The 144,179-nt window shown below is 38.7% G+C and overlaps 1 protein-coding gene across 2 annotated transcripts; it reads right to left on the bottom strand.

The window, feature by feature from the left end:
* Nucleotides 1–41,032: 41,032 nt before the first annotated feature.
* FAR1 (fatty acyl-CoA reductase 1) lies at nt 41,033–105,783 on the bottom strand. Of its 2 annotated transcripts, none has more exons than XM_010388388.2 (12): nt 105,647–105,783; nt 79,063–79,258; nt 73,403–73,578; nt 65,797–65,976; nt 62,942–63,119; nt 62,008–62,052; nt 61,774–61,892; nt 60,742–60,809; nt 59,119–59,290; nt 51,930–52,059; nt 46,080–46,207; nt 41,033–44,771 (listed from the first exon to the last, which is right to left on the bottom strand). In XM_010388388.2, the coding sequence occupies exons 2-12, from the start codon at nt 79,249–79,251 to the stop codon at nt 44,609–44,611; spliced, it is 1,548 nt and encodes a 515-aa protein (XP_010386690.1). In that variant the 5' UTR covers nt 79,252–79,258; nt 105,647–105,783; the 3' UTR covers nt 41,033–44,608. The 2 variants fall into 2 exon arrangements, with proteins under 2 accessions (XP_010386690.1, XP_030773635.1); XM_030917775.1 differs by lacking the exon at nt 105,647–105,783 and adding an exon at nt 80,486–80,637.
* Between the last annotated feature and the right edge of the window lie 38,396 nt (nt 105,784–144,179).

Raw genomic sequence — 144,179 nt, 5'->3', positions numbered from 1 at the left:
AGACAGTTCACATGCAACTTTGCAACCAGAACATTAACAAAAGTAGTAACAATCTTAATTAAAATACCAGCACGGTTTAAAGAGTATGCTCACTCAGTGCCTAATAAATAAATTCTACAGGAAATAAAGGATTTTTGCCTTAAAAAAGAAGAAAGCCCAGGCATAGTGGCTCATGTCTGTAATCCCAGCACTTTGGGAGGGTGAGGCGGGCAGATCTCTTGAGGTCAGGAGTTCAAGACCAGCTTGGCCAACATGCCAAAACCCCATCTCTACTGAAAATACAGAAACTAGCCAGGCGTGGTTGTGCATGCCTGTAATCTCAGCCACTCTGGAGGCTGAGGCAGGAGAATCACTTGAAACCAGGAGGCGGAGGTTGCAGTGAGCTGAGATCATGCCACTGCACTCCAGCCTGGGTGACAGAGCAAGACTGTCTCAAAAAAGAAAAAGAAAGAAAGATTGGGTAATTTGATGAAAGGCAATGTAAGAGAACTTGTAGTCTTCTGAGTCATGAAAATAAGAAAAAAAAACTGCACAGGATCAGGGAGAACTGAGCCATGGGCACTCCTAAGCCAGAGATAATGACTCGCCTAAGGTCAAAGAGAGATTTGAAGCAAATGAAAACTGTGGACCATACTGCTTCCCTCATCAGCCTGCTGCATTCAGCTATTTGTGCCCTCCGCCTTTGTCTTCTGACATTCGCCTGTGCAAAACGCTGACTGACTAGGAACATCACAGATGAACCAGTGTAATATCCCATTTTACTGACATCGTTTCACCATACATTAACCACATTTGAGCTAATTTATGTTAAAATCACACACACGTAAGTGTTATAGCAAAACAGAATGAGCATGGGATGCTTCTCTAGCATACATCTTAATACTAACCCCTGCTAAAAGGATGAATTCTGTCAGCCCTGCTTCCCTTTCGGCCTGTCTCCCTATGCCTCAATGTCGGGTTCACACATGTCCCCATGTGCCAGCCAAATGGGGTCAATCATGGCTCTGGGCTCCAAGGCTCCTATGATGTGCTATACTAGTTAGCACGACAGTATGTATTTGACAAGGTTATTTTGGTTACAAGTGAGAGACTGCCAACTAAAACTGTCCTAAGAAAGGGAGAAAAGCTTGGTTAACCTAATAAAAATTTCAGATGTGATGTGGCTTCAGGCTTAGCTGGAATCAGGGATGAAAATTTGGTCCTTGTGCCTCTCTCTCTCTCTCCTACCTCCCCCTCCCCTCTTATCTGCTTCCCTTGCTGGTGGGAGGTGTCACTCTTTTTCCCAAGCCCTCACCCACAGATGGCACCTGGATTCTCCAGATTCATAATCCTCAGAACTAGCAACCCTAGAGGAAAATGAACTTTTCTTTCCCAATTTTTGCCAAAAAGACAAAAAAACAGGAACTATCTCATTGACATTATTTGTTGTACATGCTCCCCAACCTTGACCTGGTCTGCTGTGGTCCAACCATGGTCTCTGATTGGCCAAGCCAGGGTGTAGGCTGACCCTTGGATTCAGGGATTGATTCAGCCCCACCCAAACCACATGTACAAAGAGAGGGAGATGTCTCTCTCCAAAAGGAAGACAGGTGCAGTGCCTGGAAAGGGGAACAGATCAACTCAGTCACCCATCACTCATTGTGGTCCAAGCCAGGCACCTGACAAGGAAATCTGGTTTCTGATGAATATGCTATCTGAAGGAGACTATTTATCTTGGATTTAAAAGAATAGTATCTCAACACACCATGAATTTATAAGTAGATTTACTATGGAAGTATATAAATAATTATGGACTATCTAGCAGAGGTTTAAAGTCTTCAAGCTGCCCTGGCCTTCTTGTGTGTTTTGTTTAGTTCAATAGTACCATTTTTTGTTTTTTGTTTTTATTGTTAAAATTAGTTGTCAACATTTAGAATTTGCACATTTTAGGGCTTTCCTTAAACTGGAGTCACACTGGGCTTGTTTTTCCACATGGCAGCAGTAGTTTGTGTGAAGTCACAGCTGCCTCTTTATTGAACCAGCCTCTCCTGTCTGCAATAGTCCGCACTATGCCCTATGCTCCTCCAGCCTCCTTCACTCTTAGCTACCTGGCGGTGGAAGCATTTAAGTTTGCAATCTGCCCTGTGAGTTTAACTCTGGCCACACACCTCTTCAGTCAGCAGCTGGCAAGTGTTCTGTGGTGAGGGAGGGCTGAGCCAGGTTCCTTCTGTCTTGCTGTGCTGTCCTAGTCTTATGGTGTTTCTGGCTTGCCTGAAGCTGAGTCAATGGACAGGTACTCTATTATCAAGACATGGCTGCCTTAGCTCTACATATTTAAAGTTAATTAACAGGTAATTTATTGAGATATTTATCTAGCTTACTCCCCCAGCTGTAGGCGAATAAAAAGGTAAAATTTCCCTCCCCCATTACTGGAAGAACAGTAAAACATTTGTGTCTTAGAGACCTAAGTGACCTTTGCCTTATGGGAGAATTAACAGGCTTTTGTTTTCAAAGGCCTAGTCACATAGAACCTATAGAGCTGGATTGTTCCCGAGTGGAAAGTATTCCAAGAGCTGACAAAGAGGGAAAACACTCAGAAAAGAATTACATTCTTTGAGACTTGAACAATAGAGGAGAGATGCTGGATTCATCAATGTCCATGACCTTTGCCTAACACAAAGTCCTCCAGTGGGACAGGACTCATTATCTGTTAGGATTCTTTGTATTGCATGTTACCGAAAACACAGCCAAACAGGCTTAAGGAAGAAGAAAGACAAAAGGAGTTGGGTAATTTTTTGGTTTACTTTACTGGAAAGTCCAAGAGTAACTAACCTTCAGGTATGGGTTGATCCAGTGATCCAAAAAGATACCATGAAAACAAATTCTATCCATCTTTCAACATCGTGTTTCCCTCTGTTGGTTTCATTGTCAGGAGCCATGTAATGGCCCCCAGCAGCTGTCGCAGACTCCACCCCCGAAAACCTAATTGGCTTTCAGTAGAGTATATGTCAATTACTAAGCCAACCACTAAAGTCATAAGATACAGTATTCTAATTGGCCAGTCACATGTGTCTTCCCTGAAATGGGGGGAATTGGAATACTACAACTGAGGACCAAGAGAGGACATGGATGCTGAGCACCTACTAGAGACTCCAAATGAAGCCACATTTGCAAAAATTATAATGGTGAGAAAATTACAGCAGTTAAAAAAGATCTGATATAACCCCCAATCCACCCACAGCACAACTTGCCCTTCTCTTAATCATTCCTGGGCTTAGGCTAGGCTAACTTTGGGAGACATTTAGTTTATAGTTTAAATGATAATAGGCCCCAAAACCCAACTGCTCTTGTAAAGCTAATGAAAGGCCATCAGGCTAGGGAAAGGAGAGGAACCCAAATACTGCTGAAGTGCAGACTGGTCACAAGATATGTCCTGTGGATAACATCACTATTGTAGATTGGCCTTTTCAGAGATATTTTCATGTTTTTTCATGTCTGACATCCATGGCTCCACCTGGACTTGCTAACCCCACTCCCAGAGATCAAGCAATTCTCATGCCTTAGCCTCCCCAATAGCTGAGACTACAGGCGCCCACCACCACACCAGGCTAGTTTTTATATTTTAGTAGAGATAGTTTCTCCATGTTGGCCAGGCTGGTCTCGAACTCCTGGCCTCAAGTGTTCTGTTCGCCTTGGCCTTCTAAAGTGTTGGGATTACAGGCATGAACCACTGCACCCAGCCTTCTAAGGTAATTTGAAATAGTCAAACTATTTTGGCTGAAAATTAAAGCAATGATACTTTTACATCACACCCACTCCCCAAAAAGATTCTGATGAAACCTCAATAGATGGGGACACAGCTCAGCCCCATAGACAATTATTGCTTAGCCAGGATTAAAAAAATAAAAATAAAAAAACAGGGACTTCATATAGTAGCACATAAAGGTTTGTAGAATTCACTACCCTTTTTATTCCTTTCTGCCCTTTATTAAATTTTGCTGAGGAATGTTAAATTTGAAAAGCAAAGTGGTGACAAAGATTCTTTGCTTGGCCAAACTTTAGTCAGGCTTCTGAACCTTCTCCTAGGCCTATCTGTGTACTTCGTTGTAAAATCTCGTTTTAGCAAAGTGCCCTGCTAAGTCAGTTTAGCAAGAACATCCCCGAATCATATCTAACACCTTGGATATCTGATCGGATTCCTCATCTGCCACTATCTCCCAGGTGACGTCTGATGACACTGGCCAGTCTTTAGCAAGAATCTTGTTAGATCTGTTTAGCCAATTACTCCTTAGCCCCGATGTTTCCTCTCTTAGTAATTTTCCATCCACTGACCCCCAACCTGCTCTTTGGCTGTAAATTCCCACTCCATGCTGTAATTGGAGTTGAGCCCAATCTCTCTTCCCCACACAGCAATTCCTGTACCTGTCTCCTGAATAAAATCTTCCCTACCATGCTTTAACAAGAATCATTGCATTTTTTCTTTCAGAGTGGACATTAACCAAACTGAAGCCTCAATCCTTTACAACTCAACATATACACACATACATATAAACACATACACGTATGTTACATGTATGTTTATATACACACACCTATGGGTGTGTATATATATTTACAATTTATTCATGCAAGAGATATGTATCAAGTGTCTACCATGTATCTGACATTGTTGAATCACACAAACAGCACAAATCAGACCCCAGTCCTGTCCTCAGGAGCACAGTGTCTAGCTGGGGAGACAGACATTAGTCTCACAAATGTGATACAGCTGTTTCACTCCTTTTCCAGCTCAAGGGAAATTATCAATTTGTTCTACTCAGGCCGCTGTTGAATGGGAAATAGTTTCCCTTCTTGCCCCCTGCACCTGTCAAGGTATCAAGCCCCCTGCCGCCATGTCACGTTCTGAGGGGTAACTGAGCATGCGGGGCAACAGAAAGGGGGCATGTCCACAGGGGCTGATGAGTTTTCCGTCTGTCCCTGCCTTGTCTTCTCCCCAGGGCAGGACTTGGCCTCTTTTTAACTAATCTCTTGAAGAGAAAGAAAAAAAAAACACTCACTCTGCAAGTTTGCCCTGGAATATTCAGTCTTGTGCTTAGACTAGCAACATTTTCTTGCTTGCTTGCTTGCTTCCAGTTGAATATCTGCAGACTTTTCTTCTACTTCCACAGTGGGGGATGTCTGTGTAGCTGCTCCGACCGGGAGGGAAGATGCCTTCCTGATCCAGTATAAAGGAAGTTACAGAGCACAGGGTGGGTGGGGTGGGGAAAACACACTCAAGAACATTTGGAAATGTGATCAACAAACACACGGGAGGCTGGCATGGTGTTTGAGACCTAATAGAGGGGGTGTAGTTTACAGGGAACTAAGTGGAAGGGGCCCATCATGAAGGCAAGGAGACCAGTAAGGAGATAATTAACAGTAGATCAGGGAGAACAGTGGTTAAGACTTGGATGGGGGCAGTGGCAACGTGGTGGCTGTATGAATCTGAGCTGCATTTTGTAAGTAACACTGATAGGACTTGCTGAGGGGTGAGGGAAAAGCAGGATTGAGAATAATTCCTAGATTTCCAGCATGAGTAAGCTGGGTGCATGGTGGTGCCATTTACTGAGATAAGGAATACACGGAAAGGACTGGATTTGGGAAGGGAGGCTTCTAAAGAGTCTTGACTTGAATTAGCAAATTGCTCTATTTGATTTTTATCTTAATAAGGTCAGGAGTGGCTCTGCAGTAGCAGCATGTGCTGTTAGGGGAAAAGGCAAAGGCAGGCAGGGGTTTAAATCCTCTACCACCCACTACTTGTTTGACGACGAGCAATGTTAGTGACCTCTTGGTATAACAACTGCCTAATTTGCAGGGCTAAATGGAATACTGAACGTGCACAGGATTCTTCGCTGGGTCTGTGACTGCTCCTTAGCAAGTAAAATTAGCTAACACTGCCCAAGGATCCACTGGCTGGAGTTAAGACTCCTGAGAGTTAGTGAGAGTGTGGATGGGGTAGAGAGGCCCTTGGTGGGGCAAACGGGATGATGAGAACCACGGTGGGGAGAAGAAAAGGCTGATAGATCCCTGGCCTAGTTTGAGGGACTGATTTTGGGCCATCCCCAATCAGGGCCAGGGGTGGAGAGTGGGGGTAGGGTGTGCCAGAGGTGAAGGGGAATAGAGTTAGCTTAGCTGGGGAGTGGGTCAGAAGATGGGGAAGGTCAGGACATGGAGTCAGAGGCTGAGGATACTCTGTTCATGAAGGCATCTGTGCTGCTGCTTCAAGAGCCAGGTGACCCAATGTGACTGAAGGTTGAAGAGAGGGTATTCACACCACGGAAGTCTTAGGGGGCCACCAACAGAGGACAGACAGCTGCACCTGACAGAGCAGTACAGTAAAGCAAGGGCACCATCAGCAGGGATGGGATGGCTTCCAGCAGCAGCCTGCAGGCAGGAGTGGAGAAGCCTGAATGGACTCATACCTGAGTGTGAGGCAGGCAGAAATTCCTGGGGGTCACTATGAGAGCACCTGAAACTCCTCTGTGAGCAGATGGGACTCATAACTCTCATGATGTGAGATTCAATGTTAAGTTAATAATATTTTATACTCTCAGGCTGAGGAAGCCAGGGGACTTGAGGTAACACAGGTAAGGCTAGCAAAGGCCAACAAATAGTAAGTGTGACTTACGCGTCTTTCCGCTTCCCACTTAACCCCCTTTATAATAAAAGGTCCTTCTGGTCCAGAGTCCACTGTTTTGTATTTCAGTGAGAACCCTCTTTACTTCACCTTATTGGCATCATCTTGCACATAGCTCAGCTCCTCCATATTATACTAACCATAAAGTGAACATATATTCTCTGTTGCCTGGCAACATAAGAAAAAGCTGATATATGAGGTTAAGAGAATAAGCAGAGATAATGATATTTACTCATTCATTCAACAAATATTTAGCCTAATATGTGCTAGGCATTGTGTTGATTCCAAAAAAAAAGTATATTTATTTCAAAATAAACGTGATAGTACAACTGGTACATCTACAAAATACATTTTTGTTTTTGTATTATGCTTTTTACCTCTTGTATGAGATTTTACTATAAGAAAAACTGGTATTTACTATGACATAAAACACACACACAACAAAACCTTAGGAACTGCTGGCTAAACAGCATAACATATAGCACGCTTTCCTGCTTTCATATGTCATTCACTTTGAAAAATCATAGTTGGACAAGCTGCCCCTCAAGTGGTAATCCCATGATCTGCATGTAGACATAAGTTAAGAGGAAGCAGTACCAAAAATTCCTTGCCCCCCAAAGAGCTTATATCCTGGTTGGAAAGATGAGAGATATTCCTGAAATAACTACATTCCCCCCAAAGAGACAGGCACTCAGTAGACTACCTTCATAGCCCCCTGTTAGGGAATGAAGCCATATGACACATTTGGTGTCACTTTCAGGCCAAGCATTTAATTGTCTATTCAAGACTTTCCAGAGCTCTCTTTTCCTCTGGCACAGCAATCAGCAACATTTGAATTGTGTCAGTGCTATCATTTTGGGTCCCCGGGTGTTTGCTGTGAGCAGAGCTCCCTCCTAATGCGTGATAGATACATAGCAGGAATGAGAAAGAAACCTGTTTTTGTTTTAAGCCATTCAGTGTCGGAGATTGTTTGCTATCACAGGGTAACCTGGGTTATTCTGAGAAACACTAACAGGGCGAAATGGACAAACCTCTAGGGCGCTTTAGAGAATAGAGGATCTTGAAGAACTGAGACCAGCAAACACAGGTATTTTTTTTAAGGGTATTCCAGAAACTACAGGCTGCCAAGCTTGACTTTTGTTCTCTACAAGAGTCCAGATGGAATAGGTAAAAAGAAAGGTTTGTGGGCCTGTAGAAAAGAAAGCAACAATCATAAGTAATCAGTGCAGTTCACCAAGGACAATCACAGCCAACAAATTTTCATTTGCTTTCCAGACAGGTTTTACGACAGGGTCTTGGCAGGTAACAGATTGTGTACTCAAATTAGGATGACATTAACAGAAAGTTGTATAAAGGGACTACATACAAAGATGAACACGAAGTACAAAAATCACAGGGAGTAGTACAGAATCCTGGGCTAGTAACAGTGGGGATGTTGCTTCCTCTGAGCATGAAGGTGTGGGGGCAGCCTGAACCCTGGAACTAGCAGCGTGCAAACAGAGGGACTAAATGCAGAGACACTTGCCCAGCCAGAAGTGACCCTGCATTAAGGGAATTTGGAGATACCCCAAATTCCCAACTCATCCTTCTCTTTCCTTCCAATGTCCTTTGTCTCCATTAACCAAACCCAACTGAAAATCCAACTAGAGGGCCAAAAAGTCATTGATGTAATCCATGCAGTCAGCTCCTGGGGCACAGAGCAGGGTGGACAGGGTGGAGAGCAGGTCTGCAGGGGCCAATAGAAGATTTCCAGTTGAAGACTATTATGGAAATCAAATATTCTAAATGTATCTGGACACAAGTGAGGTATTTGACAAGGAATGCCAGGAATTCCTTGAGGAAAAAGTGAAGAAATGTATGCTAGATACGCATATCTGGTTGAACAAAGCACATGTCATTGATGTGATATAAAGCTGTTTATAGAAAGTACCCACTTATAGAAATCAAAAATAAGATTTGTTACTGTTTTTATCATTGTACTATAACTAAAAGTGCTAAATAAGAAAGCAATATTGGTCACAGCCTCATCTGTGCTCCAACGGCACATTGCATTCATTCCCTGCAGTGGTAGACAGTGGAGTTTTTTTACTTCAACCTGCACCTCCATCTCACTTCTGGCAATAGCACCTTCATATTTTCCAGGGAACAGTCCTTCTGTTTCAGATGTGGTCAATTGCCATACCGCATCTTCTCCTAATCCCCAACTCCAAAGAATGGACCCCAGAATGAGTCAGGCCAACATTCCTGCAGCCACTAGCCAGAAAGGTATTATCTTGCCCTTGGGTTACAGTACTGAAAAGATGCAAGTCTGGAACAATGGACGCCATCTTCCCCAGCTCAGCAGGAGAAGCCATTTATGGTAAGAGAGTTCATGATCCTCACACAAAGAGAAGTAAGGAAAAAAATATCTATTGAAGAAAAATAATTCTAATAATATTGTCTGAGTTCCTGGATAAAACTGTTACTGATGTTAATCCCCTCTAAATTTCTCAGTTATATGAGCTACTCTATTAACTTTTTCACTTTTGTTAGCTTGAGTTAGATTTCTTTTGTTCACAGCAGAGATGTCTGATTAATCTACCTGTATTATACATCTTCCAATATTAACCTCATAGTGCCATCAAAATTTATTAAAATACATTTTAACCCAAATAATAAAGGTTAGAATAGTAAAGACAGCAGCTACTATTGCTGAGTGCTCAGTAAATGTTCATGAGATAAATGACTGTCACCAAAGTAAATGAAAGCTGTGTCAAACAACAGGGTAAGGCCCAGCTGAGGTCACATAGTCTCAGATCCTTTTCTAGGAATTTCAGTGTTTTCCTGCCCCAGCCATCATATAACATCTGCACTACTGGAGAAGCCACAGAAGGAAAGGAGGGCCATGGTCAGCGTTGTCCCTTCCTTGCTCCACTGCTTTCCCCTTGCTCAAGCTGTGATGTTAGGCCTTCTCTTGGGTCACATACGGGGAGAAACAGAAGATTTGAAGAAAAGAGCAAGGCCTTCCATACATAGTATTGTAATCCAGCTTTAGATCCCTGTAGGTAGCAGATGCCAAAGTAGTAACTCTTTCTTTCATGGAATACTTTCATGGGTTTCTCAGAGACCCCCTATCTGGGGCTTCCTTACTATACCATCCACAGCTGTGGGTGATGCAATTGCTCCCATGCTCAAGCCCCTGATCCTTTGATACGTTCCAGGAAGCTTCTCTGGAGTGACATGAGGTCCCTGGGTTGGATCCCTCAAGCTGATTAATGTCCCATGGAGGGCATGGCCCTTGCCCAGCTGTCAGCACAATCCACCTCATTCACTCTGTAGTCCTCTTTCCTTGTTCTGACATCAGAGTCAACTCCAGCCAGGCTCACCTCTTGGCTTCTCCAGGCATGAGTCAGGCATCAGCTTCTGTACTGTATATACTCATGAAGCCTCCCTTACTTGTCTGAAATTGGAGAAAGGGCACCACCCTCCTCTCCTCTATGGGCAGGGGAAGGAAATTACACAGCACTCCAACAACTCTTCTCAAAGAAATCCTCATTCCCCAACTCTCTTTCTTCAGCCCCTACTTCCTCTTACAAATGGTCAGAATGTTGGGATAAGGCTCATAATCATGTTGGAGACTTCCAGTTGGCAAGGCCTGCCTAGATGGCCAAATTCCTTTCTTTAGAACTATACCATCCCATATGGCGGCCACTAGCTACATAAATACGGCTACTGAGCATGTGACGTATGGCTGATTCAAACTGGGATTGTACTAAGTGTAAAAGACACAGCAGCTTTCAAAGACTTTGTATAAATAAAATAATGTAAAATATCTTATTAATTTTTTTATATTCATTAGTTGTTGAAATAATATTTTCACATATTAGAATAAAAAATATCTCAAAATTGATTTCATGTCTTTTTTTAAAGAAAAGGTGTGGCTACTAGAAAATTTTAAACTGCATACATGGCTTACCTTATATTTCTATAGGCGCTGCCTTAAAATGTATGGGCACTTGCCTTTAAGGCCTGGACCAAAACTTAGAAGTCTGTTATATGACATTTGTAAATCCCTTAGCCCACTGCCTGGCACACATTAAGCATGCAATCATTAGGATAAGGGAGAGGCTGGAGGTGGAAGAAGAGGAGGAGAGGTGGTTGTTATTTTTGTGGTAGTAGATGATGTTGTTACTGGTATTATTCACCTCTGCTTACCCATCTGTAAAATAAGAATAATAATTGCTGTTTCACTGACTTCACAAGATTGAGGGTGGTTTGAGGGAAATAAAAGCTCTTTGAAGTGTGAATAGCTGCGTAGACAGCGGTTTTCCTAGTACTAATAATCATGGCGGCCACTGTAACATCCTGGCTCCTGGCAGGAGCAATGCGGTAACTGGGCCTTAGCTCAGCTGCTCTGGCCGTCTGGCCCAGGGCGCAGCAGCTTTTTCATTTGCATAAAAACCTGCACAATGGGTCTGCCGCCAGGTGGCAGTGAAAGCCACGCTGCAGTCCTGCCAGGTCCCCTGAAGTGCAGTCCCACCCTGTTCAGGAAGACAAGTTAGTTCCCTGAGGACTCCCGGGTGAAGCACCTTTTGCTGCTAGGCACTGTGAGGAATACAAAAAAATTTTGTAAGGCATGGTCCAGCTCTTCAGGAGCTGCAGTGTGTTAAACAAAAATGATCCAGGCTGTTGTTTTGGACTGAGCTCCTGCGCTAGGCCCAACAGACCAGACCAAACCAAAATGGAGTCACTCGTAGTAAATGCCACATAATCAAACTGAAACTTTAAGGGAAGCAACAGATCCCAAAACAGACTCCCCCGCCCCCCACCCCGAAAACAGGAGATTCCAGTCTACCCAAATAAGCAAAATAAGAAAGTCCCCTCTGCTTTAATCCTTACAAAAAGGTAGCCTGAAGTAACCTGACGAAAACTAATCAGACTTGTTTCCCCCTCTGATACTGTTTCTTCATCCCCACCTCTTCTGCCATTGCCTAGTGGGAACTCTTATTCTATCTTGTTGAATAGAGGCTGCCCTCAGTCAATCATGAATGAAAGCCAATTAGATCTATACATTTGTTGTAATGTTGTCTTTTGACAAGTGTAACAAAGGAAATTGACCCCCAAACAACCCATCCAATAGAGGAGATCCCAGCTAGATCAGAGGGAGGACGGCCACTGTGGGAGCCCTTGGGAGGCTGTGGGAACAGGAGGAGCTCCCTGAGATGTGACATTTGAGCTGGAGTTTTATGAAGGACACCTTCACTTGGTTGAGAAGAGTAGAGGAGGTTACAGGGAGAGGAATAAGCAAGTGCAAAATACACATGGCTCATTTGGAAACATTTATGGGCATTTGGACATGATGAGGGGGTGGGTGTTCCAGGCATTTATTGGGTGGAGGCCAGTGAAACCAAATGTCCAGAAATGAGCAGGACAGTCCTGTACAATGAAGGGGTGTCTTGCCTGACATGGCAGTAGCAGCTCTACTGAGAAACTGATAATCGGGATGGGGAAGGGGACACTTCAGTGTGAGATGTAAGTGGAAAGATGAACTGGCAGCAGTTTGAGGAGGATCTCACAGCCTCACTGTGGACCTTGGTCCCTCTTGCAGGTGAAATTCCTCCACAACGGCAGAGAAATGGCTCCCATTTCTAAAACCCAGCAGGTGTCCCTGCAGAGCTCTGGAGGGAGACTTAGGTGGTGGTGGATGCATTCATATGATACCCAGCTCTGCTTCCCAGGGCTTGCCCCTCTCCCCAGGGTTCTTCCTTGGATTCTTAGTCATTCTGTCCCTGGCCCCAGAATGCTGCCTTCCTGTCTTTGAAACTCCAGACTAAGTGTGGATGCAAACAGGCCCATAACATTTGCCAAATTGAATTCACTTCCAAGACCTAGTCCCCCAGTTCAGTGAAAGCAAACTCTGTTCTGTGTGGCTCGTGTGTGTTTAGATTGCGTAAAGGTGCCACCAATGGATTGTCTGAATCTTTGTTCCGAGTCTGTATAAAGGTCTTCATCCCAGGAGGGGACCAAAGAACTTGCTCTGCCAGGCTTGCCTGGTTATAAGAGCTAGCATTTATTAAGCAGCTAGTTTGAGTCAGGTACTGTCCTGGGTACTTTACTTACATAATCATATTTCCATCCATCCAAAATCTGCAAGGTGCAGATACTGCTGCAGGTAGCAACAACAGCAACAAAAGTGTGAGAATAGATCTAGTCCTCAAAGCTTGTAGTGCAGTTGTGGAAAGACTGAAAATAACAAACTCAATGTCCCCACCCAGTCCTCATCAGCCTACGAATATAAACAGTAGTCCATGAATCAAATAACTCCTTCAGAACCATTTAATTCCCAACAATGTGTCTCTCAAATACTTACTTTTTAAAACATTTTTTATTTCCATAGGTTATTGGGGAGCAGGTGGTGTTTGGTTACATGAGTAAGTTCTTTAGTGGTGATTTGTGAGATTTTGGTGCACCCATCACCCAAGCAGTATACACTGCGTCCTATTTGTAGTCTTTTATCCCTCACCCCCTTCCTGTCCTTTCCCCCTGAGTCCCCAAAGTCTATTGTGTCATTTTTATGCCTTTGCATCCTCATAGCTTAGCTCCCACTTATGAGTGAGAACATACAATGTTTGATTTTCCATTCCTGATTTACTTCACTTAGAATAATAGTCTCCAGTCTCACCCAGGTCACTGCAAATGCCATTAATTAATTCCTTTTTGTGACTGAGTAGTATTCCATGGTATATATATACCACAGTTTCTTTATCTGCTGGGTGATTGATGGGCTGGTTCCACATTTTTTCAATTGTGAATTGTGTTGCTATAAACATGCATGTGCAAGTATCTTTTTCGTAAAATGACTTCTTTTCCTCTGGGTAGATAACCAGGTAGTGGGTTTGTTGGACAAATGATAGTTCTACTTCTAGTTATTTAAGGAATCTCCACAGTGTTTTCCACAGCAGCTGTACTAGTTTACATTCCCACCAGCAGTGTAGTAGAAGTGTTCCCTGTTCACTGCATCCATGCCAACATCTACCATTTTTTTATTTTTATTTTTTTATTATGGTCATTCTTGCAGGAGTAAAGTGGGGTATCGCATTGTGGGTTTGATTTGCATTTCCCTGATCATCAGTGATGTTGAGCATTTTTCATGTTTGGTGGCCATTTGTATATCTTCTTTCGAGAATTGTCTATTCATGTCCTTAGCCCACTTTTTGATGGAATTGTTTTATTCTTACTGATTTGAGTTCATTGTAGATTCTGGATATTAGTCCTTTGTCAGATGTATAGATTGTGAAGATTTTCTCCCACTCTTTGGGTCATCTGTTTACTCTGCTGACTGTTCCTTTTGCTGTGAAAAAGCTCTTTAGTTTTATTAAGTCCCAGCAATTTAACTTTGTTTTTATTACATTTGCTTTTGGGGTTCTTGGTCATGAAATCCTTGCCTAAGCCAATGTCTAGAAGAGTTTTTCCAATGATATTTTCTAGAATTTTCACAGTTTCAGGTCTTAGATTTAAGTCCTTAATCCATCTTGCATTGATTTTTGTATAAAGTGAGAGATGAGGATCCTGTTTCATTCTCCTACATGTGGCTAACCAATTATCCCAGCACCATTTGTTGAAAAGGGTGTCCTTCCCCCACTTTATGTTTTTGTTTGCTTTGTCTAAGATCAGTTGGCTATAAGTATGTGGATTTATTTCTGGGTTCTCTATTCTGTTCCATTGGTCTATGTGCTTGTTTTTATGCCAGTACCATGTTGTTTTGGTGACTATGGCCTTATAGTTTGAAATCAGTAATGTGATGCCTCCAGATTTGTGCTTTTTGCTTAGTCTTGCTTTGGCTATGTGGGCTCTTCTTTGGTTCCACATGAATTTTAGGATTGTTTTTTCTAATTCTGTGAAGAATGATGGTGGTATTTTGATGGGAATTATGTTGAATTTGTAGATTGCTTTTGGCATTATGGTCATTTTCACAATATTGATTCTACCCATTCATGAGCACGGGATGTGTTTCCATTTGTTTGTGTCGTCTATGATTTCTTTCAGCAATGTTTTGTAGTTTTCCTTGTAGAGGTCTTTCACCTCATTGGTTAGGTGTATTCCTAAGTATTTTATTTTATTTATTTTTTTTCAGCGATTGTAAGGGAGTTGAGTTCTTGATTTGTTTCTCAGCTTGGTCACTGTTGGTCTGTAGAAGAGATACTGGTTTGCGTAGATTAGTTTGTACACCATGTGTATTATTAAGTTGTATTTTTCCAGATAATATATTATCTGGAAACTTTACTGAATTATTTTATCAGTTCTAGGAGCTTCCTGGAGGAGTCTTTAGGGTTTTCTAGGTAAATGACCATATCATCAGCAAACAGCAGCAGTTTGACTTCCTCCTTACCGATATGGATGCCCTTTATTTCTCTTATCTGGTTGCTCTGGCTAGAATTTCTAGTACTATGTTGAAGAGGAGTGGTGAGAGTGGACATCCTTGTCTTGGTCCAAGTCTCAGGGGGAAGGCTTTCAACTTTTCCCCTTTCAGTATTATGTTGGCTGTGGGTTTGTCATAGATGGCTTTTATTATATTGAGATATGTCCCTTGTATGCCAGTTCTGCTGATAGTTTTAATCACAAAGTGATGCTGTGTTTTGTCTAATGCTTTTTCTGTCTCTACTGAGATGTCACGTGATTTTTGTTTTTAATTCTGTTTATGTGGTATATCACATTTATTGCCTTGTGTATGTTAAACCATCCCTGCATCCCTGGTATGAAACCCATTTGATCATGGTGAATTATCTTTTTGGTATGTTGTTGGATTCAGTTAGCTGGTATTTTATTAAGGATTTTAGTCTATGTTCATCAAGGATATTGGTCTGTAGTTTCTTTTGTGGTTACGTCCTTTCCTGGTTTTGGTATTAGGGTGACACTGGCTTCATAGAATGATTTAGGGAGGGTTCATTCTTTCTCTATCTTGTGAAATAGTGTCAATAGGATTGGCACCAATTCTTCTTTGAATGTCTGGTAGAATTCTGCTGTGAATCTGTATGGTCCTGGGCTTTTTTTGGTTGGTAATTTTTAAATTACCATTTCAATATCACTGCTTATTATTGGTCAGTTCAGAGTATCTAATTCTTCCTGATTTAAGCTATGATGGGTTAGAGTCCTGGAAATATCTTTCCAAGAATTTATCCATGTCTTCTAGGTTTTCTGGTTTATGAGCATAAAGGTGTTTGTGGTAGTCTTGAATGATCTTTTGTATTTCTGTGGTGTCAGTTGTAATGTCTCCTTTTTCATTTTTTATTGAGTTTATTTGGATTTTCTCTCTTCTTTTCTTGGTTAATCTTGCTAACGGTTTATCAATTTTACTTATCTTTTCAAAGAACCAGCTTTTTGTTTTATTTATCTTTTGTATGTGTTTTGTTTCAGTTTCATTTAGTTCTGCTCTGATCTTGGTTATTTCCCTTCTTCTGCTGGGTTTGGGTTTGGTTCATTCTTGTTTCTCTAGTTCTCTGAGGTGTGACCTTAGATTGTCTGTTTATGGTCTTACAGACTTTTTGATGTCGGTGTTTAGGGCTATGAACTTTTCTTTTAGCACTGCCTTTGTTGTGTCTTAGAGATTTTGATAGGTTGTGTCACTATTGTTCATTTCAAAGAATTTTTAAATTTTCATCTTGATTTCGTTTTTGACCCAATGCTCATTCAGGAGCAGGTTATTTAATTTCCATTTATTTGCATGCTTTTGGAGGTTGCTTCTGGAGTTGACTTCCGGTTTTATTCCACTGTGGTCTGAGAGATGCTTGATATAATTTCTATTTTCTTATATTTATTGAGTCTCATTTTGTGGCCTATCATGTGGTCTATCTTGGAGAATTTCCATATGCTGTTAAGTAGAATGTATATTCTACAGTTGTTGGATGGAATATTCTGTATATATCTGTTAAGTTCATTTGTTCCAGCATATAGTTTAAATCCATTTTTCCTTTGTTGATGTTCTGTCTTGATGACCTATCTAGTGCTGTCAGTGGAGTATTGAAGCCCCCTACTATTATTGTGTTGCTGTCTATCTCATTTATTAGGTCTATTAGTAATTGTTTCATAAATTTGGGAGCTCCAGTGTTAGGTGCATATATGTTTAGGATTGTGATATTTTCCTGTTGGACAAGGCCTTTTATCATTATATAATGCCCCTCTTTACCTTTTAACTGCTGCTGCTTTAAAGTTTGTTTTGTCTGATATAAGAATAGCTACTTTTGCTTGCTTTTGGTGTTTATTTGCATGAAATGTCTTTTTATACCCTTTACCTTGGGTTTGTTTAAGTCCTTATACATTTGGTGGGTCTCTTGGAGGCAGTAGATAGTTGGTTGGTGAATTTGTATATATTCTGCAATTCTGTATCTTTTAAGTGGAGCATTTAGGCCATTTACATTAGATGTTAGTATTGAGATGTGAGGTACCACTCCATTCATCATGCTATTTGTTGCCTATATACATTGTGGTTTTTTTTGTTTTTTGTTTCTGTTTTTTAAAATTGTATTTTTGTTTTATAGGTCCTGTGAGATTTATGCTTTAAAGAGGTTCTGTTTTGATGTGTTTTCAGGATTTCTTTCAAGATTTAGAGCTCCTTTTAGGAGTTGTAGTAGTGGCTTGGTAGCAGCAAATTCTCTCAGTGTTTGTCTGAAAAAGACTGCCTCTTTCTTTCATAGATGAAGCTTAGTTTCACTGGATATAAAATTCTTGGCTGATAGTTGTTTTGTTCGAGGAGGCTTAAGATAGGGCCCTAATTCCATCTAGTCTGTAGGGTTTGTGCTGAGAAATCTTGCTGTTAATCTGATAGGTTTTCCTTTATAGGTTACCTGTTGCTTTTGTCTCATAGCTCTTAAGATTCTTTCCTTCAGGCCAGGCACGGTGGCTCACTCCTGTAATCTCAGCACTTTGGGAGGCTGAGGTGGGTGGATCAAGAGGTCAGGAGTTTGAGACTAGCCTGGCCAACATGGTGAAACCCCGTCTCTACTAAAATTATAAAAATTAGCACTTTTGGGGGCGGAGCAAGATGGCCGAATAGGAACAACTCCAGTCTCCAACTCCCAGCGCGAGCGACACAGAAGACCGGTGATTTCTGCATTTTCAACTGAGGTACTGGGGTCATCTCACTAGGGAGTGCCGGACAATCGGTGCTGGTCAGCTGCTGCAGCCTGACCAGCGAGAGCTGAAGCAGGGCGAGGCATCGCCTCACCTGGAAGCGCAAGGGGGAAGGGGATCCGTTTTCCTAGCCAGGGGAACTGAGACACACAACACCTAGAAAATCGGGTAACTCCCACCCCAATACTGCGCTGTAAGCATACAGGCATTCCAGGAGAATATATCCCACACCTGGCCGGGAGGGTCCCACGCCCACGAAGCCTCCCTCACTGCTAACACAGCAGTCTGCCGCGATCTATCCGCAAGGCAGCAGCGAGGCTGGGGGAGGGGCGCCCGCCATTGCTGAGGCTTAAGTAGGTAAACAAAGCCACTGGGAAGCTCGAACTGGGTGGAGCTCACAGCAGCTCAAGGAAGCCTGCCTGTCTCTGTAGTCTCCACCTCTGGGGACAGCGCACAGCTGAAGACCAACAGGGGAAGTAGCGGGAGCCGGTGCAGACGCGAACGACTCTGTCTGACAGCTTTGGGGAGAGCCGCGGATCTCCCAACGCGGAGGTTGAGATCTGAGAACGGACAGACTGCCTGCTCAGGTGTGTCCCTGACCCCTGAGTAGCCTAGCTGGGAGAAATCCCCCACTAGGGGCAGTCTGACACCCCACACCTCACAGGGTGGAGTACACCCCTGAGAGGACACTTCCAAAGGAAGAATCAGACAGGTACACTCGCTGTTCAGCAATATTCTATCTTCGGCAACCTCTGCTGCTGATACCCAGGCAAACAGGGTCTGGAGTGGACCTCAAGCAATCTCCAACAGACCAACAGAGAGTCCTTCTGACTGTCAGAAGGAAAACTATCAAACAGGAAGGACACCTATACCAAAACCCCATCAGTTCGTCACCACCATCAAAGACCAGAGACAGATAAAACCACAAAGATGGGGAAGAAGCAGGGCAGAAAAGCTGGAAATTCAAAAAATAAGAGCGCATCTCCCCCTGCAAAGGAGCGCAGCCCATCACCAGCAACGGATCAAAGCTGGTCAGAGAATGACTTGGACGAGAGGAGAGAAGAAGGCTTCAGTCCATCAAACTTATCAGAGCTAAAGGAGGAATTACGTACCCAGCGCAAAGAAACTAAAAATCTTGAAAAAAGAGTGGAAGAATTGACAGCTAGACTCATTAATGCAGAGAAGATCATAAACGAAATGACAGAGATGAAAACCATGACACGAGAAATACGTGACAAATGCACAAGCTTCAGTAACCGACTCGATCAACTGGAAGAAAGAGTATCAGCGATTGAAGATCAAATGAATGAAATGAAGCGAGAAGAGAAACCAAAAGAAAAAAGAAGAAAAAGAAATGAGCAAAGCCTGCAAGAAGTATGGGATTACGTAAAAAGACCAAATCTACGTCTGATTGGGGTGCCTGAAAGTGAGGGGGAAAATGGAACCAAGTTGGAAAACACTCTTCAGGATATCATCCAGGAGAACTTCCCCAACCTAGTAGGGCAGGCCAACATTCAAATTCAGGAAATACAGAGAACGCCACAAAGATACTCCTCCAGAAGAGCAACTCCAAGACACATAATTGCCAGATTCACCAAAGTTGAAATGAAGGAAAAAATCTTAAGGGCAGCCAGAGAGAAAGGTCGGGTCACCCACAAAGGGAAGCCCATCAGACTAACAGCAGATCTCTCGGCAGAAACTCTACAAGCCAGAAGAGAGTGGGGGCCAATATTCAACGTTCTTAAAGAAAAGAATTTTAAACCCAGAATTTCATATCCAGCCAAACTAAGTTTCATAAGTGAAGGAGAAATAAAATCCTTTACAGATAAGCAAATGCTTAGAGATTTTGTCACCACCAGGCCTGCCTTACAAGAGACCCTGAAGGAAGCCCTAAACATGGAAAGGAACAACCGGTACCAGCCATCGTAAAAACTTGGCAAAATGTAAAGACCATCGAGGCTAGGAAGAAACTGCATCAACTAACGAGCAAAATAACCAGTTAATATCATAATGGCAGGATCAAGTTCACACATAACAATATTAACCTTAAATGTTAATGGACTAAATGCTCCAATTAAAAGACACAGACTGGCAAACTGGATAAAGAGTCAAGACCCATCAGTCTGCTGTATTCAGGAGACCCATCTCACATGCAGAGACATACATAGGCTCAAAATAAAGGGATGGAGGAAGATCTACCAAGCAAATGGAGAACAAAAAAAAGCAGGGGTTGCAATCCTAGTCTCTGATAAAACAGACTTTAAACCATCAAAGATCAAAAGAGACAAAGAAGGCCATTACATAATGGTAAAGGGATCAATTCAACAGGAAGAGCTAACTCTCCTAAATATATATGCACCCAATACAGGAGCACCCAGATTCATAAAGCAAGTCCTTAGAGACTTACAAAGAGACTTAGACTCCCATACAATAATAATGGGGGACTTCAACACTCCGCTGTCAACATTAGACAGATCAACGAGACAGAAAGTTAACAAGGATATCCAGGAATTGAACTCATCTCTGCACCAAGCGGACCTAATAGACATCTATAGAACTCTCCACCCCAAATCAACAGAATATACATTCTTCTCAGCACCACATCGCACTTATTCCAAAATTGACCACATAATTGGAAGTAAAGTACTCCTCAGCAAATGTAAAAGAACAGAAATTATAACAAACTGTCTCTCAGACCACAGTGCAATCAAACTAGAACTCAGGACTAAGAAACTCAATCAAAACCGCTCAACTACATGGAAACTGAACAACCTGCTCCTGAATGACTACTGGGTACATAATGAAATGAAAGCGGAAATAAAGATGTTCTTTGAAACCAATGAGAACAAAGATACAACATACCAGAATCTCTGGGACACATTTAAAGCAGTGTGTAGAGGGAAATTTATAGCACTAAATGCCCACAAGAGAAAGCAGGAAAGATCTAAAATTGACACTCTAACATCACAATTAAAAGAACTAGAGAGGCAAGAGCAATCACATTCAAAAGCTAGCAGAAGGCAAGAAATAACTAAGATCAGAGCAGAACTGAAGGAGATAGAGACACAAAAAACCCTCCAAAAAATCAATGAATCCAGGAGTTGGTTTTTTGAAAAGATCAACAAAATTGACAGACCGCTAGCAAGGCTAATAAAGAAAAAAAGAGGCCGGGCGCGGTGGCTCAAGCCTGTAATCCCAGCACTTTGGGAGGCCGAGACGGGCGGATCACGAGGTCAGGAGATCGAGACCATCCTGGCTAACACGGTGAAACCCCGTCTCTACTAAAAAAATACAAAAAACTAGCCGGGCGAGGTGGCGGGCGCCTGTAGTCCCAGCTACTCGGGAGGCTGAGGCAGGAGAATGGCGTAAACCCGGGAGGCGGAGTTTGCAGTGAGCTGAGATCTGGCCACTGCACTCCAGCCTGGGTGACAGAGCGAGACTCCTTCTCAAAAAAAAAAAAAAAAAAAAAAAAAAAAAAAAAAAAAAAAAAAAAAAAAAAAAAGAAAAAAAGAGAGAGGAATCAAATAGATGCAATAAAAAATGATAAAGGGGATATCACCACTGACCCCACAGAAATACAAACTACCATCAGAGAATACTATAAACGCCTCTACGCAAATCAACTAGAAAATCTAGAAGAAATGGATAATTTCCTGGACACTTACACTCTCCCAAGGCTAAACCAGGAAGAAGTTGAATCCCTGAATAGACCAATAGCAGGCTCTGAAATTGAGGCAACAATTAATAGCCTACCCACCAAAAAAAGTCCAGGACCAGATGGATTCACAGCTGAATTCTACCAGAGGTACAAGGAGGAGCTGGTACCATTCCTTCTGAAACTATTCCAATCAATAGAAAAAGAGGGAATCCTCCCTAACTCATTTTATGAGGCCAACATCATCCTGATACCAAAGCCTGGCAGAGACACAACAAAAAAAGAGAATTTTAGACCAATATCCCTGATGAACATTGATGCAAAAATCCTCAATAAAATACTGGCAAACCGGATTCAGCAGCACATCAAAAAGCTTATCCACCATGATCAAGTGGGCTTCATCCCTGGGATGCAAGGCTGGTTCAACATTCGCAAATCAATAAACGTAATCCAGCATATAAACAGAACCAAAGACAAGAACCACATGATTGTCTCAATAGATGCAGAAAAGGCTTTTGACAAAATTCAACAGCCCTTCATGCTAAAAACGCTCAATAAATTCGGTATTGATGGAACGTACCTCAAAATAATAAGAGCTATTTATGACAAACCCACAGCTAATATCATACTGAATGGGCAAAAACTGGAAAAATTCCCTTTGAAAACTGGCACAAGACAGGGATGCCCTCTCTCACCACTCCTATTCAACATAGTGTTGGAAGTTCTGGCTAGGGCAATCAGGCAAGAGAAAGAAATCAAGGGTATCCAGTTAGGAAAAGAAGAAGTCAAATTGTCCCTGTTTGCAGATGACATGATTGTATATTTAGAAAACCCCATCGTCTCAGCCCAAAATCTCCTTAAGCTGATAAGCAACTTCAGCAAAGTCTCAGGATACAAAATTAATGTGCAAAAATCACAAGCATTCTTATACACCAGCAACAGACAAGCAGAGAGCCAAATCAGGAATGAACTTCCATTCACAATTGCTTCAAAGAGAATAAAATACCTAGGAATCCAGCTTACAAGGGATGTAAAGGACCTCTTCAAGGAGAACTACAAACCACTGCTCAGTGAAATCAAAGAGGACACAAACAAATGGAAGAACATACCATGCTCATGGATAGGAAGAATCAATATCGTGAAAATGGCCATACTCCCCAAGGTTATTTATAGATTCAATGCCATCCCCATCAAGCTACCAATGACTTTCTTCACAGAATTGGAAAAAACTGCTTTAAAGTTCATATGGAACCAAAAAAGAGCCCGCATTGCCAAGACAATCCTAAGTCAAAAGGACAAAGCTGGAGGCGTCACGCTACCTGACTTCAAACTATACTACAAGGCTACAGTAACCAAAACAGCATGGTACTGGTACCAAAACAGAGATATAGACCAATGGAACAGAACAGAGTCCTCAGAAATAATACCGCACATCTACAGCCATCTGATCTTTGACAAACCTGAGAGAAACAAGAAATGGGGAAAGGATTCCCTATTTAATAAATGGTGCTGGGAAAATTGGCTAGCCATAAGTAGAAAGCTGAAACTGGATCCTTTCCTTACCCCTTATACGAAGATTAATTCAAGATGGATTAGAGACTTAAATGTTAGACCTAATACCATAAAAACCCTAGAAGAAAATCTAGGTAGTACCATTCAGGACATAGGCATGGGCAAGGACTTCATGTCTAAAACACCAAAAGCAATGGCAGCAAAAGCCATAATTGACAAATGGGATCTAATTAAACTAAAGAGCTTTTGCACAGCAAAAGAAACTACCATCAGAGTGAAGAGGCAACCTACAGAATGGGAGAAAATTTTTGCAACCTACTCATCTGACAAAGGGCTAATATCCAGAATCTACAAAGAACTCAAACAAATATACGAGAAAAAAACAAACAACCCCATCAAAAAGTGGGGAAAGGATATGAACAGACATTTCTCAAAAGAAGATATTCATACAGCCAACAGACACATGAAAAAATGCTCATCATCACTGGCCATCAGAGAAATGCAAATCAAAACCACAATGAGATACCATCTCACACCAGTTAGAATGGCAATCATTAAGAAGTCAGGAAACAACAGGTGTTGGAGAGGATGTGGAGAAATAGGAACACTTTTACACTGTTGGTGGGATTGTAAACTAGTTCAACCATTATGGAAAACAGTATGGCAATTCCTCAAGGATCTAGAACTAGATGTACCATATGACCCAGCCATCCCACTACTGGGTATATACCCAAAGGATTATAAATTAGTCTACTACAAAGACACATGTACACGTATGTTTATTGCGGCACTATTCACAATAGCAAAGACTTGGAATCAACCCAAATGTCCATCTGTGACAGACTGGATTAAGAAAATGTGGCACATATACACCATGGAATACTATGCAGCCATAAAAAAGGATGAGTTTGCGTCCTTTGTAGGGACATGGATGCAGCTGGAAACCATCATTCTTAGCAAACTATCACAAGAAGAGAAAACCAAACACCGCATGTTCTCACTCATAGGTGGGAACTGAACAATGAGATCACTTGGACTCGGGAAGGGGAACATCACACACTGGGGTCTATCATGGGGAGGGGGGAGGGGGGAGGAGGGAGGGATTGCATTGGGGAGTTATACATGATATAAATGATGAATTGATGGGTGCTGACGAGTTGATGGGTGCAGCACACCAACATGGCATAAGTATACATATGTAACAAACCTGCACGTTATGCACATGTACCCTAGAACTTAAAGTATAATAAAAAAAAAAAAAAAAAAAAAAAAAAAAAAAAGAAGGACAAAAAATCCAAGTAGCATGTATTTTTAAAAAGTAAAATTTTTTTTTAAAATAAATATAATGTTAAGTACAAAATTTGCTAAAAAGTTTAATACAGAATGTTACTAATGGCATTATAAAGTGGTATTTTTATTGGAGCATTTATATATTGGCACATATTTTTTGGAAAATAATTGGCATTATGTTGACGAAAATTAGAACATAAGCTGGCAAGTTATTTAAAATGTTCATACGTCTGACCCAGTAATACAACTACAGTAAATGTAGCTTATAAATGTAAATCTAAAATGAACACCAAGATTTATGTTCGAGGCTATTATTCTTACAGCAGTGCTCTAAACAGCAAAAAAAAGTACAGTATACAGTACTGTATACTGTTGTACAGTATACAGAATATACAGTAACCTATATTCTGATTATATGTATATATTTATATTATGGCAAGTCTATAGAACTTAATATTATGCAGATATTGAAAATCAGATTTTCAAGGAGTACTACATGACATAAAAATGTATGTAAGGTTCAGGAAGAAAATGAAGGATGTTGAATTATATATGTAGCAATTCTCAATTTATAAATGTAAATTATATGAATAAAATACAGAGATAGGAAGATAGATATATCAAAATTGGAAGGAAACATACAAAAATAGGGGTGATATTTGGATAGTAGAATTACAGGTGATTTTGATGTTATTTTTACACTTTTCTGTGTTTTCCAAATTTTCTTCAATCACAAGTGTTATTTTTTTTTCTTATCCAAGAAACAATTTTTCATCTACTTCTGCAATTTTTACTAACTTAATTAAATTCTGTCAAGTAACATAAAAAAAAAAAAAAAAAAAAAAAAAAAAATTAGCTGGGCATGGTGGTGTGTGCCTGTAGTCCCAGCTACTCAGGAGGCTGAGGCAGGAGAATCACTTGAATCCGGAAGGTGAAGATTGCAGTGAGCTGAGATCATGCCACTGCACTCCAGCTTAGGTGACAGAGTGAGACTTTGTCTGAAAAAAAAAAAGAAAAGATTATTTCCTTCATCTTAACTTCAGATCACCTGATGACAATATGCCTAGGTGATGCTGTTTTTGCTACGAATTTTCCAGGTGTTCTTTGTGCTTCTTGTGTTTGGATGTCTAGGTCTCTAGCAAGGCCAGGGAAGTTTTCCTCAATTATTCCCCCAAATGTTTTCCAAACTTTTAGATTTCTCTTCTTCCTCAGGAATTATGATTATTCTTAAGTTTGGTTGTTTAACATAATCCCAGACTTCTTATAGGCTTTGCTCATATTTTTGTATTCCTTTTCCTTTGTCTTTGTTGGATTGGGTTAATTTGAAGACCTTGTCTTCCAGCTCTGAATTTCTTTCTTCTACTTTTTCAATTATATTGTTGTGACTTTCCAGAGGGTTTTGCATTTCTTAAGTGTGTCCATCATTTCCTGAAGTTTTGACTGTTAATTATTTATGTTATCTATTTCCTTGAATGTTTCTACCTTCACTCTTATATGATTGTTTGGATTTCCTTACATTGAGCTTCACCTTTCTCTGGTGCATCCCTGATGAACTTAATAACTAACCTTCCGAATTCTTTTTCAGGTAAATCTGGGATTTCTTCTTGGTTTGGGTCCATTGCTGGTGAGCTAGTGTGATTTTGGGGGTGTGTTAAATAACCTGATTTTGTCATATTACCAGGGTTGGTTTTCTGGTTCCTTCTCATTTGGGTAGGCCAGATGGGAAGATCTAGGGCTGAAGGCTGTTGTTCAGATTCTTTTGTCCCATAGGGTGTTCCCTTGATGTAGTATTCTCCCCCCTTTTCTTATGGATGTGGCTTCCTGGGAGCTGAGCTGTAGTGATTGTTATCTCTCTTCTGGATCTAACCACCCAGCAAGTCTACCAGGCTCCTGGAAGTTACTGGGAGTTGTCTGCACAGAGTCCTGTGACATGAACCATCTGTGGGTCTCTCAGCTCTGGATACCAGCACAGTATTTGAGGTGTCTCCCAGGTCCTGCAGGAGCAACCTGCTTCCTTTAGGGGGTCTGTGGGTCCTCTCAGATTTCCTGATTTATTCCTGCAGTCATTCTGGAGCAAAATTTCATGATGCAAGCCTCCTCACACTGCTCTGTCCGTCCAAGTCAGAGCTGCAATCTAGTCCTGCCTCCAGTCTGCCATGTCTCAGATACTTCTTGAAGTTCCCAAGGAATATTTGGCATAGAATCATGAACCAATCCATCAGTTTAAACCAACATTTGGCCTCACCCTCCAGCTTGTACTGGTCCTCCCTTGTCAACGTCCTCTATTGTCACATCTGCATAAGGGAGCCTCCACACACCCAGAAATGGCTGTTCCCTTTCTGCTTGAGCCCAGAGTCTCACAACATCTGTAACTCACCTCTCCATCAGGACTCACAAACATTTCAAGGGGCTTGGCAGAAAATATACACCCCCCAAAAATTGTCCTTTTATCTCCCTCTTCTCTCAGTCTTCCATCCCACACTTACTGTTTAAGCAATTACAGTACTATATATTATCCATGGGGACTAACAGTACATACCTTCATGCATATCAGCTCATGTAAATAGAGTACAAGAAGGTGCCTGGTCCACCAGTTCTGACTCCCAGTTTGGGCTCAACTAGAACACTCTTGTGCATATGTAACTACAATGTAGCAGTGACAAAAGCTATCTAGTTGCAAGACAGGAAAAGGGCATGTAAACTAGACAAGTATATCTTGGATGAGAGGAAAAGTTGAAGGGATGACATTCCTGACAGGGGGAACAGCATAAGCAAAGTTGCAGATACATCAGCTTGGTGTTGCTGGTGTGTAAAATGCAGGGCAGGGAAGGAGAGGGGAAGTTGGAGGAGTCAACAGAAGCCAAATGAAAGATGGTTTTATAGATGACATTGAGGAGATTGTACTTTCAGGCAGTGGGGAGGCCATTGAAGGTGTTTAGCAGAGGAGAGGATGATTAGCTGTGTGCTTTAGAAAGATCGTTCTGGTCACCTAGAATAAATTTGAACAGTTTCAAAGAGGAGGAATGGAACTACCAGGGAGGCTGTTGGAAAGATTGGGGTAAGAGGTTATAAGGAACAGGGCTGAGCAGTGGTTAAGGAGAGCAGAAGGAAGAAAAGGAAGAGGAGGAAGAGGAGAAGCAGGAGGAGGAGAAGGAGGAGGACTGGGGCAGGTTCATAAGTAGAGAGGAGAAGGACAGCTCTCAGGTTTGTGGCTAAATAACCACATGTATTGAAGTCACTGACTAAGTTAACACAGAAGGGAGAATTAGAAGGTGGGAAGTTCTTTTCTGACGATGTCTATGATACCTTTCGGGAGTTGATAGGTAGACCTGTGGAAGTATGCATCTGAAGCTCAGGAGAGGTGTCTGAGCTGAGGATATAGATTTGGGATCATCAGAGGGGAGCTTTCTTTCGTGGATGGGTTATTGCCGGAGAGCATCTAAAGGACAGAAGAGTGCTGAGGGCAGAGCTTTGCAGGACATTGATAAGTAAAGAGCGGCCAAAAAGAAAAAAAACAAAAAAGTCGACCAAGTAGATTGGGAAAACCAGGATATCATTGTGATAGGTACAGGAATGGAGAAACTCAAGGAAAATGAATTGGTCAACAGTACCAAATGGTGCTGCATCAGATGTGCCTAGCCAGATTGCAATGTGCTGAAGTGTGGGTGGCAAGGGAGGGAGTTGAGAAAGTATAGACAATTCTTTGAAGTTTAGAAGTGGAAGGAGAGAAAAACGAGGCATTCAGGTAAGGAGGAATGCCTGTCTTTCCATGGAGTATGTCTGAGCAGGCTGCCAGGGTAAAGGGAAGGAAGTGGACAGCAAAAGGCTAGAAGGAATAATTCATAGATAGATGTCCTGGAAAGGCCAAGGGGAAAAGGGCACATGAGCAAAGGTCGGGGCCTGGCTTTGAAGGAGAAGGGATGTGGCTGAGACCCAGGAGGGTGGCAGTACTCAGAGTCTGTAAGTTAGAGGGGTTTCATGACCGATGTCCTCTGTTATTTGAGAGAAAGAATCTGGACTGATTATGAACTTGTGGAGAAGGCACAAAATGGCCACTGCAGGGAGTGGGCAAGGCGGCCCACCAGGGTTGCTCAGACAGGCTGTGCTTTGGTTTTGGTTTTCTTTCCCTACTGCCTGTGTGCAAGAGAATTCGCCCCAGCAGAAAACAACCTAAAAGTTTATGTTGATCTCCTTTTTCCTTTCACTTTTCTCCAAAAGAAAAGTGTCTTGTGAAAGCTTAAGCTTTCTGAGTCTGTGGCCCTCCCACCTGTCATAGACACTCACTGCTGGTGCTCCTGACCTCACTCCTCTCATACATCGTCCCTACATCATCATCACCCCTCATTTCTCGATTTACTGTAGCTTCCCCAGTTCCTGAAAGCTCAGCTGCATCCTGTGCCCAGACACTTCAGGCTTTGGGACCAGCAAGATTCCCATGGAGCCCGAGGCCTAGCTCTTCTGTGCCCCACCCATGCCTCCTGAGACCAGGCCTGGACTCTTACTTTGGCAGTTATTGCTTGCCCAGCCTTGCCCGGGGCCTCATGACTAGTACTTTCTCCCATGGGGTGACTTCTCAATGCCTGACACTGGTTTCTGGGCCCAGAGGCAATGTGAATATCTGACTAGCTGAAGCCCTCTTGCTGAGGGTGCAGTCACCTGAGGGTTGCTGTGCTCTGAGTGATGTCACCCTATGAGTTCCTTGAAGACAGAGAAGGTGTTGGAGCCACAGTTACCTCATCAGCCCCAAACCAAGAGCCTGACACATGGTCCATTTGTGGACATGTGGAAAGATAGACAGATGGGTAGATCTGCAGATGCATGCACTGACCACTGCTGGAGCCTACCATGTGACCCCTTCCCTGACTGCCTCTCAGTGAGGGTCCGTGATAAGTCTAGTCCTTACTGCCTCCTGGTGTTTCAAAAGATGAGTTCAGTTGGCTCCAGAATTTCTAAATAGGAGGCTCTTAGGAGTAGTAAGCAGGTTGGAAAGGTCAGTGAGATCTGTCTTAAATGTGCATTTCCATTGCAAGCACCATTTTTTTGTGTGGTAGAAATAGAGACGTACCACCACACTCCTCTTTGAAGAAGGACTTGCTGCACAACTGCAGGGGATGTAGCCAGCAGTCTTCAATGTCAGCTCCCTACAGGTCTACCTCACCTACAGAGTTGCCAAGCCCAAAGTCATCAGTCTTTATCTGGTGCCTGAGAGAGGTGGGGTATCAAGGCTTAGCCATTGCAGCTTGATGCACCACACTTTAACAGGCAATACTGACTCCTGCACTCCCCACTGTGGGACTGAGACTTTATCAGGCCTGAAACAGAGTTTGATTTCTTTCTTTGCCCAATCCAGCTTTCACCCCCTTCTTTTCACAGCTATTGATCCCTCATACAGATCTTGAGCCCAAATTTCAACCCAACCCAGAGTCCATTCTGAAGAACCCAAACTCCACATTATTTAACTTACAGATAAATATAAATAGCAACATTTTCTAAAATGCTTATATGCAAGCTTTTTATGACAGAAAAAATATCCCTATCAAAGAATAACAAGGGAAGGCTTGGGGATGTTAGTGGAGATTACGAAGAGGCTAAAACTCCCTCCAGTCTCCCCTTTTCACTAATACTGACCTCTGGTGGGGCTCTCTGGTTTGAAAGTCCTAAGGGTGCAGGTGAACTTAGCAAAGGGTATGTCAGCAACAGGGAGCTTGTTGCCCTTGCCTAGTGAGTCAAAGAAAGCTTCAGGTTTCTTTCTAGACATTAGGCACTTCCTTACTCAGACAGCCAGAAACACTACCAAGATTGGATTGCGGGTCAAAAGATGAGGAAGGAAAAGTGTTCTCTACGTAGTAACACAACTGTCAGCTTGGACAAGGCTGCTTAGAATCCAGGGGAAGTGTGAGTCAGGCTAGACAGGATGATGTTGGCAGGGGACAAATAGCAAAGCAACGTCTCACATGGCAGGGTGGTTTCCTGGTTCCTTTGGACCATTCTCTGTCTGGCAGGGAGCCAACAGGAAGTTCTCTGGGCCCAGCCAGTGAGGCCAGGCTGTGAACTGAGTGACTCCCCAGATCCCTTAAAATGAAATCTAAATGGACCTGATTATGTATGTAAGGAGAAAAGTGGAGACTAATGGAGAGCAATGGTCTACCTGCATGGAGGAAACAGATATCAGAGGCTGGAGCTGCTGAAATGGTTGGAAATTGAGGGTCAGGGTGCCAGATGGAGGGAGTTACACAGGGAAGGAGGTCCTGAAATCTGCATATGGGCCCCCTTGAGTCTTTGGCCAAGTGCTAAGCAGGAGATGCACAGAGCAATAGACCACAGGCCTGTCAAGAAACAGCTAATGGGGTCCCTATCAACTAAATAATAATTCCTGATACAGACATGATGCCCACATTGAAACTTGAAAGACAGGTGAAAGTAGACAGAACTTTGCAGGTAGAAGGACATAATGATGAAGGCAAGAAAGAAACTGGAATTTTGGTGGAACAAAAAGTGCTTGGGGTGTGAGAAGTAGGAAAAATGTGAGACACGAGAAGCTACTGTCCAGACCGTAATGAGCTTAGAAATTGTTATGAAGTATGGACTTGATCCTGGGGCCAGTATACAAAAGGGATGATCAGATTTGTGATTTAGAAAGATTATTCTGGCTGCTGAAAAGAGCATTCTTTGGAAAGCAACCAAGCTAGAGACACAAAGACCAGTTACAAAGATATAATCCATGTAAGAGAAGTGTTGGTCTTCTGGATCACAGTAATAGTGGTGAAGATGTAAGAAAGTTAAGGGACTAGGGTGGAAAACATGGGGTGACTTATGCAATATTTAGTATAAGGAGAGAGAAGATATGAGAGTGATTCCCGGCTGGGCACGGTGGCTCACACCTGTAATCCCAGCACTTTAGGAGGCCAAGGCAGGCAGATTATTTGAGGTCAGTAGTTCGAGACCAGCCTGACCAACATGGTGAAACCCCATCTCTACTAAAAATACAAAAATTAGCTAGGCGTGGTGGCGGGTGCCTGTAGTCCCAGCTACTTGGGAAACTGAGTCAGGAGACTCACTTGAACCCGGGAGGCAGAGGTGCAATAAGCCGAGATCGCACCACTGCACTCTAGCCTGGGAGACAGAGCGAGATTCCATCTCAAAAAAAAAAAAAAAAAAAAAAAGATACTTCCACGTTGGGGAACCTTGAGCAATCTCTTCCTCTTCCAGAGTGGAGTGGATCTCAGGGAATGGATGAAGGGCACTCTACTGAAGTGCTATGACTTTCAGACTGGGTAGAAAGGAAGTTTGTGAAGGTAAAGAATTTGGTTTCTGGACATTGGTGGACTGACCAAATCTGTGGTCTCAGCACTCTGCCATATAGTGACATGTGAAACAGCACACACGATTCATGATTCCCATGTAATTATGTGTCCCCATGGTACATCAGGCACTGACAGGGAAAGTACTCACCAATTTGAAAAATAGAAAAAGGCAGTGACAATTTTTGTCAAGACTGGTCAACAGGCTTTATTCCGTCATATTTGGTGTCACAGCACTACCAAAATGCAAATGAGGAGCTGTAACCGAGTCCAGCAGGAAGCAGCATCCTCAGAAAAGTAACAGATTTTAAGGAAAGGACTATTTACAAACGTGTAAGCAGGGTCATGGCACCCAACAAGAGATGGTGAAACACAGTGAGGAGAATGTTAGGGCAAAGGGAGGTGGCAGTTATTGAAACTCTGAGAAATATATAGCCTTAAGAGCAGGGCCACCCTATGGAAGCACTGGCATTTGGTAGAGGACGGCAACCACTGCCAAGCCAGAGCCCATAGGGAGTGACTGAGGAATAACCCCTCGGTCCTCTCTCCGGTCCTCTACTCCTGCCAATACCCCTCATTGGCTGAACACCACCGGAAGCCGGAGGGCAAGGGAACCCAAATGTGTCACCCACAAAGGTCAGCTTGCTGTGGCAAAGAGCAGTGTGGAAAAGAGAGAAGAGGGCTCTGCAGGAGTGAAGGGGTAACACTGAGCATAGGAACCCTCCTCTTAGGGGAAGGAAGTTAGGGTGGGGATTGAATCAGAATTAGAAACTTACCTCAGTTGAAATAACTAGGAAGTTCTAGCCAAGGAAAAAAGATAAAAGATAACCAGATTTATTTTGTGAATGTATTCATTTAAACTGTAATGGAAAAAAAGAATAAGCCTAGAAGAAAACCCTGGCAACTGACCGTGGAAACATCGTACACACTCCTTTGAAAATGAGAATGGCTGAGAAAGCTGATGGAATGCCTGGAGCAACAAGACCCAAATCATGACCATGCCAGGCGTAGTGGCTCATGCTGTAATCCCAGCACTTTGGGAGACCAAGGAAGGTGGATCACTTCAGGTCAGGAGTTCAAGACCAGCCTGAGCAACATGGCGAAACCCCATCTCTACTAAAAATACAAAAGTTAGCTGGGTGTGGTGGCAGACACCTATAGTCCCAGCTACTCAAGAAACTGAGGCATGAGAATTGTTTGAACCCAGGAGGCCGAGATTGCAGTGAGCCAAGATCATGCCATTGCACTCCAGCCTGGGCAACAAATCAAGACTCTGTCTCAAAGAAAAAGAAGACCCAAAACTAGAGCTAAGAACCTGTGATTTAGCAATTTCTAAACACATGTGTTTTGCAATTTCTAGTTGTAAGTGAAACTATTCTGGCATAGACGTTTGGTTCTGAGGAAGGAACCTAGTTCAATTGCAAGATTTTGAATGCATATGTGGCTAAGTGGATGATTTCCTTCCTGTTTCAGTTAACTGGGAGCTTGTTTCTGGACAGTTTAAAGTTTTTATGAATTATAAGCCACTGCTCGCCCTGTGCCTATAATTTTTCAGCATGGAGGACTACAAGGCTAGTGGAATGTGACATGTTCTTGGGAGCCAAGTTTCACAATTAGAAAAATCAAATTATTTTGTGTTTCAGGTTTATCTCTTTTAAATACACGCAAAAGGAGGGAAACTCCCAAAATGTTCTTGGGAAACAAATAGGGCCCAAGTTACATGGTATAAACTTCTCAACCCCAGAAGGGAAGACAAACCCTTGTTTGCTTGAAAATTGGCTGCCTGCAGACCACTGGAGGTGGTAGAGAGGGTGAGTTGTCTCGAGGTCTGGCTAACAACGACAACAGCAAGAAACCATGGGATGATAATTTGGAAGCTGCAAACTGAGGAATTCTTCTGCCTTTGGGAGAAGTAAGTAGGAATTGTGTCGTTGGGTGGGAAAGATTGGAAGGATCTTCTCTATCTCCATGGCCAAGAACTGCTGGCTGCAGAAAAGCCACAGTGGGGGAGGTGCTCAAGGAAAGAGATATTAACACCACAAAGAGAAAAGGGAACTAATGTTTTATATTTTTACTCAAAATTTTCAGAATCTGTAATCCTTAAAAATAGTTTAAAAAAAGAAAATGTGACAGAAATAAAATGTTAGCTGGGCGCGGTGGCTCAAGCCTGTAATCCCAGCACTTTGGGAGGCCGAGACGGGCAGATCACGAGGTCAGGAGATCGAGACCATCCTGGCTAACATGGTGAAACCCCGTCTCTACTAAAAAATACAAAAAAACTAGCCGGGCAAGGTGGCGGGCGCCTGTAGTCCCAGCTACTCGGGAGCCTGAGGCAGGAGAATGGTCTGAACCCGGGAGGCGGAGCTTGCAGTGAGCTGAGATCTGGCCACTGCACTCCAGCCTGGGCGACACAGCAAGACTCCATCTCAAAAAAAAAAAAAAAAAAAAAGAAATAAAATGTTAGAAATCGGTAAACCATAGCGTAAAAGTGGAGAATATAAATTAGGTTGCATTAATATAATTCCTTTTATAGTTTCGGACTTTTTTTGGTGATTCTGAGGGAAGAGTTACTGGATACTTACTATGTACTACACACTTTATGTTCACTGTATCATTTAAATCCTTACAACCACCTTCCCAAGGTAGGTATTTTACAGATGTGGAAACTGAAGCTGAGAGGCTAAATGACATTCATGACCACACAGCTGGTAAGTGGCAGTGAATTTATACCTAGTCAGTCTCTCTCTTTCCACAATACAGTTCTGCTTCTCTATCCTTATGGAAGAGTTTTGTCATCAAAGTTTTTTGTTTTTTTAGACAGGGTTTCTCTCTGTCGTCCAGGCCAGAGTGCAGTGTTGCGATCAGGCCTCGATTTCCTGTGTTCAGTCCCCAACCCTACCCACTCCCGCCTCTAGTAACTGGGACAACAGGCACATACCACTATGCCAGGCTAATTCTTTATTTTTTGGTAGAGACAGGGTCTCACTATATTGCCCAGGCTGGTATTATATTATTTTTTTTAATTTTAGAAGTGACTAGGTACTTCTGCTCTGGAGTTAACATGGAGTAGTATGTTAGAAATGCAGATATGGTACATTTATTTACAAAAACAGCAGAATGTTTATACTACAATGGCAGTGGAATTTGCTGAAAAATGCTAAAGAACTGAAATTGTAAACATTGTTGTCATCTACTTTTGTCTTATTTGGAAAAAATGCTGGAATTTTTTTCCTAAGAGTGCCAAAACATTTCTTGAAAAGGTTTGGGTGACTCTTAAATACCCTAAGTATGTCAAATCACCTACAAGGATTATTATAAATGTCTCCATCCCAGTTGTCTGGGATACATGGCTCCTAGGTAGGGCCTAGACACCTCTATGTATATGGAGCTCTTCAGATGATCCTGCTGCATATCACTGGCTTAGGGCAGGGACAATCAAATCTGGATCATCAGAGTCACTGGGAGAGAATTTTAAAATTCAGATCCCTGGGCTTTTCTCTAATCAGAAACTCTAGGGATCAGGCCAGTCATGGTGGCTCACACCTGTATTCCCAGCACTTTGGGAGGCCAAGGTGGGTGGATCACTTGAGGTTCAGGTGTTCGAGACCAACATGGTCAACGTGGTGAAACCCTGTCTCTAGAAAAAATATAATTAGCTAGGTGCAGTGGCGCTGGCCTGTAGTCTCAGCTACTTGGGAGGCAGAGGCAGGAGAATTACTTGAACCCAGGAGGCAGAGGTTGCAGTGAGTTGAGATCGCGCCACTGCCCTCCAGCCTGAGCGATGGAGTGAGACTCTGTTTTAAAAAAAAAAAACAAAACTCCAGGGGTCAGTCCACGGAACCTTTATGTTCAAAAAGTTAGCCAGTAATTTTGACCTGGCCAGATATGAGATCCGGGTTTGGGGGTTAGCTAGAATGAACTCTGAGCTTGTGTTTTCTGTGGATAGAAAAGTGATTGGCATCATCCAAGGAGATGGCATTTTCAGTTTGGGGCTTTATAAACTTATGATCTGATTCTTCAAGAACCCTAGCAATAATGTGAAGAGAGTGGGCTCAGGGAAATCATCTGAATTAAAGAAGAATTAAATAAGCATAATGTTTGACAAACCTTTTCTGCTTTTTAAAAACTATTATGTTTCATAAAAGGTCTCCCCCCACAAACCAATATTCTTTCTCTGACAGCATCTTTTATTGGCTGAGTTATGTGACATAAAAAGATTAGTATATAAACATTATATATACATTATATATATATAAAACACATATAATATATATAAAACACATACAAAATATATATATACACCACTGACCCCTCAAAGGTCAATGGTAAAATTGGAGTCAGTTTAGTAAGTTAGCAATATTCAATGCTCTTTAAGAATCCCTTTCAACACTAATCTTTAACTGCTTGGTTATTTCCAAAAGTGTCATTCTTCTTGTATGTGGACCCTACAGGAGCCCAGTCCCCTGGAAGGAGAATGCCAACTGATCCTGGAAGGCTCATTACAGCTGGCAAGGGAGCTTTCAAATGGGAGATGGGGAAGGCAGAAGCAGACAGGAGCTGTCAAGCAACTATGTGACAAAAAGAAGAATAGCAAATGAGACCAGGGTAGGCAAACAAGCGTAAGTGGCTTTCAAAGAGATGAAGCTAGGTTTATACAATATACTCAGGCTTTGTAAAAGAGCCTGTGAACTGGAGTTTTAGAATGCCTCAAAGCCAACATTTTCCCCTTGCATTTTTCTCCACTAAGTGAAAAAAATGTTTCCTTTCTGCTCTAAGGGGCTCTTCCATTTTCCTCCTACAGGATAGTTTTTGTGTGTGTTTTTGATACTAATATGTCTACCTAGTGCCAAGGAGGATTTCTGGGTACTCCAGGACCCAAGTACTGACATTTATTTAAGAACTATCCATTTCCTCTGTGATGACTCAGAATCCAGTGGTCTAGTAAAACTAACAGAGTATGGATATATACAATGTGCTTGTAGGTAAAGTATATCTGACAATACACGAGAGGCAGAAGGGTGTTTATAATGTGGTATGAGAACAATATTGAACACTGAGGGAACTAAGGCTTGAAGTCTGGTGGATCTCAAGAGCAAGGTAGGCAGTTCTTACAGTGCACTGAGAACTGTCTCTTGTACCAGATGGGGGAAAAATAAAAATTGTAATGCAGGTCTATAAGATGGATTCTGGCATATTGCAGAAGGCAGATGATATAGGCAGGGCAATGTTCCATCTACTGTGCTCTGTCAGGTGTCACATGTACAGCCCACCCTCCTAATCACTTCAGCATTACTGAGCTCAGCAGTCATCAAACCTACCCATAAACCAGAAATCAAGGTGCCCCTCAATCTAGACAATTAGGTGTATTTGGAAAAATGTCTTAAAAGAAAAACCCTGGAGGTATAAAGGCATCCTTTAGTACTTTGGTTATGATCTGTTAACAATTTAGAAAAGAGCGCTTAGCATGATTTTACATTAGTGGACCACAAACAGCTAATCAATGCTTATTGATTAAAAGACATTAAAGTCTGTCAACTGTGGAGTTTCTAACATGGGATATTTGCATTACATGTTGCGTTAACATCTCTAGGTGACCAATAACAAAAAAGTTAGTGGTGGTAACTGTTATACCCTTCTTAGCAAAGTCTTCTTGATTGCAAAATCTTATATATAAGCAGGAAGCTTAAGAATCCTGTGACTGATGGAAGGAAGGACAAACTTCATTCTACAGTTGAAATATTCATTAACTTCTATGTGCCAGGTACCTTGAAAAAAGGCCCTGCCTTGTAAGAATGCTCATACATCAAATAGAGAAAACAATGTAAATAGGCATCTTTAATGTAATGGTGTAGGTTAGGCCCTGTTTTCGTAGAGGTTAAGGCCAAAGAATCTTGATTATTTCAGATTTCTTCTAATAAGACATTTGAAAATGAGCAATACTTTCAACTGTTGGTGCCATGCTATGGTAGTTAGACGTTCCCATGGCACAGGCTCTAGAACTCAGCTTTAAGGACCTTCTCAGTCTACTATGAGTTGAGCAGTCTCTGTGGGAGCTGATTCTCTATAAATTCAGTTACTTGATTTATAAATGAGAATGCCAACATAGCATTATAATGGGAATAACAAAGGAAAACCAAGTTAGCTGAAGGAGTGATTACTTATTACATGGACAAGATGTATACTCAGGAGTTGGCAAGGTCATCAGAGAAAGATCAAGTTAGAAACTGGTAAGGGTGGAAGTATTTACCAAGTCCATCAAACACACAGCAAAAAAAAAAAACCTGGACAATTTGACGGGCCATAGCAGCCTAATAAATTGTTGTTCCCTACTCACAAGAAAAATTGTCTCAAGCTAAAAATTCAGAATGAATGAACCCTCACCCTTTATTGGAGATAAGACATTTTTTACACTTTTATTTTTCCAGATCCAATCATCTTCATCCTTACATTACTTTAAAATAAAAACTTTGCTTTGGTTAAAAACTCATTCAGGGTCACTGCAGAAAACTAATATAAAAGAACAAGGGGTCCATAACCACCACATAGCACTAACTTCTTTAATATTTCGGCCTTACTCTTACCAGTTGACCTTTTTCTATGTACACACCTTTTGTATCATGTTTTACACATTTTTTTTTTTTTTTTTTTTTTTTTTTGAGATGGAGTCTTGGTTTGTCACCCAGGCTGAAGTCCAGTTGTGCCATCTTAGCTCACTGCGACCTCTGCCTGCCAGATTCAAGCAAGTCTGCCTCAGCCTCCTAAGTAGCTGGGATTACAGGTGTACACCACACCTGGCTTTTTGTATTTTTAGTAGAGATGGGGTTTCAACATGTTGGCCAAGCTGGTCTCAAACTCCTGATCTCATGATCCGCCCACCTTGGCCTCCCAAAGTGCTGGGATTACAGGCTTGAGCCACCGTACCTGGCATTAATCATCGATTTTTAAATGGTGCTTACTTGACCCTGTCCCAAAATCCCAGAAAAGTACTCTACTTAGATCGTGTTGGTATGGCATGAAGACTGACTTAGACCAGTGTTTCTCCAATCTTCGTGTGCATCAGAAATACCTGGAGGACTTGTTAAAATAAATTGCTGAGCCCTACCCCAGAGTTTCTGACTCAATAGGTCTGCGGTGGGGTCTGAAATTTGCACTTCCAATGAATTCCCATGTGATGCCCATGCTGACTCCTCTGGTCTCGGATTGCACTTTGAGAATCATAGAAAACTGAAAAAGAGACTGGTTGTTTAAACACTGGTATGGTCTGTATTCTCAAAAAACAAGTGACACCATACCAGTACTTTTTTCTCTTAAATTTTCATTTAGAAAATATATTTAAAAGTCTGTTCACTTAAAGTACAAAATCTACTCATATTTAATAGAAATTGGGTATGTCAGAGGCACCTGAACAGAGCAACTCCGTCTTGTAGAGGGGCTAGGTAAAATTAAGGCTGAGACCTGCTGGGCTGCATTCCCAAATTAGGTACTCTAATGAGTACACAGGATGAGATAGGCGGTCGGAACAAGATACAGGCCATAAAGACCTTGCTGATAAAACTGGTTGCGGTAAAGAAGTAGGCTAAAACCCACCAAAACCAAGATGGCAATGTGAGTGATCTCTGGTCATCCTCATTGCTATGCTCCCACCAGCGCCATGGCAGTTTACAAATGCCATGGCAACATCAGGAAGTTACCAAACGGTCTGAAAAAGGGAGGCATGGATAATCCATTCCTTGTTTAGCATATAATCAAGAAATAACCATAAAAATGGGCAACCACCAGCCCTCGGGGCTGCTCTACCTATGGAGTAGCCATTCTTCATTCCTTTACTTACTTAATAAACTTGCTTTCACTTTATGGATTTATTGAGAATTCTTTCTTGCACGAGATCCAAGAACCCTCTCTTGGGGTCTGGATTGGGACCTCTTTTCCAGTAACAGATGTGCTTTAGCTAGCAAAACCTTCTTAGTGTTTTTGTAACAGCCATTCAACAGCCTATAGTGCATTCTGAGCGTATGAAGACCTTCAGATGGCCCAACAATCTCTACAGCCTCATCTTTCTTTAGCCATCCTCTCCTTTAGCACCAAAACATTTCCTCTCGGTTCCTTACACCTCCCAGCCTTTGCAAATGCTCTTCCTGAAACCTGGATGCTTCCCTACCCCAGCATTCCACCAATCGGACATAAAACCACAATTCAAAAGTTCTGTTTGCATGAGCTTTCTTGAAATAAACAAGAAATTGCTCCTCTGTGCTTTTAGTATTTTGTTCTTATCTGTCTTTACATATTAAAATTATCTGCTTATTTATCTATATCAAATCATAAAATCCTAAGGGAAGGCAGTGAGCCATGTTCAGGTCTGGGCCACTGAGAGCTTAATTTATGTGATACAGATAACTGCAATATAAGACAGTGCCTAAATCATACCAGGCACTCAAAATTTGTTGAATGAATGTTGGGTTTTTGAAATGAAGTCAACAGACATTTAGTACAAGTCAGGGAACCTCTGAATAGTCCAGAAATATCTGTATTCCTATGGTGAAAGGCAGTACAGTATAATGGACTGGACCGTGGGCTTTGGAACTAGTCTTGAGTTCAAGTCTCGGCTCTGCTACTAGTGGTGTAACCTGGGGTACTTTATTAACATCATATACCTTAGTTATCACACTTACAAACACAGAGGGCGTAAGTGGATTATTACATGTAAAATGCTTAGAGTAGTGCTTGGCACATTGTAAGAACTTAACAAATGTCATTAGCGTTGTTTTTATAACATACAACGTGCAATGCTGGTTTCGCTCTCAAGAAACCAACAACCAACTTGGGAGAAGTTAGGGGAAATGACAAGAACCTGTTAAAGATGTGACATAAAGCAGAAAGTTAGGTAATAAATGTCAAACAACTAAATACTGTTAAACAATCTGGATGACTAATAAAACTACACCCATCTGTTTAGGCTCAGGTGTTTGTTAGAAAATAAAAGAACAAAAGGCAGCTATAACACTAGACTGAGCCATATGAAATTTCTTATAGGTCAAAGACATATCAGCATTTTTATATGGCTCAATCTAACACTTTCCAGTTACACCTTGCTCAAGACAAGTGAAGGTAACGCTCTCTAGATTTATATGAGAGAGAAAGAATTAGGTTTACTGTAGAACAGCAGAAAATAAAGGAATTCTGCCTCCAAAGCATCTTTGGAAGACACCTAATTCATCATGGAACTTTAAAAATGAAAATTAAATGTCTAGAAGAGAAAAAGTATTTTGAAGACAATAACTAGGAATGTTAACTTTGTTTTAAATAAATGAATTCAGAAAAATCTTGATTGTCTCTCTTGCCCCTTGTATAAAATTATAGGTATTATAGCTATCATCTGTGATCTCTGGCCAAAAAACAATTATATCCTTATTTCTCTGAGTTCAGGCCCACGGTAAAGACATTAAACTTACCATTTCATGTTTTAATACATGAACTTTAGAGACATCAACTTGCAAAGGAGCACATCAAACTTACTGTTACTCAAATTTTTCTTTAATAAAGACAAAGGAATTATTTAACAATTTTTGCACAACTATACTTAACTGACAAAGATGATTTGTTTAGGATCTTAAGGATAGCAAAGATATAAGCTAAGAGGGTACCACCAGGAAAAAAGACAAATACATTCTATCACTAGAAAACGCTTCAAGACAAAAATATTAATTCAATAAGAAAATATTTCATTTTTTTATCACAGAGACTATTAAATTAACTCATTTCTGTAATCCAGTTACGTGGCATACATTCCTTTTTCTAGTTTCTCATGCAAAAGGTTGGAAAATTTTTCTCAAAACAGAGCAAGTCACCACTAATGGTTTCAAGTCAGGGCTGGGAGTCAGCCTAGAAGAGCATGCTCAGAAGGCCATTTACACTTACCTGACCCCAGCCTGATGCTCTCCCCGATCCAAAAGGGTTCAATTAATTTCTATTACTAATGAATTATCTCTTATACTTAATAGACATATACATTACTACAAATGTACCTATAAATTAACAGGATGTCATTCAGCATGGAGGAGAGCAGCTGGAACCTAAGGACACCCTGGAGGTCTCTTGGTTACTCTTTTTAGAAAATCGAAAAAAACCTGCCTCATTCCAGGTAATACATAAAAATAACACTTTAACACAAAGTGTTCATCCTGCCTGTACGCTTCCCCTAAAATGCCGTGTGAGCAACTCAGAATTAAATAAAATTAGGACATAAGAATTAACAAGTACACCTAAAACAGACAAGAAGTGTAAGTAAGGACTGCTTCCTGTAATCTTAACCATATTGTTTCATGGATAATTTTCAGAACATAAAAATACAATAAATACTATAATGGAAATATAGGGATTCATTTATTACTTTTTGGTTTACAAACAAAGGCACACAATAATGCTTCTATTTCCTTCTTATAAAAGATTATCAATTTACATTAAAAAAAACCCCACAAAACAAAAAATCCCAAGTTAATTCCTACAGACAACATAAAAAAGGGGGAAAAGGAAATTCTTTTCCCTGCTTTCAAGCTTTATTACACAGGTTCAAAATGATTATTTTATGCCATCCTTAAGTCAAAGAACGTAGTGCCCATGCTTCTCTGCACTGAATCTTAGGACATGTTAATGTTGCCAAGTCAAATTTAAATACAGTCTCAATGACATCACAATTTACAAATGCGTATTCCAGGATTAAAACTGAATAGGGGGAAAAACCCCAAATGTTTTAGAATACAGTTTAATCAAATGAGTTAAATGAAATAAGAAACATTTAATTTAGTAGGCTATCCTATTAAATAACAAGTTTGTGTAGGAAACATAATCAAACAGAACTAAAAATCACATCTAGTAAATGACACAAATGACTTCTCAAATCTTTAAGTCTGACTTAAGTTCAAAGTCTAGTTGGTGGGGATTAACAATCTATATACTCTTTATACTAATCTTAGAACTTTAAATTCTAGAATGACAAACCAATTTATTCATTAGTTTTCTTTTGACAACAGAATTCTAAACACATAAAATTAATGCAGTGGCCTCAGCACCCTCCCAGTTAACATTTCTTTAAGCTAGATTACAAGAACAATAAAACAGTTCAGAAGACATACACTCCCTATGCACTTCACAGGCCTGCCCAAGTTGTCCCCAACTCTTTTGCAAGACACAAAGACAATTCATCTGACTCTAAGTCTATTCGGCAAAAGTATAAAAATCATCCAAACGTCAGCATGTTTTCAACACATTATGGAAATACATTTGGAGAGATGGAGTACTCAATGTATATTATGTGGACCACTTTAAATAAAAGGCATCATTATTTATTCCATTTTCAGACATTGTCATGGTCTCTTATACCTTTATATAAGGTATGGTCCTAGACCAGAGACTTTAGTATCATTCCAAAGAATATAGAGATATTTATATACATATTTCTTTTAAAATAATATTTAAAAGTTTTACTACACAAAATCTGGCTTCAACATGGAAGCATTTTTCCTTTTCAAGATTATACACCTGCATGAAAGTAGGTGATTTCCTTTACATTTAGTTTTTCATAATAGCAAAATAAACTTCTTATACATTGCATTTAAATTGACAAAGAAAGTTAAGATGTAAAGCTCCACGTAACTTTTTGTATTGTGAACTGTTGTCTTTAAACATACTCCAGATACACTGCTGATTATTTAATATAGTACAACTTGATCAACTTAATTAGAAGTGTTATGCTGAACAATTTGTTAAATCAAATGTATGTTAAAACAGTTAAGTAGAGTTAACTATTATGATTAAAAGGGAATTTTAATGTATCATTAAAATATACATCAATTTTCTTGCTATTACTTGTTTCTATAATGCATTTCTTTCTAAAGCTAAAACCACATGCATAAAAAATAAATGATACCTTCAAACTCATTCAACAGTTTGCTGCCTTATGTGGTATATAAATAAAGTCCTTTATTTAACTTCATACACATTATCTGAAGCATTATTTTATTTTTCGTGAAGGAATTCAACTTTCAAGGTCAAAATTAGTATGTGTTTACACACGAGGACATTTTCTTAACATTATTACTACCTGCAAATACATTCTTCCATAATAATGCACTTTCAGTTTTCATTGGAAAGATAGCACAAGCCTTTTAAAAGTCCTACGAATAAAATTTATAAAGGGAGGAGAACACAAGTATGGTGAATCCCTCCCAACTCCCACTTCCAACAAAGTCTCAAGAAATCCTCCTGCTTCAAAACATAAACGCAATCTCACAGGATTTTTATTTGATCATAATGCAGACAAGAAAACTGTATTCCTATTCTTTTTGATACTAACAGTTTTACTGAATTTGTTTTCACCTTCTGTCAAAAAACACATAGCATATGTTGTTGATATGGATTCTCAAACCCATTTAGATGCAATAGGGTCATTAGAATAATATAGCCTTCTGATTTTAAAAGCAACTGATTGCTAATTGAAAAACGATATGCATCAGACATTTAATCAGAAAAAGAAAAATGAAGACATGTCTTTCATGTTTGATATCATTTAACTTACAGAATGATGTGAAAATAGGTTGGTTATAATTTTAACAAAACTAAAACCCACTTCAACTAATGAAAAAAATCAAACAATGAAGAATCAAGTATCTACCAACTTAGCTAGTATTACTGTCCAAATAAATGTCTTCCATTGCACTGAACATTAGAATTAGAAATTCACTATATGTTAAGGCATATTTTAATTAATATGTTCCAGAATTGCACAGTTATACTGGTCAGTGTTCCTATTTCCCCACTCTTGCCCTCAGCCCATTCCTTTCTTCTAGGGCTCAAAATATTAAGTCATGGTTTTGGTGGCTATTGTAGATTTGAGCTGGCATAACACAGTGTGTTCACTAAGTTTTATGAGTATAAACATTAAAATGTTACATAAAATGTACCATAATTTACTTCACACTCTGATCTAAGATGGTTTAATGTCTTGACAAAAGGTGAGATGACTTAAGTACATTTTACATTTTGTGCATTTAGATCACCACATGTATAGATGTTCTAATGCTGAATTCTTGGTCTTCAATATCTCATAGTGCTGGATGCTCGGAAGTATGACAGAAACTTGTAACACAGACTAACCACAAAGTACCAGATGTTTCTTGCCATTTGTGATCTTGCAATAAAAATGCGCCAGATGAGGATCACAAGGATAGTATTAAAACCGTAACGTATATTCCGCAACCTGGAAAGCAAATCAAGAGGTATGTTAGACAGTATTTTCTAGAATAAAGTATTGTTAGATGGCAGCTAATTAATACTGAATTTTTAAATCAAAGCTCAAATCCATATTAATTTGAAACTTATGCTAGACATTAAGTATACTGTAAATAAAACAGATATGTTCCTTGAATTTCTAGAGCTTCCCATCTAATCTAAAAAGGTTCATTCATTACATACATCACAGTACAGAGCAAAGTTTTTTTTTTGACATCTTTGGTTGCTTACAAGTTGTCAGACAAGTAACTTACTCCTTCAGTTACAGCTGACAGTCATAAGATCACAGGCCAACCGGACAAGCCCTCATCCAAGTATAAAACATGGCATTAACTCGATAAAGGAGGATCTTCCCTTTTCTCAAAGAGTAACAACATATTACTCAGCTCATGTTTCAACAAATTTTGATGTTTCTGATGGTGTTTCAAAGAAATACAAACCTTTAGATATGTAATAATGCTACATAAATTATACTCACTTCAGCAGGCAGTGCAAGACAGGACTGCAATGTCAGAAAAACGATGTAGAGAAAAGAGCTTCGAATAAGGAGTCAAAGATCAATATTCTAGTTTGCTTTGCCACTCAATACAATATGGCCTAGGCAAACACAACTTTCCTAAGCCTCAATTTCTTCATCTATTGAACTGGCTGCCCTGCAAAGTCTCACAGAGTTACGAGGCATGAGAGGGATAAAAATGTGAAAGTCTTAAAAAGTGTCATAAAAATCATATTAAAAAGCACTACAAATATAAGAGATTACCATTAAAAATTATCTGCATCTTTGAATGATAGATTACCAGTGATTTTTCCTCTTCTATTTTCTGAGTATTAAAAAAAAAACAGTATGTGTTACTTGTATAAAGAGATAAAGATATAGCGCTATTTTATGTAAGAAAAAATATTCTATGTTGAATAATGTATTCTCTTCCTCCAAAGATTATTAAAATAAAAAAACAAACCTTTAAAATAGATTATCTACATTATCTTTCTTCTAATATCTTTACTTTTTAAGTAGCAATATAAAGAAAGATAATAGTAATTTCTGAAACTCAATTCCACCTGAACTTCATACTAAGAAAGATATAAACTGAAGACAGTAAGTTTCAACAATCTTAGGCTAAAGTAATACTACCATAGTTCCAGTCCCAAGGTAAGTACTTTTCCTTAATATAACAGATTAGCAATATCTTTTATTCAATATACCAGTTTACCAAAAAAATTGTGGAATATTTCATAAGGAAGACAAGAAGCAATCAAATCCATGCATCAAACTCACTTGTTCAGATGTTTTCTGGCTGCAGGGAGGCCAGACATTTCTTCATTCAATACGTACTTCTTAGTTCCCAAGCAGTAGTTCTCTATATATTCTGCCCAATGTAACTGCCGTACATCAATATTGAAGGTCTACGTTAACAAAAAAATTACTGATTATTTTGACTAATTTTTCTCACAACCAGTCAGAAATTCATACTTTTTCTGAAGGCCAGTTCCAACTGACATAATTACAAAATTCTTAAATACAGAATTAACTTCCGAAATCTTACTGCTAGTCACAGAAAAATTCTTATTCCTAGTTCATACCATTCATTAAACATGGAAACATTTGAGAAGATAATCTGGAAACTAATGTCAGCATTTAAAGAGAAGTAGGTTAAATGTAAGAAGAAAAAAGCCTGTACCATTTTGCTAAACAAAGAAAAAAAAGACAAAATTCTATTGTCCAAATAGATCTATGTATTCCTCACTACTTTATGCATGTACTGATACATTTCCAGTTCTTTTCTATCTGCAGTCTCTTCTCTCTTCCTGTACATCATGCCTACTGAACAGACCAATTTTCCTGGAGAATATTTCTGACATCAACAGACGTTATGAAAACAACATCTGACATCAAGATATGTTATGAAAGCTGGCGAAGGAGTTTGGATAACAGTAATTCGACTATTTGTGAAAATGATAGGTAAATCCAGAAAAGAAAGCCTTCAGAAATGTTACGGCAAAGTAAGAGGGCTATGCACTGCTCAGTGCTCCTTAGCATACAATCAGATAATTTTTTGGAGTTACAAAGATGTTATTTAGTATATACCATCACTTATCTAAAAATAGCCAATTCTAGGAAGGGAAAAGCTACCATAAAAAATTAGTAAAATATAAAAATGCAGTAACTCTGCATTAAAATGAAGACTTAACTTAGGAGACATTTTGAGAAGGTATACGTGTATGTTATTGGGAATCCCATAAGAACAGTTCTTTAAAAAAATGGAAGAGAAGCAGTATCTGAGAAGACAATGCCTGGAAATTTTCCAAAAATGGTAAGAAACCAAGTCACGAATTCAAAACACAAATACAACTCCCACTCCCCCATCCCTGCCCCAACACACATCTAGGCATATGAGAATCAGAAAAAGGTCCTATAGATTACTTCCAAAAGAATAACTATTAGACTGTAAGTTGACTTCTCAATAGAAGCAATGAAAGCCAAAAGACTGAGAGATGTTTTCCAAGTACTCAATGAAAATAAGTGCTAAGGTAAAACTCTATGTCAGTGTAAACATCCTTGAAAAATAAAGGTGAAATAAAGATATTTCTAGAGAATAAAACCTGAGACAATCTGACATCAGCAGAAAACCCATGCTAGAGAAAGTAAACTCAAGGATATTCTTTAGGCAGAAGGAGAATGATTCTAGATTTAAGTCTGGGGATGGAGGAAGAAATAAAGAGCAAAAAAAAGGACAATTAATGCTGGTAAATCTGTATGAATATTTACTGCATAAACTGCAATATACCGGCTTGTGTGGCTTAATATATATATATATATAGAATTAAAACATGCATTATGGCCAAAACCGAAATTACTTTTGCACCAACCTAATAACAACAATAACAGATACATGCTGATCCTTCACTATCAGATAAGGGGTAAAAGTATCAATTTATATTAGACCTTGCTAAATTAAAGGATACTATAATCTCTAGAGTAACCTACTAAACCAAAAAGGAACATAATTCTATGCAACACACATAGACGGGAAAAAATAAAATTATTCAAAATATAATCTAAAGGGCAGCAAAAAAAAAAAAGAAAGAAAAAAAAGAAAAGAAAAGAAAAGAAAAGAAAAAAGAACTTAAAACCAGCGTGACAAATACAAAGCACAAGTCAGGCTAAATCTAAAATGATAGAAATTACATAGGAGTTAAGTTGTCCAATTAAAGGCCAAAAATTGTGAGACTGAAAACAAAAACTAAGAACTATATGCTGCTTACAACTAACTATATGCTGCTTACAAAAGACATATCCAAACGATAAGACACAAAATGACTGAAAATAAAAGAATGGAGAAACATACACCATATAGTTCTACCAGCAATGTATAAGGATGCTGATTTGTCCAGGGACTCACCAGAGTACATTGTCCAAGTTTTAATTTTTGCAAATTTGATAAATAGTAAATAATATTCCAGTCTAACTTTAGTCTGCATTTACACTGAGTAAAGCTGAGTATCTTTTCAAACTTGTGAATCATTTTCTGTAAACTATTCATCTCTCTAATCTATTTTCTGACAGGATTAATTACTTTTTTTTTTTTTTTTTTACAATTTTTATATAAGCATTGTATGTACTAGGGAATATATACTAAAATCATTTTGTTATACCACTACGTATCAACTAAGTGACTAAAAATCAAAATTAAAAGGCCAAGTGTTATGGAGGATGTGGATTAACAGGAACTCTCATACACTGTCCTTTGGACTGTAAACTGATACAACCACTTTGGAAAACTGCCATTACCTGCTAAACTGAACATATGAATGCCCTATGCTATCCTATTTCTAGGTATATACCCTACACAAATGTGTACATATAAACGTAAAGAATGCTCATATGATAATTATTCCTAATAGCCAGAAACTGGAAATAACTCAAATGTCCATCAACAGAAGAATGAAAAAATATTGTATAATATCATTTATGTAAAGTCAAAAATAGGTAAAACTAGTATTTAGTGCTAGAATTCAAGAGCTGTTCCCTTTGGGAAGAAGACAAAGGAGATAGTGATTAGGTGCATTAGTCCATTCTCACATCCCTACAAAGAACTACCTGAGAATGGGTAATCTGTAAAGATAAAAAGGTTTAACTGGCTCATGGTTCTGCAGGTTGTATAGACTTCTGTTTCTGTACCCACCTGTGCCTCTTGGGCACTTTTAATATGGCTAGTCCAAATTGAGACATGCTATGGAGTATAAAATGCACTCTGGGTTTTGAAGGCTCAGTATGAAAAAATAGAAAGTAAAATATCCTTTAAATAACTTTTAGATTTTTGATATGTTCAAACAATATTTTTGATTATATATTGGGTTAAATAAAACATTATTAAAATTTAAAAAAAGTGGGAAGAGAAAGGAAGTTAGTACTGTATGAAAAAAGAAACTCTTGAGAAACTGTAATGAACCAAATCTACAGTCTTTTTTCTTTCTTGGAGACAGGGTCTCACTCTGTCACCCCAGCTGTAGTGCAGTGGCACAATCTCGGCTCACTGCAACCTCTGCCTCCTAGGCTCAAGTCATCCTCCCGCCTCAGCCTCCCAAGTAGCTGGGACTACAGGCATGCGCCACCACGCCTGGCTAATTTTTGTATTTTTTGTAGAGAGGGTCTCACTTTGTTGCCCAGGCTGGTCTTGAACTCCTGAGCTCAAGTTATCCGCTGGCCTCCCAAAGTGCTGGGATTACAGGTGTGAGCCACCATGCCTGGCCCCTACTGTCTATATAAGACCTACATTAATCTGAGTTGTGCTAAAAACCTAATCAGATACTTTAAAGGAGCCCTGGCTTATAAATGCCAGTTAGCTAATTAACTAGGCTACTGGTAGAAGCAAAGGCAAATCCTTATCAGAAAACTGTAATTTCAATCCTGGTCTCAAAAAAATTCTCACAGAAATCCTCAAAGAATATAAATTTATAGTCAAACAAATTTTTTTTTAAAAAAGTAGGTGCCATGGATGACCCCCAGCTCAATCAATAGATGGCAGAATCAGATGCTGCAAATCATCTGGAAGTCTAAATTATCAGAAGCAAAATGCAAAACAATTATATTTAATATGTTTCAAGAAAAAATTCTAGAGACTGTTTAAGAAACATTTATAAGATCTGAAAAATAAATTATACTTTCTAAAACTGCAAATAAGACAACTAAAACTCTACATTCAATTGGATAGTTTAGACACAGCTGGCAGACTGCCACAGAATCTTAAATTATCTAGAGTTTAGCCCAGAAACACAGAGATACAAAATAGGAAATTAAGGTTAAAAGATTTGGAGGATAGAATAATCTAACATACACTAGGAATTTTGGAAGAAGATATAAGAATAGTGAAGAGGCAATATTTGAAGAAACACTGGCTAAGTATTTCTCTGAATTGCTGAAAGACACCAAACGTCAGATTCAGAAAGCCCAATCCAATCAAGGTAAATTTTTCAAAATTACACCCACTTTCATAGTGATACTGCCAAGTGGCAGACATAAAGAGAAAACGGAAGAGGAGACAAGAATAAAAGATCACCTATAAAGGAAGAGTCAACTACTGACTTTTCAATAGCAACAACGTAAGACAGAATATAAATAAACAGGTTTTTTTTTTTTTTTTTTTTTTGAGAGACTTTCACTCTATTGTTCAAGCTAGAGTGCAATGACGTGATCACATCTCACTGCACCCTTGACCTCCTAGGCTCAACTGATTCTCCCACCTCAGACTCCTGTGTAGCTGGGACTACAGGCACATGTCACCACGCCTGTCTCATTTTTTTATTTTTGTGGAGAAGGGTCTCGCTATGTTGCCCAGGCTGGTCTCGAACTCCTGGCCTCAAGCCATCCTTCCACCTCAGCCTCCAAAGTATTGCGATTACAGGCATGAGCTACTATGCCCAGTAAAAAAGTTCTTTAACGTGCTGAAATCATGTTCCAAAACCAACGGTGAAACAACACACATATCAGACAATCAAAAACTGATAATTCACTATAAAACAGACTCCCTACTAAAACATATTTTTAGTATGCGGAATATATTTCAGGCAGAAAAAAGATCATAAGGAGAAAATCTGAGAGCACAGACATTGGTATACATATATACATATTACACACACACACATATATATATACATATAGAGGGAGAAATCTAAATAAAAACTAAATGAACAAAATAGTATCTCATCATGGGGTTTAAACAGAGAACTGGGCTGGGTGTGGTAGCTCACGCCTATAATCCCAGCACTTGGGGAGGCTGAGGAGGGCAGATCACCCGAGGTCAGGAGTTCAAGACCAGCCTGGCTAACATGGTGAAACCCCATCTCTACTAAAAATACAAAAATTAGCTGGGTGTGGTGGCGTGTGCCTGTAATCCCAGCTACTAGGGAGGCTGAGGCAGGAGAATCACTTGAACCCGGGAGGCAGAGGTTGCAGTGAGCCGAGATTGTGCCATTGCACTCCAGCCTAAGCACAGAGTGAAACTCCATCTCAAAAAGAAAAAAAAAATTTAGAGAACTGAAGTAATGTATTAATACAACCATTTTAAGTGAGTGGGAGTGGTAATCACAACTAAAACATTTTAAGGTTCTAAATAATATTAAGAAGGAAGCTATAAATATTGCTTAATTTAGTCTGTGTTAGATATACATGTTAAAACATCTAGAGTAAGCTCAAAAAGAACATACACAAAGAATTTAAGTTCCAAACTAACAAAGGGCAAAATATGGAATAACAAAAAGTACAAGAGTTTATAAAAAACAATTTCTTTGAGAAGCGTTTTCTCAAATCTCAAAGAAAACAAAGTGTTTGAAAGAAAAACACATAAAGATAAAATCCTCTCTGAAAGCAACATTAAGGGAAAAAAGAATCAACATTTCAATCATGCTTTGAAAATATCTTTGCCACTCTAAAATATTTACATTAGAAATGTTAAGATACAGCAATTTTATTTCACCACTAACAATTACGACTAAAGCTTTATGAGAGACTATAAATAATGGCTTTCTTGTTGTATAGTAGCTGTGGAAAATATTTCTCAGGTTGCTAATGGTTCTGTAATTAGTATGCTACTTATTTTCTAATATAAAACAGAAAATACTTGCTTGCCTTTTTATCTTCAGGGTTTAGTTGATTCATTAACATATTGACATTGTCAGTATTCCAAACCCAAGAATTACTTGTGAAATATTCAAGAAACACCATAGCTTTGTGAAGACGAGTTATTGTTTTCATCATCCTGTATTGTAAGAAAAATTGACAGATTTATATTTTGTATAGATTAGGAAAAATCCTATCACCACCCAGGGTGCAAGTTTCCCCCAATATAGACATTAATATTAAAACTATAACATTTAATCATTAAGTGTACCAAATCAGCAGGGAATAAGAATATACCTGCATCTTGAACGAACAACTTATAAATCCAAAAGGAAACTAAATGCTTTTTGAAAGCAGCAGCAAATGCATTTAATACTACCTAAACAGAGTTCTGCTGATACATAAAATTAATTCTCAAAGGATATACAATACTCTTAAATTTTCTACACAAAATACTAAGCAAATGAATGAATTCAATTAATATTTCGTTGCTTTCTATTCCTTAAACTACATTTTAATTCACAGCTGCATTTCCTAAGATTTCCTGTGAATTCATAACATACTGTGTTATATTTATAATTCCAACTCTTCAGCACTGCTGAAGCAAAGAATACAGAAATGTTCGTTTGCCACATAGTCAACTCTATTCATTTAAAAAAACAAAACAACTTTTCTTTAACAATGATTGGCACCACTCTTGATCATCTGGATGTGCTGTGAAATCAATGACTCATGCTGAAAACTATCTGAAACAGATATCCACTCACCTCCGCATACCCCACCAATACTCATCCTTATAGAAATAAAGGAGTGTGACACCCTTTTAAAAGTGTGTCTTTAAAGAAAGAGTGTGACTGTTTTTGAAAGTACAAGGAACTTTAATCTTCAAATCTGTCATTTCATATATCATGGCTCAGTGTAAGTCACTGATATCATAACACTAACTTAAGCAGTAACAGCTATACAATAATATTTATGATAAGTAGGGAAAGGGAAGAAAGAACTTTTTGAAACAAAACAAACACCAAAAAACTCCCAACTTCTGTGAATAGAAAAATAATTTGTGGAGAAGTACTTTTTAAAGATTTCATTTATATTATAATAACAATTAGCATTATATGTATCAAACAGTTTAGACAGTCTCAAAATTAGGGGCTTTAGAAATAGGAGGGGCATGGAGGAAAATTACATTAGAAATGAGGAGAAAAAAACAAGAAAGTATCATTAGCTAAGCAATTCTGATAACACATTCAATACATTTAGAAATAAGCTATGAATCCAGAATACTGGAAGAAAATGAAGCATTATAAACTAGGTAAAGAAAAACTATATTTCATTCAATAAAGTAATTTCAAAATAAAATCTCAAACACAAAATGAATTATCAAGCATCAAAGGCAGTTTTTGAACAGGGATAGTTCTGTAGATAAAAAGCATCTGAGGGGGAAAAACACATGTTGCTCTTAGAAAAGGTTAGGTGATTATTTTTTTCTAAAAAACAAAAAGATACAACAAATTTGTCACTAAATCAATACATACTCTCGTGCCAGTTTAGCATACTTAAATCTCTCTCTCACACACAGCTAACATGGTTTTCCTATATATATATCTTAATAAAAGTTTTTTCTTTTTAACTTTTTTCACTGATAATTCTCTCACCTAATCTTGTCTTCAGATTCATTCAAGTGACACAATCAACCCTAACATCAATCAGTAATTCAGCCATTCAAAAAATAATTGCAATAAAAATTGGGGAGGGGGAAGATATTTGGAAGGCCATATATTTGTGTGTGAAATTTATAGAATATTTATTATGCAACAAAAATACTGGATTGAAAACTATTGAGGAATAAGAAGAAATGTAAAACTTTGCACCATCACTCCTTGGTTAAACATACCATAGAACAGATGTTTATGACTACATTGCCAGGTATGTTCTGAATATGTATTTATTCTTTATTACGGCAACTTAAAAATAATAATCACAATCCTTTAGACTAAGGCAAGATCTTAATGATTCTCTAGTCCAGGGTTTCTCAACCTTGGCACTATAAATATTGTGGGTCTGATTATTCTTTCTTGTGGAGGGCTATCTTGCATGCTCTAAGATGCTTTGTCACCATCCCTGGCCTCTAGGTGCTGACAGCAGCCCTCCCCCAGTTGTGATAACTAAAAATACCTGCAAACATTGTCAAATGTCTCCAGTTGAGAAGTATACAGATTAAAAATAGATATCTGGTTTAGAGAAGTTAAGCTAGATAAAGTTATGCTAGTTAACCAAAACATAAGATCATGGAGCCATTTTTTAAAAAATGTCAGGTCAGATGCCTACCTAGCTCACATTCAGAATTACGTAAACGAGTAAACTGGATGAAATGAATGACATGACTGACATCAGTTTAATGTAGAATTAGGCATTATAGTAAGGCTCCCATATAAGGTGTAAAGTCTATTACTGTGCTCAATAAATTTCTGAACAAATGAAATAATATAAATTATAAGACTTTGTATTTAACATTTATAAAATTGTCTAAGTAAAAAAACCTTTACATTCCTTGTTGCCTTCAGACTATAAGCTCCCAGAAGTCAAGGATCTGTCCTGCTTTGATACTTAGAAAGCCTCACACAGCACAAACCTCAGGTAAGAAGATTGTTTACTTAATGTTTCCTATTTAGGAAAGATTAATTTCCAAAGGTGCCTATGATACGATCTCCCATCCTACATGCCCACTTACAATACAATGTCACCTTGATTGTCTTCTCAATGAGAGTTGAAAATAACTTAGAACCAACAGAATGAGGTGGAGGTGACATGATGTGACTTCCGAGGCTAGGTCAGAAAAGGTATAGAGCTTTCTGTCTTGCTCACTGAATACTCACCCTTGAAGCCTTCAGTCACCTTGTACGCTGTCCAACTCTCCCTGAGGCTGCCATGCTGCGAGGAAGCTCAAACTAGTCCATATGGAGAGGCCACATGGAGAGGGTCTGACACTATTGGAGAGAGAGAGATGCCCAGCCACCCCAGCTACTGTCCCCTTCCCCTCTTTACCACTCCCTCCACAGCAAAGCTACTCCAGTCCCTGTCTGATTACAATCATTTGAAAGATCCTGAGCCATTACCATCAAGCTACCCCTACTAGAATTCCTGACCCACAGAAATTGTGACACACAAATAAAATGATTGCTTTAAGACACTAAGTTTGAGGTGACTTGTTATGTACAACAGATTAACAAATCTCAACACAGATCTCAATACTAAGAGGGTCTGCTATAGTAAAAACCTAAAACATGTGGTATTGGCTTCAGGGTCAAGTGGTAAACAAAATGTGTAAGGCCTGTTAGATGATCAGTAGTGAAATGTGAAAGGACCAGGGAAACATTATTAATGGAAGCCTTAAAGGGTTTTAAGAAAGCTGTTGGTGAGGGCTTGAAGTAAGGACAACAAACTGTCACTTCCGGTTATATGGAATATAGAAAGTGTACCTAATAAACTCAATGATCTAGCCAAAATTTGCTGAAAGAGGGCAAAAGAGGACAAAGATGATCTTTAAAAAATGAATTATTTGAGTGGAAATTTGGAGGAAATGTAAAATGTCAGCCAGGAATTCTTTAAGAAATGGTTTCTGAGCATAGCAGGGTAGGGGAAGATGAATCCTTTGCTAAGACTTTGGAAAGACCTAGGTAGTGCCTTTTAGAACTTTCAGACAAACAAAAGGCACTCTCCAAATCTTAAAGAAATGTGTAACAGAAACTCTTACTGTTCAAAATCAGGATCTAAGAGGCAAGGATCTAAGATCTAAAAGTGTTCTCCCACTTTTAGAGGACCCAAGATAGAGAAGGGCTTGTGTCAAAGAGATTTATGGGTATGGCTTTAGTCTAATGGATTGGATTCCTTGAAAACAGATACACCGGAAACCCACACAATTTTTAAGCAATCATGTCAGATTACATGTAAAGGGATAGACAAAAAAAAAACAAAAAAAAAATGAAGAAACTGCTATATCAACGGTCAGCAAACCAGGGCCTATATACCAAATCCAGTCCACCAACTGTTTTTGTAAATAAAGTTTTACTGGGACACAGTCATGTTCATTCATTTACCTATTGTCTACAGCTGCTTTCATTTTTAACAGCAAAGATGAGTAGCTTCAACAAAAACCAAATGTCCTGCTAAACTTAAAATATTTACTATATGGCCCTAATTTACAAGGAAAGCTTGCCAGTTCCTGCCCTGATCCCCTAACCTTTCATGGGCAGGAAGCAGGATAAGAAGGCTACTTGGCTGCACACAGAGCCCACAGGCCAGTTTTTATGCATAAAGAAGGATGACTCAGAGGGCAGAGGCAAGAACCTCAGAGAACTCCCAGAGAATAAGACTGAGCTCCTAATCAAGAAATCATCAACATATATCTGACTGGAATTCAGAAATGTTATAGACCAGTGTTTGCTGGGTGTCTCCCAATTTCTCTCTTTTTGAATAAAACTGTCTAAAGCCATTTCCTATGCTTACCATCATTTATAATGGGTGTATGTAACTCGTTGCTTTAGTTCACAGATCAGTTCTTGAGGAACTATACTTGAGGAACTATACTGACAAAACCACTCCTAAAGAGCCTCATCTTGTCAATCTCAATTGACCAGATTTAGATGACAGAACCCTGGCTTCCAGCTGATGTCACAGGGATCTAGGGCGGTGGGGGGGGGGGGGGGGGGGGGGGGGGGGGGGGGACGCGCGAAGGGGAATGCAGGATGAGGGGGGAAGAAGCAACTGTCCTTTCCATGTAGAAGAAATATGAACTGTTTTGGCCAGAAGGTTGACTATAGCAGATTGTACTTTCCAAAAATGATGGCAACGATATCCTTCATCTTGACTACTTTCTAAATCCCCTTACTTGGACACAGGGCAGGGAATATCACACACCTTGGCCTGTTGTGGGGTGGGGGAAGGGGGGAGGGATAACATTAGGAGAAATACCTAATGTAAATGACAAGTTAATGGGTGCAGCACACCAAAATGGCACAAGTATACATATGTAACAAACCGGCACGTTATGCACATGTACCCTAGAACTTAAAGTATTAAAAAAATGTGCTGTGTCAGGCACCAAAATAAAATTATGAACATATGAAAAAAAATTTAAGATTTGTGACTCACTCGTGACTAGAAGAATGAGGCAAAAGTGATGCTGCATGACTTCTATGGGTAGCTCAAAAGGCAACACAGCCTCCACCTTACTTGCTAAAAGACTTCCCCTTGAAGCCATCAGCTGCCATGTAAGAAGTCTAATTCCCCTAAGGCTATCATTGATCCTTGCAAAGAACTACATGGAGAGATCCTTATGACATGACGAAGAGTAACATCGGTCCCCTTGCTATTCCATTGCCTTTCTGCCCACCTGCCTCTTTCATCTGATCACAAACACACGAAACACTCTAAGCCAAAACTGCCCAGCGGATTCTTTCTCAAATTCCTGATCCTGACAGAAATAATTGAAAGAAGTAATAAAATGACTGTTGCTGTTTTTAGCCTCTTTGAGATGATTTCTTGTGCAGCAACATCTCCTCTGAATTATTTAGTAAACTAGCTGTTCACTTATTTTTTTTAAAAGTTTACTAAGCCCCCTTTCTTTGTGTAAGGCAGTGTGATATATTTAACCTGTTTTATTTTTTGACCCAGTTTTTACTTTTCTGCCCTAAATTATAACAACCTTAATACAAACAAAGCATGCACTGCCATCATTCATGAATTTACACCTGCTTTTCAGCCATGAAAGAATGTTTCCAATGGCAAGTATTGCATTTTGCAGATCATTCTAGAAAAGTCTGAAAATATTTCTTTATCTCTTCTAAAGTTGTTCAACACCTCTCACATATTTCAATTAGCTAACATACAGGGTTAGAAACATCATGGAAAAGCGAATCCACAGACAATACCTACAAGGAACTCAGATCCTGATACACTGTAATTGGCAGATACCTCACTTTTATTTTTTGAGTAGTTGATGGAAGTGCTGGGATCAGCATCTTCTTTATACAAAAATACTCAAATCCTGAACTCTCCAAAGACTCCACTGTAATGCCATCGTAGTTAAAAAAATAAGTATTTTTATAGTATATCCCACTGTAATTGTGTGGTAAAGACAGTAGGAGATCTTTAAGTTTGTGGGATTTCAACAAAAACAAAAAAGAAAGAAAGTAAAGCTATAGCAACTATAAGAAAACAGAAAGTTTTCCATTTTTTATTAACTTTTTTTTTTCATAACTATGCCATTCCAAACCTGGAAAATTAGTCAAAAACTGAAATAACCATATTATAAGCTGAATGGGTAGCTGAGATATTTCAAGTAATTTTCTAGAAGCATCCTATATTTTTCACATAAAACTGCACCATCCGTTCAAAGCAAAACTTTTGCCCTTAATCCCCTATAATAACTCATCCCTAGGTTTTTAAGAGGGAGAGAAGGGCTCAATTTCAGCTTATAATAACAATGACAACTGTGATGTAGGACATTTCCTATATTATGGAATTTTGGAGGATCAATGACCCAATACGATGTGATCCATAGTTAGTGTCCCCAAAGATCTCCAAATTCTAAGAAATGTCCTAGCATTCTGATTGTGATTAATCAGGTGAGTAAATCTAAAAGTAAAGCTCATGCTAGTGATTTTCCATCTCTCCAGCAAGCTTCCACCACCTTACCAATACATAGTGTATTTACTGCAATTCTTCTTACCGCAGTTTCTGACCTGTCAACATGAGTGCAATCGAGCAATAATGCAGATACTCTATGGCTGACACCCTTCCGATAATGGTGCGATAGGCTGTTGGAATTAAACTTAAAACTGGGGCACCTGAATACTTGGTTTAAAGGATTCATCTTGAAGGAATGACTTACATAATATCCTGTAGGAAAAATAAGCGTCAAAGCATTTTAAATATTGTTATTTAGAAAGAAAACTAAAGACCTAGAATTCAATACATGACGGTAACTTATCCAAACTTTAAACAAATGAGAGTGTCTTACAACACTACCTTTGCTTTTCTGACAAAGTCTTAAATTCAAGAGTCTTCTCATTCACAAAAGGCTATTAAGCCTTATCATAAGCATAAACAAATACAGAGTTAATATGCATTTTAGTGGAAGCATGGGTTGTTTAACAGTCAGAGGAACAGATAAGACAGAGCTAGTCATCATTACCTTGGGCTTCTTCCAGTCATCCTGAGGTAGATATCATACAGGAATGCTGGGGCCTTATGGCTTACAGCAATCCAGTAATGATATAAAAGATGATTGGAGGTTAGATTTACATTGGGCCGTCTGAAGGCCTGTTCGAGAGGATTCCTCTTGAAAGTGGAAATTACATGGTACTCTGAAGAAGAAAAGTTGTGTAACAGCTTTGATAATAACCATGTAATGAAGTTTTGAAAAAAAAAATCACGTTTTTACAATGCAAAATATTTTACCAAAGATGCCAGAGTTCGTTCATTTAAAAAACAAACTTTTCTACTCTCTAGTAGCTAAGAGAATATGGTTATTAGACTGCTAAACTCAAGTGGTTTTATAACTGCCGCTATTCATGAATTTTAATTAGATGAATGAATTTTTTCTAAAATTCACTCTTAAAATCCTTTTAATGTTTTACCTATGTCAGTTTACAGTGTCACTTTCTATATTTCACCTCTCTCGATAGCTTCTTTCTTTCCGTTCCTCTTTCCAGACTCTTATTACTGTACTTACTTAAAAAAGAAAAGGAAAATAATCATCCTTTGCTTAAGATGCTTAAATTAACATACATGAACAGGCTTAAAACAACCCAAAATTAACTTCTGTTGTAATTTACATAGGCTATGTAATGTCAACACAATCAAACGTAGTATCATCTATATTAATACTTTACTGGAAATGTATACTGAGATAGTCACTACAATATAATGCTCAATTTCAGCTTTTACTAAACTTTATGACACAATAAAAGATTACAAAAAAACCTAACTCATTAAAAATGTTTATTCTTAAAAGAATACTGAAAATAATTAAAGTTAAAATCACCTTAGATTTTATCTTTTTCTTATATGCTCTAATGGTCAATTTTACACTAAAATAAAAATGCCATAGAAAAATTCTAGGACAAATGTCATACAAAATTTACACTGAAATCAAAATTGTTCTGCAGGGGTAATTATTCAATTAGAGGTTAAATAAGACCTATCACTAAATCAATGCCAAAAAAAATTTTACTTTAAATTTGAACTCATCAACCAACAATTTAAAAATGATTCAATTTCAATGGGTTTTAACTATTTCTATTTAAGTTATACTATTCCTATAGAACTAGGAACACGTATATCTGCTGTGAATCTGTGAATTTAAATAGATTAATAAAGGTTAATAGAAAATATTCTGGCAAACTGTATCCTACTTCCTAACTCCTCTATTTATTACTCTGACTACCACTTGATATACCACCTCTTGTAAGAAGTGATACTGTCTATGGATAGGCAACATCAAGACCAAGGGTGCCCACAAGAGAGAAAAAAAGCACTGTTCCCATGCCATAGGTATCTATGAGGGCTACTGCAGAAGGCTTAGACAAGGGTAGGGTAGGTGGGTAAGAATAGACAGCAGGATACTTTTAAATTTGTGAAACATTATTAAGGACCACAAGGTAGTATTGGTAGATATTACTTCTAAGATGACAATTAAGAACAAATTGGTAACTCAGTGGCCTTAATGTCTCATAAGTATTCTAACATTAAAACTTCAGGGAACTTGGTTCTTTAAGATTTATTCTAACATTCAAAAACACAGGTAAAATCATACCAACTTCACCCCAGTGGAAGGGATTAGTGCTGCCCGTTGTACAATTATACACCATGATGTTTCTTGGTCTGCAAAGACAAAGATGAAACCAATTAATCATAATAAGAGGCCAAACATATGCAATCTAAGTGCTACATAGTATTCAAGAAGACATGAGGATGATGGGCATCTTTTCTATACTAATTATTATTTAATTATCCTTAAAAGATTAGTTTTTACATTAATGACTATTTACAATTACCCTTTCTTCTTCCCCTACCGAAAAGAATTACTTATTTTAAAAAAATACAGACATTTTTTCTTTCACATTTTTCCTCCTTATATTATCAGGAATATCTGTTTTTAAACATGAGGAAAACATCAAACGACCTCAGCTCTTCTTGTCTTTTTCAGAGGATCTAGTTGAAAAAAAATTATGGACTAAGTTTCCTTTTGCCAGAAACAACATATTCATATAATCCTTTCTTTCTTTTTTTAGGACAGAAAATACTGATTATCAAAAATAAGGGTAGTTTACTACCTAGAAAAAAGAAGTTATTGGGAAGTTTAAAGTTTAAGTATTACCTGTGAATGCTACTATTACCTTTTAAAGGAAAGATGCTCATGGGTTGATTAAAGCTGCTCTGGTTTAATCAATCATGTTTAATATATGTAATACCATGTTTAATACCATGTTTAATATATGTAAACTATGTTCTGTGAATTTCAGCTTTTTATATATACCAAGTTTTAGTTTGGATTAAAAAATCATCCTTAGGGAGTTTTTTTTTTTAATTTTTTTCATTTTTAACCTCTAGTGAACTTGTCTATCCTGTAAGTAATACATGAGCATTAACATTAATTTTTCATTACTACTGATGGGAGCACTTGCTATTGTCTGTGATAATACCAACTTTTGGAGTTGGCAGTGCTATTGCCTAAATATTAGTATGGCAATATCTGGATGGAGGGATTAATTAACATTACTCAATAGGTATGTCTTCCCTTTTCAGTTACTATATATTTAATAAGTGACATTGTCACCTCATATACCTATTAACTCCGGAATACCAGGCTGCCGCAAGACTCATGTTGACAACTACATCTACAGGAACAAGATCTGCAAGGGCATTGTTGGAGGCACGTATTGTTCGAAGAATTCCTTTCCCTGCCTTTGTTGAAATTAAAAACAACACCTTAAGATATATAAGCCACAGTGTATATTTAAAGATATACAAAAAGCAGAAAAATGTATAGAATATTAAATAAATCAAAAGGTTTACTTACCGCAATAAAGAGACCACTTGGTCCATTAAAGTTATCAATCCATCCCTAATACCAAAAATTTTAAAAGGGGGAGAAGCTTAGAAACATTATGAAGCTAGAGACTTATTATTTGAACTCTACGACCCCAAATATATACTTGGTAGCTGTCTTCTAAAAACTAAAAAACATACTAGATTCAGGCCAGACTATTTCTACCAGTCCCAAACAGAAGCAGTCTTCCTCTGGGATCAAAAATGATTGAGGAAAATCATTTTCAAAGGGTTACCTACTACTCTTCCATTAACTCTCTGCAAAGAGAAATTTATAAAAGACGGTTTATATTGTTAAATACTTTGGCAAAATTAAGCTTGTTCAAGTTTGATTTTATGCTATTTACTAATTCAGTATCCTGAGACTAGGGAAAATGGTAAATCCTCCTCAAAATTATGAATAAAACAGAGAAAAATAGAATAACTGTCAAAGCAACAAGAGATGCTGTCACTTACTACCATTACACAGACCTAGGTTTTGCCTAAATCAATTTACCCAACTGGTTTATATTTCTGCTTTCTCTCATTCCAGGAATTCACAAATACCTTAACACTCTGTACCTTTTTTAGCTTTGTGATCTACAGAGGAAGGGGTCTACCTCTTGGAAGGTCTGCTTCTTTTTGGTACTAAGAAACAAACCAAATCTCCTCTGACTTAAGAAAATGTCACAGCTTCTGATTTAATTTTCAATTAGGATTTTTAAAATGTTGATCTACATTTCTATACACCCAGCATCACATTATAGAAACGGAAGTACCAATAAAATTAACTCTATGAACACAAAACAGCTTTGCCATGGTAATTCACCTTTAGTAAATAATACCTGTTCTTAAAGAACTGCCAGCTTTTTATACAACTTAAAATTCTCAACTCCAATTATTTATAAAGGTTTCTAACAACTTACTGGAAAAGGTTCTTTCCAACTGGCACCAACAATCGATGGCCTTACAATTGCCACATTTAGTTTTGCTCCTTCTTGTTGTACAACATATTCTGCCAATGCTTTTGTGTATATGTATGTATTAGGTCTGTCTCCTATCAATTTTGGCGTGATATCATTTACTAGGCCATCATCCATCCACCTGGTAAAGAAATTGCATACAAATATATTTCCAGATATTTTACTATAAAATGAAAAGCTACTTAATTGAACTTTGCACATTCAAACATACCTGTTGTTCTGACTCAAATCATTTGACAACTTTTACTGAAAAATGGAACTCAAGTCTTATTTTTCTTAAACATCAACTACAGGTCCACAATCCCTTATCAGCAATTTCTGTATCCAAAAAGATCTGAAAACTAAGAGTTCTTTCATAAATCATACGGTGGATAGCAAAATCTGATCTACACTGGCTTACAGTCTTCTTTTTGATACAACTTAGTTTAAACGTTCATATATGTATTTGATGAGGGATACTAACCCAGATCAAGTTAAAGTTTTTTCTTATTACATAGTACATAAGTTATAGTCCCTCTCTAAAGTCCAAATAAATTCCAAAATATATCTGAAACCTTTTAGAAGGTTGCAGATTAGGAAATATATATCTGTATATAATCACCTAATGAAGTAACATGTTAAATTATATACAGTTACAATTAACATACATTTATAATGAACATAAAAGGCATAAAAGGCCTAGTATTTAAGGTGCAGCACTGCGAATCATATGCTCTAATGAGATTAACAGATACCATGATGAACAATAAAGATAAATTGAACCATGCTATAAAAATTCAATTAGCAACCTACTATGAAGTCAAAAAATTCCTCCAATTCTCTTTGAAGAAACAGTCTACTCTGTTCATCTGTAAAAGGAGGGTGATATGCTAGGTGGTGTCCATGGTTTTTCCTAAACTTCTAATTCTAATACGTTATGTACTTGTTTTCAGTTCTAATATGTTATGTACTTGTTTTCAGGTCTAATACATTATGTACTTGTTTCTCCTTCTTGTCGCTAATGTTATGTATGCAAGTAGACTCAGTATATTGTCATACTCTAATGATACCCATACTAATTGATAAAAAAGCATAAAATGGAGATTATCAAGATAAAATTTTCTTCTGTATATGGAAGTACTTTTTGTATATGAAAGGAAAAGAACATTAATTAAATTGAAGGGAAATTGCTACCCAACTAAGGAAAAATTCCACCATGGAGATGAGATTTGAAAAATGAAAGGGATAGTTGACACATGGGGAAAAAAAAAACCTGCCTAAACTCAGGAGAAACTTGAGCCAGTAAGCCTTATTACTAGAATGAGTTTACAGAACAAACCCATGAGTTATCTTAAAATTATGTTACCTAGATTTCTTTGCAGCAAGGAAAGGAGATACAGCATTAGCTTACAAGTTCTTTTTCAGTTTCTCAGATGTTTGTATATATTGTTAGTAAGAGAAAAAGTAAAATGCTTCATTAACTTCCACACTCAACTTTTCCCACAGACATTAAACACTTCTGTCTATTGACCTATGAAGAAAATGAAGTAGATATTTGGGACCATCTAAGAAAACGAGTGAGAAAATAGAAATTAGGGAATTACAATGAAAATGTCTTGGTAATTTCTCATACTTATTTTTTTTTTTTTTACAATCTGTTTCCTCATATTAGCAGGAAAGCCTTAAAGAAAAGACTGTGCTTATTTTAAGAGAAAGCAGCAGATGTTAACTAAGTAGTCAAAGTGGACAGAATCTCTGGAAAGAAAGGAGACTAAAAGAGACAGGGAAAAAGAAAGGACGAAAAAATTCAAAGATATTATATAAGGATTAACAAATGCGAAAATATGGTGGATACTGGAATGTTTATATAATTGCAGTCTATAAAAGTAAAAAAGATCTCTCTTTTTCTTGGCTGAACCTTGTCTGTTTGATGAGAAAGCCTAAGTTGCAGCAAATGAGAACAAGGTCATGGTATATACTACCTCATTTAATCCCTATCTATCAATACTCACAAATAATTTTCATGTAATAATTGCTGACAAGATCTCAATCCTCAGAAAGATGATAAACAGTAAGACAAAGGGTATGAATTAAAAGACTATGATTCCTCTGATTCTCTAATAATTAAAGGCCCCTCTATAGATATACTCCATGGGCAGGGGGTGGTGAGTGCAATCCTTTAATAAATTAGAGCCCTGCTATTAAACAGGCAGTCATGGGTCTCCACAGGTACTTCTTGATTGCTAAGACTGACTCCCTGAAAAAGAGAGCATCTAGTATCACTAATAAGATGTTCAGGAGGCTTCCTCCAAATATTACCATTATACTTGGTCAAAAGTGAAAATTACACATCGACTTCACTAACATTTATTTAGATATTAATCTATACAATAAAAAGAATACAGGGGATATGCAAAAAAATTTTTAAGAAAAGAGATAAATGTATGTGTGTGTTTGTGCACGTGTATATGGGGTGTGGTGACGAGCAGAGGGAGAAGAACTTGAATCCAAAGGTTGTTTTTTTGTTTTTTTTTTTGAGACAGAGTCTCGCTGTGTTGCCCAGGCTGGAGTGCAGTGGTGCAATCTAGGCTCACTGCAACCTCTGCCTCCCGGATTCAAGCAATTCTCCTGCCTCAGCCTCCTAAGTAGCTGGGACTACAGGCGCCCACCACCACGCCTGGCTAATTTTTTTGTATTTTTAGTGAGATGGGGTTTCACTATGTTGGCCAGGCTGCTCTTGAACTCCTGACCTCATGATCCGCCCACCTTGGCCTCTTTTGGGATCAAAGTAAATGTATATAAATTTCAAACAAACATACTCTAAAGAATCAATCAGCTTCTTGGGATCCACAGGTGGTGGATAGACGACTTCATCAATATGCTTTCGATTACAGTAGGCATATGCTGTTGATACATGCATGAACACTTCCAGATTCTTCATTTGTTGTGCAAGGAGAATAAGCTGTCGCGTTGCAATCACATTTAACTGAACAGCATCTCTGTTTAAAAAGAAAAAGTGACAATAGAAAATTGGGAAGCTATGTTATTTATTTTACCTGTTAAAAAAAATCTCATTTTCATTAGAGAGGTAGAGAAACAGAGACAGAAATTTTTGTTTCTTTACAACTTAGCTTTTAGCTGTGATTGTGTGCATTTTATTTTCATATTAAATATGTTCAATCTATCAGCCGTGTTAAAAAAATTTTTGATTATAAAATAAACTGCATTGTAGCACTTAATAATTAAAGTAGAAATTTAAAAATTATGTAATTGTCCAGGAACAAACAGATAATTTCAGTCTTTAGCTTCTATGCACACATTTTGAAGTCATGCTAGACTTATTTTTAAAAAGTATAATCTTGCATAATATGGATGTGCCACAGGGAGAAAAAAATAGAATGGCTAAGTAATTTTAAAATGTTAAGGTACAGTCACTAATAAGGGTGATACAGCCAGAGAAAACTCAGAAACATTAAATTATATTAACATATAATCAAGAAAGAATATGTGTATTTCCCTCTTTGTAGCAATCAATCCAAACACTTTTCTAAGGCTACCTTATAAAATTCAAAGGGATTATAATAAAACTGGTACATTTGTTACAAGGCATATGCAAAACCCCAAAATAATCTATATATTCCCTTCTTAGAATTTACTTGAAGTAAATAATTCCACAAAAGCAAAAGCATATAAGCAGAAAAGTTATCAATGAAGCATCATGTAGTAATAAAAACCTAGAGAGCCCAAATATTCACTATGGAATATGGAATGACTCAATAAAGTAGGTATTTTATCACAATGAAAGAATATAAGTCACTAAAATAATTATGTGAAGTCTATAAAACATGAAAAATTTGTATGAATAATACCAAAAAAATACATACAATATGATGTGAAGCAGGATTAAAAACAAGGCTCTGGAATCAGGACTGTGTTCAAATCCTGACTTGGCCTACCTATCAGGACATAAAGTTACTGAAGTACTCAGGCCTCAGTTTTCTTACCTGGAAATGGGAACAGTAATGAAACCTACCTACTAAGACTGGTGTAAAATTAAACAAATAGCTTGCAAGCATTTAGCAGTATTTCTAACATAGTCACCAAACAGGCAGTCAACAAATATTCCTTAAGGTAATGAGATGGTGGATAGATTTGCTTTCTATTAAACTTCTGTTTACAGCTTTTTAAAAACTGACCAAGAGATCTACTGTACAACATAGAGACTATAGTTAATATCAATGTATTGTTATTTTTAAAAATTATGAAGAGAGTGGATTTTAGGTATTCTCACCACACAAAGTATGAGATAATGAATATGCTAATTAGCTCATTTGACCATTACAATGTATACATATTTCAAAACATGTTGTACACAAAAAATATATACAACTGCTCAACTAAAAAAATAAAAACAAACAAAAGACTTAAATACTCAATACCAGTGAGAAAAATGGCAAAGTAATACACTGTTGTTGATACTACAAACTGACACAAATAATTTGAAGGAAACTAGGACATGTTCAAGTACCAGGAATTACAGAAAAGGTATATTTATTAATCTAGTTAACCTGCTGAAATTAACTCAGAGGACAAACTTGTTCTAATCCTCATTTTTCAAATAAAAAGAAACTAAAATTCCTTAAAGTTTATTCTAAGTGAATAATACATAAACTGTGATATGTCAACATGATGGAATATCATCAAATCACTAATATAACTACAGAAAAACTTAGAAATACAGAAATTGTTTCTATATTAAGTTTTAAAAGTAAAATTAGAAAGTCTATGTTTATAACAAAGAAAAATAATCTTCAAACACAAAGGAAATTTTTTAAGAAAACAAAAATAGTTTTCAGTACTTTCCAAAATTCTTTTATTTTCAGTATTTAAGAAAAAAATCGAACTATTGTTTTAAAAGGCCAGGATATGTCATAGATAGAATCCAGTCCACTTCACTGTAAAGCAGTGCTTTGATGTCTATCACATTTGCAATACAATGGGGATAGGGAGGGTACTGTTTGGGAGAGGAATACAGAGAATATTCTGTTACAGGTTCCTGAGGACAGGACAACAAGTTCTGGGTCACCAGGAACAAGGAATAACTCCAGGAGAGAAAAAAAGTCCTGTGCCATATTTTTTCTTTTAATTTAATAGTATCTGAGACCCTATGAAAACATACTAGAAATAATTTTTTTTTAATGAAATAATTGGGTTGAGCTCTTAAAATCATGGATGCATCTTTTTTTTTTTTCTTCCTTGTCTCAATTGAGGGAGAAAATCTGTTTAAGTGAAAATCCAACAAGAAAGACATTTCACATAGAAGATACTGTCCACTAGACTATAAGGGAATGCACTATTTTCTTTTGCATTTGCAAAACAATGGGGGCAGAAAGAGCAATGTTTTGGGAAAAGTGCACAAAGGATATTCTGTTACATGTCCCTGAGGATGGTGACAGAGTTTCTAGGTCACCGAAAATAAGGGATAACTTGAGAGGAACACTTCTGTGCCCTGCCTTTTTCCCTTTGCATCTGTACCTGAGAGCCCAAACGTGAAGCCATTCTGCGCCCACATGAGTAATGTCTAGTATCTCTCTGCCAGGCTAGTTAACCTAACTCTGTTTTACCTCAATCCAATTTCTACTCCATTGACCTTCACAATGAGACTCTGACATGCTATATCAGAAGTCACTTAGTACTAAACAAAAATAATATTCTCGTTGTTTTAGTCATACGGAGTCATGAATGTATCTTCAATAAGACAGGCTTTTGGGAGAGGGGTACAAAATGAGAAAGTCTTTGTAATTAGAATCCTTCACTAAATGAAGACATGGAAATCACTTCAAAGAAAAATTTAAGAAGAAAAAAAGCTCAATGACCTGAAATGCCAATACATTTTCTTGTTCGTCTTTCTTCTACAGGCATCTTAGGTTCTTCAAAGAAATCTATGTTGATAATATTTCTAAAGACCTTAAATCAGGGTTCTCATACTTGGCATAATATATACCTGGCAGTGTATTAAAAATGCAGACTCCTGGACCTCATCATCAGATACTTTTAACACATGAAATGAGGTCTGGAAAACTATTTTAAATAAGTTCTCCAGGCCATTTTGACACAAGTCTCTTTTCCACCCTCCTGCCTCTGAGAAAATATTGTCTAGATGAGATCTCATCACTACTGCCACCATTTTTTTTTTAATCTTAATGAAAATACAGACACAGACATTTAGGGAACAATGAGTCAATCTTAGAGTAAGGGGCTCAGTCATCTGTAATTTAAAACATGTCTCCAAAGCTGATTCTGACAGCAATGGTCCTAAAGGGACAAAACAAGATCCAACAGTGACTAAATCACACCTAAGACTCTTGCCAAAAACAAGAACTCTGGAGTATGATTCCAAAATTAAAAAGTCAAACTTTGGCAAGTCTAGGAATATGCATTTTTAACATACTTTCCAGTAATTCTTAAGATTCTTAATACTTTCTAAAGTTTGATAATCAATGACCAACAAACTCAATAGTTTCTTGATCTTTTCTAAGCATCAATCTTAACTTCCATTCCTTTCTGAAAATCTTCCATATTCATACCTTGGGTCTTATCACCCAGAATTCTTCTACTTCTAAAATTTTGTACTATGAATTTTCCCCAAACCACACCATCTGTCCATCTATCTCTCCCTTCAGCCTGGTTTTTGTCCTCATATTCTCCAGTTTCTTGCCTCTCCATTACTGTCAACTCTATTGACCCTGTCTTACTTGCACTTCCTTTACTAGTACCTTCCCTTATACCAGCTAGTACCTTCCCTTATACCAGACCCTATGATGAACTACTTAAGTCACTCCTTTTATTACCTTCACTTCTCCCCTTGCTTTTTTTTTTTTTTTCTTTGAGATGGAGTTTCGCTTTTGTGGCCCAGGCTGGCAAAGGTGTCATCTCGGCTCACTGCAACCTCCACATCCCAGGTTCAAGGGATTGTTCTGCCTCAGCCTCCCAAGTAGCTGAGATTACAGGTGTGCACCACCATGCCCGGCTCATTTTTGTATTATTAGTAGAGACGAAGTTTCACCATGTTGGCCAGGCTGGTTTTGAACTCCTGACCTCAGGTGATCCACCTGCCTCAGCCTCCCAAAGTGCTAGGATTACAGGCGTGAGCCACTAGGCCCGACCCTCCCCACACTTTTTGTCAGTATTTCCTTATGAATCCTAAGCCTGATATCTATTTTTCACCTGTCTCAAGATTTAGGAACCACCACATCTGAAAATAAGTGAGCTCTATCTACCTTTTCTCAACTCTAATAGCATTTCATGTACGTTCCTTAATAAATCCTTATTTTCTATCCTATATTATGGTTATTTTGCATATCCTATCTCCTCTAGATCACATGCACTTTGCAAATAAGATCTGTGGGCAATTTATGTTGATTTCTCTTCCAAGGTACTGGGCTTAATGTTGTAGTAACATCTGAAAACTTCCTCCCAATAGTAAAAGCTTCATGCCATTTTTTATTTGTGGGTTAACTTAACAAGTAGTTATGAAGAGTAACTGTTAGTGAAACCCTGTCTTTACAAAAAATACAAAAATTAGCCAGGCATGTTGGCATATTCCTGTAGTAACCGTTATGAGGGAGGCTGAGGTGGGAGGATCACTTGAGCCCAGGAGGTCGAGGCTGCAGTGAGCCGTGATCTTGTCATTGCACTCTCAGCCTAGGCAATAAAGGTGAGACCCTATCTCAAACAAAAACAAAAACAAAAACAAACAGTAATTCTTTCATACGAAGTTGTTATACGCCTACCGGGAGTATTAAAGCGTGTCTGACCCAAACCTAACATCCTATTACCACTTGGATGTCAACATACATTAAAATTGCTTCCCAGAAATAATTTCAATGTAATGACAAGGGCTAGATCAATGAACATATATGCCTTGACAAAGGAAGAGAAGAACAATGTAATATGTAAGATGCCTTCTGCTATGGCATCTCTAGTAAAATAAGACAATAATAATGAGAAGGTGTCCTTTTCATTAATGGTAGCCTTGCTTACCCTAGGGGGACAGAAAGAGAGAAAGTTCCCTGAAAGTGCTGTACTTTGATCCTACTTGTAAAGCTTCCCTTTATGAGTTTTACCCTAATCAATGTTTTCTGTTCACTTTTCAAAGCATATAACTTCCCCCGTTAAGTCAATGAGGACTATACCACCATTAGCCAATATCTACATATGCTTTTCATGAAAACATGCTAAGCTTCATAAAGCTGTGTGAACTCTTTGTCTATGAAGGAAATAATAAAAGCCAAAACTATGGGGGCAAAAAATCTATTATACTGACCACTTCACACTAATGAATTTTAGGAAAAGATAAAGCACTGAAAATTAGAGATCACATTCTCAATCTTGGAAATGCTAGTTAAAAACAAATAGACCTATATGCAAAAATATATACACACAAGGAAAATTTTAAATGTAAAAAATAAGGAGTTTTGTTAGTTGATGAGGGTATCAGTCCCTTTAAGATTTCTTATAGGTGTTACTTTTAAAAATAATTTTTAAAAGTCATTTGCATACAGCTTTATTTGAAGATTAATATATGTTCATAGTAGAAAAAATAATATGCAGGTAAGACTAAAAACCTACCTGTAACTGCAACATTCAAAGATAAATGTATTATCAGCAAATATAGAAAGACATGTACATAAATACATCTACACATGTATTTTATGAAAATAAGATCATATTATAGTCCTAATAACATTCTTTTGTCACCTTTGAATCATTAACACATAATGGCTGCACAATATTTTACCTGTCGGCTGCACAGAAAGAGCTAAAAAATAAAGTAACTGCTACACATTCAGATTTCCTGCCATGGACAGGCAAACAGACATCACTTAAATTTCCTGAAGGAAAAAAAAATAATCTTTTGAGAAATGTTACTTCAATTTTATAAATCAGGAAGCTGAGGCTTAAGGAGGTTAATAACTTACACAAACTCACCAGTAAATAAATGATATGGTCAAGATTAGAACTAATGTATGTAATTCCAAAGCTCATAGCCCTTCCATTACAATGCTGCCTCAGCTTCCTCAAGCTTACAATGAATTTGCCTATAATATTATAGTAGGTAAGGTGACCATGGAATAAAATAATTAATGAGAAAATACCTTGAAAACCCACAAAGGACTACTGCAGAGATCTAAGGGACTATTACAGTGCCCTCACCTGGAATACAGGCAAAACATACTGTAATGCTTTGGCACTGAACTGTCACCTTATATAATGTTGACTGATGTTTATACTTCCATATTAGATAAAGACAATATGGGGAATAATATCAAACCTTTTGTAATTAGAACTTAATTTTTAATTTTTTTTATTCCTAATTATTTTGTTTGTAGAGACAGGGTCTCATTATGTTGCCAAGGCTGGCTTCAAGCGATCCTCCCACCTCAGCCTCAGAACTCAATTTTTACACTTCTAAAAATGTATCTTATTTTTAAAATTGACATAACTGTACATATTGATAAGATACATAGCGGTGTTTTGATGCATACAATATATAGTAATTAGATCAGGGTGACTGGCACATCTATTATCTCAAACACTTATCATTTCTTTGTTAGAGCATTCAATATCCTCCTTTTAGTTATTTATCTTTAAAACATTTTAAAGAGAACGTTTTACATTTCAAGTAGCTTTGAAACCTATACCAAGTCTATACCATTTTAATTGGCATGAGACTATACAATTAGATTGACATTATAAAAACTGTGCTTTTAGCCACACTGTCAAAAAGAATGCTCTGAATTCAGAACCATTATTTGAAATGCATACTCATTACATTTTTTAGGAATAGTGGACATTTAGAGTCTTTTTCTTGCAACAGGCATCGTGAAAGATGTCTAAATTATTTTTTAAATTAAATTTATGTCCAACATACCTCGCCCCTAGCACTGCCACAAAAGTTTGAAAAAACTTTTTTATTTTAATTTTTAAGTGTGTGATTTAAATTTATAAGCAATTTTACCTTATCCTGTAAAACCTGAGCCTAATTTTATTTTCACAAGGATAGGATGTGAATTAGAAGAATAAAGCTGCTGGGGTTTAGGCTTCTGAAGAAAGAGAAGATAAACACTATTAGTTGTTAAGACTAAGTTTTCTTCTACTCCATTTTTTGCCTCTTCCCTGTTGCATGTTTAAATTCATGGCAACTTCTTCCAATAAACATGTATTAGTTATCCAACGTTTTTAAACTGAGAAGACGACGAAGAAAATTCTTTTAACACTTGGTAGGACACTGAAAGCCACCGTTAACATATGGCAAATAGTTTCAAATCACATTCAAAACAACTTGACTAAAAAGCAGAATTAAAATGAGATTTTTAAATAACTATACTGAAGTTCAAATATCATATAATTACCTGTACTTACCTTAAATTTTCATTAAACCTTACTGTAGCTGCACAGTGGAATATAATATTTGTAGAATCTATGATCACCTCTTTATCTTCTTCACTAAGAGACAGTTTAGGTTGGGTGAGTTCGCTGTTGATTGCTATAATTTTCTCTCTAAAATCTGGATTTTCATCTCTCAATCTGTCAAAGAGCTATCAAAGGGGAAAAATATTTTAGGGCAGTATTTTTCCACTTTCTAACACTCGTTATCACCATTTTTTCCCACCAAGGATGACTATTTTTTTAGAAACTTAAACTATGCAATTCCTAAAGTTGCTATTCTTAATTGCTATTATTCTGTATAGAAAACACCCTATGAGTCCTACACAATCATCCCCATTTTGCAGATAAGGAATCTGAGACTCAGAGAGGTTAAGGAGTTTGCTAAGTACATAAAGCTGGTAGTTCAGAGTTGAATTTCAACTGTCCATGCCTTGGCTGATTAGATTGTATCACCCCTCAGAACAGACTTCAGCAATACAGACATCAGGACAATGTTTAAAATGATCATTCAGATTTCTAAAATCTAGATGTTAATTTTTCACTTCACTTCATTTTTATTTTATTCCCTTTTGGTAGATTAGAGAAAAACATGATTTACATTCTACCTAAAATTTTAGAACAAATTTTTAAAAAGGAAAACAAAGTCAACATGTTAAAGGAAAAAGTTGGTAAGCAAATGCAAACTAGAAACTGAACAAACTTTGGAAGTATTACATATACAGGATTTAAGGTGCAAATTCAACATTCTTTAAGTGTACCCAAAGGAATAAATTTTGCTAGACAATCAGATCACAAAATGATTACAGTTTAAAGGCATATTCAATTGTGAGTCAAGTTAAACTTTTTATCCCAGATTTGACAGAGGAACACTGATGCTACCTCCAGGTCACTGCTCTAACACATTTGAAGTTCATACTTGCAGTTTAATGGGAGTCTTAACTTAAGGAGAAAGAAAAATAACATGTCAGTGCTCACTTTTACCTTCCTGGATGACTTTAGTATATAACAGTCTTCCCGCTCCTACTGATAGCTTCTACTGCTACTTCCACTGCTAGCATATGACTTGAATATTAATGTGTTCTTTTTTTTTTTTTTTTCCTTTTTGTGGAGAACGGGGTCTCGCTGTATTACCCAGGCAGGTCTCGAACTCCTGGGCTCAAGCTATCCTCCCGCCTCTGCCTCCCTGAGAGCTGGGATTACAGGCGTGAGCCACCGCGCCCGGCTATTCTTATATTAATAAAAACTTACTATTTCATATGAGCCAGGCAGGAACCTTCTAGATTCTAAGACACAACGAAATGGCCTTTGGTCCAAGTAAATGTATAATTAAAATATAGTGTTCTAATTAATAACAGATAAGCATAGGAGAAACAACCAACCCAGCTTTGAAGGAACACACACAAGCTGGCTTCTCAGAGAAAATGACATTTAACAGAATATGTGTGTGTGTGGTATGTGTGTGAGTTAGGGACAAAAGTGAGGGAGGAAGGCCCTGAAATTGCAAAGTAGAATAATAGTGTTTCCAGGCAGAGGAAGTAGTATGTATAACCCCCTTAGAAATCAGAAGGCATTAACATGCTTGGGAAATTAAAAATAATTCAGTCAACCTGGAACATAGAGTATGCAGGAAAAAGCGGCATACATAGAGTTGTATGGAGATAAGAAAGGCCAGATAACTGTGTCTTTTAAGCCACGTTAAAAAGATGAATTTTATTTGGGAGTAATGGTGAGCTATTGATAGATTTTTTTTTTTGAGATGGGAGTCTTGCTCTGTTGCCCAGTGCAGTGGTGCAATCTCGGCTCACTGCAAGCTCCACCTTCCAGGTTCACACTATTCTTCTGCCTCAGCCTCCTGAGGAGCTGGGACTACAGGCACTTGCCACCACACTCAGCTAACTTTTATTTATTTTTAGTACAGACTGGGTTTCACCATGTTAGACAGGATGGTATCGATCTCCTGACCTCGTGATCCCCCCGCCTCGGCCTCCCAAAGTGCTGGGATTACAGGGGTGAGCCACCACGCCTGGCCACTATTGACAGATTTTAAGCAGAGAGGTGATACAAGCATGTTCATAATTTTTTAAAAATCCTTTGGCAGTAATGAGTTTTAGGACACTCTTGTGGTTACCCATATCAAGATATTTACTGGTCTGAATCAAAATAATGGCAATGAGAGATTCAGGATGGAACATTCAGGATTTTGGCCAATGAGTGGATTTGAGAGATAAGGAATGCAAACTTCATTAGGGTAGGGTCCATATCTATTTTGCTCAGCATACAAGTCCAAGAGAGCAGATCTTGCCTGGCAAGATAAATACTTTAAACATTTGTTAAGTGAATAAATTAAGTAGACTGAGGAACACAGGGAGAGAAAGAAGCACTGTTTTGGAGATACAAATTCAGTCTTGTAACTGTCGAGTGTAAAGTGCCTACATGACACCCCAGAAGACAGGTCTAGTAGAGGTGACTGGCTTTGTGGGTCTAAGTTCAGGGAGAAAGCTAGACTATCAATATAGATTTTATTAACCACATACAGGTGGTAACTGAAGCCCGGGGAACAGGAAAGAGTTTATCCAGGTAGCAGCAATAGTAACTACCCACGATCCTAACTACATGAAACTAAATCCAAATCTAATTTAAAGAACATCCATTCATCTCACATAAAACAGAGGGAGGCAGAGTAACCATCTCACTGGACCTAGTAAGGTATCAAGGCCTAAGCCTGAAACTTGAAGAATATTAATCCTTATGGGGCAAGCAGAGGAAAAGTAACCTAAGGAATGACTTAAAAAGTACTTTTTAACACCCTGAAGTCATATTTCTTCATTCTCCTGATTGCTGATGACCTTTAATTCCCTTTAATATCAGCTATCTATACCACTACCACGAGGACATGATCATGCTGCTCTTAAATTTGCTAGATCTTAAATGTGATATTCTTCCCTTCTTTAGCCAACATCTCTTTACTCAATACCATCTTTTCTGGTGCTTTCAACCCACTAGTACCCAATTAGTTCCTACTTTACTAAGTTTATGAATGCCTTTTTAATAACCTTGATTCTCTTTCCTGAATTTACTTCATGATCAACTACTTCATTTTAGTTTTTATTTTTTTGAGACAGGGTCTCACTCATCATCCATGTTGGAGTGCAGTGGCGCAATCTCAGATCACTGCAACCCTCCCCCCCCCCCCAGGTTCCAGCGATCCTCCCACCTTAGCCTCCCGAGTAGCTGGGACCACAGGCATGCACCACCTTGCCCAGCTAATTTTTGTATTTTTCAGTAGAGATGGGGTTTCTCCATATTGGCCAGGCTGGTCTCGAACTCCTGGCCTCAAGTGATCCACCAGCCTTGGCCTCTCGAAGTGCTGGGATTATAGGCATGAGCCACTGTGACCAGCCGTGATCAATTATTTTAATTCAATCTTCATCACCCAATGGAGTTTCTGTTACCTGAGATATTCCCATAAGTCAGTGGTTCTCAACCAGGGGTGATTTTGGTCCCCAACAGACATTTGGGGATGTCTAAAAACATTTTGGTTGTCACAAGAGGGAGTGAGGCCAGGAATGCTGCTGATAACCCTATAATGCATAGAACAGGCCTCCAGAATAAAGAACTACCCAGCCCAAAATGTCAATGGTACTGAAGCTGAGAAACCCTACTATAAGTCAATGTCCCATATGGTGGTATGTGCTCTTGGAATTATGTTCTTTATTCCTATTTCAAATCAGGTAGACCATACCTAAAATTTCCTACTAACTTTAAGTGCACACTCACTGCTATCTGACATAAAAAAGGCTCATTTTTATGGACTCACCAGCAATGCCATACATAATGGAGAATACATGGCTTTAGGATTAAGTGGTAGGATATGCCAGGAGGTAAGTGAAGGCATAAGATAAAATTACATAATTTCATAAAGTATCAAGTTTAGTCAAATATTTGGGGAAAAAACTTTTTTTTATATTGAAAATAACAGCTGTATGTTCAGGTTAAACCACTGAAGTTCAATGAAACCTCAGGCGCTAAGTAGAAAATACTCTTTTCTTAGGCTTAGTGTGGAAGAAATTTTAGAAGCACTGCTCTGAAGACCCTGAAGAAGATGCCCAAGTCTTCTTCATGTTTTACTCAGACCCTCAATTCTGGCCAGCACATCAACTTAAATATCTGTTCCTGTCTCCTCCTGACACGACTATCACTTCCTCTTCCTTCCCTCCTCCCTCTTAAAAACTGTCTAAAAGGCCAGGAACATATCTTACTTATCCCTGAATTCAACCCCCTGCAACAAGTCAAACACCCAGGACTAAACAGGCACAATAAATATCATCTAAAAAATAAAAAGTGAGTCAGAACAAATAACCCCTCACAGGGGGGAGAGGAATATTAGGAGAAAAATTAAAACATACCAATTACAAGAGGTTCATAATAAAAATGCCAAGATGAGTAAACAAAGGGCAAAGGGCAGAGACAGCAACCAAACACACACGTAGACATTTTACTTAGAACAAGTCTTGTGGTTTTATAGCCCCATTGATGACTCCTTCCTTGTAGGTTTTACGGGAAGCAAAGGATTCCAGGAGGGTTCAGCAAAGAATCAGAGAAAAAAAATGATTAAGGGAGACTAATGTCGACTAATTTGAATAATTTAAAAGTATAATAATAAATTTTAAACTTCTAAGAAAGAATCTTACATCCCATCATTAAAAAATAAAACCAACATAATGAGGAATATCTGTTGCATGGTGTCAAACAAATGCTAATGGGATATGACAATTAATTCCAAAGAACTATCATAAAGGTATATGAAGTTCATTCAAAGTCAAAACTCTAGTTGGTTGCTATGAAGAGGTTGCTACAGTTTCAGGATTTTTTAAGAGGCCTATAAGAATGTAGATATTCAAATGACTGTTATTGTAATTATAAAAGAAATGTTCTACTTGAAATACCTTTTTGAGATATGCCTGCAGTCAGATTCCTTATGTGTACCAAAATTGGGCTTATAGCTTTCCGATTCAACTTATTATTAGTAAATGCCAGATAAATTCATTCATTTTGAGAGAATTCACAAACTTATGATAGTGAAGTAATTTTACTCCAGCTCATTTCCATTTTTTCTTACAATATTTTTCCCAAGGCTCAAAATGTTTGACATATTCTTATATTCTATATGGCCCCTCCGTCATCCATCAAATGGGAATATGTGACTTCTCTACCTCCTAATACTGTTGTGGGGGAGTAAGTGGTGTTTATAAATTTTATCAAAGCACAGTGTCTCACAGAATAGTAGGTAGTCTCACCACCTAATTACTATTATTATCAAAAGACTATTTAAATTACTTAGTAGTTACAAACAACCTGCCTCAAATGTTCTAAAAACATACTTTAAATACCTACCATAAAGGTAATTTAGAGCTTGTTATACAATTTTGCCAGTCACAGAGGAAAACTTTCTTCTCCTTGTGATTCACAAGTCATATCCAGTTTTTTGCCATCCTGTAGGAACTTACTAAATTTTTTTTTACCAATTTTTTCAGAATACGGAAGAAATATACTAAGCTACTGACAGTTACAATAATTACACACACAAGCACACACTTTTTTCTCCGTTCCAAGTGCTCATTTTCCATACTTACCTTGCCACTAAGGACTTCTTCCACTCGCTCTTGTGGTGTCTGTCCAGCTTTCTGCCTTACCAAAACATATACTGAATTCACCTTAGGACAAGACCTCAGCAACTTTTCCAGAAGCACCTTCCCTAGAAAACCGGTAGCTCCCGTGAGGAGGACATTCTTGCCTTCATAGTACTCTGGGATTGAAACCATTTTGATCCTAAGAAAAACATGGCAAATAAGCATTAGTTTAAGGATTCACCATCATTTTTACATACTAAAAATCTCTTGGTATTCAAATAAGTATTTTTAAAAGCAGGCAAAAGTCAAAATAGAACATTAACAAGAGAGGACTCTAACCTCTAGTTCAATATAGTAAAGTGGAAAGAAGAATGAGAACTATAGCTTATTTTAACCCTGTGTTTTACCTTTGGATTACCTCAGACAAGTCACTCACCTTCTCTGGACCTGAGTTTCTTTGGTACAATTTGTACTAAAGGATGTGTAAAAATTCCTTCCAGCAGTAAGAACCCAAATCTTCATTCAATCTCAGTTACACCCTAAACACAAATGAATGGTGTTTCTCTGACTCCAAAGGGATTTATAACACCAAATACAGGTCAGCAGCAAGACTCAATTACCTAGCTTGTGTAACACTGGAGGTGTCATATTCGCCTATCAACACCAACTGAAACAAGAAGAGGTAACACCAAGCCCTTTCTACCACGTGTCTCTTAGTGACAGTATATCCAAAAAGTGCTTAAATCTCCCTTTTTAAAAAGTTAGAGTAAGAAATATATGAGCTGACTTATCTTCCCTACCCAAATTCCACTGCAACAGCAGAAAAGATATATTAAGAAAACAAACAACCATAATGAAAGGAAAAACAAAAACAAGGTGAAGAATTCATGCATTATGTCACTACAAAAAGCTCTAACACATTCAAAACAATGCTCTGTATTGTTTAGAAATGCATACAGATGGAAAAATATTAGTAGATGCATGAGAGGGAGTGCAATACAACCAGAGACAGAATAAGGAGTTTGAATTGTATTTATGTTTTATTTAAGCTGGGGAGTAGATACATGTGATTTATGTCCAAATTTTTCATAATTAAAATATATATATATTCCCATTAACAACCTGGAAAAAATAGCTCCATTAAGCCAAGCCAAACAAAAAGGAAGAAAGAAAAGAAATAGAAGAATTTCTAGAAGAAATAGATAAGACTGAATTGGTAGAATAGCCATACCAAAATAAACAGCAACCCAAGCAAAACAAGCACAGGAAAGGACTATAATGAGGCAAGAGCTCTTTTTACCAGTCCCCTAAATGGAACCTGGGAGAAAACACCAAGGTCAGGATCCAGAAGCTGGACTAAAGCATAAGGAAATCAAGGTAATTAAAAGACTTCACAGAATAGCAGAGTTACTCATGACAGTCTTACTTTCTGCATAAACTTTGGCTCCCGGGCTTAGTATCTAGATCTGATTGAGAAGAGCATCCAGCATGGGTACTAGCGACAAAACAGAAGTGGAACTGATCCTGATGGTTGCTTCAAACCTCCACAATTGAAGGTGGGGAAGGCAGTGGATCAGGAGAGAGCTAACAAAAACTACCAAAAGAAAAAAGCATTTACAGCACTCAGAATACATTTTAGGTCCTCAGCCTCTGCTGCTGGCCTTAATGCAAGCTTGTACAATCCGTGGCCCAGGATGGCTTTGAATGCACCCCAACACAAATTCATAAACTTTCTTAAAACATCATTAGTTTTTTTTGTGATTTTCTGTTTGTTTGTTTGTTTGCTTGTTTTAGCTCATCAGCTGTCATGAGTGTCAGTGTATTTTATGTGTGGCCCAAGACAATTCTTCTTCTTAAAACGTGGCCCAGGGAAGCCAAAAGCTTGGATACCCCCACCTAAAAGGAAACTTATGCAGAGCTCTCAACCATACCATCTGTGGAAAAGCTCTTTTGAGAAAATAGACCTCAAAAAACTAGAGGAAGCCAGTATCAGCTACCAAAACCAACCACCCTATTCCATTATAAATACGAATAGATAACCACAGATCACCAGATATTTAAAAAAAAAAATACCTACAAAATAAAGAAAGACCAAAATGAAAAGCAATAGAACTACAAAGGAAACTAAGGTAAGGAAAAATGTTAAGAAAATTTAAATTCCTATATTCTCCAAGTTGTTCACAAGACTGCTGCATCCATAATTACTAAAAAAGGAAACAAATAATATGAAAGCACTTAGAAATTGGAAATTCAGGTGTAAGTACAAAATCCAATAAATAAATAGACTATTAAAATTAATAGCCCCCAAGTGAATTTAAGAAGGTCACCAAATTACAAGGTTTATATGGAGAAAAAATGTATTTCTATATACCAACAACAAATAGTGAAAAATTTTAAACTCAAAATTATACCACTTAAAACACTACAAAACACCAAAATTACAGAAAAAAGTAAGTGTTGGTGAAGACGTACAAAAATTAGAACAATCATACACTGTTGGTGGGACTGTAAAATGGCTCAGCTCCTGTGGAAAAACGTTTGGCAGTTCCTTAAAAAGTTAAACAGAATTATAGTATGATCCAGCAATTCCACTCCTAGGTAAACATACCAAAAAATTGAAAACAGTACTCAAACAAGTTGACACAGGTTTGTAAGGTTAATTATCCCCTATCCGAAATGCTTTGGACCAGAAATATTTCACAGTTCAGATTTTTTCAAATTTGGAATATTTGCATTATGCTTACTGGTTGAACATCCCCAGTATCTGAACATCTGAACATCTGAACATCTGAAATCTGGAAGCATTTCCTTTGAGCATCATGTTGGTGCTTAAAAGTTTTTCTTTTTGGAGAAAGAGTCTCACTTTCTCGCCCAGGCTAGAGTGCAGTGACGCGATCTCAGGTCACTGCAACCTCCACCTCCTGGGTTCAAGTGAGTCTCCCGCCTCAGCCTCCGAGTAGCTGTGACTACAGGTGCCCGCCACCATGTCCAGCTAATTTTTGTATTTTTAGTAGAGATGGGGTTTCTCCATGTTGGCCAGGCTGATCTTGAACTCCTGACCTCAAGTGATCCACCCACTTTGGCCTCCCAAAGTGCTAGGATTACTGGCATGAGCCACTGCACCCAGCCAAATGTTTTGAATTTCGGAGTATTCTGAATTTCAGTTTTTTTGGATTAGGAACACTCAATCTATAGCAGCATTGCTCACAATAGACAGATGGCACAAATAACCCACATGTCAATCAGCAAATGAATAAACAAGTTGTGGTATACACATACAACAGAATACTACTGAGCCATAAAAAAGAACAAAGTTCTGATACTTACTACAGTATGGATGAACCTCAAAAACATATCAAGTGAAAGAAGTTGGACACCAAAGGTCACATATTGTATGATTCCTTTCATATGAAATGTCCAAAACAGATAAATCTACAGAGACAGAATGCAAACTGGTAGTTGCCTATGCCTGTGGCATATGGGAATAGAGAGTATAGAGAAACTGCTAAAGGATTTTTACTTTCAAATGATGAAATGTTTTGGAATTAGATAGAGGTGGCAGTTGCACAACAATGAATGTACTAAATGCCACAGAACTGCTCACTTTAATGGTGCTATGATTTGAATGTGTCCCCTCCAAAATTCAGTTTTTGCCAATGTGATACTATTAAGAGGAGGGTTAAGAGGTGGTAAGGGCAGGAGGGCTCCTTCCTCATCAATGGGATTAAGGGCCTCATAAAAGTGGCTTCACTCAACACTGGGGTAGTTTGCTCTCTTGCTTTTCTTTCTGCCTTCTGCCAGGTGAGGATACAACGTTCCTTCCCCCTGGAGGGTTCAACAACAACGTGCCATCTTAGAAGCAGGCAGCAGCTCTCACCAGATAACCATAACAACTGGTACATTTTGATCTTGACCTTCCCAGCCACCAGAATGGTGAGAAATAAATTTCTGTTCTTTATAGATTACCCAGTCTAAGATATTTTGTTACAGCAGCACAAAACAGATGGAGACAAATGGTTATTTTATATTATATGAATCTCATCTCAATAAATTATTTTTTAAAAAACCATCAAGAATTGGAAAGGGATAGAAAAGATATATAAGACCTCTATTCTAAAACCTACTAAATACTGACAGAAATTAAACAGTACCTAAATAAGCGGAGACATATACTATATTCCTAGATTGGAAGACTGAAGATGTCAATTTACCATCCTTAGAGTCAATATAATCCCAATCAAAATCTATGCTGTTTTTTTAATATGGAAACTGAGATTTTAAAATGTTTATGGAAATAAAAAGGGCCAAGATTAGCCAAGACAAATAAAGAACAAAGATGGAGAACTTACATTACCACATATTGAGATGTATTATAAAGCTACAGAAATGTGGTATTGGGACAAGAAGAGAATGGTGCAGAGTCAATTATCCATATAGAAAAAATGAAATTTTGACCTCTGTCTCACACTATACACAGAAATTCAGATGAACTGGAGATCTAAATGTGAAAGGTAAAACAATTATGTTTCTACAAGATTACAGAGGACCATTTCCATGACTTTCATGTAGTCATTTCTTAAATAGAACATAAAAAGGAAAATATTGCTAAACTGTACAAAACTAAAATTACATTTATACCAAGACATTAACAATAAAGAGAAAAGGCAAACCAGAGTAAAAGATATTTGTAATCTATATATAATGAAAACATTAATATCCACATACATAAATATGTAAATTCCAAATCAATAAGAGATAAACCAATAGAAAAATGGGCAAGGTTTGAACAAACAAGGAAGAGTATACAAATGGGCATTACAAAAGAGGATCGGGCCAGGAGCAGTGGCTCACACCTGTAATCCCAGTACTTTGGGAGGTCGCCAGTCAGGAGTTCAGAGACCAGCCTGGCCAACATGGTGAAACTCCCTCTCTACTAAAAATACAAAAATTAGCTGGGCATGGTGGCACATGCCTTTAATCCCAGCTACTTGGGAGGCTGAGGCAGGAGAATTGCTTGAGCCCGGGAGACAGAGGTTGCAGTGAGCCAAGATCGTGCCACTGCACTCCTGCCTGGCCGACAGAGCAAGACTCTGTCTCAAAAAAAAAAAAAAAAAAAAAAAAAGCATCGAAATGACCAATTAGCACACGAAAAGGGGCTCAACTTATTAGTTATTGAGTTAAAACCCCTATGTGATCCCACTTCACTGACCCTCAGAATAAGGGTGCAGAATAACTGGAACTCTCATCTTACTGCTGGAGGAAGTACTGGTTGATATAATACTTAGGAAAGGTGGTAGGTACTACCTGCTAAAGCTGAACATTCACATATCATATGACCTAGCAATTCCACTCTTAATTATACACCCAATGGAAATGAGTACACATGTTCATCAAAAGAACAAGCAAGTATGGTTATAACAGCACCATTTCTGTTGGCCCAAAACAAAACCAAAGTGTTCATCAACAGTATAACATACACAGTGTGGTATATGCATATGATGAAATATTTAAGAAGAATAAAAATGAAGGTACGATTGCTAAAACACAATGTGGAGGGATCTCACAAAGGGAGCATTGAGCCAGTAAGGCCAGGTAAAAAAGTGTATACTACTATATGATGCCATTTGTATAAAGTTCAAACTAGGCAAAACTTATCTATGGCCAAAGGTCTTGCAGGGAAGAAGATGGAGTGACTAGAAGATAACATGAAGGAGACTTCTGGGATACTGGTGATGTTCTATGTCTTGATCTGGTAGGCTCATTTTTTAAAAATTCATCAAGCTGTTCACTTAGAAAATATGGACTTGCTGAATTTATTATATTTCGATAAAACATTTACTTTGAAAAATAAAAACAAACAGGGTGACCACATGTCCTAGTTTGCCTGGAACAAGCCTGGTTTATACATGCTGCTCCTGCCTAATTTTGATTAATTTCTCAGAAGTGTCTCAGTTTGCACAATAAATTATATGGTTACCTTCATTATAATCTACTTCAGGTTTGAGACTATTTCAAGATTTCAATGACAAAAAGCCTAATTAAAACTATAGAGGATTGAAGTTCAGATGAATAGTCCCAGCTACTCTGAAGGCTGAGGCAGAGGGATTACTTGAGCCCAGGAGTTCAAGGTCAGCCTGGGCAACACAGAAGACTCCATCTCTTTAAAAAAAATAAATAAATAAATAAAACAGTTTGATGTCAATAATCTCATACGGGAGATATGAAGAATAATTCTGCATCAATATACTTCCTAACAAGTAGGTATTAATGACAATTACATACTCAATATATATTAAATAGTATACTGAGAACATACCTAGAACAGCTAATTGTTTGAGCTTTTTGTTTTTCTTACATAAAAATGTATTCAACAAATATTTTTTAAGGACCAGGCACCAGAAAGTTTTCCATAGGTGTACATATGCATCTAAGACAGGGAAAGATATTAAGCAGTTTTCCCTCTAACAATTGAGAATTTAGAGCCTGAATATGTGATTAGTCCAACCCTAAAAAAAAACCAAAATGATGTAGTTCCTTCAGTTATCAAGACATCTGCCCTACCAAAACCTAAACAGCTAATCTCTCACCACCAAATAGCAGAAAATTTTTACCAAACTTAATTCTCCTCAAGCCTAACAGAATAAAGATTGCTTGCTAAGAGAGTTGTAGAATGAAGTGGCTTCTTTCAAAGCTATTAACAAATGATTTTATACTACTATAATGACTTACAGTTTTCCTCCTAGGGAAAAAAAAAAAAAAAACAATTCCCACAACTTAGCATAATGCCACCAAAAACTTTACAAGCACTAAATATTTTTAAACTCTGCCTCTGGCTCAAAGGAAAGCCGCACTAATTTGAAAAGAAATGTACTCTTGGCTTCCCCATCCAACCAATACACTTTACCCTACAAACTTACTGGCAAAGCGAATAAAAATGAGAGTTCTTTTCAGGGAAGTTCGGACTTGTCCTAACTTCCACAGTTCTGTCAGAGTCGCCAGAAGCAACTAGAAAAGCAAAAGCCATGAAAGGAATGCTGACAATCCTTCCAGAGCATGCTGTTCAGATTCCTACTACACAGCAAGATATCTACAAGTGCCTATCATCTGTTGAGAAGTAGCTGCACCACTGCAATATGAGAAAAGCTTCAGCATTAGCATTCCCACACATTTGGTGAAGGCGATGACAGGACTGTGGAAGGTGATTTACATTTATTGTCACTGTTTTTGGGCTGCTTTAGGAAATATTACCTAGCAGTTGTAGCTAGCTATTTTGTTCAAAACACATCTTATCTTTTGACTCAAGTTAAAGAAGCATATCTCCTTCTGAAGATCAGCAAAATGCTGAGTACCATATATCACCATTATTTTCAAGGAATTCACTTAGGCTTACTTACAAAGCAGGTTTTCCTAGTGGCTGTAAAAAAAAAAATATATGTATCACATATTTGCATTTGTAAGTGCATTAAGAGAAACACATTACAAAGCTACTTAAGATATATTTACTTGCTAGGAGGTCAAGTCCAAACTCTGCCATTTAGCAGCTATGAGATCCTAAGATCTGAACCTGTTTCCTAATTGGCAAAAGAACACACGGGTCTCATGGACCAAAAGAGCCTGAAATGATCACAAATGGAGAATCACAGAGAACTTCTAAGGTAACACCCCACTCAGTATAAACCTGCACTTTTGTAACATGATTGTATTCTCTTAATAAATGCCCTAATATTAATGGAAGGTTAATCATGTTGTTTCATTAGTTTTAGAAATTTTGGGTAATTAAAGACAAGATCCTCTCATTTTCAACTTTTTAAAAGAGTTTTTAAAATAGATAATGCAATTAAAATGAGAGATTGGAGTATTCTAATAATCAGAAAAGTGTAAACCTGGTCCGAAGATCGTGAGTTATCACAATTGATTGTTCACAGTTATAGACAGAACTCTTTGTTCTACTCTTTCCCTTCTCACTACTGCACTTGACTAGTCATTTTTTAAAAAGCACAAAAAATTACCATTTTTTTAAAAAAGGCTGCTTTTTGGTGCCAAGAAATGAGAATTCCTTTTTCTGTATTAGAATTTAAAACAACTCAAATTAATTAAAACTTTTACCATAATGTTAGCTGATTATTTCAGATACTTGCTAAGCAGTAAGACAAGTATGAACAAATATATAAGAAGTGGGGTATGGGGAAAGGAAATGAGAGGAAATTCCATGGGCCAGCCAGGTAGAATAAGAATGAAGTTTGAAAGAAGACTCACCAGTGATGAGAAAAATATATAGTGAAGAGAAGGGAACAAAAAATTTATTTAGCACAAACTGTCTCTCTCTCATGCCTTCAGATACTATTTTCCAGAAGTCTCCTTAATAACTTTTCTTGCCTAAGGTCCCTCAGCACATGTATATGGGCAGGGTGAAATTGGAACCAAATCTTCTAACTAAATCCCACTTTTAGAGAAGGCACATAAAGTTTCTACTTGTCCTTCAGCAAGGTGAGGCATCACATCATGAATGAGAATTGAGTGCACAGCACTACAAGTTCAGAGAAAGTGAAGGGGTTAGAATAGATGATCCGGAAGGTCCTACCCAGTTCTAAAGTTGTATGACTCACGACAGGAGGAAACAGCAGCAGTCTCCACTACAAGGTCTCAGCTTTTCCTAACTGAATACAATAGACAAGAATCTGCTCCACAGAAAACTTTAACATATGAAATAAGACAAACTTTGCTGAGAATCCTTAAAAACTCCACATCATTGTTTTAATTAGAAGTTGATGGGCCAAACAAGCAACTCAGTATAGAAATTTTACTGTAAAAAAATTCAGGCTCTCTCTTCCTTTCTCCACCATCATTGTGTGTGCTCGACTCGGCTTCTCACCATGTCTTCTCACAAGTTTCCAGATTAAGCGTTTCCTGGCCAAGAAACAAAAGCAAAAAATGGTCTATTCCCAGTGGATTTAGATGAAAACTGGTAATAAAATCAGGTACAACTCCAAAAGGAGATACTGTAGAAGAACCAGACTGGGTCTATAAAGAATTGCACATGAGATGGCACACATACTTATGCTATGTCAAGGTCATGACCATGTTACCATATCAAGCTGAAAATGTCACCACTATCTGGACAGTTGGACAGGTCTTATTGGGAATATATTTTTTTCTCTCTGTATGTGCTATGAAGGTACCAGTTGGCTGGGTTCAATAATAAATATATGAGACCTTGCATTCCAAAAAAAAATAAATAATCAGGTAGTTAAAATCTAAAGGCAATTAGACTTTACCAGGATTTCCCTGAGGGCCATTTCCAGAGGTAGCCAGTAAGAGGGAGAAAAGACAAGTGGTCTACTGTCAACCTTAGAACATTACTCAGAAGACCATGTTCTAGGTGGATTTAACTGACACTATCGATTTGAATGAAAAGACAACATTTTCAGGTGAGATGCACATATCAAAGATTTATTTCCAACCCCACCCTACCTGACCCACAGAGAGAATCTTACCTAGAGAGAATCTTTTATTGAAATATTAGAAACAAAAAACACCCAGGGCAGTAGAGGTAAGGTAAGGCAGAAGATAAGAAGTTTTGGGGTCTCGCTTAAGACTAATAATAAATTCAAACATGTTTCTACAAATACCTATACCAAAGTAATCCTATGGATCACTTCAGTTTGAAAATATGCATTGGAACTTAAGTGCCTTAAACTTAAATGGTCACCATGTTCACAAAGCAATAAAGCACACAGACTAGTGAGCTATTAGGAAACTAAATATTTAGTGAAAACATTTTCAATACTGAATGAAATGAGGCCCAGCTTATAAACTGCTCCTTCCTAAATAACATAGGCCCTTCATAGAAACAAGCCTTTCAAATAACCCGGTGCCAAGACACAGCAGAAATCCTTGGGGCTCTGAGTCTAGCAGGTTTAGGTTAGAATCTAAACTCACCTGTTTACCTTGCCATTGAGCTTGCTTACCTGTTTGGGTCTGCAGTTTATCTTTAAAATACAGATAAAACACCCAATCCACCCAAGTCCACCTCATAGCATTTTTGTGAAGTTAAACACAAAACACTGGGCACACAATTACATTTCCTCATGCATCTTCCCTTTACTTCTATGATAATGATTCTCAGTACGGTCCTTCAGCTGTTAGTCTGATCTGTAAGATTTCAGAAATAGTCTAAAAATTTTTAATGTGATGCTCAACCTATATTTTCCTTCTTTTACTAATCTTTATTACTTAATTCATTTCACTTCTTTATTAGATGGAAAATGTACTAAAAACATTAGATGGTTACTTATGTATGAAACAAATAATTCACAGGACGCTAACAGGATAGATTTCTTGAATGGAGTGTGAAAAATTATTCTCCCTCTCGAGATAATGTTGATCTTGGGATTGGATGTACCTTCTTCTATCTCCTGTGAGATTCACCTCGTTCACAATGTTCACTATGTTCACAAAGCAATAAGGTACATAGAATATACAAATATAGTACAATACCCAATATAGTACTGCAGTCAAGTCTAGACTGGCTCTGCTCGTATGCATCTTTCTGTATCATCATTTATTGTACAAACCCAGTAACTAACAACAGGTATGTTTGTAAGGCCTCTTAGTTCCATATTTTAGCTGCTACACATTTATTTAGGGAAACTAAGTACTGCAATAGAAAGTCTCAAATTGAATATCTAACCATTAAATCCAGTTACCTAAAAATTTCTACCACCTATAGCTATACCTGGAAGTCTGGCCCATTTACCTGTTTTTTCTATTAAAATTGGCTCTTCTAAATCAAAACCCACCAATGAAGCTGAGGACAGCTGTTCGTGCCTGTAATCCCAGCACTTTGGGAGCCCAGGCAGGAGGACTGCTTGAGGCCAGGAGTTTGAGACCAGCCTGGGCAACATCGCTAGACCCCTTCTCTATGAAAAATTGTTTAAAAAAACAAAAAACTTACCAATGGAGAGACAGTGGGGTGAGCAAATGGACAAAGAACAAAATATTAATATTTCACTTTTTTTTTTTTTTTTTAACTCCTAATCAGGTACAATTCCTGTGTTTAACACAGCCATATCCAAGGCTGCTTTGTCATTAATTCTTTTTTTTTTGGGGGGGGGACACAGTCTTGTTCTGTCGCCCAGGCTGGAGTGCAGTGGCGTGATCTCGGCTCACTGAAACCTCCGCCTCCCAGGTTCAAACAATTCTCCTGCCTCAACCTCCCAAATAGCTGGGATTACAGGCACCCACCACCACGTCTGGCTAATTTTTGTATTTTTAGTAGAGACGGGGTTTCACCATGTTGGCCAGGCTGGTCTCTAACTCCTGACCTCAAAAAATCCACCTGCCTCAGCCTTCCAAAGTGCTGCAAAGTGCTGGGATTACAGGCGTGAACCACCGCTCCTGGCTGTCATTAATTATTTAACTAATTCTGCTTATCTCATTATCTTATCCCTTTCAGCTGGAAGACCACATGGTAGGAGTATTGAAAGAAATTCTAACAGCAGATAGAAAGTTAAGTTAAATAATCTTTTAATATTCATTAGATTGCATGACTTTAAAAGTAAAAGAAAAAATAACTTCAAATGTCCTTTAAAAGGGGGAATTGGCCAGGTGCAGTGGCTCATGCCTATAATCCCAGCACTGTGGGAGGCCAAGGTGGGCTGATTGCTTGAGCCCATGAGTTTGAGACCAGCCTTGGCAACAAGGCAAAACCGCACCTTGAAAAATAATACAAAAATAAGCCAGGCGTAGTGGTACACACCTGTGATTCTAGCTACTTGGGAGGTGGAGGTGGAAGGATCACTTGAGCCCAGGAGGTCGAGACTACAGTTAGCCTTAATTGCGCCACTGCACTCCAGTCTGGGTGACAGAGTGAGACCCTGTCTCGAAAGTAAAAAACTAAAAAAGTAAAAAGGATAATCAACTAAGAAATAGTCTAAACCAGGAGCTGGCAAAGGTTTCTGTAAAGGGCCAACTAACAAGTATTCTACTTTGTGAACCATACAATCTCAGCAACAACTTCTCGGCTCTGCCACTGTACCACAAAAGCAGCCATGGATGATAAATAAATAAATGGGTGTGGCTGTGTTCCAATAATACTTTAAAAAAACAGGAAGACAGTTTGCAGGCCATAGTTTGCCAACCTCTGTTTTAAACAATGATTTCCAATATTCCACAAACATTCAGAAAAATGAAGTATAAATGAGAAAGACATCAATGGGAAAGCAGTACAGTCTAAATATTCATTGTCTATGATTTCACTACTACTATTGTTACTGGCACAACACTGTAAAACGGGCAATAAATGCTTGTTTGATACAATAATATCTTCATAAACAAAACAACAAATTAATGCCAGGCTTCAGAAATATAGATATGCCAGAGGCATAATGCAAAAGGATGACATTACCTATAGCCTTTTTCTAGGTATATATTTTTTAAAACCTGTATTTCTAAAAGGAAATTCCATTAAGATATGCAGGGATGAGGCTTGGGCTGCATTATTTTGCAGAAAAGACTACAAGTGAACAAGAGCACAGAATATAATCCTGTCACAAACTCAGAGAAACTCTTGCCCACTACTTTGTTCAAAAACTTCATACAACAACAACAACAAAAAAAAGCAGAGAATTTAAAAGTATGGATGGGAAAGTAGTATTGAATGGACAGTAGTATTCTGGCTACCTATCACTAGGTAACAAAATCACTCTAAAACAGTGTTTTAAAACAATCACCATTTTTTATTTTCTTTCACAATTTTTATGAGTTAGCAATTTGGAAAGGGCTCAGCTAAGCAATTCTGGCTGAGTGGTTCTAGCTCCGGACTTTAGCCTCTTTGATTTTCCCAATGAGATAGTTTGGGCTTCCTTATAGCATGGGGACCTCAGACTAGTCAGATGCTTCAAAAGCTGCTAATGGCTTAAAGAACAGTACTCTTGTGAGCTAGGCAAAAGCTCTCTCACCTTTTCTGACCTTGCCTTGTAAGTCACACAGTGTAATTTTTTGCCACATTCTATTGGCTACAAGTGATTCACAAGACTGCACAAATTCAAGGGACTTAAATCCCATCTCAGAATGAGAGAACAGTTAGGGTCTGTACAAGCTCACACATGTGCAATGGGAAATATTGTTGCAACCATCCTTAGAAAATAGTCTGTCTGGATTAAGAAAATGTGGCACATATACACCATGGAATACTATGCAGCCATAAAAAAGGATGAGTTTGTGTCCTTTGTAGGGACATGGATGTAGCTGGAAACCATCATTCTCAGCAAACTATGGCAAGAACAGAAAACCAAACACCGCATGTTCTCACTCATAGGTGGGAACTGAGCAATGAGATCACTTGGACTCGGGAAGGCGAACATCACACACCGGGGCCTATCACGGGGAGGGGGGAGGGGGGAGGGATTGCATTGGGAGTTATACCTGATGTAAATGATGAGTTGATGGGTGCTGATGAGTTGATGGGTGCAGCACACCAACATGGCACAAGTATACATATGTAACAAACCTGCACGTTATCCACATGTACCCTAGAACTTAAAGTATAATTAAAAAAAAAAAAAATTCTCATAAGGAGCACACAACCTAAATCCCTCGCATGCACAGTTCACAATAAGGTTCGCACTCCTATGAGAATCTAACGTTGCAAAAAAAAAAAGAAAATACAGTCTGTCACAAAGAGCATCAAGTAAAGTAACTGCCTGTTACTCTTGAGACTGTCAACCACCAACCCATGTGGACCTATTTCACAGGTCTATGGTACAACAAAGAATTGTTTCTTACTGCATATTATTTTAGCCACTCAAAACTCATTTTAAAAATATGGACTCATGGACCTCACACTTTGAAATATTCTGCTACCCAATAACCTCATCTACTGAACAATAATTTCACATTCCCATGTTCAATTAACTTTCCCACGTTCAATTAACTATGAACTCCTGAACCCGGTTTTAGCTGAACTAAGGAGCAAAGTTCTGCAACATTACCATCTGGAGTTGACACAACTCTAGTCAAAAGCAAGACAACTTGTTTTACAGAAGTTAGACTATGAAGAAGCCTCGAGCTAAGTATATCCATTAAGATTTTCTGATAGATTCCCATCTGAAACATATTGAAAACCAATGATCCAGTGTTTTTTCTACTATATTTTGGTAACTGTAATCATCACTTAATGTTTTGATTAAGACTGCTATGGTTTAGATATGGTTTGTTTGGTCCCACCAAGTCTCATGTTGAAATCTGATTCCCAATGTTGGAGGTGGGGCCTGGTGTGAGGTGTTTGGGTCATGGGGGCAGATTCCTCATGAATGGCTTGGTGCCACTAAGCATTCTCACTCTTAAATGAGAACTGGCTCAGTTCTCAGCCACAACTGGCTGCTGAAAAGAGCCTGGCAGCTCCTCCTCTCTCTGTTGCTTCCTCTCTCACTGTGTGTGATGCCTGCTCTCCTTCACCTTACACCAGGAATGGAAGACTCCTGAGGCCCTCACCAGAAACAGATTCTGATGCCATGCTTCTTGTACAGCCTGGAGAACTGTGAGCCAAATAAACCTCTTTTCTTTATAAATTACCCAGCCTCAGGTATTCCTTTATATCAATACAAATGGACTAAGACAGACTCAACATCAAAGAAAACATCCTCTGAGCCAGACACAATGGCACACAACTCTGTGCCCAGCTACTTGGGAGGCTGAGGCAGAAGAATCGCATGAGGTGAATGGTTTGAGTTCAGTCTGTGCAACAGGGCGAGAACCTATCTCAAAAAAGAAAACCTCACCTGAAAGAAATCTATAAGCAACAAAAAAAGAGCCAAAATGCAAACCCAAACTGTACAAACTAGTGTAGTCAAGCTCATAATAACAGTGGGTTCCTTTTTCCTTTTTCAAAAATTAAGGCTTATTGAGCATTTTCCACGAATAATGATCAGCTGCAGCATCCTGGTTAACATTTCTTTTTTCAATAAAAGATGCTAGTGTCCAACCCTGTGGTAAGTACCCATTGAAGCAGATATAATGGCCACTCTGTTTGCCTACACAAGCACTGATTTACCAATATTTAACTGTCTATATCCTATTTTCCCCAATACTTCCCCCCAAGGCACTTCTTGGTACTAAGGAATCTAAAGATGTTCATTAGTTCTTAGGCCACTATACAACTGTTTCATATAGTGATGCTGTTCCATAAGCATGGCACTTTGACAAGAGTTAAAATGCTTCTAGGATCTTACTATCCTGGGAAATGTTACACACTGAGAAAAATAAGATTCAGAATTCCTCTGAGTGATGTAAAAATCAAACATAAAGACACCTTAAAAAAGTCAAATTCTACTCTATCAGAGAGGAAATGTCAGTTTTGTAGCATTAAAATTATCTGCTGATTAGAAAACAAATTTTTCAATAATACACATTTTCCTTTGTTTCTGTTTCTGTCCTTAAGGCTAGAACCAGTAGGGTAACTTCTCTACTACAAAGCCTACAGAAGGTGGACTGTGTTCTTGTTAACACACAGCTTGATAACACTGAATAACAAACAGGAGGAAGCACCCAAAATAACAAAGAAGTAAATAGTTCTAACAATTAGTAAAGTTAGTGAAATTGGAGGGGAAAAAAAACAGTCTGTTGCTTGCAAAAACATGTATTCAATTTCCTTCTAGGGGAAGAAAACAGTTTTTTTAATAAAGTAATTCCCATAAGTCATATATGACTCTTTTTTCAGGTAAATTATTGTGCTTGATCACTTTTTACCTTAATAAAAATGTTTTCATATTAAGACATGAAATTGTAATCCTAATACTTTCAGACTCAGAGAAGTGAAACATAGTATTCCAATATACAAAGATATACTAATATTCTAAGTGTACTACCAAAGACAGAGCTTTTCAAACTTTTATAACAGAATTGCAATATTTTTTGCTTAAAAATTTATAAAATTTGACTTCACAATATACCTAAAGATTTATATAAAATATTTCAAATTACTGAGTAAAACTGATGTTATAGGAAAATGTACCATGTTTACCCTGAACACTACATATACACTACACACAGCTTCACCCGAAATTAACAAAGGTAAATTATGTACGCTTCATATATATGCTGTATTTTCTCTGTTTCTTGTGTCACTTTCTTATTGCTGCCTTCTGAATCTGTTTTCAAGGCTGAACCTAAAAACAGGACTCAGTTCTTTAAGGCAGCATTTGTAAAGGTAAATGGGGCTGGGAAGTGTATGCTTTATCCCAACGAGATTAAAGATGTATATTAGCATATCAAAGACTACAAATGTCCTGAGGTTAAAAAAAAAAACAAAAAAACCCACTAAATTCTATCTAAGCCCTGCCCTTCATAAATTTCCCAACACGGCTAGGAAAACAATGCTCATGAGAAGCTCAAGGATTACTAAACCAGCCTTCAAAAGTAATGATTTTCCAAGAAAGGGCCAAGCCTCCTGATGGACTACAAATGATTTAGAAAGCATGACCTTCCTGGTCGGGTGCAGTGACTCATGCTTGTAACCCCAGTACTTTGGGAGGCCAAGGCGGGTGGATCACAAGGTCAGGAGATCAAGACCACCCTGGCTAACACAGTAAAACCCCATCTCTACTAAAAATACAAAAAATTAGCCGGGCATGGTGGTGGGTACCTGTAGTCCCAGCTATTACGGAGGCTGAGGCAGGAGAATGGCATGAACCCGGGAGGCGGAGCTCGCAGTGAGCCGAGATTGCGCCACTGCACTCCAGCCTGGGCGACAGAGCAAGACTCAGTCTCAAAAAAAAAAAAAAAAAAGAAAAAGAAAACAGAAAACATGACCTTCCTTTAATCCATAAAACTACCTATGAATAAACTACTAAGCTAGTTATTAAGAGTTGCAAAAATGAAGACTTCACTAGAATGTACCAAAAACTTCAATTTGTATTCCACTAGTATGTCCAGTTGCTGCAATTGGCAATGCTGGAAACTCCTACCACGTATGCACACTCAAAATGTAGAAGTCTGTAACTTTCAAGAGGGGCACTTGCCATCAGTGAAACTGTGTTGTCTTTACTTGGTCTTCATTTTCAATTGTCATTATTCTTACCTTTTAATTAAAAATTACCATTAGGTTTGGCTCATCATTATCAATTTAGTTTTTAGTTATTTTATTATAACTGTAAGGAATATACTGATACATTACATCACCAGGATTTGAGGCCTGCAGTTTTCTAATTAGTCTAGACTTTATGACAAGTGTATTTTTTGTGACTCAATTAGGAACCATCCATATCGCTCTTCCCAAAAAATGCTTATACCTTGACAATTGTTATTATTCCATTAGAAAGTAGAAATTATTGAGCTAAAGAATGACTCAGCTAAAAGGCTAGGATTAAAAAAGCTTGACAGGCACTGTTCTAAGGGTCCTCACTATGATGGCGCCTAATGTATGGGGCAAGTCTTAGCCCCAGCCAACCTTTTCACATGAACCAAATGTGGCAAAAGAACTCAGAATCTGGATCAGTCATGTAAGTAGTAACTTCTTTGAATCTGGATGTCAATGACCCTTCCAGTGTCTAGTTTTGAGTGGGGGAAAAAACAGCTTTTAGGAATGTATTTAAATGACTAAATCCCATAACAAACTCTCTTCTCAAAAATCTTTTCCTAGTTTATTTTTAAAACTGTGCCAAGTTCATAGACACAGCTTGCAACTAAATGCTGTTGGGCAAAGATCACCCCAGAAAGGTATAAAAAAGCATGACGAAAATGTTTTAAGAATTGTGGATTCTTAATATTTGTTTCCAACTATGGAATGGAATTAAGCTCCTAAAACGTACCCCAATAAATTTTGTAACTATGGATTATTATGTTAAAGATGGAAGGAATATATGATGGGAAAGTAAAAACATTATGGTATAACAGTTCAGGAAATTCTTAGCCAATTTATCAATAACTTAGTTACCATGCTAAAAATCCTAGTGTTAATATACTTCCTTCTCCGAATACTGAGATCCAGAAAGAAAAGACAGCCAAAATAAGTAAGCACAATAGACTTACCAAAAATCAGGTAATGAGAAACAACGCTGTTGGGACTGCCATAACCAACAGACCTTAGGCAAATCAACCTCTCTGGTCACTCTTTAAATTCACTGAAGGAGAGGCCAGATCACTGATTGTTAAAATCTCTTCGTATTTCTACTAGTATGTATTGGAATAAGGAGATTGTTAAAATCTCTTCTGGCTCACACAGTCTGTATTTCTACTACTATGTATTGGAATAAGTTGTTTCCTACTAGTAGATTAGGTACTTGAAAAATTATTAACTCCAACAGGTCACAAGGGTATCACTTTAAAGCAATTCACCTAATATTCACTGAACTTGGAACAGTCTGTGCACACCTCTGTGGGGTCAAATGTCCCATTACCAGCTAATTCACCTGTTCCTATCTCCTGAGAATTCTGCTTATGCTAATAATCATTATCATAATTACATTTTAATTATAATCCACAAGTTTTTAAAGCCACATATTTTTAAGAAACTCATTTAGGGCCACTCCTCAAACTAAGTGAACGATGAGCACTTGTATCTCAGGGCTCCAGTGAGAATCAATCTTTTGTCAGCCAAAAACAGTTTCTAAGCTCCTGCATTACTTCCAGTTGTTTCAACACTGATGTGAACCTCAAAATACTTTAGCAGATCCTTCCCTCCACAGATCTTAACTGCCTAAGGACACAGTAAGTCAAAGTTTTTACTTCTAGGGAAAAAAAAAGGTATTTATGCATTTATTCATTCGTACGTCATATATTCTACTTCCTGTTAATACAGGATGGACAGGAGCCATTAAATAAAGTACAATTTCTAAGCTCCTGCATTACTTCCGGTTGTTCCAACACAGATGTGAACCTCAAAATACTTTAGCAGATCCTTTCCTCCACAGATCTTAACTGCCTAAGGACATAGTAAGTCAAAGTTTTTACTTCTGGGGGGAAAAAAGGTATTTATGCATTTATTCATTCATATGTCATATTTTCTACTTCCTGCTAATACAGGATGGACAGGAGCCATTAAATAAAGTACCACACGCTTATTCCAAAATCTTCAGTGAAATAATTCCTATTTATTAAACTGGCTACAGCTTGTTTTTCCCCAAGAATTCAATTAAGAATTAGTCTAATTTTTAATTAGGCATTTGCAATAATAAGCTTTATCATTTTATCACTAATAATTAAAAATACTTGTTTGTAAAAGGCAAGCAGAACACACAGAAAGATAATTGAGTTGAATTTTAGCAGTATGCTTTCTGCCTACATATTAAAGAATAAATTATTAAGCCAGAATCCACAGACTCCAAGGATATCTGAATGTACATTTTTCTGATGAGACAGCACAACACTTTGAGGAGATGCTCAGAGAAGTTCATGACCTTTGACAAGCAATTTCTGCATCAGGGAATATACTTTAAGATTTTATTCTCAGAATACTTCAAAATAATAAGCTATAATGATAATAATTCCCTAAATTCAAGGATTTCTCATGAATTGTCATGCCAACTTTTCTGGAAAAAATTTCATGTAAGACAAGAATAATCTAAACTAGATATTTCAAAATAATCTCAAAATTGTCAAATAGTTAACATTTAAATTAAACACACACATACAAACAACTGCACACCAAAGCTGATGGCACAAACCCACAAACATTCTAACAATAATGGATCCATTAATACATGTGGTATTAAGATATTTAGAAGGCTTTTTAACAGAATGTGTCAAAAAATTAACCACAAACAGGGATATATTCACAAAGCAGTGTGTCCTAATTTCTACTACAGCAATTGGCTTAGTTCAAGTTCTGATGTAACATCTACACTATGCCAATTACATGTTGTAGTGGTCTACAAGACAAAGAGAGAGAGATACAGATTTAGATATAACTTATTCTATGAAGCCAAAGTTAGATTTTCTAACTGCATGCTTTATCCATGTGATTACCCTCACCTTACCCCTAAATGTTCTTTCTCTCTATTGCCATTTGTTTAAGTTCTACTTTCATTCTAAAATAATGTCAGTTCCCACTTAAGAGTCTCTACTACCAATTTTGGCACATGATTCAGTGTTGCTACATTCTGTTTCACATATGTACATAGTCTCTTCAATTATATTATCCCTGCTCTACAGCAGCTTACTATATCTAATTTCTCGTGCCCAGAACAGTATAATGCTCGTCTCAAAATACATTTATATGAACAAATTTGCATCTCACTTGGATTAATATGTCTATTATTATACTTATCATACTGCATGGTAATAACTGGTTTAAAAAAAAAAAAGTCTAGGGATTTGCTTCAAAATAAAGAGGGAAGTGGGTGGAGGTATGGATGAAGCAAGATTGACCACAAGTTGGTAACTCTTAAAATTGGTGATGTGTGTATTATCGCTGTCAATTTTCCATAATACAAAGTTTACAGAAGTTTGCCTCTCTTACTAGAGGACTTCTCAAACATAAGTTCAAGGGTTTTCTTTGTACATCTATCCAATACAGAGTAGACAAATTGAACATTACTAAAACACATTTCATTCTTTAGGTAGAACTACTTTTCAATGAAACTTCAACATCTTTTTGATGGTACTTTATTTAAATAATTTTTCATTAGCTCAAATAAAACATATATTCATTCATTATTTTCTGGGTCCCTACTTCCTAAGATGTGCTGTCCTGGTAAATGTAGGATACCAAAAATAATTTATCCTCTCTAATAAATTAAGAAGGGAAAGAAGGAAGATGAAGAGAAAAGAAAATACTGTAAAATGCAGTAATATGGTTTTTAAGAAAGACATCTAGGGCATCTATGTTTTTAATTAGAAAGAAGGCACAGAACCCATTCAAGGCAGACGGGCTTAAAATTTCTTCTCCCCTCCATTTTACAGATGAAGAAACTAAAGCCCATAGAGGGGAAGTGACTTGCCTAAAGTTACACTTCAAGTAGCTAACAAAACAAAAATTAAAGCTCAGATCTGCTGATTCACAGTTCAATTTGAATTTTCTTTCTTTCTTCCTTTTTCTTTCTTTCTTTTTTTTTTTTTGAGACAGAGTCGTGTTCTGTCATCCAGGCTGGAGTGCAGTGGCGCGATCTTGGCTCACTGCAACCTCTGCCTCCCAGGTTCAAGCAATTCTGCCTTAGCCTCCCGAGTAGCTGGGACTACAGGTGGGTGCCACCACACCTGGCTCATTTTTGTATTTTTACTAGAGATGGGGTTTTCACCATATTGGCCAGGCTGGTCTCGAACTCCTGACCTTATGATCTGCCCACCTCGGCCTCCCAAAGTGCTGGGATTACAGGCGTGAGCTACTGCGCCCGGCCCAATTTGAATTTTCTACATCATAACGCTTTTCTCTACACTGTAATGTTAACTAACAAAAGAGAATTAGTTATTTTATTGGTAGTATATATTTCAATTATTTATTAAATCATATTTTTTTAAAATAATAGGATAAGATGGGGAAGCCTAGGAAGAAAAAGTGCACAACAAATTGGTAAGATACTTATGTGTGAAAACTATATGTATATGCCAGGGTTCATCAATTTTGAGATACATTTAAGACAGTATCCATTTCACAAATATTTTGAAGTAAATACAGACAAGACAGCTTCAAAAAATTCTAAAATACGAATTAAGAGATGGAAAACATCCATCTCTAAAGCAAGAAAATATAAGATATCCTATGAGACATCAAAAAATCACTGTCATTTATTTACAGGCAGTGTCACAGAGCACAAACACTCAGAGCAAGAGTCTCACCTTCTAATGTAACAAATAGTTACTAAACACCTAAGGCTTGTGGCATTTTTTTTCAATTGAAGGTATAAATCAGTCCTCCTTGCTATTAGTTTCACAAGCATGAGTTTTGGAGTTAGACAAAGAAAGGTTTGAATCCTAGCTCTGTCACTTTAACTCTCCAGCTTTGGAAAGTTACTAACTTCTCTGAGTCTCATTCTCCTCATCTGTAATATGGTATTCACATTTTAGAGAATTATATGAGAATCAAATGTGATAATTTATTGAAAGATTATGGTGTAGTGCCTAGATGAAATAGGAATCACATTAATATCGTTTCTTCTCAGAATCCCTATGGGCTAAGTGAAATTAAACTAAAAGCTAGATTAATTTACGCAACTCTTTCCTCTCTGTTTAGGAGACTATCATAAGTCTGTACTGATCCTAGGGCAAATCCTACTAGTTTGGGCATTATTCTTTGTATAAGAAAAGTTTATTTTCTTGAAGTCTGTCTCCACTCTTCAAATTGGGAACCAAAAAAAATGGTGAAGTTATAAGTGTTTAAGTTGATCAGCTCTACCTAAATCCAGCACTTTCATTTTGTCTTACTGAACTGAAACTCTAAGCCTGTTACAAACCCACTGATGAGAGGAACTATAGAACCAATGTGTAGGAAGAAGAAGGATATAAAGCCAAAAGAAACAGTTAAAATGACACAATTCTATCAGTGGTTTGTTGGGTTTTTTTAAACTTTAAATTCATGTATTAAACTCTTAAGAAAACAAATGTTCAGGAAAGCCAAGACTGTATCTCCACCATTCGGGTGTGTTAGTTAGTAACTGGATCCTTCAGATTAAGCAAATACCATCTTTCAGTACATACAGTTTGTTTCCATCAGTGACAATCCAGTCATTTCCAAGATGGGAACACACCTACCAAGGTGGCACTTACGGAGTAGGGACTGAAATAAGACTATCTTCTCTCCTACCCCAAGTTCAGACTAGCCAACCCACATTTTCCTGAGTATTCGCTCATTTCAGTTGAATGCTTGTCCCCACTAATTATAAAAATAATGCTCACTCTTTTTTTTCTTTTTTAGACAGGGTCTCACTTTGTCACTTAGGCTGGAGTACAGTGGCATGATCAAGGCTCACTGCAGCCTCAACCTCCCAGGCTCCCACTTCAGCCCCCCAAGTAGCTAGGATTACAGGTGCGTACACCACCTTGCCCAACTATTTTTTTTTTTTTTTTTTGGTGGAGAAGGGGTTTTGCCATGTTGCCCAGGCTGCTCCTGACCTCTTGAGCTCAAGCGGTCTACCTGCCTCAGCCTCACTCATTTTTTAAAATTTGAAAAAATACTAAAAAGTACAAGCATTTTAAAGCATCCATGATCTTTCCAGTCAAAGATTAAAACATTACAAAGGGCCATACCATCATCTTTCCTATGAATCTGACCATAACTGTGAAAACATTTAAGTTTGTATAGAGTACCTGCCACTAAACACAATTAACTACCAGCCAAAACATTAGTATCTTTATTCCAGCTTTCTTGTGACTAAATTCATATTACTTTTTTTCCTACTTAACTCAATGGTTTCTTCTCAATTGTTCTGAATCTCTCAGCTATGTATTTTGTTTCTAACCACCTCCTCTTTAAAACTCTATCCGAGGTTTCTCTAAATAGTGTATTCCTCAGTATCTATAGAAATCTCTCCAACTAATCTTTTTATTTCTTCACTGGCTCTTCTTACATAAACTGACAATCTCTAGAAAATAGATAAGGTCTGACTTGAATTTTCTTGTCAACGTTGAATACCCAGCACTTAGTACAGTGCCTGGCATCAAGCAGATGCTCAATTAACGTTTACTGACTGATTCTGCCAATCCTGACCTGTCCCTTCCTGGCTGTGTGACCTTGGTCAAGTTATATCTCTCTGAGTCTTATCTCCCTCATCTATAAAATACAGATAATCAGAAGATGATATAATATTTGGAAGGTTCAAAACAGTGTCGGCCACAAAGTAGCACCCAATAAATTTTGCTATTATCAATACACTCTAGCACAGCACTCAAAAATGTTTTCGATTATGATATATGTTTGACCGTTAAACCTATCTCTCAATAACCTTACTTTCACTTCATTCTCCTATAACTATCAAATAATATTTTTATGCTCTTTCCTATATTACCTATCTCCAATCCATTAACTGTTAATTTTCTCTCCCAACCAACATAAAAAAATTTTTTATCAGGTAAGCTGCAACATAGACTTACTTGATTTCCAAACCCCTAAATCTTCATTCAAATCTTCAATTACCATTTTTAATTTGTCACTCTTGTCCATAGTTGCTTATACCAAGTACAAACTACCCGAATGTCATCCTCATGTCTTCTAATAACCCACATCCCAACTACTAGTCCACAACTTCTAGTGATGGCTCAAAACTCACCTCTTTCAGGAAACCTTCCCTGATTCACTCCACACCACTCAGATTACTATTCTACTCCAAGTCGCCTCAGCACTTAGGTATTGTTATACTAAGGGCAAATGTGATCACAGGAAATAGCATCACTAAGAAATCACTTTCACAAAATTGTTTCTAGATCATAAATAATGGTCCATTAGTTAAAATGCTTTGCTGATCTGGTTAACAAGGAAACATGTTACACAGCAAATGCTCTCTTTGGCTTCTGTCCTTGACTCTATAACTCTTCACAAACCTTTTGTCCCATCCTCAAACAGAAACTCTATCTCGCATTTAAATACACTGGAAATATGGTAGTGGGCGACCTTCTTTTCTACTACCTCTTCTCTGACCTCAGTCTCTGCCTCCAGCCTCTATCCACACCCCATAAAAAAAATTCCAAAAGCTTCATACAGAATAGCAGTGATGCATACATACTATGTCTTTCCTGAGTGAAAAAAACAAAAAAACAAAAACTGAATTTACTTAACTACAAAATTCTTCACAAGGGTGATAAATTTCCCAACAAGCCTAATACACAATCAAACTCCAGAAAATTTATATGGAATTTTTACGGATAAATTTATGGAATAATTTTGGCCGACGCAGTGGCTCATGCCTGTAATCCCAGCACTCTGGGAGGCCAAGGCGGATAGATCACTTGAAGTCAGGAGTTCGAGACCAGCCTGGCCAATATGGTGAAACCCCGTCTCTACCAAAAATACAAAAATTAGCCGGTGCGGTGGCATGTGCCTGCAGTCCCAACTACTCGAGAGGCTGAGGCAGGAGCTGATAACTTGAACCCGGGAGGACGACGTTGCAGTGAGCCAAGATCGCGTCACTGCACTCCAGCCTGGGCGACAAAGCGAGACTCTGTCTCACACACACAAAAAAAATTATAAAATTAAAAAAAAATTATAATTTTATGGAAAATGTATGGAACAACAGGGCCTGAGCAGGGTGGCTCACCCCCGTAATCCCAAGACTTTGAGAGGCCACGCTGGGAAGATCTCTTGGGCCCAGAAGTTTGAGGCTGGAAAGAGCTATGATCTCGCTAATGCACTCCAGCCTGGGCGACAGCAAACCCTGTCTCTGTTTACTTTTTTAATTAATTTGAAAAAAAGACATCAGGATTGTACTTATACGTTAATTCTCACTTGTGTTACTGTGAGAGATCTTGCATCATTTTTATGTTATATTACACATGCCCAACATGACAGTTGAGAAACTCCCCTGGAGGGCAGTTTTTCTGAGAGTATCTTCTGATGTTGTCTTTAAACCAGCACTTTTTTTTAAATATAAAGAATTAAGGGATTCCTGAGTGCCATCCAGTCAAAAGCAAACAATATGTATGCCATTACTTCGGAGGGAGTGAGTTTTTGTGCTGCTGAAGCAAAACAATGAGATGGACTGTCACAGGGATGGCAGGAGGGGTGGAGTGCAGGAGGAGGATCAGCCCCAGTAGTGAGAATTAAAAACTTTTCAGTGTTTGGCCCTCGACTAGCAGTAAATTAACCTTCAAACCTGACCAAGACACTACCTGAGACCTCTACTATCCCACACTGCAGAATCAGACAACTGTTCTTGCTCAACTACTCATAGAAGATTCACAACCTTCACCTACCACACATAAATCTACCGCGTTTGCTGCTAGTATACTTTGTCCTAACAGACCAACTAATGCCTTCTAGTCCAACAGCCTCCCGTCCACACCTCACATAAAACCTTCTCTCGGCCACCTTCCGGTTTCAGTAGGTGCCTCTTACTCCAGATCCACGTGTCCCCAGTTCTCCAGAAACCTTCACCTTCAAACCCCAAGCCCGTCCTCCCTTCACTTCCAGCTGATCTCCCCCCAAGCCCTATCAATGCTTACTTCTAAGAGGCCAACTAGACTCCCCGGCCCCGCGCCTTCTCCCTGGGCAACCTTTCCTGAGCATCACCTTATTTCCCACCACTTTCCTCCTCCCCAGACCCGAAATCCTGCAATCATAGGCCTCCCTTTGCCGCCACCCTCCAGCTAGCACGCGAGCCCGCTCCTCGGTTAACTACCCCGCCCCACCTTCGCCACCTCTACGCGGCCTCCCACCCCAGGCGGCCCCCCGGGCTCCGCGGCTACAAACCAGGCCCCACCGTACGTCCCCCTCGCGGTCCCGGCCCCCTGAAGGGCGGTGGCGGGGCCAAACGGCGCAGAGACCACCCGCGCAGAGGCGGGCGCCCTCACTTCTGGGCGTACCCGGGCGGGGGCGGGGGCGGGACGGCTGGTCGTCGCCCCCGCCTCGGCCCGGCCTGCAGCCCCGGCTCCCGCAGCCGCTGCCCGAGCCAGGCGAGGAGGAGCCCGCAGCCCGGCCGCTCCCGTTGGCGCACCCGCCTCTCACCTAGACGCAGAGGCTCAGACCTCGCTTTCCCACTGGCTGTCCAGCAATAGCTGCGCCGCCGCCGCCGTCGCGCTCTCTTCACTCGCTTTTCCACCGCCCCCGACCGGCTGCTGAAGAGCGGACGGGCAGTGGCACGTCCATTGGCTGAGGCCAGCACTCGCGTCAGCCGGCCCCGACCGCACCTCGCGATGTGACTGGCTGGCGCGGCGCCTCTTTTCCACATCCGTTTCTGATTGGCTCTCGCGCACACCCTTACCAGGAGGACCACTCATCCTCCTCCCTGCTTTAGCTTCCCACCCCCCAACCCGGTTTCCCTCCGGGCGGGAGCGGGGCAGGAGCGGACGCCAGCGGAACGCGAACGGCCAATGGGGGCGCGGAGAGAGGGCCGGGAGGTGGGCCCTACGGCCGGCCGGCTCGCGGGGAAATGCTCAGCCAATGGGCCCGCGCCCCACATCCCGAGTCCTGGAGCGCCCCCGCCGGCTGCTGGCGTCCAGTCGGGTCGCGCCCAGGGCCACGCCCGGCTGTCCGTCGCGCGGGAGGGGCGCCAACCCCCCAAGGTTGGGAGCACGCGGCGAGGCCCGCGCGGGAGACAGCGGGGCTGCCATTGTGGCGTGTTTAGCGCTATTATGGTGGGGCCTGGGGGCCCTGCGGCCAATGCTGGGCGTGAGGGATCTGTTCGAAGAACTACCAGCTTGGCGGTTGTGGCCCGGATCGGTGAGAGCGGAGAGCTCTGTGGACCCCTGGAGCCTCCACGGGTCTCGCCCAGCCCCAAGGGACTGTGGGCCCATTCATTCCATCTTCCACTTCCTCCAAAATAATTCCCTACAAAACTTACCGGTAGTGACAGGAGTTAGAATAATGTTTACTTCTGAGGGGTGGGGGCACGAGGGAACCTATAGAAAGCTGGAAACATTGCGTGTTGATCCTGGTGGTCGTTCCGGGCTGTGTACACATGGAAAAATTCATCGAGCCGGACACTTAATAGTATTACCGGACTCATACAGTTCATTTTAAAAAATAATAAAAGGATCATAAGAATTCTGTAATAATATTACCACAACCTTTGGGCTCCGTGGGACTCCATTGTATAAACAGTCGGCATTAGGATTTAGCTGTCATTCAAAACAGGCAAGCCATAGGAAGAAAAAAAAGGATTTGTGAGAAGCAAAAATGAGTGAACACTCTTGGCAAGGTGAATAGCATGCACAGGTTGGTATTTAGGGATGGGCCGGGATGGCTCAGAGTGATTTTTCGGTGGGGATTTACAGCTTGTTTCAGTGCCTGGCCCTGTTAGTAGCTAAAAGCAGCCATAGTGCTGCATCCAGTTGGAAACTACAAAAGCTCACTGGGCTGCCTACTTTGTGGCAGATGTTAAGTTCTGGCTCAGGAAACTAATTTGAATGCCATAGCTTCTGCCTCGATGAGCTCACAGTCTTGCACCAAGTACTGTCATTTCTGGAGGAGGGCACAGAACACAAAGCTAACACACTTGCTTACCCTCAGGGATGTCACATTCCCCTACTTTAGGCAAGACAATGTATGCCTGGAACCCATCCAGTCCAATAGCCAAATTCATAAATAGCCAGAATCAAGTGAAACACTTCTTAGAAGTGGGTCAAAATAGTCTCCCAAAACAAACGTAAGAACTTTGGACCAAATTCTAACCTGTAAAAGAACACAAGCAACAAAACAAAGATTACAGTATTAATATTTATTAATTTAGTCATTAAAAGTTGTTTAAATCAGGTAAGTGCCTTTATTTAAAGTGCTTGTCAGTACACTAAGCATATAAACTTGAGTAGGACAGTATGCCACAGAACATAGGGTTTAATGGAGAGACAGACGTAAACAATGCCAGTGTAATACAGGATGAGGGAATACCTAGAAAGAAGATGTAACTCAGCATGGGGGATTCGGGAGCATCTTAGAACATGTGTAGCTAAGTTGACCACTGATAAGGTTTATCACTGATAGGGTAATATCACTATAGGAAATAGGCACTATTTCCAGAAAATGCTTCATAAATTTTTCATTGTGCATACGTCTTAATTTTAACAATTGATATAAGTACAAAAGCAAAGTAATACTTAGTTCTGAGGAAAACATGATGTAAATAGTAAGTAATCACTTAATAAATGATTCTCAAAAATAGCTGTACACTTGAGAGCATAAAGGGATCTCATTTGATTCAAGTCAATGTGTATGAAATGTGTACCTCCAGCAGACCCACACAAATGGATAGAGTGCTTTCTGGAGGAAGATTTTGAAAAACAATAGATCACTCTCCAAGATGGTACAATTTCATGGGTAGGCCATGTTGTATGACTCGAATCTTCCATAGTATACTATCATTCTTAAATGAATTCAGAGAATTAATAAATCAACAAAAAGTGAGTAATTAAATAAAAAGCAGTGAAAGATTTTGCACCAGAGTTTAAACTAGAAACATGTAATGACATCAATCATTCATTCATCTGCCTTTCCCATCTTTATTCAGCAAGATCCGTGAAAATTGGGCTGCCAAATATTGAATGGTATCAACTGTATTATAATTTTATTCAAACATGAAACAACTCTTCATGCTTTTGATCCATGCTATAAAAACAATATCTTGTAAATGAAGGTAAATTACACCAAGCCAAAAATGTACTATTATAGTTTCTAGCCTAAAGGGAGATACTATATATCATTGAGAAAATATATAGGAATAAAGACCAAAACCACTATGCTACCCTTAACGTGGTTAGCATATTGGCCATAACGTGGCTATTGTGACTCTCAGAATTTCATAACTTTTTTAGAAACAAAAAACAAGTTCAAGCATTTTTATGCAAATACTGCTCTGAGGAAACACTTTTCTTCTGGCATGTATCATTTTCTAACACATTTTTTTTTTTTGTGGGAATGTCTTATTCAGTATAGTTCTGAGGAAGTCTTCACTTTATCCTCACAGCAACCCCATGCAAGTATTCATCTATTCATCTAAATTCTATAGAAGACAAGCTCGAGGCTCAGTGAGACAAGTAACTTGTCTAAAGACACATAGCTGTTAGGTGGCAGAAGTGGGATCAAAATCTAGATCGATTTGATGGCAAGCCCCATTATCTTTCTACTCATGCTACATTTGCCTCTTCCAAAACCAGACCAAGTCATTATGTCTTGTCATTATACATCTTTGTATTCCTCACAATGAGTAGTACACAATCTTTTTTTTTGAGATGGAGTCTCGCTCTGTCACCAGGCTGGAGTGCAGTGGTGCGATCTCGGCTCACTGCAAGCTCCGCCTCGGGTTCATGCCATTCTCCTGCCTCAGCCTGCCAAGTAGCTGGGACTACAGGCGCTCACCACCAGTCTCTTGACCTTGTGATCTGCCTGCCTTAGCCTCCCAAAGTGCTGGGATTACAGATGTGAGCCACCGTGCCCAGCCTTCAGCCGTTTTTTGTTTTGTTTTGTTTTGTTTTGAGACGGAGTCTTGTTCTTGTTCTGTCTCTCAGGCTGGAGTACAGTGATGCAATCTCAGCTCACTGTAACCTCTACCTTCCTGGGTTCAAGCAATCTCCTGCTTCAGCCTCCCAAGTAGCTGGAATTAGAGGCACCCGCAACCACGCCCAGCTAATTTTTGTATTTTTGGTAGAGACAGGGTTTTGCCTTGTTGGCCAAGCTGGTCTCGAACTTCTGACCTCGTGATTCACCCGCCTTGGCCTCCCAAAGTGCTGGGATTACAGGTGTGAGCTACCACGCCTGGCTCAGAATCTTATATACACACCCCTCGCAGAATTCACCAAATTAATCCTTCTTTTCACCATGCTTTACAGATTGCATGACAATAGAAAATATAAACTATTTAAAAGTAACTATAGTACATTAAAAATATTTGTTTTGATAAAACTAATGAGAATACAACTTTCTTTGTAGTTGCTGTAGAAAACCCATCATAGCTGTCTAGAATGCACCAGAGATGTTCACTCTCAGCATAGAAAGAGTTACAGGCACCTTTTCCCAAGTGAACTAAATTTTAATGAGAGCAGTATTCTCTGTAGTTCATTTTATGATATCTGCCTTGCCCTGCACCCAAAGATGACTTCCAGAATAGGTCCACTTTAAAAATATTTTTAAAGCCTGTTAGTAAAAACAAAAACAAAAAATCCTATTAAGGTCTATTAAGGTTTTAACATTTCCACCAGTACATCGATTGCCTGTCTAGGCAAGTACACACAGGTTCCTGTGGCTTCATTTCCTCAGTATCTGTTCTGGGTGTTTCAGAGATGTGTGAAATAAGTTTGTTTTTCATCTAAAAGGGAGTGCTCTGAACCTCAGATATTCTACAAGTTTAATCTAAGTGAAACAAAAATGGAGCTGCTATGTCCCTCGATCTTCTAAATTATTCTTTGTGTCTTGACTACTGACTTTCTGGTTCTCAACTGTCTCCTCTAGACGTTTATTGTTAAAAGTGCCCTGGTATTACTGAGCTCCCAGGTCTTGGAAAGAAGAGGCACAGTATTTGTAACATGTTTTAGATGCCATCTGTTGTCAATTTCCCAAGCATCATTGTGAAAAGAAAGTATCTTGTTGGCCAATTTATTTCCACATCTCATTAGATGGTCATTGTTCTGCCTGTCTTTTGTGGGTAGCATTGCCATGGTTTGGAGCTCATTTGGGAGCAATAGTAACTGTACAGAACTCTGGAAATCATTCTTCTTTTTCCTGTCTTTTCTTTTTCTTTCTTTCTTAGGGATTTACTCCGTTTGCACATGAGTCAGAACAGAGCTGCCACAGATGCCCAGAAATGAGAATGACTAATTTGACACCTTTTATCTAAGGTCATAGCATGTCCAAAGTGTAAGCCCCAGACTCTGACTTGCCCTGTTCTTTGCGTGGTGCTTCTTGAGAATAGCACCTAAAGTCTCTAAAGTCTCTATCAGCACACCCTTGGGCTTCTAAGGTAAGGCCTCCTCTTGGATATATTTGCAAAGAAAGGCCCTAGACTGGGAGAACTTCACACAGCCAACCACACCTATGTGTAAAAAAACTTGTCAGTGTCTACAAAGGTATGACTCTAAGGAAATAAAACATTTGACTCATTTGCTAATCTCCAGTTATCCAAAGTAGAGAACAGGGCACAGATTACAGTTTCTCCATAAACAAAGCCATTCAATCATTCTGTTATGGTATTTCTTAGAGCAGCCAGTTTATATATATATATATATATATATAATTAAAATTATTTTCATCTGGTTTTTTACTTTTTTTTTTTTTGAGACAGAGTCTCGCTCTGTCACCCAGGCTGGAGTACAGTGGCTGGATCTTAGCTCACTGCAAGCTCCGCCTCCCGGATTTACGCCATTCTCCTGCCTCAGCCTCCAGAGTAGCTGGGACTACAGGCACCCGCCACCTCGCCCAGCTAGTTTTTTGAATTTTTAGTAGAAACGGGGTTTCACTGTGTTAGCCAGGATGGTCTCGATCTTCTGACCTTGTGATCCGCCCGTCTCGGCCTCCCAAAGTGCTGGGATTACAGGCTTGAGCCACCGCGCCCAGCCGGTTTTTTATGTGGCTACTAGAAAAGTTAAAATTATATGTGGCCGTTAGCCAGGAATGGTAGCATATGTCTATAATCCTAGCTACTCGGGAGGCTGAGTCAGGAGGATCACTTGAGCCCAGGAGTTTGAGGTTACAGTGAGCTATGATCATACCACTGCATTACAACCTGGGGAACAGAGCAAGACTCTTTCTAAAAAACAATAAAAATAAATTATTTGTGGCTTGTATTATCTTCCTGTTGGACAGCATTGGTCAAGATGGCAAGAAAGGCCGAGGGTGGTGGCTCACTCCTGTAATCCCAGCATTTTGGGAGACCAAGGTGGGTGGATCACTTAAGGTCAAGAGTTCAAGACCAGCCTGGCCAACATAGTGAAACCTTGTCTCTACTAAAAATACAAAAATTAGCCGGGTGTGGTGGTAGACACCTGTAATGCCCAGGAGGCTGAGGCACAAGAGTCACCTGAACCCGGGAGACGGAGGTTGCAGTGAGCGAAGATCGTGCTGGTACACTCCAGCCTGGGCGATAGAGCAAGATTCAGTCTCAAAAAAAAAAAAAAAGGCAAAAAATGATAAACACAATAAAATGTAACTGCTACAGGAAAAGTCATAGAAAGCATTGTGGGCACACAGAGGAACAACTGTGTAGGAGATTCTAGGAAGGCATCACAGAGGAGGTAATATATGACTTGAATCCCAATGGGTGAGTAAGGATATTGATACGTATTTCCCAGGCAGAAGATGAGCATGTAGAATGTTACATTAACATGAAAGAGTGACTAGCAAGTTGAAATGTTAAAAATAGCTTGCTGTTTCTCAAGTTTGGTATAGAGGGCAGGGTGCTTGCTGAAAAGTAGTAAGAAATGAAAGTTGGAAAAATGGATTAAAGCAAGATATGAAAAGTCATGAAAGCCACACACTATTGATATTTTTAATAACAAGGATTGATGTTTTTTGAGCTTTAGAAAGGTAACTCCAGTGGCCACATGGAAGTTGAACTAAAGAGAGGAAAAGACTTGGGGTGGGAGAATAGGAAACAAAGATAGGAAGTTTAAAACATTTACTAGAGATCAGGCATGAGCCACGGTGCCTGTAATCCTAGCACTTTGGGAGGCTGAGGTGGGTGGATCACTTGAGGTCAGGAGTTCAAGACCAGCCTGGCCAATATGGTGAAACCCCATCTCTACTAAAAATACAAAAAAAAAAAAAAAAAAAAATTAGCTGGGAATGGTGGCACGTGCCTGTAATCCCAATTACTTGGGAAGCTGTGGCAGAAGAATGGCTAGAACCCAGGAGACAGAGGTTACAGTGAGCTGACATCATGCCCTTGCACTCCAGCCTGGGCAACAGAGAGAGACTCTGTCTCAAAAAAAGAAAAAAAAAAAAAAAAAAAGATTTCTATTTTATGTACTGTTCCTTGTGTAAGAGCATGTACTTAAATCCTGTCCTTAGGTCTAAACAACCTTGACCATAAATCAGGCCCTAGGCATATTCACGTAACATTTTTGGCTTTTCCTACAGTTGCCCTACACATTCCCTCCCTATGGTATATAAGCCCTGGGTCTAGGAGGTAATGTTATAGGGGTCCATCTTCTTGTCTTGCTACTGCCCAAAACACAGACATGGCTTTCCACATAAGTCCCTATTAAATGCTTTTTTGTTTTGTTTTTGAGAAACTTAGTTTTTCAGCCTCTTTCTTCAACCTCTCAGCTCCCTTGGACCTCTGTGGGTAGATTTGCATAGATCTGCCCCCCACAGAAATGTGGCAAGCCAGGCAGGAGCTGAGAGACCAAGAAATGGGCAAAGGAAATAAAGCATCCATGGGGGAAATCCCAAGGTGGCCAGCCACTTCAATGTGGAGTGGTGTGGCTTACCTGTTAGACATTGGTAGGCCACCAAGCAAATCCAGAAACACCCTGAAAATGCTGATGGATTTAGAGCAATCGTTAACTGTGAGCCATCTGTCCCATGTCACACTGCTGTAAGGAAGGGTAGTGAGTAGCTGATGCCGTCAGATGGCTGCTTCTGTGGGTTGTCCGTTTGACAGTGGAAGCCCAGCTAACAGCAGAAGCAAAGTAAGATGGCTTGAGGAAACACTTTTAAAAAGTGTTTTTTAAAGAGCTCTATAGTCAAAAGTACATGTATACTGTGTTAAAACCTCTGTTCTCTCTGTAAAACTCAGTTGACTGAATTCTGTTTTTCTATCTGTCTGTCCCTCCTTTCTCTTGACGCCCTTGATATCACATGAGGGACCTGAAAAAGGGAATTTGAAATAGCTTGGTGTGTTAGTCCATTCTAACACTGCCATAAAAAAATACCTGGGACTGGGTAATTTATAAGAAAATAGGTTGAATTGGCTTAGGTTCTGCAGGCTGTACTAGAAGCACATCCGCTTCTGCCTCTAGTGAGGCCTCAGGAAATTTACAATCATGGCAGGAGACAAAGTGGGAGCCAGCATTTTGCAATGGCTGGAGCATAAGTGGGGCAGGGAAGTGCCGCACATTTTTAAACAACCAGATCTCATGAGAACTCTATCTCGAGAACAGCGCTAGGGGGAAGATGCTAAACCATTCATGAGAAACTACCCCCAGATCCAATCACCTCCCACCAGGCCCCACCTCCAGCATTGGGGATTACAATTCAACATGAAATTGGATGGGGACACAGATCCAAATTATATCATTCTGCTCCTCATCCCTCCCAAATCTCATGTCCTTCTCACATTGCAACATAAAATCATGCCTTCCCAACAGTCCCCCCAAATCTTAACTCATTTCAGCATTAACTCAGAAGTCCAAAGTGTCATCTGAGACAAGGCAAATTCCAATGATCCTGTAAAATAAAAAACAAGTTATTTACTTCTAAGATACAATGAGGGTATAGGCATTGGGTAAGTACTCCTGTTCCAAAAGAGACATCAGCCAAAAGAAAGGTGCTACAGCCACCAAGCAAGACTGAAACACAGCAGGGCAGCCATTAAATCTTAAAGCTCCAAAATAATCTTCTTTGGCTTCATGTCTTACAATCAGGATGCACCTGGTGCAAGGGGTGGGCTCCCAAGGCCTCAGGCAACTCTGCCCCCATGGCTGCTCTCATGGGCTGATATTGAGTGCTTATGGCTTTCCAAGTGCATGTTGTAAGCTGTTAGTGGCTCTACCATTCAAGGTCTGGAGGAAAGTGGCCCTCTTCCCACAAATCCACTAGGCAGTGCCACAGTGGTGATTCTGTATGGGGGCTCCAACCCCACATTTCTCTTCCACACTGCCCTTATAGAAATTCTCCATGAGGGCTCTGCCCCTGCAGCAGGTTTCTGCCTGGATATCCAGGCTGTTCCGTTCATTCTCTGAAATCTAGGCAGAGGCTCTCAAACCTCACATATTGCATTCTGCACACCCATAGCCTTAACACCATGTGGAGGCCACCAAGGTTTATGGCTTGCACCCTCTGAAGCAGTGTCCCAAACTGTACCTGGGTTCCTTTCAGGCACGGCTGGAGCTGGAGTGACTGGTATGCAGGGATCAGTGTCTTGAGGCTGCACAGTGCTGCAGGGCCCTGAGTATGATTCACAAAACTATTGTTTTCCTAGGGCTCTGGGCCTGTGATGGGAAGGGCTGCCAGAGAGGGTCTCTGAAGTGCCTTCGAAGCATTTTCCCCATTGTCTTGACTATCAGTACTTGCCTTCCTTTTAGTTATGCAAATTTCTGCAGCTGGTTTGAATTCCTCCCCAGAAAATGGGCTTTTCTTTTCTAACACATAGGCTGCAAGTTTTCCAAACGTTTATACTCTGCTTCCCTTTTAAATATAAGTTTGAGTTTTACATAATTTCTTTGTTCACATATATGAGCATAGGTTGTTAGAAGCAGCCAGGCCACATCTTGAACACTTGGCTGCTTAGAAATTTCTTCCATCAGATACCCTATAGTATCACTCTAAAGTTATTTCTCCAGGGGCCAGAGGCAATAGTGCAGACAGCTTCTTTGCCAAGAGGTAACAAAAGTGACCTATGCTCCAGTCCCCAATAAGTTCCTTATCTCCACCTGAGACTTCATCAGCCTGGACTTCACTGTCCATATCACAATCTGCATTGTGGTCACAACCATTCAACAAGTCCCTAGGAAGCTCCAAACTTTTCCTCATCTTTCTGTCTTCTTCTGAGCCCTCCAAACTCTTCCAACCTCTGCCTATTACTTGGTTCCAAAACTACTTGCACATTTCCAGGTACTTCCACATTTCCAAAACTACTTCCACATTTCTTTGTAGCACTGCATCACTCCTCAGTACCAATTTTTAGTTCATTCTTGCACTTCTATAACGTAATACTTGAGACTGGGTAATTTATAAGAAAAAAGGTTGAATTGGTTCATGATTTTGCAGGCTGTACAGGAAGACTGTACAGTGGCTTCTGCTGCTAGGGAGGTCTCAGGAAACTTACAATCATGGCAGAAGGTGAAGGAGGAGCCAGCACTTCCCATGGTTGGAGTAGAAGGAGAGAGATAGAGGGAAATGCCACACATTTTTAAATAATCAGATCTTGTGAGAACTCTTTATCACGAGAACAGCACTAGGTGGATGGTAGTAAACCATTCATGAGAAACCACCCCCATGATCCAGTCACTTCCCACCAGGCCCCACCTCCAGCACTGGGAATTAAATTTCAACATGACATTTGGGCAGGGACACAGATCCAAACCATGTCACCTAAGATCTCTGGGAAAAACAGGGAAAGGTGACAAAGACTCATTTTTTGGCAAGGAATCTCTGTTTTTCCTCATGGAACCCTAAAAGTTGTAAATGGATAGATTCCACTCAAGTTTAAAACTGCTCTCTTTTGTATTGTTTTATCTTTTGTATATTTTAGGTATGTGGGGACATAAGAGGTTACTTTGTACTATGAGAGGACTTGACATCAGTGTGTATAATGGCTGGAAGTCATGGGCAAGAGCTATAGTGTTAGAGGTGACTGATGACAGTTGCTTACACTAAATGGTTATTTCCACAAGGAACTACCTGTTTTTCTTTGGTTTATGTATCTAGAGGATACAGAAACTCTTGATACTGAGAGATAAAACTCCATGGGGGATGGGCTGATCACTGAATTGGCTGATTGGCATGGGGTTGCCCACCAGCCTCAGGGAAATGGTCTTGCAGGAGGTGCACTGTGGTAGCATTGCATTAACCAGTTCATGGTTTTTCTTTTCAAGGACCCAGGATTCAGCATAAAATGGAATCCTTGATTTTGTGGGATCTAAGTCTTCTACCTTTCAGTAAACATTAGGCCCTAAAAACTGCATGCTTTCTTTCCTCTGTTCATTGAAGGGTCATATGGTTTGGCTCTGTGTCCCCACCCAAATCTCATCTTGTAGCTCCCATAATTCCCATGTGTTGTGGGAAGGATCCAGTGAGAGATAACTGAATCATGAGCGTGGGTCTTTCCTGTTCTGTTCTCGTGATAGTGAATAAGTCTCGAGATCTGATGGTTTTAAAAATGGGTTTCCCTGCACAAATCTCTCTTTGTCTCCCACCATACTCCTTGCCTTCCCCTATGATGTGACGCCTCCCCAGCCACATGAAACTGTAAGTCCATTAAACCCTTTTCCTGTATAAATTACCCAGTCCTGGGTGTATCTTTATTAGCAGCATGAAAACAGGTTAATACAAAGGGCTTCACCCTGAAGCTGGTAATCTAATTAAGAAGCTAAGTTAAAAAGAAGACACTTTCTGTCAACCTTATCTTCAGATAATGATGTTTAGGTCTAAGTTCTGTGCCTTTGAAATTAAACTTTTCCTTTTTTTTTTTTTTTTTTAATACTTTAAGTTCTAGGGTACATGTGCACAATGTGCATGTTTGTTACATACATATACATGTGCCATGTTGGTTTGCTGCACCCATCAACTCATCATTTACATTACATATTTCTCCTAATACTATCCCTCCCTCAGCCCGCCACTCCCCAACAGACCCCAGTTTATGATGTTCCTCTCCCTGTGTCCATGTGCTCTCATTGTTCAGCTCCCACTTATGAGTGAGAATATGTGGTGTTTGGTTTTCTGCCCTTGTGATATTTTGCTGAGAATGATGGTTTCCAGCTTCATCCATGTCCCTGCAAAGGACATGAATTCATCCATTTTTATGGCTGCATAGTATTCCATGGTGCATATGCACAGCATTTTCTTTATCCAGTCTATTATTGATAGACATTTGGGTTGGTTCCACATCTTTCTACTGTGAATAGTGCCACAATAAACATGCATGTGCATGTGTCTTTATAGTAGCATGATTTCTAATCCTTTGGGTATATACCCAGTAATGAGATTACTGGGTCAAATGGTATTTCTAGTTTTAGATCCTTGAGGAATCACCACACTGTCTTCCACAATGGTTGAACTAATTTACACTCCCACTGACAGTGTGAAAGCATTCCTATTTCTCCAAATCCTCTTCAGTATCTGTTGTTGAGATGGTATCTCACTGTGGTTTTGATTTGCATTTCTCTGATAACCAGTGATCATGAGCATTTTTTCATATGTCTGTTGGCTGCATAAATGTCTTCTTTGAGAAGTATCTGTTCATATGCTTTGCCCACTTTTTGATGGGGTTGTCTGTTTTTCTCTTATAAATTTGTTTAAGTTCTTTCTAGATTCTGGATATTAGCCCTTTGTCAGATGGGTAAATTTACAAAAATTTTCCCCCATTCTGTATGTTGCCTGTTCACTCTGATGATAGTCTCTTTTGCTGTGCGGAAGCTCTTAAGTTCAATTTGATCTCATTTGTCCATTTTGGCTTTTGTTGCCATTGCTTTTGGTGTTTCACTCAGGAAGTCTTTGCCCATGCCTATGTCCTGAGTGGTATTGCTTAGGTTTTCTTCTAGAGTTTTTATGGTTTTAGGTCTTAAATTTAAGTCTTTAATCCATCTTGAGCTAATTTTTGTATAAGGAAGCGATCTAGTTTCAACTTTCTACATATGGCTAGCCAGTTTTCCCAGCACTATTTATTAAATAGGGAATCCTTTCCCCATTTCTTGTTTTTGTCAGGTTTGTCAAAGATTAGATGGTTGTAGATGTGTGGTGTTATTTCTGAGGGCTCTGTTCTGTTCCATTGGTTTATGTGTTTGTTTTGGCACCAGTACCATGCATTTTGGTTACTGTAGACTTGTAGCATAGCTTGAAGTCAAGTAGTGTAATGCCTCCAGCTTTGTTCTTTTTGCTTAGGATTGTCTTGGCAATGCGGGCTCTTTTTTGGTTCCATATGAACTTTAAAGCAGTTTTTTCCAATTCTGCGAAGAAACTCAGTGGTACCTTGATGGGGATGGCATTGAATCTATAAATTACCTTGGGCAGTATGGCCATTTTCACAATATTGACTCTTCCTATCCATGAGCATGGAATGTCCTTCCATTTGTTTGTATCCTCTTTTATTTCGTTGAGCAATGGTTTGTAGTTCTCCTTGAAGAGGTCCTTCACATCCCTTGTACATTGGATTCCTAGGTATTTTACTCTCTTTGTAGCAATTGTGAATGGGAGCTCACTCATGATTTGGCTCTCTGTTTGTCTGTTCTTGGTGTATAGGAATGCTTGTGATTTTTGCACATTGATTTTTGTATCCTGAGACTTTGCTGAAGTTGCTTATCAGCTTAAGGAGATTTGGGGCTGAGATGATGGGGTTTGCTAAATATACAATCATGCCATCTGCAAACAAAGACAGTTTGACTTCCTCTTTTCCTAATTTAATAACCTTTATTTATTTCTCTTTCCTGATTGCCTTGGCCAGAACTTCCAATACTATATTGAATAGGAGTGGTGAGAGAGGACATCCTTGTCTTGTGCTGGTTTTCAAAGGGAATGCTTCCAGTTTTTGCCCATTCAGTATGATATTGGCTATGGGTTTGTCATAAATAGCTCTTACTATTTTGAGATATGTTGCATCAATACCTAGTTTATCAAGAGTTTTTAGCATAAAAGGCTGTTGAATTTTGTCGAAGGCCTTTTCTCCATCTATTGAGATAATCATGTGGTTTTTGTTGCTGGTTCTGTTTATGTTATGGATTACATTTATTGATTTGCATATGTTGAACCAGCCTTGCATCCCAGGGATGAAGTCAACTTGATTGTGGTGGATCAGCTTTTTGATGTGCTGCTGGATTCAGTTTGTCAGTATTTTACTGAGGATTTTTGCATTGATGTTCATCAGGGATATTGGCCTAAAATCCTCTTTTTTTGTCTCTGCCAGGCTTGGTATCAGGATGATGCTGCATCAAATGAGTTAGGGAGGATTCCCTCTTCTTCTATTGATTAGAATAGTTTCAGAAGGAAAGGTACCAGCTTCTCTTTGTACCTCTGGTAGAATTCAACTGTGAATTTGTCTGGTCCTGGACTTTTTTTTGGTTGGTAGGCTACTAATTATTGCCTCAATTTCAGAACCTGTTGTTGGTCTATTCAGAGATTCAATTTCTTCCTAGTTTAGTCTTGGGAGGGTGTATGTGTCCAGGAATTTATCCATTTCTTCTAGATTTTCTAGTTTATTTGCGTAGAAGTGTTTATATTATTCTCTGATGGCAGTTTGTATTTCTGTGGGATCGGTGGTGATATCCCCTTTATCATTTTTTATTGTGTCTATTTGATTCTTCTCTCTTTTCTTCTTTGTTAGTCTTGCTAGCGGTCTATCAATTTTGTTGATCTTTTCAAAAAACCAGCTCCTGGATTCATTGATTTTTTTTGAAGGGTTTTTTCTGTCTCTATCTCCTTCAGTTCTGCTCTGATCTTAGTCATTCCTTGTCTTCTGCTAGCTTTTGAATTTGTTCGCTCTTACTTCTCCAGTTCTTTTAATTGTGATGTTAGGGTGTCGATTTTAGACCTCTCCTGCTTTCTCTTGTGGGCATTTAGTGCCATAAATTTCCCTCTACATACTGCTTTAAATGTGTCCCAGAGATTCTGGTGCATTATGTCTTTGTTCTCATTGGTTTCAAAGAACATTTTTATCTCTGCCTTCATTTTGTTAGTTATGCAGTAGTCATTCAGGAGCAGGTTGTTCAGTTTCCATGTAGTTGAGTGGTTTTGAGTGAGTTTGTTAATCCTGAGTTCTAATTTGATTGCACTGTGGTCTGAGAGACTGTTTGTTGTGATTTTTCTTCTTTTGCATTTGCTGAGGAGTGTTTTACTGCCAATTATGTGGTCAGTTTTAGAGTGTCATGTGGTGCTGAGAAGAATGTATATTCTGTTGATTTGGGGTGGAGATTTCTGTAGATGTCTATTAGGTCTGCTTGCTGCAGAGATTAGTTCAATTCCTGGATATCTTTGTAAACTTTCTGTCTCGTTGATCTGTCTAATGTTGACAGTGGGGTGTTGAAGTCTCCCATTATTATTGTATGGGAGTCTAAGTCTCTTTGTAAGTGTCTAAGGACTTGTTTTATGAATCTGGGTGCTCCTGTATTGGGTGCATATATATTTAGGATAGTTAGCTCTTCTTGTTGAATTGATCCCTTTACTACTATGTGATGGCCTTCTTTGTCTCTTTTGATCTTTGTTGGTTTAAAATCTGTTTTATCAGAGACCAGGATTGTAATCCCTGCTCTTTTTTTGCTTTCCATTTGCTTGGTAGATCCTCCTCCATCCCTTTATTTTGAGCTTATGTGTGTCTCTGCAAGTGAGATGGGTTTCCTGAAAACTGTACACTGATGAGTCTTAACTCTTTATCCAATTTGCCTGTCTGTGTCATTTAATTGGGGGCATGTAGCCCATTTACATTTAAGGTTAATATTGTTACGTGTGAATTGGATCCCGTCAGCATTATGTTACCTGGTTATTTTGCTTGTTAATTGATGCAGTGCCTTCACAGCATCGATGGTCTTTACACTTTGGCATGTTTTTGCAGTGGCTGGTACTGGTTGTTCCTTTCCATGTTTACTGCTTCCTTCAGGAGCTCTTGTAAGACAGGCCTGGTGTTAACAAAACTCTTAGCATTTGCTTGTATGTAAAGGATTTTATTTCTTCACTTATGAAGCTTAATTTGGTTGGATATGAAATTCTAGGTGGAAAGTTCTTTAAGAATGTTGAATATTTGTCCACACTCTCTTCTGGCTTGTAGGGTTTCTGCTGAGAGCTCCACTGTTAGTCTGATAGGCTTCCCTTTGTGGGTAATGCAACCTTTCTATCTGTCTGTCCTTAACATTTTTTCCTTCATTTCAACCTTGGTGAATCTGACAATCATGTGTCTTGGGGTTGTTCTTCTCGAGGATTATCTCTGTGGTGTTCTCAGTATTTCCTGAATTTGAATGTTGACCTGCCTTGCTAGGTTGGGGAAGTTCTCCTGGATAATATCCTGAAGAGTGTTTTCTAATTTGGTTCCATTCTTTCCATCACTTTCAGGTACACCAATGCAATGTAGATTTGGTCTTTTCAAATAGTCCCATATTTCTTGGAGGCTTTGTTTTTTTCTTTTCACTCTTTTTTCTCTAATCTTGTCTTCTTGCTTTATTTCATTAATTTGATCTTCAATCACTGGTATCCTTTCTTTTGCTTGATCAAATTGGCTATTGAAGCTTGTGCATGCTTCACAAAGTTCTTGTGCTGTGGTTTTCAGTTCCATCAGGTCATTTAAGCTCTTCTCTACACTGGTTATTCTAGGTAGCCATTCGTCTAACCTTTTTTCAAGGTTTTTAGCTTCCTTGCAATGGGTTAGAACATACTCCTTTAGCTCAGAGAAGTTTGGGATTACTGACCTTCTGAAGCCTTCTTCAGAAGGTTTCTGTTACAAGGTAACAGAAGTTACCTCGTCAAACTCATTCTCCATCCAGTTTTGTTCCCTTGCTGGCGAGGCATTGTGTTCCTCTGGAGGAGAAGAGGAATTCTGGTTTTTGGAATTTTCAGTCTTTCTGCTCTGGTTTCTCCCCATCTTTCTGGTTTTATCTACCTTTGGTCTTTGATGGTGGTGACCTACCGATGGGGTTTTGGTGTGGATGTCCTTTTTGTTGATATTGATGCTATTCCTTTCTGTTTGTTAGTTTTCCTTCTAACAGGCCTCTCAGCTGCAGGTCTGTTGGAGTTTGCTGGAGGTCCACTGCAGACCCTGTTTGCCTGGGTATCACCAGTGGAGGATGCAGAACAGCAAATATTGCTGCCTGATCCTTCCTCTGCAAGCTTCATCCCAGAGGGACACCCGCCTGTATGAAGTGTCTGTTGGTCTCTACTGGGAGGTGTCTCCCAGTCAGGCTACACGGGGGTTAGGGACCCACTCAAGTAGGCAGTCTGTCCGTTATCAGAGCTTGAACTCCGTGCTGGGAGAACCACTGCTCTCTTCAGAGCTGTCAGGCAGGGACTTTTACATCTGCAGAAGTTGTCTGCTGCCTTTCGTTTACATATGCCCTGCCCCCAGAGGTAGAATCTAGAGCAGCAGTAGGCCTTGCTGAGCTGTGGTGAGCTCCGCCCACTTTGAGGTTCCCTGCTGCTTTGTTTACACTGTGAGCATAGAACCACTTACTCAAACCTCAGCAATGACAGACGCCCCTCCCCCAGCCAAGCCCCACCATCTGAGGTCAATCTCAGACTGCCATGCTAGTAGCAAGAAAGCCTCCATGGGTGTGGGACTTGCCGAGCCAGGCATGGGAGGGAATCTCCTGGTCTGCCAGTCACAAATACCATGGGAAAAACCACAGTATTTGGGCAGAAGTGTACCATTCCTCCAGGTACATTCACTCACAGCTTCCCTTGGCTAAGAAACGGAAATCCCCCAACCCCTTGCACTTCCCAGGTGAGACGACTCCCTGGCCTGCTTCGGCTAACCCTCCTGGGCTGCACCCACTGTCCAACCAGTCCTAATGAGATGAACCAGGTAACTCAGTTGGAAATGCAGAAAACACCTGTCTTGTGCATTGATCTCGCTGGGAGCTGTAGACTGGAACTGTTCCTATTCAGGCATCTTGGAAGCAACCTGAAATGAAACTTTTCTATCTTTTTTTGCCTAAAAGTCATGTCTCTGGAAATGACTGATAATCTCTAACAGGGGTAAAGAAACTATTTGAAAACTGGCAAATGAAGAATGTTATAAATCTATAAGATCAGCTTCTGTCTGTGTCTCTGTATGTCTTATATGTGTCATGTGTATTTGATATTTACTACCAACTTACATGAAAGAACTCTAATTGATTGGCTTAAAGAAAAAGCACACAGTTATAGAAAAATAAAAACCAACTCAAATGCCTTTTAGTTCACATGACTTTAGTGGTCTTTGACAAATAAAACTTGTTTCAACATTTTCTTCAGTAATTTAAAATTTTAAAGTCATGTTATGTTAAATTAAGTAATCCTAGATTTTTCACTGGAAATTAGGGTTACTAAGAGTTTAAATAGTAGTTAGTATGTGTAATTAAAACTACCATATATAACAGAAACAATCTGTATGGAGAGTATGCAAAGAAAGATGTGTTTTTGGTAAGGAAGTTTATAAAAAAGACATAAAGATGTGGTTTTTGCTAAAGAAGAAGTGATTTTTGTCTAGTTTAGATGTTAGTTAAAGGTTGTTTCAAAATGCAGGTAAAGGCTGGGTATGGTGGTTCACATCTGTAATCTCAGCTTTTGGGGAGGTCAAGGCGGGAGGATTGCTTGAGGCCCGGCGTTTGAGACTAGTCTAGGTAACAAAGCAAGACCCCATCTCTATCAAAACAAACAAACAAATAAGCAAAATCAGTCAGGCAGGGTGAGACATGTCTGTATTCCTTGCTACTCAGGAGCCTGAGATGGGAGCATTGCTTGAGCCCAGGAGTTTGAGGTTGCAGGGAGATATGATGGCTCCACTGCACTCCAGCATGGGCTCAGGGCAAGACGAAGAAGAAGAAGAAGGAAAAAGAGGAGGACGAGGAGGAGGAGAAGGATGGTATAGATAAAATTAAACTAACAGAAAAAAAAGGATAGGCCAGGTGTGGTGGCAAATATCTATAATCCCAAAACGTTGGGAAGCCAAGGCAGAAGAGTCGTTTGAAACCAGGAATCTGAGACCAGCGCTGTAGTCTCAGCCACTCAGGTGGCTGAGGCAGGAGGCTGAGGTGGGAGGATCACTTGATCCCAGTAGATCAAGGGTACAGTGAGCTGTGATCATGCCACTGCACTCCAGCTTGGGTGACAGAGTGAGACACTGTCTTGAGTTAATGTATATATGTGTATATATTATATATAATGAACACATTATGAATATATATGTTCATTTATGAATACATATACATTCAAATATATATTACACACATATACATATTACACATACATACATATATACACATGTATACATATATACACACTTGTATACTTATATACACATACGTATATACACATATATACGTGTGTGTGTGTGTTTATATAAAGAGAGAGAGAGAGAGAGAAAGGATAAAAGGGTGGGGATGAGGAACTTTTCATTCCTAGGTGGCCATGTGGTCACCATTCATGGTATAGAGCTGCAGCTGTGCTGCACTCAGTTACTAAAGGTAAAAGTTACCAGTGGAATTCAGAGATGGATTCCACTCCTGCAGGAATGTTCACTGGATGCATAAGGAAATGCAAACTAATAAGGAAAAAGCAACATATTCAATCCCTTGGTTATTGTTATCTATGATAGCTAAAATGAAAGTAAAAGAGAGTGCTGGATCAGGCCTTGAGGCTGGACCAAGCTCAGATGTGGTCTGTCTGAGCTCAGGTCACCAGCCTCAAAACTACCCATGAGGGGCAAAATTATGCCAGGGCAACAGAAAGTACCTTTAAGACCTGTGGTCACCAAGAAGATAGTCAATGTGGGGGAAAGGAAAAACCAAGTTAATTATTGAAACCAGAGGATAGAGTGTGCATAAAGTGTTCCATTTTATAGACAGGTATCATCAGCTCCCTGAGTAGCCTTTACTAAAGTGGATTGTGAGAGTAACTAATTTAGGGGCAGTATCTTGGTTTTAAATGCTGCAGAGTGAAAGAGCATGTTTGGGTTGGTGCAGGACCCACAGCTCAGTATTGAGCAATGTATAGCAGATGGCTATACATGATCCAGATATGCTGTGGGTTATACCTGAAGGAACAGCCAGTCTGGTGGACTAGATAAAAGCCACTGTAAGATATGTTTACCCAGAGAAGGGGGCCTGCCCAACGCCCCCTATAAATGCCAAGTGAACTACCCCAGCTGTATTAATTTGTTCTTGCATTGCTATAAAGAACTACTTGAGACTGGGTGATTTATAAAGAAAAGAGGTTTAATTGGCTTATGGTTCCACAGGCTGTACAGAAAGCACTGTTAAGGAGGCTTCAGGAAACATTCAATCATGGCAGAAGGTGCAGGGGAAACAGGCATATCTTACATGTCTAGAGCAGGAGGAAGAGGGTGAAGAGAGAAGTGCTACACACTTTTAAACAACCAGATCTTGTGAGAACTCACTTACTATCACAAAAACAGCAAGGGGGAAGTCTGCCCGCGTGACCCAATCGCCTCACCAGGCCCCTCCTCCAACACTGGGAATTACAATTCTATATGAGATTTGGGTGGGACACAAATCGAAACCATATCACCAGATGAAGCAGCTCATATGTTTCATATATAAATCATGTGGGACTGGCTTCATGACCACAGGGCCATTCAAAATGTCCATTACCCAGGTCATGATAAATACTGTGGCTTGAGAGACTCCTTCTATATGGGCATCCCATGTGATGCTGTTACTTCTGCAAATCCAACAATGGTTTGGTTCCAGGAACCTTATCAAATGTGCCATCACGGCTTTCTCTCACGGGTCTTACAGATGGTAATAAAAACATTCAATTAACTAACAAGAAAATGGTGAATAGTAGAGGGAAGAGTCAAAAGAATCATCTCATGAAGGTGAGAATTTTTGAAAAGTTACTAAGCAATAAGGTGAATAAAGAAAACATTGGATTGGATGCAGTGGCCCACACCTGTAATACCAGCACTCTAGGAGGCCAAGGCAGGAGGATCACTTGAGCCCAAGAGTTCACTTGAACCTGGGAGGCGGAGGTTGTAGTTAGCTGAGATCGCACCACTGCACTCCAGTCTGAGCAACAGAGCAAGACTCTGTCTCACCAAAAAAAAAAAAAAAAAAAAAAAAAGAGAGAAAGAAAAAAGAAAAAAAGGAAAGAAAACATTGATGGGGTGAAACTACGAGAAAAAAAAGTCATGGGACTCATTCCAACAGGATGGAAATCTGTAGATGGTTATTAAGAAATCAAATGAGTAAAATAGAAATTGATGAGGTTAGAGCAAAGATTTTAATACAACATTATCAAAAGTTGAGTGAACCAAAGGGAGCCCCAAATGAGTTTTCTATATTTACTCCAGATCGAAAAAAAAATATTGGAAGGCAAAGGTTACAATGAGAATGCTGACCAATTGCCTGGGGCAATGTTGAGGTGAGTTACTTGAAGCAAATATGGACCAAAGGCTCCACCCTGTACTGGGAACCCAAATCCTTTTTCGCAAGAGAGGGTAAAATGTCATGAAGGTGGAAATATGAAGTTTCTGGGACCAGAACAGAAAATATAAAGGTTGACAGCATTATGAAAGTTGAAAAGTTTAAAAAAGCTTTATGTAGAGTAGTTGTGTATCTTTTACCTAAATGTTTTTTGAAAGTGAAACTTATGTTTAACTGGGGAATGTTTTCCCTACCTAATACTTCAAAAGAGAAGCATGTAATTCTGCTCTTTGAGCAGTATTAGTCAGGCATGCTAAATGGGAACCGGTAAGGTTGCCCAAGCCCACACAGTGTAGAGTAGAAGCTGGAGTGCTGGTAAGGACAAATTCTCCACTCAATGGCCCTTAATGGAACATTTATTGGACTCACGGGGTGATGTCAGGGAACCACTTTCATGGGGATAGCAGTGCCCAAAAGAGTTCCATGATAAAGTTGAAATGGTTTATATAGCGTTTTGCTACCTAAGGCATGCAGAGATATTCATGAGCAGGGAACCTCTTTTTCCCCTAGGACTAACTCTGCAACTGTGTGAGGAGCTGCTGGATTCTAGGGAGACTGATAAACAGCTCTTACGGGACTGACAAAGAGCTGCGTGGTTTGTGGATGGCAGCTCTAACGTGAAAAAACAACATCTTGTTTGGAAGTCTGCTACTCTGATTGAAGAAGAGTCAAGAAAACCTTTTTTGGCCAGGCAAGGTGGCTTACGCCTGTAATCCCAGCACACTGGGAGGCTGAGGTGGGCAGATCACCTGAGGTCAGGAGTTTGAGATAAGCCTGGCCTACATGGTGAAACCCCGTCTTTACTAAAAATACAAAAATTAGCCAAGCATGGTGGCAGGTGCATGTAATCCCAACTACTCTGGAGGCTGAGGCAGGAGAATCACTTGAACCCAGGAGGCAGAGGTTGCAGTGAGCGGAGATCACGCCATTACACTCCAGCCTGGGTGACAAGAGCAATACTCCATCTCAAAAAAAAAAAAAAGAAAAAAGAAAAAAAAAAGAAAACCTTCTTCTCTTAAGCTATTTATAGCTTGAAATTATATTATACTATATCCAAATTATTTCATACCCAAATTATTTCCTGGCTACAAGAAGTCTCTAAAGGAGAATAGGGTTTTAATTTTCTTCCTGTAGTGGCTCTCTAATGGAGTAGGTTCGTTTTGTTATTGTTCTGACACACAAATTCTCTTTTGACATAATCATTGTGTGCATCATATTTTTACTATTCCAATTATTAATGTTTTGTATCTCATTGTTTTACTTTTTCAAAGAAAACTGAAGCCATGGTATTTCAAAGACAAGAGATGATTCAATAGAGCCTGTTATTCTCCCTTATTTGGAATCCCACTGGGCCTGATCTGTTTTCCATTGCCCGTGCACTGCTGCTAAAGCTGTACCATATTAACCACTCTCTCTAAAAGCTCAGGGACCATCACAGAAGAGGAAGGTGCATGAGATTATAAAAGCCAGATTAGCGAGGTAGAGTGTGGAGGCCAAAGCAACTCCATCTTAAATACTAATCTGCCATTTTGATTTTGGATTAACCCTAGTTCCAGGAATAGCTCTAAGATTTCTATTTTATGTACTGTTCCTTGTGTAAGAACACATACTTACTTTAGATCCTGTTCTCAGATCAGAACAACCTTGACCATACATCCTGCCCTTATGCTATTCCTATAGCATTCTTCCCTTTCCCTATAGTTGTCCCACATATTCCTTCCCTGTGGTATATAAGCCCTGGGTCTGGGGTCTGATGGAGCCACCACCTTGCCTCACCTCTACCTGAGACACAGACATGGTTTCTGTTCGAAAGTCCCTATTAAATGTTTCTTTCTGAGAAACTGAATATGTCAGCATTTTTCTTCAGCTTCTCTGCTTCCTTGAATTTTTAGGGGTAGGTTTGCATAGGCCTGCCTACTGTGGAATGAGGAATCATCAAAAGAAGTTATGTGAAACAAAGTTTGAACAATGAAGAGGAAACAAATATTCAGTAACTTTGGTTTTCATTCTGGCTTACCTAAGAAGATACCCTGCATGCCTTATGCTTGACTCACGGACACATTCTAGTTGACAATACAGCATAGCATTTGGTGATCTTTGGGTGGAGAAGAAAAGCTCTCAGTTACCGTAAGTACTAAAAATTATTGACAACCAGGTTACAGTCATGTTGGCCAGAAGAACTTGAAGTTAAAGGCAAAGTCTTAGAAGCTATAAAAAGTGAGAAAGAGGAAGGACCTAACATTTGAAATACAAATGAAATGTGTATTTTTCTCTTTATCTCTGAAAAGAAAAGTGGCAATTCAGGTTACACGGGCCTTTGAACACATAATGATTAAAAGCACAAGGAAAGTACACAGAGATTAAAGAAAAATTCATTACACAAGAGGGAGTGAATCAAGTTTTTTTCTTTTAACAAAGTAAAAACCTGGTTGAGACTGGATTCTAGGGCCATTGATTATTATTCTATATTTTCCACAATACGGCCAAAGCTTTTAATTAATAAAAATGTCAAGGGAGAGAGGGATGACACTTTTGAAAATGGGAGAAACTAGTGTTCTTATTATTTAAGAAAGTAAAAGAAATGTCAAAATATAAGAAATAGGCTTGATTGTATGTAGCAACTTTGGTGTTGCTGGGGCTATTCCTGAGAGAGCTGGCTACCAGGACAAATGGGCTCGAACAGCAACAACGACAAAAGAGTGAATGGGTAAGAGAGCAGGGAGGTGACTAGGGGTGTGTGTAGGGGAAGCCCATGATAAGTTTTGGATTTGTGTCCCCGTCCAAATCTCATGTCAAATTGTAATCCCCAGTGTTGGAGGAGGGGCCTGGTGGGAGGTGATTGGATCATGAGGGCAGATGACCCCGTTGTTGTTCTCATGACGGTGAGTTCTCATGAGATCTGGTTGTTTAAAAGTGTGTAGCACCTCCTCCTTTGCCCTCTTTTTTCTGCTCCAGCCATGAAAGACCTGCCTCCTTCCTTTTTGCCTTCCACCATGATTGTAAGTTTCCCGAGCCCTCCACAGCCATGATTCCTGTACAGCCTGTGAAACTGTGAGCCAATTAAACCTTTCTTCTTTATAAATTACCCAGTTTCAGGTAGTTCTTTATCGCAATGTGAGATCAGACTAACGTAGCCCAAAGTTTGTAGGGCCTCATTTTCAGCCTTGGTGGTCCAGAAAGCAGACTTTAGATCCTAGGATGAGAGAAACTCAGTAACTAAATTTTCTGAGGTTGATGCAGTTGTCCTGAATGCTAGTTAATTGATTTACAATTTGAGGATATGTGGTGGTTAATACTGAGTGTCAACTTGATTGGATTGAAGGATACAAAGTATTGATCCTGGGTGTGTCTGTGAGGATGTTGCCAAAGGAGATTAACATTTGAGTCAGTGGGCTGGGAAAGGCAGACCCACCCTTAATCTGAGTGGGCACCATCTAATCAGCTGCCAGCGAAGCTAGAACATAAAGCAGGCAGAAAAATGTGAAAAGAGAGACTGGCCTCGCCTCCCAGCCTGCATCTTTGTCTTATTCTGGATGCTTCCTGCCCTTGAACCTCAGACTCCAAGTTCTTCAGTTTTGGGACTCAGACTGGCTGTCCTTACTTCTCAGCTAGCAGACTACCTGTTGTGGGATCCTGTGATCATGTGAGTTAATACTTAATAAACTCCCTTTTATATGTATCTACCCTATTATTCTGTCCCTCTAGAGAGCCCTGACTAATACAGGATATATCTTCCTAGTGACAGCATGCTTATGTGCTCTCTTTGATGCATTCCTTTTCTCAGGACCACAGTCCCATTTTGCTGAATTCCAAAAGTTGCTGGTTAAACAAGGAATTCTAGCCAAAGGAGATAACTAGACTTGAGGCATTTTTCAGACAACTCATGCAGAGGACTGAGGAAATATTCCTGACCTACAAAATAATACTTTACTTATACTAGACACTGCCAGAATTTGCTTTTCTGAGCTTGCTTAAACATTTTAATATTACTTTTTAAATAATTTTAGATTTACTAAAAAGTTGTAAAGATAGTCTATAAAGTTTCCATATACCCTTAACCCAGCTTCCCCTAATGTCTACATCTTATACAACCATGGTGCAGTTGTTAAAACTAAGAAATTAACATTGTTGCAATACAAGTAACTATGGACTTCATTCAGATTTTGTCAGTTGTTTCACTAATGTCCTTTTTCGGTTTGAGGATCCAATTCAAAATCCTACATTGCATTTAGTCAATATGTTTCTTTAATCCCTTCTAATCTTTGATGTTTTCTCAATCTCTCCTTGTTTTTCATGGCTTTGACAGTTTTGAGGAGTTCTGGTCAGATATTTTGTAGAATATCTTTCAGTTTGGGTTTTTCTGTTTTTCTCATGATTATATTAAAATTATGAATTTTGGGGAAAATTACCACAAAGGTGCAGTGCCTTTTTCATTACATCATATCATATCAGGGAGGACATGCTATCAATATGAATTATCACTGATGATGCTAACCTTATCTACTTGGTTCATGTAATATCTGCCAGTTTTTTTCACTGCAGAGTTACTATTTTTTTCTCCCATATTGTGTTCTTTAGAAGAAAGTCACTCAGTTCAGTCCACACTTAAGGTGGGGGAAATTAAGCACTACCTCCTGGAGAAACAAATATCTACAAAAACAGTTTAAAATTCTTCTGTACAGAAAATTTTCTGCTCTCCTGCACTTACCTATATATTTATCATTTATTTATAGCAATAGGGGCTCATGTATATATTTTTTATTCTTTGGTTTATAACAGAATACCATCAATATTCTGTTGTTCAAATCGTTCCAGCTTTGGCCATTGAGAATTCTTTCCGGCTATCTCCTGTGTCTTTTTACAGTAAAATTGTATTTAGAAACAATTCTCCAAAACTCATGAGGCTTTTGGTAAATGAGGGGACTCCTGGAACCAACCCACTGTGTATACCAAGGGACAACTACGTGTACACACACACACAATCTCCTATTGGTTCTGTTTAGAGATCTCTAGGGAACTCTGGCTAATGCATACATCAAACTGTAACAAAAACACAGTGAACTCTCACAGAAATGTCTAGTTCCTATCTCACTATGAAAAATGGTGAAAAGTCTTAGTGCTTATTTTAGTTCATTTGCTTTGCTATAGCAAAATATCTAAGAGTGGGTAATTTATAAATCATAGAAATTTATTTCTTACATTTCTGGAGGCTGAGAAGTTCCAGATCAAGTTGTCAGTAGATCTGGTGTCTGCTGAGGGCTCTCTGCCTCTAAGAGATGCCCTCTTTGAAGGTGTCTTGTTGCTGTGTCCTTTCATCATAGGAGGCAGAAGGGCAAAAAAAAAAAAAAAAAAAAAAAAATAAGTGGGGAACCTCACTGGTTCCCTCCTGATCTTTCATAAGGCACTTATATAGGGAAGGGCATATGATCCAGTTCTGGCAAGATGAAAGAGAAAATCTGTTCAGGGGCTGGGGGAGGAAGGAAAAGAATTCTGAGGAAGATGCTCCTTTCTGAAAAAAATTAAAGACGAAGTCCTTTTAGTCTCTTCTTCTTTCTTGCTGCCTTGGACGCTGATGGACTGAATTCATAAAGCTGTGGCCACTATCTTCTGATTCTGAGGTATGGCAGATCAGAAAGGTAAGAACAGCTCAGGTCCTTGATGACATAGTTAGATTACTGAATCAACCTTGGAACTGACTACCTTTAGATATTAGGTATATGAGAGTGTCTTTATTGTTTAAACTGTTAGATAGAGATTCTGTTATTTGCAGCCCAAAGAAACCTAACAGATAGGGTTAAAACATAATAGGATTAGGGATCCATATTAAGAATTCTGCCACTCTCTGAAAAATACCCAAATCGTACAAATGTAGAGAGGTGTGGGGTGTTTAAAAAGAAACAAAGCTGGGTGTGGTGGCGAATGCCTATAGCTGTAGTCCTCGCTACTCAGGAGGCTGAGGTGGACAATCTCTTTAGCGTAGGAGTTACAGGCGATTCTGGGCAAAGTATTAAAATTCTGTTTTTGAAAAAAAAGTGTTAATCTGTCATGGGATTACAGTAAACATAAAGAAAGAAAATAAAAAGAAACAAACATAACTTAAAATACTGTGCATATTCAGTACTAAGAAACAGGAGAAAATGTCAATGAGTGCTTTACACTAGGAAAATTTAATAAGAATAGCCATTCAATAAAGCAAGAACTCAAATATCAGATAAAACAACAACAGAAGATGGAAAACGGAATAGCAGAGTTAAGAAAACAATTCAAGGATCAAAGTAACAACAACTGTCAGTTAATACATTTACATGACATGGAATGGACATAACTGAAATGAGATTTCTAACCCAAAAGCAAGCCTGCTTACTCACTACAATAGTGGAGGAAAAGCAAATCAAGGTTAAATCAATTGGAGATAAGTTAGTCAATGTAAAAGACAAACATACAGCATGAGACTAATAACTGTCCCCAAAAGAGCAAGCCTAAAACATGCAGCAGAACAAAAAGATGTTAAAAAAAAAAAAAAACCCATAAAATCTGAAAATTAAAGGGGCCATCTTGTTCCAGAAAAAAAAGTGATTGAGTTGAGATGACACATCAAATTAAGTTAAATTTTGAGGATTAAAGAATATTCTTCAGGCGTCCATACAGAAAAATAAGAGGGGATAATCAAATGATCCTCTACTCCTCCTTAGCAATATTCAATTAATGCCAGAAGATAACAGAGCAAAATCTGGAAGGTTAAAATGTGATACGGCAATATTTCATAGCCTGGTCGTTCGCATATAAAAGAAGAATATTTACATTCTTAAGCATCCAAGAACTCAGAAACTACAGTACCCAGAAGTTCTAGAACAAAACTGCTTTCAATAAAATCCATACATCCATGTGATTTGAGTGTAGACAAACTAAGAAAAAAGATTGGTGGTAAATAACGATGGTGGTAAATAATGAATACATTTAATATGGAATTAAACAGCTGTGATACAAAGCATCATTGGAAATGGTACTTACCAAATACCTTTGATGATTATTACTAGGTAGTAAGACTTTTTTTTTTATGTTCTCATTAATATGTCGTTATGTTGATTGAATGCTTATCCAAGAATATGCTATATTTCTATCTTCATAGATACAATCATTATAAAAATACATTTATGATATAGTTTAAATACATTATCTTTAGAAATTTTTAGGAGGGGGTAAACTTTTTCTGGGATACAACATGGTTAGATTTTTGTCTTTTACATGTTTAGTACCTTGTTCACAGGAGTATCTTTGTAATACTTTTGTATTCTTTTAACCCAGAAGAGTAGACAAAGCAGAATCTATCATTTTCTTGGCCTTTAGTTGTTGAAACTACAGGTCTTCTCAGACTCTTTGAAAAATAAAAGGAGGGAACACATTTTGACTCACTCTATGAGGTCAGTATTACTCTGATACCAAAACCAGACAAAGATGTCACAAATAAAGAAAAAGAAACTACAGACCAATATTCCTTATCAAGATAGTCACAAAAATCCTCAGCGAAATACAAGAGCATAGTTTTGCATATGCAAACCAAATTCAGCTGAATATACAAAGGAATGTATTATGACCAAGTGAGATTTATCCCAAGAATGCAAGGTTGATTTAATATCAACCATATTCATAGAATAAAATGTGCAAAAAGCTATATAATCATCTTAGTATTTCTGATAAAAACATTCAACAAACTAGGAATTGAAGGAAACTTCCTCAATCTTATAAAGGGCACATACGAAAAGTCACAGCTAATATCATACTTAATGATGAAAGATTTAAAGCTTTCCCCATAAGATCAGGAATAAGACAAGGATGTTTGATTCTGCCACTCCACTTCTATTTCACATTGTACTGGACAGTATAGTTAGGGCAATTAGGCAAAAAACAGACATTTAACAAGCATCTGTATTAGAAAAGAAGAAGTAAAACTACTTCTACTTGCAAATGCCATAATCTTGTACATAGAATATCCTAAGGAATCCATTAAAACCCACTAAAATTAGCAAATGAATTAATTTGCCAAGGTTTTGCAGGATACTAAATCAATATACAAGCATTGTATTCCTATACAGCAGCAATAAACAACCAGAAAATAAAATTAAGGAAATTCAATTTATAATGGCATAACAAAAGTTAAACACTTAGAAAGAAATTTAACAAAACTTATTTACAATTTTGAAAGAAATTAAAGAAGATCTAAGTAAATGCAAATACATCTTATGTTCATGGATTGGAAGACATATTATTAAGATGGTACTACTCCCCAAATTAATACACATATTCAGTGTAATCCTTATCAAAATCCCAGCTGCTTTGCTTTTGCAGAAATTGAACAAGCTAATCCTAAAATTCACATGGAACAGCAAGAGACTCAGAATAGCAAAAATAATCTTGAAAAAGATTCAAGGCTGAGGACACAAACTTTTTTATTTTAAAACATGTTACAAAGCCCAGTAATCAAGACAGCATGGTGCTAGTATAAGGATAGAAATATGAATTAATAGAATTGAATTGAGAGTTCAGAAATAAATGCTTACATTTATAGTCATTTGATTTTAAACAAGGGTGCCAAACAATTAATTCATGGGAAAAAGAAAAATCTTTTCAACAAATGATGCTGAGACAATGGAATATCTAGATGTGAAAGAGTGAATTTGGATCCCCTACCTCACACCACACACAACATAAACTAAAAATGGACAAAAGACCTAAATATAAGCACTAAAACTATAAAACTTTCAGAAGAAAAAAGGTGTGGGTTTTTGTTTTCTTGGATCAGGCAATGGCTTCTTAGATATGCCACCAAAAGCACAAGTAACCAAAGAAAAAATAGATTGAACTACATTAAAATTAAAAATGTTTGTACTTTCATGTCAGAAAAGTAAGATAACAAACCAGAGAATAGAGGGTCAAGTGTGGTGGCATGTGACTAGAGTCCTAGCTGCTTAGGAGGCTGAGGTGAGAAGATTGCTTCAGCCCAGGAGGTCAAGGCTGCAGTGAGCCATGATTGCCCTCCAGGTTGGGCAACACAGAGAGACTCTGTCTCAAAAATGAAAAAAAAAAAAAAAAAAAAATTAACAAACCACGGAATAGAAGAAAATATTTGCAAATCATTTATCAGATAAGACTAGTATTCAGAACACATAAAGATACTTTCATCCTTTCAACTAAACCATGAAAAGACAATCCAATTAAAATGTGAGCAAAGAATTTGAATAGATATTTCTGCAGAGAAGTTACACAAATGACCAATAAGCACATGAGAAAAATGCTCAACATCATTAGCCATTAGGGAAATGGAAATCAAAACACAATGAGATACAATTTCACACCCCCTAGGATGGTTAACATTCAGACAAGTATCTATAAAATTTAGACAGACAAGTGTTGATGATGTGGAGTGGAACCCCCAGTGCATTGCTTTCGAGAATGTAAAATGGTACAACCACTAGGGAAAACAGTTTGGCAATTCCTCAAAACGTTCAACATAGAATTACCATAATTCCACTCCTAGGTATATACCCAAAATAATTGAAAACATGTCTACACAAAAACTTGTACATGATGTTCATAGCATCATTGTTCACAGTAGCCAAAAGTGGGAATAACCCAAATATCAATGAATGGATAAATATATTGTGGTATAATGATACAACAGAATATTATTTAGCCATTAAAAGAAACAAAGTGCTGACACACACTATAACATGGATAAGCCTTAAAAACATTATGCTAAGTAGAAGAAGACAGGCACAAAGAGCTGCATATTATATGATTCAATTTATGTAAAATGTTCAGAATAAGTAAATTCATGGAGACAGAAAGTAGATTAGTAGTTGCCAAGAGTTAGGGTGAGGGGAGAATGGGGAGTAACTGATGGAAACATTCTGGAATTATACAGTGGTGATGTTTGCACAAGTTTATGAATATACTAACAACTACAGAAATATATTCCTTAAAAGGGTAAATTTTATGGCATGTGAATTATATCTCAGTTAGAAAAAAAAGAATGAGGAAGTGTGAGAGTCCTGGTTTTGCCCTTGTTTGCACTGGTCTTCTGAGACATACTGGCCTAAAACATTAACTGAGAAAGGAAATAACTATAATATTATGACCCCTTCCTTTCCCACATGGAAAATGCCCCAAGAGAAAGCTGATAGAAAAGACAAGTTAATAGAATCCAGCAGAACCAAATACTCCTAGAAGAAAGTTGGAGAAGAAAGCCTCTTTTTTGAGAGGCTGTAATCATTGCTGTCGAAAATATACACAGAAAAACAGAGCAGCACCCTTTTCCTCAGTGGTCTGACTCAGTTGTTTTGTTGTAAGACATTGAGAATCATCAAATAACAGTTATGGGATAGCTGGTGTAAGATACTTATAGGAACAAAGACAGAAATGTCAATCACGTGAGAAGGCCTGTGGGAAATCAGGAAAGGACAATAAGCCATGTTGCTTGGCAGTGGACAGTTCTAGCTCTAGCTTTCCAATATTCATCTTTTTCTCTTTTTCCCCTTCTCAGCACCCCAATTTCCATTTTTTTCCATTGCCTTGTCCACTTTAATTAGTAGAGCTATTGTTTGGGACTTGACTTGTTATTGTTTGGGACTTGACTTGTTATTGTTTGGGAGCAGGTCTGTGACCCAAGCTAGGGCAACTGTATAAGTCCTCACTGGAATGTGAATCTCTGGCACAGGGATAAAGAGACTAAAGGTTCCCCTCAGTCTGCATAGCAGCATCTGACTAAACCATTCCTGCCATGAGACAGCTATTGTCTCCAGAGCTGTCTTGGTTCTCACCAGTTCCTGAGCCTGATTCTCCTGGCTCTTGTCAATTTAGTTCTATTTCTAATTCCTCTACATAAATCCCCCTCTGCCTAAGTTAGAGCCATTTTCTGTGGTTTGCCACAAAAAGATTCATTCATGAATGGCAGGAACTCTGGTAGGACTGGGTCCGGTGAGACTGGATGGTCATGCAGAATCCAAAGCAGCCCTCGGTCCTCAGCAGGAGAAATTCAGAACCATTGCTCCAGAGTGACCATGGTCAGCTACTCTTTGCCTAACTGCTGCTCCCCAAATCTGTGTCTCTATCACCAATCAATTTCTTCACCTTTTATCTTTTCTCAAGCTCACTGTTTCTGTACACTCAAACTTTCAGTTATTCTCTTCAACACACTCATGATGCCCTAGGGAAAGAAAACCTTTCTCCTATCCTCTTAGGTTCTGTGGCTGGACCTGAGAATTAAACTGGTATAAAATAGATTACCAGGAGAAAAATGTGTGCATTTTATTTTATAGGAGCCTTCACAGGAAAAATGAAGACCTGAAGAAGCAGTTAGGACTGAGAGCTTATATACTTGTTTAAAAATAAAGAACAATAAATTTGCAGAGAAGTGGCAAGACAGAATAGGATTTCTACTATTAATAGGATATTTATCACTTCTAGGAGTGGCAAATTGTGAAGAAATTTCTAGAAAGTGATTAGAAAATATAGAGAAGCTAAAGGAAGATAAAGGTTATTTTAGTAGGTTTATTTGTGTAGATCCATTGCAGCACTGGCTTCCATTCTCTGGTGATAAAAATGTTATCTTCCTGGTCCATGGAGGGCATTGTTCTCATGGAAAAGTTTATGATCTGCTTGTAGGTAGAAAAAGGGAAGACAGATAGCCCTTCCTGCATCTGCTGTTTCAAAAACATCTGCAGCTCAAAGTAATGAATTTGCCAAAAGGGCCTATTTTGGGTGGCATGTTCCAAATCCAATGGTTATTCCTCAGTTTCATTTTATTAATCTTTCAGCTGTGTTTGACACAGTTGACCGCTTACTGTTCATTGACATATTTCTTCACTTGGCTTCCATGACATTACATGCTTTTGATTTTTTCCTTCTACCTCATAATCTGCTCCTTCAGAAGCTCCATTGTTGATTCCTCCTCAACATGTGTTGGAGTCCACCAGGGCTCAATGCCCAGCCCCCTTCTCTATATATCTTCCCTCCCTAGATCATCTCACTACAGATGTTATATAAATAAAAAGATTTATAAGAGAATAGTATGAACAGTTGTACACCAACAAATTAGATAACTTCAATGAAATGAATAAATTTCTAGATATACACAAGCTGCCAAAACTGATGAAAGAAGAAATAAAAAATCTGAATATAATTATAACAAGTCAAGAGATTGAATCAGTTACATTTATCAGGGGAAAACCCCACCCCTGATATTTATCATGGGTTCTTTTCTATTTCCTAGGCATCTCAGCTGGTTTGAGAAATAAAGGGAAAGAGTACAAGAGAGAGAAATTTTAAAGCTGGGTGTCTGGGGGAGACATCACACGTTGGCAGGTTCCATGATGCTCCCTAAGCCATAAAACCAGCAAGGTTTTATTAGCGATTTTCAAAAGGGGAGGGGTGCACAAATAGGGTGTGGGTTACAGAGATCACATACTTCACAAGGTAATAGAAGATCACAAAGCAAGTGGAGGCAGGGTGAGATCACAGGACCACAGGATGGGGTGAAATTAAAATTGCTAATGAAGTTTCGGGCATGCATTGTCATTGATAACATCTTATCAGGAAACAGGGTTTGAGAGCAGACAACCTGTCTGACCAAAATTTATTAGGTGGGAATTTCCTTGTCCTAATAAGCCTGGGAGTGCTACAGGAGACCGGGGCTTATTTCATCCCTTCGACTTCGAACGTAAAAGGCGGCTACCTTATGGGGGCCGTCTATAGACCTACCCTCAGGGCGCATTCTCTTTCTCAGGGATATTCCTTGCTGAGAAAAAGAATTCAGCAGTATTTCTCCTATTTGCTTTTGAAAGAAGAGAAATATGGCTCTGTTCCATCCGGCTCACCGGCGGCCAGAAGTCTTATCTCTCTTGTTCCCTGAACACTGCTGTTATCCTGTTCTTTTTTCAAGATGCCCAGATTTCATATTGTTCAAACAGACATGCTCTACAAACAATCTCTGCAGTTAACACAATCATCAGAGGGTCCTGAGGTGACATATATCCTCTTCAGCTTACAAAGAAGATGACGGGATTAAGAGATTAAAGCCAGGCATAGGAAATCGCAAAGGTATTGACTGGTGAAGTGATAAGTGTCCATGAAATCTTCACAATTTATGTTCAGACACTGCAGTAAAGACAGGCATAAGAAATTATAAAAGTATTAATTTGGGGAACTAAGAAATGTCCACGAAATCATCACAATTTATGTTCTTCTGCCGTGGCTTCAGCCGGTCCCTCCGTTTGGGGTCCCTGACTTCCCGCAACAATGTTAAAACTTTGAAAAAAGAAAAGCCCAGGATCAGATGACTCACTAAGAATTTCATCAGACATTTAAAGAATTATCACCAGTTTTCTCAAACCGTTCCAAAAAGTAGAAGAGAAAATGAGAACTTCGTAACTCATTCTATGAGTCTGGTATCACCCAATACCAAAGTCAGACCAAAAAAAAAAATCACAATAAGGCTGGGCGAGGGGGCTCACATCTATTATCCCAGCACTTTTGGAAGCTGAGGCGGGTGAATCACCTGAGGTCAGGAGTTTGAGACCAGCCTGGCCAACATGGCAAAACCCCGTCTCTACCAAAAACACAAAAATTAGCTGGGCATGGTGACATGTGCCTGTAGTCCCAGCTACTTGAGAGGCTGTGGCAGAAAGCAATTCTGTTTATAATATCATCAAAAATAATAAAATAGGAATAAATTTAACTCAGGGCATGCAAAATTGGTACACTAAAGACTACAAACTGCTGTTTGTAATACTGTCTTTATAGAAGACCTTATGAATAAGTGAACCTTCCTCTATTCATGTGGAAGACTTACTATTATTAAGATGGCAATCTTCCCCAAATTTATCTACAGATTTAATGCAATCCTTATCAAAATTCCAACTTTCTGTTTTGTGGAAATGGACAAGCTGCTCCTAAAATTCATGTAGAAGAGCAAGGGACCCACAATAGCCAAAACAATCTTGAAAAAAATTAAAAAGTTGGAGGATTCACAATTCCAGACTTCAAAACTTACTACCATAAGACCCAACAATTCCACTTCTAAGTATATACACAAAAGAATTGCAAACAAATTGTTCAGACAAAAATTTGTATAGGAATATTCATAGCAGCATTATTCATAGTAGCCAAGAGGTAGAAACAATTTAATGCTCATGACTGATGAATGAATTAAACAAAATGTGGTATATCCATATAACAAAATATTATTCAGCAATAAAAAGAAATGAAGTACTGATACATACTACAATATGGATAAGCCTTGAAAACATTATGCTAAGTGAAAGAAGCCAGACACAAAAGGCCACATATTGTTTGACTCCATTTGTATGACATGTCCAGTACAGGAAAATCCATAGAGACACAAGCTGGTTACTGGTTGTCAGAGTTTGAGTACGAGGGTTGGAGTGGAATGTGGAATGAAACCCTAATGGCTAGGAGCTTTCTTATTTGGGTGATGAGAATGTTCTGGAATTAGTGATGATGGTTGCACAACTTTGTGAACATATTACAATCACTGAATTGTATATTTTTTAAATGGTTGCAAAGGTAAATTTGTTAATGTAAATTTTACCTCAATTTTTAAAAATTGGCTTAGTGTGGTGGTGCATGCCTATAATTCCAGCACTTTGGGAGGTCAAGGTGGGTGGATGGTTTGAGCCCAGGAGCTTGAGAACAGCTTGGGCAATATGGCAAAACCCCGTTTCTACAAAAAATACAAAAATTAGCAAGGCATGGTGACTCACCTGTAGTCCCAGCTCCTGGGGAGGCTGAGGCAGGAGGATTACTTGAGCCCAGGAGGTCGAGGCTGTGGTGAGCCGAGATCGTGCCACTGCATTCCAGGCTGGGAGAGAGAGAAGGACCCTGTCTCAAAAAAAAAAAAAAAAAAAAAAAAAAAAAAAAAAAAAAAAATCAAAAGTCATAAATTGCTTCATCAACCTGTAAATGTTTTTTTCAGTAACAAGACACTAACAATGTGAAAAAGCAGGCCTGTCTAGAAAAGGGGAGTTGATATAAAGACAACTCATCAGAGAAATAGACGTAGTCCAGAAAGATATGAAAAGAGACCGAATCTCACTAGAAAACAGGAAGATGCAAATTATCAATGAGATAGGAGTAGATTTGCAAAACTGAAAGAGTTTAAAAATATCAAGGGTAGCTAAGGGTGGGAAAAAGATGATCTCATATGCTGCCAATTGCCGCAATTTTGCAGTAAACTAATAAAACTTTAAAACATACACACCCTGTGATTCAGCAATTCTACTTCTCCATATTTGCTCAAAAGAAATATCAATGTAAGTGCACAAGGATGCACATGCAAAGATGTTCATTGCAGCATTGTTTGTGTATGCAAAAATAAGAAGTAGACTAAGGAGTATGGGGAAATAAACTGTGGTACAGCCACACCATAAAAGTCTACATAATCTTAAAATAAATAATGTTAATATGGAAATATCTCTAACATATAATATTGAATGAGAAAAAGCATGTTTCAGAACATTCTTCATTTATATAAAATTTAAACTAACTTACAAAATGATTTATTCCCCATGGAAATATATGGATGAATGTATATAAACGCAGAGAAAGAAGTCTAGAAGGTCAAAAATTTAAGTAATGTCAGTAGTTGCTCATGGTGAAAGGGGAAGGATCAAGATTATTGATGGTAATCAAAGAGAATTTTAGCTTTATCTAAAATATATTTTATATGGAGGGATGATGATAATAATAAAACAAGAAAAATTAGATTCAAAAACCAAGATTTAAGTGGTGAACATATGGCTGGGCCCACTGGCTCATGCCCACAATCCCAACACTTTGGGAGGCTGAAGCAGACAGATCACTTGAGGTCAGGAGATCGAGACCAGCCTGGCCAAGATGGTGAAACCCCATCTCTACCAAAAAATATAAAAATTAGCTGGTTATGGTGGCATGCACTTGTGGTCCCAGCTACTTGGGAGGCTGAGGCGTCAGAATGACTTGAACCCAGGAGGCAGAGGTTGCAGTGAGCTGAGATCATGTCATTGTACTCCAGCCTGGGTGACAGTGAGACTGCCTCAAAAAAAAAAAAAAAAAAAAAAAAGAAAAAGAAAAAGAAAAAAAAAACTTGAATTAATTATTCAGTTATACTGAAAATTCATTAGAAAAGTTTTTCCAAACATCCAAAACCTGAAAAATTATCAGGGAGGAACACTCTTGCAAAAATCCTTTAATTGGGCCCGGTGCAATGGCTCATGCCTGTAATCCCAGCACTTTGGGAGGCAGAGGCTGGTGGATCACCTGAGGTCAGGAGTTTGAGACAGGCCTGGCCAACATGGTAAAACCCTGTCTCTACTAAAAATATAAAAATTAGCTGGGCATGGTGGCAGGCTCCTGTAATCCCAGCTACTAGGTAGGCTGAGGCAGGACAATCACTTGAACCCGGGTAGCAGAGGTTGCAGTGAGCCGAGATCACACCATTGCACACCAACCTGGGCAATAAGAGCAAAATTCCATCTCAAAAAAAAAAAAAAAAAAAAAAAAAAAGTCCTTGAATTGTGTCATCAAGATTTCCTAACAATATAGACACAGATGCTATGTATGGAAGGGCTGTTGTTGCTGCATATAATTATTTAGTACAATAAACTATGGGTAGGTGTTGAGGGGAACAAATTAAAAAGCAAAAAAGGTAATTGCAAAAAAGAGAGGTGGCAGCGGTGTTTTAGAATGCTGATTATGACACAATGAGAAAAGCACAGGATCTGGAGTCAATAACATAGGCTAAGTTTGACTCCACCACTTTCTAGTTGTGTGACCTAGGCAAAACACTTAACTGATATGTAAAATGAGAATAAGGATACTTGCCTTGCATACCTCACTGGATTGCTGAGAAAAGCATTATAAACTGAAAAGTACTAACAAGATCAAAAGAATTCAAAAGAGAAAGGTGTGAAAGAGATGCACTCAGTAACATAAAATCCTCAGGAGAAGAGCTGCCAAAAGACTTGGGACAGATTTGTTCCAGAGAAACTAATTTTAAGCCAGTACAGCTTTATTCTTTATATTTTGCCTATTAGTGTAATCGCCAAGGATTATGCCCATGTTTTGCAGATCATTGCAGAAAAACTGCTCTACGATCACCAGCTGAATCATTTATATCACTACAGCCATGCCTATCTCACAGGTTCACTGACATAACTAAAATATATCAGTCTCTCTCACGCACGCAAAACAGATGTTTTTGAGAATTATGTGTTCAAGTGATGCAGTAGCAGAGTGTAAATAAGATGGGGATTCTTGGGTGAGATTGCCTTGATTCAAAGGTGAGTTCCACACTTTAACAAATATGGAGGCTTGGAAAAATTACTTAACTTCTCCTTGCCTCAGTAAAATGGCTTAAGAAAAGTGCCCAATATGTAAAACTGTTAGGCAGTGAAAGAAGGAAACAAATGTTTCTTAGAACAGCATCTAGCACATATTAAGCCCTCAATAAATGTTAGCTCTTTATTCATACATTAGTGTCTTTATTTTAATGTATTAAA

Source organism: Rhinopithecus roxellana, chromosome 15, assembly GCF_007565055.1.
Source record: "Rhinopithecus roxellana isolate Shanxi Qingling chromosome 15, ASM756505v1, whole genome shotgun sequence".
NCBI lineage: Eukaryota > Metazoa > Chordata > Mammalia > Primates > Cercopithecidae > Rhinopithecus > Rhinopithecus roxellana.
Note: the sequence above shows the minus strand (reverse complement) of the source record. Positions and strands in the feature narration are given on the sequence as shown.

What these genes read in the sequence shown, in the direction of transcription:
- FAR1 (XM_010388388.2), bottom strand. Translation starts at nt 79,251, where the DNA reads ATGGTTTCAATCCCAGAGTACTATGAAGGCAAGAATGTCCTCCTCACG. An exon ending in AAGAAGTCCTTAGTGGCAAG is followed by an intron (nt 73,579 to 79,062) that starts GTAAGTATGGAA and finishes CCCCTTTGATAG; the next exon opens with CTCTTTGACAGATTGAGAGA. An exon ending in AGGTTTAATGAAAATTTAAG is followed by an intron (nt 65,977 to 73,402) that starts GTAAGTACAGGT and finishes CTTTTTAAACAG; the next exon opens with AGATGCTGTTCAGTTAAATG.